Source organism: Mytilus galloprovincialis, chromosome 13 (genome assembly GCF_965363235.1).
Source record: "Mytilus galloprovincialis chromosome 13, xbMytGall1.hap1.1, whole genome shotgun sequence".
Lineage (NCBI taxonomy): Eukaryota > Metazoa > Mollusca > Bivalvia > Mytilida > Mytilidae > Mytilus > Mytilus galloprovincialis.
In genome coordinates this window covers 34,157,190-34,301,368 of record NC_134850.1, presented here as the reverse complement: position 1 = coordinate 34,301,368, position 144,179 = coordinate 34,157,190, and the positions used below count along the sequence as shown (strand labels likewise).

Here is a 144,179-nt window from a genome sequence, read left to right as displayed (position 1 = left end):
TTTATATTTTCGTTTTAAAAATTATTTTCAAAAATTTGGTACAATGAAACCAATGGATTTAATAGATGTTATTCATGTAGATTTTCTTTGTATGTTTTAGAGTTTAGTGTGACGTCCATTTTCAATTGACTTATACAAAACTGTATTTAGGGGCCAACTGAAGACCACTTCCGGGTGCGGGATTTTCTCGTTGTGTTGAAGATCCATTGGTGGCCTTCGACTGGTGTCTGCTCTCTGGTCGGATTGTTGTCTCTTTAGCATATTCCGCTTTTCAATTCCCAATTTTTATTAAATCTATTTATGAAACAAAATGGCAATTAGATAAAATGTCGATCTGAAAACCAAAACTCTTATATCAGTCGTTTACCTTACAGAATATATTTCATACTGCAACATAATACTACAGGGCAAAATGATTTTGTCAACTACCAATACAAAATTTAACGCTACAGAATTTTAATGAAAAGGAAACATGAATTAAAATGCCGATGATTATTCGGTATACTTCATTAACTGATCTAGTCTTCCGACAATCTCATATAAATCATTTTTTCTTGGCAAAAGACTTTGATCATATCTTACCTTTCTGGAGCACCTGAGATCACTCCTAGTTTTTGGTGGGGTTCGTGTTGCTTATTCTTTTGTTTTTCTTATGTTGTGTTATGTGTACTATTGTTTGTCTGTTTGTCTTTTTCATTTTTAGCCTTGGCGTTGTCAGTTTTTTTTTTTCGATTTATGAGTTTGACTGTCCCTTTGGTATCTTTCGTCCCTCTCTTACTACATGTCAATGCGATTCATGGTTGGAAAAGCACAAATTAAGACAACTTGATATATCTTAGAGTTACACATTTAATTGCGTGAAAAGCACAGTTTTTAATTCATACCACATATTTGTTATAGCTTGTGAATTAGTTACTAATGACAACGCAACAAATGTATCTGAAATTGTTAAAGGGCATATAACTCATTTATATTGATAAAAATCAAATCTTAAAACATTCCTGATATTAAGAAGCAAATATAAAAGACAATAATGCAGGATGAAATAATATTACACACAATGATAGTATCTTTCATATTTGTAACCCATAAACATACATAACTTAAAAAAATTAATAGTATTATCACTCAGATTTATATCTCAGAAACATCATATATAAATTAAAAAAGTCATATTTATTATTTTAAAACATATATTAAAATGTAAACATAATTACACTGTTAGACATACATATGTTGGATATACTAGTAATACTTAACGAAATATATAAAAAGAGCCAGTTCTTATAAAAAGTTGGAATGTATCAAGGGATCACAAGAAGGCGTAGTTATTGTCCGGAATGGTATTAATAGTGGTAACAGCAGCTAGAAAAATGAAAAGTTTGTACAATCACAGTTACTTTTTATACTCTTTGCTTTAATTTCTATACAATCAACTCCAAACTGTCATGTACTGTTCAGTAACATCATGACAAAAATAAAACAGGCTAAATCTGAAGATTGACGAGTAAGAGCCTTCCAAAAACGGAAGTTAACCTTTTTTGTTCAGAAAGGGTTAAAAGATTATGGGATTTTCAAATGTGATTCCTTTAGATATGAGAAACATAATTAATCAACAATCACAATAGACTTATGTTGTGTTACTATATATGGAATAGAGAAATGGTACTGTTCACGATAGCTTTAGCGCCATTTATTTTACCTTGATGTTGTATGGTAACATTTCAACTCACAGTGGATGACTTTGTACCATCTTTCAATAACCTTATCATCAATAATGGCTTTGGGCCACTGATATGCTCTACCTCTCTTGTGTATATATTCCGAACCAAATGAGTATTTGGACCGTACGCGTATGGTTATGACCATATGCGTATACTCATATGTTCCAACCATACGCGTATGGTTATGACCATATGCGTATACTCATATGTTCCAACCATACGCGTATAGTCCAATCGTACGCGTACGTGTATGGTAGGACCATATGAGTATATACTCGTTTGGTCATTAACGGGTAGGACCATATGAGTATTTGGACCATATGGGTATTATGTATTAGAAACGTTTCAATAAAGCAATGATCTTTACCTAAAAGAAAACAATGATTATTACATGACTATGTGTTAATATCATAATTCATTTTTAGCTTACATAAACATTAAATATTGATGCCACTGTTTGTTTTCATCGTTAATACTATTTTTTCATTTATGTTTAGGGTGACATATACTTCCTCACGGTACCATAACATTGACAATGGAAATGGGGAATGTGTCAAAGAGAAAACAACCCGACCAAAGAGCAGACAACAGCCGAAGGCCACCAATTGGTCTTCAATGCAGCAAGAAACTTCCGCACCCGAAAGCGTGCTTCAGCTGGCCCCTAAACAAAAATGTATACTGGTTCAAGAATAATGGACGTCTGACTTAACTTTGAAATGTTCAAAAGAAAATTAAATTAAAGTCATACAAGACTAACAAAGGCTAGAGAGGAATATATCTGTTCTGCATTGGTCTTGGGACATTCCATAACAGTTCATTAAGACATTTTGAAAATATCTTCCCAAGTCGACATATTGCCATTCACACACACGTAATTACCAATCGGTAATGACCATTTGTATAAAAAAAATCTATAGTTGAGACTAGTGAGTAAAATTAAATGCGTGAAACTTCTTATTAGTATTTGGTTAATCTATTTATCATTATAATATAATAAAATAACCTTTGATTTCGTCTTTTAATGACGTGACAATTGTGGGTCATACCTAATGAACAGTTTTTTAGGTGTTAACTGTAAACCTGTTAATTATCCCGACCATACGGTATGAGTATATACCCCTGCGATCATGACCATACGCGTATGGTCTAAATACTCATATAGTCCGGAATATATAGATGTGTACATAAACATGCCTTGTTTTTTTCATAAATGTAGTTAAAGCAAGTATGAAAATATTGTATTTTCTGTATTTACAACATATATATAAGCACTCAGTTTAGTTTCATTTAAATAAAAATTTAAGAAAAAATTACCGTACAATTATGAAATACACTCCAATTAAAACACATATTAGAATATAAGACACAATCAAGAACAAAACATCTAGTCCATGACTTACATTCTGCCATGTAACATTAACATCGGCGGAACAATGTACTTCCGGCTTTTCACAGGAAACAGTTTCTGTTGTGATTTTATTGTGTGTCTTGCTCCAAGGAAGGCGTAATCCAATGAACTTCCAAACAGCGTTTATTTTCCTCTTTTCATCTCGATAGTACAAGGATGAAACATAAATCGCCAGTACAACTATGACACCGCTTATAACAATAGTTACTATCATTATAATCAATAAAATACACATTGGATTCGACGCTGCGGGAATGGCTGCAGAAACTAAGGTCAGAAAAATAGCATACGAAAGAAGTATGGTCATTGCTAGTCCGATCCGTTCACCAGATTCGACAGGGAGAAGAAACACGAGCGGGTTCAGCAAACCAAACAAAATAGTTGGACATACAACCATAACGCTGTAATACAAAGACGCACGTTTGATGGTTATCGAAAATTCTAATGTTGAATATTCATTCCAGGAAATTATCCGTATATCGTACGAAGACAAATTCCAATTAGAATTTGGTGTAAAGAATTGTAAATTTATAGGATCAGAACTCAAATTAAATACTATTTCCCTTTCAGTTATACCCCACGAAAGAAACTGAAATTTACAGGTCTGAGAATCGTATGGAAATTTCGATATATCTGTAGTACACTTTGCTGACATGACACCCCCAAGTGGCCAGGTTACGTTTCCGTCGTAAAAGATATACGCATTAGTTTTGGTGTCGCCTTGTATAGGACCTAAAACGTCAACAGCGTTTATAAGAGTTATTGGTGGCGTCCATATTTTTTCACTCGGTAAAAAGGTATAATATATTTTATTTCCATAAGACGTTGGATCCCAGGATATTCCAGCATCGTTCCAGGAACACCCTAAACCACCTAAGATAACTATTGTTTCATCTACTTCGTCAAACTTTGTTATAGTCATCAGATACATTGTCATTGAAATCTTTAATGGCGTGTTTTGATCAACTTTTGGAAAGACTTCCTTTTGGTGATTTGCAAACACATCAGTATATAATTGTTTCACATTTGAAATATCTTGTCCGTTTGTTTTATCCAGCGTCAAAATGACCAGAACTATCTTAAAGATGGCTGACATGGTTTCGTATATTTGTAAATGTATTATTCCTTTAAAATTTTCACAATTAATGACGGTCAGCAATATCTGTCAGCGGGTGTTTAAAGCGCCTATCTTGTCAAATCCGATTCAACTGAAGGAACAATTATTTCAAATGTAATAAAGTATTTCATCAGTTCATATCTATAAATGTTTGTATGGGTTATTTGATATATAATTGTCGATATTCGTTGTGCATTATATCTGTCTAAATAGTACTTATTATTTTCATGTCAGGCGGAATCAATTTTTGTCAGGCATAAGTGCTATGATTATGTGTTTTCAACTAACGGCAATTAAGAGCAAGCTCATTGAAAAACAATACACAATAAAGATTTTTAAAGCCCTCCTCCTTTTTTTTGAAACTCTACACCCAGTCATAAATCATTCACTTCTCTTGTTTACTTAATGTTTAGCAGTTCTTAAAATGTCTATGCGTCCCTTTGGAATCAAATGTGAATGAAAAGCTACCATTTAAATGCTGTCATAATATAAAAAGTCACGCATGTGTATATCCAAAGGTCATCATTTATTGATTGTAAACTCAAAATAATATAGACTGTTTGGATTCTTTAGTATGCTTCTTATAAAGAAAGTTTAAAAGACAGAGTTGTGTCCATTTACCATATAAAAAAGTCAAAGCTTAGAAATGTATGCAATTTTATTAGAGTTATAAACGATGAAGTGGATTCTCTCAATTAACGTTTCCTATATTTTGGGGGCTAATCTTTTGTGTGTGTAATGTACAGTACAAGTCCAAAAATATACAATTTTCAAAACAAATGTCTGTTTAAATCATACAAATTTGGCCACATCCATACCCCTATAGGCAAGTCAAGAGATGTTCCAATAAGAGTAAATATTTATTTACTTTTTTTGCACCTGTCGTAATCGCTCTTTCCATATCAAAATCAGTTAAAATAAAACATCCAAAAGTTTATTTCAGCTCTCTTCTTTCATTTCCATCCCATAAAAACTAAGAAATATACGAGAAAGGGAAAGAAAAGATAAAGAAAAAATACACTATAATTAGAAGAAACTAAATTGGACAACGAAAAGCGGGATCATTAATTGTGGTCTTGGGCCTTAAGCTTCACTTACATATGATGTTTTTCCCCGCTTCTTTAAACAATTGCATGTGTAAATCTTGTTCTGGGTTTGTTGTCCTTCATATTGTTATGATGTTAAATTGCTCACTAGCGTCTTACTTACTTACAACAGTAAGTGCCAACTCAAGGAAAGCCATATGAACAGGGTTTCCCCCACAGGGTTTCCCCCTCCTCCTTTCAAATATAAATCTAACTGCTAAACATTTTCGCAAAAAGGAAAAGCAGAAGGCAATACTGCAGTAAGACAGTTTTATTTTGTATTACTCTGTTGGGCTTCTTCAATCTATGATGAAGAGGAGCCTCCACCTAGCGATGTTGTGTATATAAATACCCCGGAAATACTGGTAGATATTTAAACGTAAGTTTCGCAATCTCCGGCGCAGAGATCATATCCGTTCTGTTCAATACTTCATAACACTAGTACACTCATATTTAGTACAGTATTGAAGAGCATGTATGCAGAGGCGGATTTAGGGGGGTCAGGGGGCCCGGCCCGCCCCGCCCCCCTTTTTGGGAAAAAAATTGGTTGCTTATATAGGGAATCACTGAAGCGTGACTGGAGCGGGCCCCATCTTAGGTCAGTAAGTGGGCCCCCACTTATGAAAATTCCTGGATCCGCCACTGGTATGGATACGAACTCTGCGCCGGAGATTGTAAGTTTTAATGCGTCGTTTGAAGGATATAACTTTTTATGCGGGTTAAAGAGAAACTAATTTATCATAATTATGAGAGGTAGCATGTTTCATAATTATTTATGAGTTTGCCTGTTTTTGGCCTGAATATGCATGAGATATTTCCTTCTAGACGTTATTGCAACAAACATCTATCAATCTATGTAACGGTCGACCAATAAGATAGGTCGGTTGATGGTAAAGGCGGACAATTAAGACCGCAACATAAAAAGGCGGCATAAACGATAGGAACAGCTTATAGCTTGATTACAGGCTTTTAAATCTACATCCGTAATATGACAGGATCTGGCTGTGGAATTTATGCATCTCGTTCAACCAGACGTGAGTCGCGGTTTGTTTAGGGTTTACTTCTTGACGGAGAAGACCACGATTTCCCTCAGGTTTTAAATTGTTTCTTTCTGTCAATTTATCTTTCAGATGCAATGCAAATTAGAAACATAAAAGGTTCAGAATGTAGTAGCATTGAAATGCTACACACAGCTGATTTCAATACTTATTTTTCTGTCTTGATTTCCCTCCTCAACAATGAAGAATGAGTTACTAGTATACAGTCGTGACATGTAGTTCTCTACATCAGAGGAATGAAATCTTAATTAATTTTGACAGTCATCAACTAGAGAAAGCAGCAGCAGGAGTTCTCTGAAAAATTCCGTTGCAACCTTTGTGACACTAACGGATTAGTGTTTAAGGACTGAATCACGTCTTCTTTGAATTATGATTCGATCTTAATTAGATATACGTAAACGGACAGAAAGTCACAGTACAAAAACTCTCAATCAATTATTTTACAAGTGCTTTTTTTACATATAAAAATATGATTGGTTTGGTTTTTTTTCTTTTTATGAAAACAATCATTCTATTTTTCTTCAGCATTCTTAAATAAAGATTTTCCAAATGTTAACCATTATACCAATCAGAATATATTTTGGTGCCAACGTTGTTTTAACAATATGTTTTTTTAATCAAGAAATTCCAAAATTTGATTTCCAACGTTTTTGAACAAAGTATGTCTTTCTTTTAGAATCAAAGAAAAAAGTATCTTAAATTAAATAAGGATTCTTTGTTTAACATTTAGTCAGGGACCGAACGATAATAATCACTTGCAAGGTTTTTCAGAAAAAAAAATAGCAGTGTATACAGACTGCTTATAGTCTGCACTTTAGTCTTTACAAGTTGGCCGAAGAGTTGTCTCATAGGCAATCATACAATATCTCCATCTTCTTTAATGTCTATTTTCCAGAAACAGTCACATTGATGCATTGCTGGTTTATTCTAAACTGTTTTGGGAACTGAAATATGCATTCAAAATACTTTTTAATGGATTTAATGGATTTTACTCATTGTTAAAGGCCGTACGGTACCCTATAGTTGTTATGTTCTCTGTCATTATGTCCCTTGTGGAGAGTTGTCTCATTGCAAATCATACCACATCTTCTTACTTTTATATTAAACATTACTTTCCAAAAGATGTACTAGCACAAGATTGCATGTATTTTTAAATGTAGAGGCACAATTGGAATCGTAGAACTTGTATTTCATACCCAATTTTGATTTTGATTAAAAAGACGCTACAAGGCATTCGTGATAGGTAATAAGTAGGTCTCACCCTATTATAGCTAGTTTTGTTTTCACTTGTGATGTAGTAAGAGATATACTTATTTGTCTAATACGTCCAATACATAAAAAACCGAGTTCAATTAAGCTCTGGTCACAACGAACCCACGACACATATATGCAGCGCCACGACATGAAATTTAGTCAAATCGCAGGTCATCTGCAATTGTCGTACGACAGTCCCACGATATTTTGAGCATCGTGATGCCGTCGTGTGTCGTGGGACGAAAATTGAACATGCATCTTTTTTGTTCTACGATTTTTTTGTCGTTTCACTGTCTTGTGGCTGTCGTGAGAGTGTCTAACCACAGTCGTTCGATTGTCGTGCGATAAACACATTGTTCATGGGTACCAACATAAACCATTTTAATAAAAACAATCGCACCACTGTCGCACGACTGTTGTTTAAGACACTCGTGCTACAGTCGCACGATTGTCTCACGAATACCAAATTTCGTACGATGCTCGCACAACATTGATTATCTGTCGTACGACAGTGGTATGTCGTGCAACATATTTTCGTTTTATTTAGAAGAAAACATTTCGGCGGGAATGAAAGTTTGGAAAAACATACCGTCTGCCATTTAAAGCGGATGGCTATTCCAAAGGAATGAATACGCTTGGTCCTGCTGAATAGGCGCCTTGCCGGACTCCAACAAAAGCAAACTATGGTCCTGTTAGCGTTGATTCGAGACCGTGAACAGTATAAAAACCAGCGACATTCTTGTTTAAATTCTCTGAACAATTACAATATAAACTAATACGAAAAACGTCGATTACTTGGGCCGAGCTTATAATGACACTGAACAATATTGAAGACAAATGGAAAATTGCATGAAATAAATCGGACTTTTTTTTATATACTGGTAGTTCGGATTCAAACGCGCGAGTGACCCATGACTGTTGTGCGACAGTCGTACGACAGTGACATGACAGTAACACGCGCATCCCATGACATTAACCTTAAAAAAGCCCTAAAACAACTCACGATTGACGTACGACTGTCGCACGGCCGACTTGCGACAAACCCTCAACAGTACAATTAAAAAAAAAATTCTGTCGTGTCCCTATCGTGGAACCATCGTAGAAATGTCGTAGCTGATGTGACCACTCGACATATTTTTTTGACATTTTGCACGACAGTGCTACGACAACTATTTTATAGACCTCTCACGACAAAAAATCGTACGATCTGTTGTGAATGGGGCTTAGTAAAGCAAACTATGCTTACCCTTTGGAGCACATGGGTAACCCCCATTTTGGTTGGGTTTGTTTTGAGCAGTCTTTATCTTTTGTCTGTAGTGGTTTGTAGCATATTTTTGTTCATTTTAGTTTTATTTCCGGCAGTGTTTTTCTTCGGCTTTTTCTTATTGCACTTTTGGTATTTTCTGTATCTTTTATGTTTATCTGAGGCGTCAAAAAGGGAAACATTATATACTACATGTAACACTTTTAAACTTAAGTAGCGTGCTTTAATGGCATATCTATATTACATGGATTTGTTTTTTTTTTCCTCTAGCAAACGGGCAATTACCCAAAACGAGAAACAATTTCAAATGTTTCGTTGACAAAAATCAAATGTCAGTTTTGCTTTACGTGTTTATGAATGAGGATCTGAATGGGATTAACAGAATAGGAAATAATGGACCAAAAAAAAAAGAAAATGAAGTGAGAAAATTAGCAAAGAATATAAATTAATAGAAAGAAACTGGGTGCAAAAGTAATTTAAATTAATTAATGTGGAGAATAGAAGATTTAGGTAAAACAGAAATGACAAGGTACATTTACAAAATTTTGAATTTTTGAAAAACTAAGGCTTTTCTACCTCAGGCATAGATTACCTTAGCTGTATTTGGCATAACTTTTAGGAATTGCGGTCCTTAATGCTCTTCAACTTCGTACTTTATTTGGCCTTTTTAACTTTTTTGGATTCGAGCGTCACTGATGAGTCTTTTGTAGACGAAACGCGCATCTGGCGTATATACAAAATTTAGTCCTGGTACATGAATCTATGATGAGTTTATTTACAGAATGAAGAAATTCCAAAATTACATGACAATTAAATAGTAGAATAATTTTCATAACATATTTACAGAATAAGCATTATTTTTAAAGATAAAAAAAAATATGTCCTAAAATTTAAAAAATGCAAAAATTGAGGACCCTCGATACTTATGTATGTATTCTATTTCTTATTTTAAGAATATGGTTTAAAATTTCGCATTTAAAATATAAAAAATCGCTCTTAATTGAAATTATGTAATTTCAATTTAATTTGAACAAACAACGCATGAGATAGGTGCATTGTTGTAAAACGGTGGGCATCTTAATGACCCACACACAGCTTTAACCGCATACAACAGTTTACCGTTATGGTCAGCAGATCCTGCTTCTAGTGTATCCGCAGCAATGTCAATACATATGTACTGTGAAGCTGATTTATGGATATCTGAACTTGCCGCAAGTCTTCCATAGTACTCTACTTTCCAACTACCGTAGCAAGTTGTTTTACTAGGTATAACTAAAACAGATGACTGTTTTGTTGCCCGACAAACAGCACAAGGCACGTCGTTATCCTGGAAATTTGTTCCGAAAAAACTACCATCTTCATATTCAGCCCCATAGAGCGATGAAACGTAGTCATTGGTCGTTATCGGGCCATCGCCTGAAATGAAATCTGGGTCATGTGGAAGACAGACGTAATCTGATGGTCCTCCAGCGTAACTGAAGGACGCTCCACCAACCGTGCCTGAAATGTATTTTAAAGGCGAATTATGCATACGCTAATACGGTCCTGAAAATTCTAAAAAATAAAATAGAAGGAAATTCTTAAAATACTTCCATTTCTACATTTTTCAAAAGCTGTCAAAATAAAGGGCATTTTATGTCATATGTCAACATGTTTGGGTGATCACTATTATGTGTCTGTATGAGTGTGCAAAACGGTCTAAATTTTTCTCAATATCTCGCCAATTTATATCTTTTTATTCCATGATAAGGAAAACATTAACTTTGAACATAAAAATCAAACATCAATTAAACTTAAAATTTAGAAACAAAAAAATATTGAACAACATTTTTTGTCAGTCAACTTTTTCCCGTGCTATTACGCACATGGAGTACACATACTTGTGTCCCCATGCCGCTAATCTTATATTTGCTTGAGAGAACCAAATACAAATCGGAGTTTAGTAAGACGTCCATTATCACTGAACTAATACACTTTTTTGTTAAGGTTCGAGCTGAAACACGCCTACGGGTGCGGGATTTTCTCACTGTGTTGAAGACCCTTTGGTGGCCTTCGGCTGTTTTCTGCTCTTTGGTCGGGTTGCACGGGGGGGGGGGGGGGGGGTAACTTCCTATTATTGAGTATACGGGGATGTGCCAAAAATATGGGTCATAATTTTGCGAGATTTTATATAAAAATGACCCTCCTTTTTAATGACATCCTATATTCAAATGCATTTACGTTTGATGACTGTATATTGATTTGGGGTATGATCTACATATCAAATATAAATATGCTATTGAGAATCTTACATTATTAATGGTCAATTATTATATTAATAAATTAAATCAATTCATTTGAAAGTTCACCTTTCAAATAAGTTCTCAAATGAACCCAGGAAATTTGTCTCCTGATTTGATCTTCAACGTTTTGAATATTTTAAATACTGTATATAAGTATAGGTCATTCTTTCTTAAATATTTATATAACTATAGGTACTGAATTTAAGTGAATGTTATATTAAAATGGGTACGTTTTTTGAGGCAAAAATGGCACACCCCTATCAAAAAAATATCGAAGTTAGTTGGCGATATTGGTTATGCTTTTAACGATGAAATTGGTTCATTTTATGATGTTTATGGAAGAATGTATCTCTTAGAATTATTTAGATTACGTCAAACTATGGTTGAACCAAAATAAACCTTTGAGTTAACTTACTCGTATGTACTATTTTATATTGATTGATCTTAGTTTTTATGCTTTATACATGCTGCATGGTCATATTTGTCTATAAGTGTTTTAATTACATGTATATTTTAACATTCTATAAATTGTCTTTTTTTTTTATTATGATTATGTATTTTAGAAATCTCTATTTTTTGTCTTATTAATGTGCCATGTATGCTATTTTTTGAAAGACATTCTATAATGAAACCATTAACTAAAATGTATATAATTGTAAATAATATAGTATAGACGCACCATCACTTCTACCCTGATGACTGGTGCCCCCGATGTAAAGGGGTAGTTTTCTAAATGATATATATATATATATATATATATATATAAAGCCACAATTAAGAACAATGCCTTCTCTTTTTCTAATTTTGTAAATTGACATCAATAAAAATTCAGAACCAACCATTTCTTGTACTTTTTAATATACTGCCAGTATTTTTTAGTCTTTAACTTAAAATTCTACCAGCTATTCTCTTAAACTGTTGAATTGTGTATTGGTAGGTTTAGAAGAAGCAAGCGGATCCCTATGAGGACGGTGCATACAATTTAAAAAAACATAACAACAGTTGTACAACAAAAGGTGTATAAATAATAAACTTTAATATTTAAGCATACACATGTCATTACCTGAGTAAAGTAATTCTGTTCCATTCATAGGGCAATCTTTTCTTCCCCATCGTGTGTAAACCGCTCCACTGCCTGTAAAATAAAATCCACTGTCCAACATAATTCACATTAATGATACGTCATTATTTGTTTTATTTATTGAACGAGAAATGAATATACAGAGTATACCTAAGTTAGATCTATGTCTTTTCGTTGTTGTTGGGATGTACAAGTACCTGTCCACATCCACTTTATAATGTTTATGTTCTTGTTAAATGTATTTCTATTATGTTGTACTGTTAAACCGTTATCCCTTTTTAGTAGAAGATTAACCCCGATACATTCTATATGGTCCGAGACCACCATTGTCGTCCCTTGATTTTCGTTGTTACAAATATAGTCCCTAGTGTTGACAGTGGGTTACTTGCCATTAATTTTTATACCCCTTCCAAATTTATTTCTTCATGTTTAATGCCTCAAATTGCAAGTAGCGGGTGGGGGGGGGGGGGTGAAATTACACTGTAAAAAAATTTGGGTCCAGAATTTGAAAGGAAAGTAGTGATTTGGTCCAGCTGAAAAAGGTTTAAAATTAGCACTTCGGAAGCTATCAAACGATTTCAAGACGCCCTAAACATAAAATTGTCCATATTTTGAGTTAGAGACGATGAAGTTTTCTATAATTTGATATAATTTGTCCCAAAAATAGTACAACACACTGTAAAAGTTTCTTTGAGAAAGCGCTGGTGGGATTTTTTTTATTTTCATTTATGTTCTAAAAGAAATGCACTAGTTACGAAATAATTGTGGTCTCGGACATAAGAGGTGAAATCTAAATATAGAATCTGTACTTTGCTTTAGCAACTTCCTTAAATGATTTGATGGTGTCAATTTGTCAAATAGCATGAATCTAAAGGATTTAAACTTTTATTTTATAGAATTTCTGCAAAAATGACCAATTTTGGCATTTTATGGTCAAAATAGGCATTTTATAACTTTTTCAATATTGATGCATAAATGGCATCCTGACTTTCTATCTGACAGGTTTTCATGTGTCAATATTTGTGTTTCTATGCTTTTATCTACTTCTTTCACTTATTTATGAACTCTGAATCTACAGAAAAGAAGATTATCTCAGACAAAATGTGCAAATTGTGTTGTATAAATTACACTGTCTAACGCCTTGTTTGGATGTTGTCAATAGTGGGGAGCTTGGTACATAAATTTGATGTCCATAATAAAGACCTCACTAAATTTGTATCAAATGCATTTTACAATGTCTATTGTACCTGTTCCATTTCACATAATATCTTTCTTTTCTTCTATAGGATAGCAAGTGGTTTAAATATAAGCCTGTTGAGAATAAATTGCATGCAAGTTTTTCCCTAAAAAGGCAAAAATCTTTGTATCAGACCATACTGTTTGTAAGAAAAGTTAATTGCAAGAGTCTTTTTGTGCTCATATTTGTTGTGTCATGTCACATGAGTATAGAAATGATAAAAAAGACACAAGTTTTTATTTCTTATAGTCTCAATATGCATTTTTTAATGTAAATATGTGGCATGGCCTAAATTGACCCTAAATTTTTTCCAGTCTTACTTGGCCTAAGACCCTTTTAAACTAATATGATATGTTATTTGTAACTTTTCTTTCCATTTAAAGTACTTTCAATACATATGTAAGGATTATTTATAACCAAAAAGCTTCACAAATTTAAAATTGCTGAAAAATATTACAGCAATTTTTAGGCGCAGGCTCATATAAATTTGACTTTTGAATAATTATGCCAAGTCTGATAAATCAAATGAGTACTCTATTGCTTTTAATACATGATAAGTTATATATTAAGGCATTTAAAAAGTATTTTTTTGCAATATTTTCATTTTTAAAGCCCCAAATGTTGATAGTTGAAATTTCTCAATTTTAACGTCAAAATTTCATTTATGTTCTCAAGGAAATGCACTACGAAATAATTGTGGTCTCGGACCATATGTGCCTACCTCAAGTTAAGAGCCTGTAAGTCGGTGTTTGTCATTTGTTTCTGTGTTTGTTTCACTTTCATTATTTTGTACATAAATAAGGCCATTAGTTTTCTCGTTTAAATTGTATCACATGAAATTTTGTCATTTCGGGGCCTTTTATAGCTGACTAAACGTTATGGGCTTTGATAATTGTTGAAGGCCCTACAGTGATATATAGTTGCAAATTTCGGAGTCATTTGGTCCCTAGTGGAGAGTTGCCTCATTGGCAATCATACGACATATCTTTTTGACAAGTTGCAAGATTGAATACTACTTATTTAGGTTTTCTTTATGGTATGTTGGACAAAACATTTACTATTTGTCTTCATTGTAATATGTGTATTCATGGTATGAGAAAAGACTGGCATAATTATCGACAATGGTAAGAATATCAAGAAACATAGAAAGGATCAATGTTTTTCGACGATTACATGCAATTTTTTTCAGTCGGGGACCACCCCTCGACCAACTCCCTTTCAATTATCCTCCTTTCCCTCTCCCTTTAGTAGTCCGTCACTAAAGTTATCAATGAAGCTACCCAAAACGTTATACAAAATGACTTTGGAATAACTAAATCGCGTCTGTTGAAAACGTTCTTCAGTGTTCATTGGTGATATGAGACAAACGTTATTGATTTATATTGTCATGAGTTAAAATAATATTTTTATTTCCTTTTTTTCACAGTTACCAAATAATCTTTACAATAGGATGTTGTTTGGGTTTGCAGAATGGAGAAAAATTTGCAAAATGAATGAAGAATACTAGATAACATTTCTTATGGATCAAACAAAAGAGATTAGAAAAATAGGGTGATAAAATAATGAATATCGAATAATTGGCCAAAAAATAAGAAAACAAAAATGAGACCCTCCTACAATGTACCTGTGTTTGAGTGCAGCGATGACTTGAGTTGTGAGATTTCTAAATTGGCATTTTGTAAATTTGTCTCCAATGTCGTTTTCTGCTGGGTTAGTGTGGATACATCACCAACTAGCTTCTGAACTGTTACTTCCAGCTGGTGCATCCGTGTTGTGAAGTCAGGATCGGTAACCAGTAGGCGTTTCTTCCGCGGGTTTCGACAACTCCCGAAACAAACAAAAATCAGAAAGAAAATGGCTGGTGTAATTTTAAACATCTTCTTCAAGGTAACGGTAACACACTAAATGACTTTTAACATATTTAATTCTTATCATATTTAAGAGGGTGTAGACGAGTACTTATAGTAGAGCTTTGAATATTATTTTTAGAACGGAGCAAAGGACTGTTTATCGATTAATCTTAGTTATTGCTTGCTTTAATTTCTGTATATTTTGTAAAATTTCGTGATTTTCCCTGTTTTTCATCAAATTTTAAGTATATTTTAGATTGACAAAATATGTGCACACGCAAGAAACAACTTTATATTTGTTGAGATTATTTTAATAGTTATAATATAATGCTTCTCTTAGACTATTTTGTTGTTTCATGGCTGCGCACAATGTTTCAGCAAAAGGAAATAAAGAAGGAAAACTGCATAAATTCTGCATTTTTCATCTTTTTCATGAAAACAGTACCTATTATGACGTAACTTTGACATCATCAGATACAAAACTTTGTTTATATTTCCGTACTCTATGCATTTCCAAACAATATGTGCAACTTTGAAAAAGTTGCCAAAGATTTTGTTTTTCTTGGGCAAAAACCGGGCCTTAATGCCCCTATTCCTTTGATCTATGACACAATATAAATACACTAAATGTAAATAATGTAAATGTACAAAACTAATGCAACATGTCTACTAGATATGTATAGGTATACAGTGATGAATACTAATAGGCCAAAATTCTACCGATACTTAGGTTTTTTGCATTGCAGAAGGTAAATTACATTTGGTTTCTTTTTCACATGCTGTTTATGGCTACTTTATACTAAATCCGTTCAGTGTGTACTGATTGATAGTTTAGTCTTGCCAGACATGGTTTATTTTTAATATAGAATAAGAAAATTTAGTATGATTGCCACTGAGATCCAACATTGTTAAACCTCGTTACCGTATGTGCCTGTCCCAAGCCAGAAACCTGTTATTGGATAATTTGTTTGTATTGTTCGTAACTTTCTGCCACATTTGTTGTTTGTTTATTGTTTTAGCATCAAACACGCCGCTGAATATTTTGTCATATATTGTTTATGTGGGCGCATTGCATTTGCGCAATTTAAAAAAAAAATCCAATCTTTCATTTGCGCCACAAGGTTATATTTCATTTGCGCCACAAGGTTATATTTCATTTGCGCCAAAAAATTAAATATTTCATTTGCGCCATTTTACAGGTAATATATAACAGGAAAGGAATATTCATCGCTCTATCGTGAATATTAAATATTTGTTTATACAGTACTACTGAGACTTCAATAAAAGTAGTCTCAGAGTATTACCCATGGATAATTGATTCAGTTCAACCATATACTCATTTCTAATACAAAACTGAGAGTCACTTAGGGTTAGATCTAAGACTATATAGTGTTCACATTTAAGATGTGTCAAGATGGACAATGTCAATTCCGAGACAAACCAAAGAAATAAGTCTCATCAAATGGTCTGAAAAAATTGAGACTAGTCATGTAGGTGTCCCAAAAAAAACTTGTAAAGGTAGAATATCAACTTACATGGACTACAAAACAATTATCAAAACTTTGATCGAACGCAACATGGAGTAAACCAGCAGAAAGTATAGTCTCAAAAACTCATTGAAAGGTTTACTTATGGTTTTATGATGACTGATTTCTGACGAATATGTTTTGACTAACAAGAACTGTTGTTATACACTTATCCAGGAATTACTTTTAGCCCGGTAATTTACTCTTACGAAATACTCTTATCCTGGAAATTTCATTTTTTTTTTCAAATAAATATACTTAAAGTATTAACAAGCGGTTCTATTATTTAAGACCGTTAGTTATACTGATGAATTGTATTTTTTATGCATTTTCTATTAATATTGTTACAAATTCATTTAAATAATACTGAAATAGGAATCATAGCTGCCGACATCTAAAATAATGTCTCCCGTGTATCTGTTACCTCCTTAGAAAACTGGAAATAGGAACCAGCTCTAGTTTGCTATTTTCGAAATCCGTAATATCAAGATGAAGTTTTCAACAATATTGATGCTGTTTAACTTTTTATTATTTCTTCTGATGAAAAATGTCAACTCTAACAGAGATGAAAAAGAAAAGATATGCATTAATTATTTGTGGCTATTTTTTAATTGATAAAAACCTTGCACACACAATTCATATCTATTAATCATCATAGTGCAAGTAATATGCCGAAATCGTTTTGACAAATAAAATTCACTCGTGTCAAAATAATTAAAATCCAAATGATTAGAGATAAACAAGATACCTTTTTGTAACTTATAACGCTCCAGCCATTACCCAACTTATACTATTTGATTATATTGACATGTTCTCAAATACCGAAAATATATTGTGAGGGTCAAAGAAAAAAACTTTATGGTTTGTCGAGGAAGAAAAGTGGTAAACTATCTTAGGTTTAGATAATATGTAAGTGTTCTAAACATAATCACCATTCAATGAATCTATTATTTTTAACATCAAACTCTTACATTATATGACAATGGGACGATCATTTTATTTTGCGAAGGTGTAAAAGAGGGGATTGAAATATGTGTAACTTGAAACTTTATTCTTTGTGGATAAGAGAATAGGAGTGGATACAATACCTTCAACTCGATATTTCAATTTTGCCGGCGATTAAACAGTTGTAGCAATTAACCAATCGGAGAGTACAGCCTCAAATCCTGTACAGCAACATAAACATTATCACAATTTTATTTTTATTCTGTGATTTTATAATATTATTTAGAGGGTACACCGTGTACATGGTGTATACATATAATGCATAAAAGAAAAATAGCAGATTGATTGGTTTGAGCGTGCTCGTATTTAAAAATGAACTCCTGGTAAGCTCATACTAGTATATTATTTATTTCTTCCCTTCTCAATAACTCTACAATTTAAGTTTTAAAAAAACGACGGATTTTTTTTACTTAAACTTAAAAACGTGTTTTCTCATTTAAATGTGTATTTATATGGACTTTCGTATTTTCCTGGAATAAAATCAAATAATTTAAAAGTATATTTTAAACACTATCAGTGTTTACAAAACAATTTTGAGCTAAACTATAAAGGTACCACCGCTCTAAACCCCCTTTGTTTGTTTTAATGTATCGAAATAAGCAGTATATGCAACTGAACCTACCATTACATAGGCGTCACGTGATTGAACCATCATGAAGTGTTTTTTCGTTCCACAAAATTTCTTCGAGTTTGGATAGTTAAGGTTCATCATAAGGAATTGAAAAATATGGCCGTGTTTACACCTCCAAAATTACTATGAGTACAGTCAAACTGGTACATCCAGGAAAGTTTTAAGGCATGGCAGGAACTAGATATATAAATGTTATATGAAGTCTACGTTTCAGAAAATTAAAAACTTACCTGGATTTTGATGTTCATTTTTTTCCAGTTTGCAGAAGATAGCAAAATAAACAAACACCCGAGTTTCATTTGATACGCAAAATAAACAAACACTCGAGTTTCATTTGATACGGTCAACTCAGTTACACAGTTTAAACCTGTTAAATCACATATTGTTTACAGGTGTCTATTGTCCATCTATTGTCCATTTAAATCAATACTACTCACAACATTGATTATATGAGGGGAGCTTCTCAATCGTTTTCACTACTTAGTTAATTTTTGCACCTTCTGCAGGAACGAACAAAAATGGATAGCAAAATCTAGAAAAGTTTATAATTTTCTGAAACACAAAATGCATTTAAAATTTATATATCTAGTTCCTGCCATCCCTTAAAACTGTTGCAGGTGTATAGGTTAGTCTGTACTCAGAGTAAAATTTGGGGTGTAAATACGGCCATTTTAGCCAAAAGGTTATGATGAACCTTAATATACTTATGATATGGAAATTATCTTTCGCAAAACGTAAATATCTTGACATTAGTATACAGTTTTGTGTAAAATTTGAATAGTTTGGAGGTGTCTTATGCACATTTTATTAGCACTTATTAATATTTTCTTTGTTCACTGAGACCTTGGCTCGAATATACCCAGGGGCGAAACGTTACGGATAAAACAATTCACAACACCTTTAATGAAGTTGGACTTTGTACCTGTGTGTAAATGTGTAAAATCAACTAACTGTATAGTAAATTTAACCTAATTATGACCTCTGTAAAAATGTCACTAAACGAAACCGGTAAACTTATAGAGGAAACCCGCAAAATAATTGAGACTGGATAAGATGGTCTTAATAATATGGATCTACTTAATATGATCCTGAAAGGGGTAACTAACATTGATTCCAGAGTTAAAGGAATGGAAACGAAACTTGACAAACGTATAGATGACCTTCACCAATCTATGCTGTCAGTGTCCGCAAGAGATAGAACATTGGAAACTAAGACAAGTGAAATCAACGTGCAGCTTGCCGATTGCAGGCGAGTTGTCAAGGCGTAAGCAACCTTTTTGATGACATTCAAACTCGATCCGAACAAATTTTGAGAAAAGTAATTCACCACAATGGAAGAATTACTCATCTAGAACAAAGTCCAAAAGATCAACTAGAGCTTCCTCTCAATGAAATTAAAAAACTTAAAGATTCGATCTTAGATCTACAATGTAGGTCAATGAAAAAAAATTTGATTTTTAAAGGTTTAGCGTTTGCAAAATATGAAAATTGTGAACAAAAGCTGCAAAACTTCTTGTACGAAGAACTAGATACACAACATCCAATTGAATTTGGAAATGTCCATAGATTTGGAAAGAGAAGTCTAAATAGAGCATGACCGATAGTAGCTCGGTTTCTGTATCATCGTGACCTAGAACACGTTCTTAAAAATGCGAAAAGTTACGAGGTAAACCTTTCGGAATACAGGAACCATTCCCGGCTGAAATAGAAGAAGAACGAAAAAGGCTTTATCCCGTTATGAAATTGGAAAACCGGACGGAAAACTTGTCAAAATGTTTCGAGAAAAGTTATATATCGATGGGGAACTATTTATTCCAAGATCAAATACAGAAAACCCCACTCCGCAAAACCAAGAACCTGTATCAACAGAAATACAGCGCGAAGGTAACGGAGATAACACTGGATACAGGGACGTTCTGATGACTCCATCCAATGACACACAGAATGGACGATACAAACGACAGCGTGCAGGGTCTAGTCCTGAGACACCTCATTAGAAATGCTAAGGAGAACATACATTTATCAGTGTAGACGAATCAGAAAAAGACAATGATCCATCTGTTAATAACATTAATATAAATAATCATAATAATGATACATGTCAAACTAAAGATAATAATGTTTTAAATATTATAGGTCTAAATTGTTGTGGAATTAAGAAGAGATTGAACTATGAAGAATTTGAAAAACTAATAAGAAAAAATTACATAATTTGTTTAGTCGAAACCAAAACTGATGATATTGACACAATTAAGTTAACAGGATATGAATTTCATATGAAAAATAGAAAAGCTATAGCTAAAACTCGATCTGGGGGTATCATTCTTGGCTGCAAAAAAGAAATAGCAAGTGAAATAAAACCATTATCTACACATTGTAAATACGTACTTTGGTTTAAAGTCTCATCTGACCTTTTAAATTTAGATCAAGATATTGTTATAGGTATAGTATTATATACCCCCTGAATATACTGCTTTTTCTTCACATGATGCATTTAGTCAACTTGAGGACGAGTATACAAATTTCTCACAAAATTACAAATTCGTCGCCTTAATTGGAGACTTTAACGGACGAACGGCCAACGACGATGATTTTTTCCTTTCAAAAGAAACGCATGGAAACAATGCGGCGAATTTTGTAGAAAACGATGTTTTAACGCTTGACTTATTGAATATACCAAGTAAAAGAAATAGTTTAGACCCCACAAGAAACAGGTACGGAAACAACATTTTAGATTTTTGCAAAGGAAATAACTTATTTATTGTAAATGGTAGAATAGGTGAAGACAGAATGACAGGAAAGTTAACATGTAAAAATGCTAGCATTGTAGATTATTGTAGAAGTTCTACAAGTTTATTGAAATATTTTAGAAATTTTTCTGTACTTGATTTTAGTCATTTTTATTCAGATGTTCATTGTGCGCTAGCAATTTTATTGTCGGGGTTATCCCTGAAAAATGTAGAGGAAACGGGGGAAAATCGTAATCGTCAAACATTTTCTGAAAAAATTAAGAAAGGGGATTATGAAAAATGTCATGAATTTAAAGATCAGATTGAACAAGGCAAAGTTGACGAATTAAAGATACTATTAGACGAAGTTGAAAGTGGAAACCTAGATTTTAGTAAAAAGTACTCGTCAGTTGATAAAACAAAAATTAATACCTTACTTGACCATTTATGTTCAATATTCTGTAAATCTGCGAAATCCACATTTGGAACATGTAAATTTTCGAATTCTAAGAAAAAAGGTAAAAAGAAACTTGGAAAATTGAAAAAAAAGAATAGTTTAAAGACGACTGTCACTTTGAGAGACGAAATTTCAGAAAACGTAAAAGAAAATTCAAAACATATAGAACAGATAAAAAATTTCAAGACTTGAAAGAAGCTGAAAAAAGATATAAAAAAAGTTATGTATCAAGCTATTCTTGATCACAAAAGAAAGTTGTCAAAGAAAATAAAAAATTTAAAATCAAATAATTCACAAGAATTCTGGAAACTATTAAAAAATGGGAAAAACCGAGAGCAACCCGACATTCCCATGGAAAAACTTTTTGAATTTTTTAAATCTTTAAACGAGGAACCAAATGACAAGCAGGACTTTAACATACCATACATTGACCCTTACGATATTAATCGTCTGAACGAAAGTATATAAATAGAAATATTTCAAAAGACGAAATTAAAAAATGTATTAAAAAATTAAAAAACAATAAGTCCCCTGGAGAAGATTTGATTGTAAATGAATATATCAAGTCAACAGAAACTATATTCTTAGATTTTTACGAACAACTATTTAATATCATTTTTGTAACAGGTGTTGTCCCAGATGGTTGGCTGATTGGAAATATTAAACCGTTTTTTTTTTAAATAAAGGTGACAAAATGGACCCAAAAAATTATAGACCAATCACAATTTTAAGCTGCCGCGGGAAACTCTTTACTGCAATTTTGAGTGAGCGATTAACTAAGTTCTCAGACGAATTTCTTATCTTGAACGAAAATCAATGTGGATTTCGTAAGGGCTATTCAACAACCGATAATTTGTTTATAATTTTTAACTTTTTTGAAATTCTAAAAAACAAAAAGAAAAAAATGTTTTGCGCTTTTATTGACTTTGAAAAAGCTTTCGATAAAGTTTGGCGGGATGGACTATGGTACAAGTTGCTAGTGAATAATATGAACGGTAACATGTATAATATAATTGTAAATATGTATAACGGTACTAAGTCTTGTATTTCTTATAATGATTGTAAGTCAGAATTTTTCCCGTGTAGTAACGGGGTACGCCAAGGGGAAAACTTATCTCCATTTCTTTTCGCCTTATTTATGAACGACCTCGAGTCATATTTATCCAACTGTAACTTAGATGGTCTTCAAACGATAACTAACGAAATTGAAATTAAACTTAATACATATTTGAAATTATTTGTAATCTTGTATGCTGATGATACTGTGCTAATGGCAGAATCAGCTGCAGATCTCCAAAAGCAACCTGACTCATTTCAAGATTATTGTACTTTATGGAAACTGAAAGTAAATGCAGATAAAAGTAAAATCATGATATTTTTCTAAAGGAACACTTCCAAGAAACCTAACTTTCAATTTGAACGGAACAAAATTAGAAATAGTGAATAGTTTTAATCATCTAAGGATAAACTAAGCTAGAAGTGGGAATTTTAAGAAAGCGAAACAGTCCATAGCTAATAAAGCTACGAAGGCTTTCTACGAGGTTCTAAAATTAGGCAGAAACCACGGACTTTCAATCAAAACGCAACTAGAATTATTCGATAAGATGATAAAGCCTATTTTATTATGTGGGTGTGAAGTATGGGGTTTTAGCAATAACGAAATAATCGAAAAAGTCCACTTAAAATTTTGCAAATTGCTTTTACATTAAAATCTTCTACACCATCGTATATGATATATGGCGAACTTGGAAGATATCCTCTAGAAATTGACATAAAAAATAGAATGATATCATTCTGGGGTAAAATTCTTTCTGGAAAGGAGTCAAAATTGTCAAAAATTGTCTATAACTTATGTTTTCAATTGTCATTTGTAAATGGAGATAAATTTTTATGGTTAGAAAACATAAAAAAATATTTTGAATGAATGTGGTTTAACATATATTTGGAATTCACAAACTTTTATTAATTTTAATTGGCTTCGTCTTACAGTTAGTAGAAACCTTAAAGATCAATTTGAACAGAATTGGCACTTACTGTTCGAAGAATCACCAAAAGCTGTAAATTACAAAGTATTTAAAGATAGTTTTAGTTCTGAAGCTTATTTAGATATTTAAGATAACAAAAATCTTGTAGAATTTTGCAGATTTAGAACGACTTATCATAAATTACCCATTGAAGCTGGTAGATGGTTAAACACCAGCAAACAAAATAGAAACTGTACTCTGTGTAAAAGCAATGAACTCGGGGATGAATTTCACTTTATTTTGGAATGCCAATTTTTTTAACAGGAGAGGAAAAATTACATAGAAAAGTATAGCTACACAAAGCCAAATATTTTAAAGTAAAAATTATTAATGTCATAAAAAAAAGGTAAAACTCTGCAAATTTATCAAAACTATAAATAAATCTGTGTGAACTCCTGGCTTTATCTAGTCTGACGCCACCCTATTAATTATTTTTGTAACATGTCTTTTACTAATTGTAGATTCAGATTCAATATTTTATTATTGTCTTTTACTAATTGTATTTATTGAATATTGTATATATTGTAAATATTGTACATATGAATTTCTCTATACCTTGTCAAAATGGTGTCTTCCTCGAATGCCAACATTTTATATGTTACCTATTCCTACAACAACAACAACAACATATTTTATTTCCTCAGACACAAACGTGTACAAGAGGTCAAAACATAATAAAGTATACATATAAATCGACAGCAGAGTAGTGTACGATAATAGCACGTGATTTTCATGACATTGAGACATATACATTATATATTACCTATTGAGTTTAGAGGATTACATATATACAGAATTCTTTCTTATTGTTCAGTGATTGTGAGTACATAAATATATACAAATGTATAAAAATTGCATCTACAAAAAATAAGTAATCTTTCTAAGGAAAGTACATACTTTCCTATACACCTTTATGTTGCAAAATGAAAGTAAACCGATTAATTTTTGCCTTGAAGGATATTGTAGGTAATAATTAGGTACACGATTTTGTCTAAGAAGTGATACACTAGGATGTGAACAAACACACAAATAGTGATATTCGTCGCCAATATTTTGATTACATAGATGACATATCCTATTTTCTTTTAAAATATTTTTCCATCTTCCCGTTTCAATTGGGAATTTAAGATTTGAGCATCTAAATTTAGCCATATACAATCTATCAGTATTTCCCAATCGAAGTAGATAGGGTTCTAATTCAAATATACTTTTGAATTTACCATAGAATTCTCCTCTAGAAGAATTACTAATTACAGAAAACCATTGTTGTATAAACTGATCAACAAGTTTTTGTTTGACAAGAGATTTCAATATTTCTCTATTAGAAGTGGGACATTTAAAGACGTATCGTATCCATATCTGATACGTTGACGTATCTAAATATACTATGTATGAGTATATATGGGTTATTATTCAGTTGATTTTTCACGTGCTTAAATAATAATAATGAAATTTCATTTGTGATATACAAGTTGTTCGTTTGATAATGTTGAATAATTGTTTAATTTATGTATTATTTGTGTTTACATACTTGCTTCTTGTATGTCAAAATCTGTACTTAAATCATATTTATTGCCGTAAAAGTGATTTTTTTAGTTTATTTGTTGTACCTATAATACAATTATGAAAACATTGCATGGACGACAACAGAAGCTAACATTTACACACACATAATAACAAACACGTGATTTTCGTGGTAATATATTTACTTGTATATTTTTTAAAACTCGATATCAAAATCAGTCGTGAAGTTGAGTTGTAAAACAAATAAATAAATATTCATACACCTTTTTTTAATTTGCTAATAAAAGGGAATTGGATCATCAACATCATATGAGTCGAATTGATAACTGATAACAATAAAAATAAATTTATAATTTAGCAGGCAATCTTTTTTTCAAATATGTAGCAAAGTACACCTTCTAGGGTGCGCTCGACTTAAGTGACTTTCTACGAGTTTTGTTTTTGAATGGTTGTTAGTGACTTTTTGTAAACAATAAACGCTAGCACATCAAAGAAAGTGAGTAGTCACTAAACTATGTTTAGAAATTAATAATAAAATCTCTTTATTCCAATCTGTAGATTTTAACTATATTAGCCACAAAGTCCGGATTTCCTGAAGGGAGTTTCCCCTGTACATATGCACAATATGGCAATTCTCTATGATACTTTGCTGTTTTGATTTAATTGCACTTCGAAAATTTCGTAATACACAGAGAACTTAAATTCAAGATGGCGAAGTGGTGATGAATTAAATATCGAGTGTTTAGATATAAACGAACACTAGTATTCATAAATTGAAAACTATCATGTTATAAAAAGAGTTTATCAATAGGTATCAATGACAGAAAGATATCTAACATAGAAAACAAATATTTAAACATCAAAATAATTTATTTAACAATAACACATATATATCTTCAGTTACGTCAACGTATCAGAAACGGATACGATACGTCTTTAAATGTCCCACCCCTATTCATAGGTATTTGATCATTCCATATAAAAGTAAGACCACATTCATCAAAAATGGATTTAATGTACGTAACCCATTTAAAATGTGTGGGTTTACTCTGGTGAAGTTGTATCATAAGTCTATATAATGTATTAGATAATTTATTCTCACTTGAGAGCATATCATTCCAAAACATAACCATACGTAGCTTAATAGTAATATCAATGGGATAACGACCCAGTTCCCCGTAAACCATAAAATTTGGCGTACTTTTCCTCACGTGCAGAATATTTTTACAAAACTGCAAGTGCATCCGTTCCAATCCCTGTTTATTTTCAAATCCCCATGCTTTTTTACATAACATAATGAGGTTTCTTTGCATTTATCAGATATATTTTCAAGGTCTTTAACATCATTATCTAGTAAATATTTCTCCAAATCATTCAAAAAGAGAGAAAACAGAAAGGGGGATAATTCTCCCCTTGTTTCACTCCTATATTACAACTAAAAAATGCAGAAATATCCTTTCCCATTCTAATACATGTCTGGATATTCTGATACATATTATGTATAACTCTCAATATTTTGCCTTGAATATTATATTGTAGCATCTTTTGCCAAAGTCCAGCTCTCCAAACTGTATCAAATGCACTTTTGAAATCAATGAACGAGCAAAATAATTTTTTACCAAATGAAAAATATAGAGAAATAAGTGAATGTAAAATAAAAATATTATCCATAGTAGAAAACCCTTTTCTGAACCCAGCATGTGCTCCTGTAATAAGCCTATTTCATCTGACAATTTATTCAATCTATTATTAAGCACAGCAGTGAATGTCTTACTAAGACATGAATTGAGAGTAATACCTCTGTAAGAATTCGGGTCAGATTTGGAACCCTTGTTCTTGAAAATTGGAACCATTATTCATTTGGTCCAACATTCTGGTACAATACCAGTGTCTAACACAATGTTAAATAACATTACATACACATTAATCATATCATCTAATGTACATTTAATATATTCATTTAATATATTATCATATCCAGCAGATTTATTATTCTTCAATTTTTTTACAGTACATTTTATTTCTTCTACTGTTATTGGAGAATTTAACAATTCTTCTATATCTGGTGGTAAATTCCTTGAACGCCAACAAAAAAAAATCAATAAATGTTTATATAGGAACAATATGTGTTTTTATAACTATTTAAATGATTTTATAAGTATGTAAATGTAAAAATAATTAGAGAACATGATAAAATTGCAACATTTTATTACTTTTTGATAAGGAAAAATAGTAGATTTTGGAGTTAGAGCTGTTATGAATTTTAAAGAAAATACAAATACAAAATTTAATCCTGGTATCCATGATGAGTTTATTTAAAATGTAAAACTTTTTTTTACTTTATATTGAAAATAAATGTTTTGGAATGGAAATGTTTATTAACATAAGTCACATCAGAAACATCAAAGAAATTCTAGCTAAATACAATAATTTCAAACTACTAAAAGGATATTAGAGATTTTTTAATTCCATATCATTTTAAATATTTTATTAGTTGATATGAACTATATGAACTTTTAATTGAACAATTAATTAAACTCAACACTTGTAATGGACTTAAATGTGGTAATTGCTTGTAATTCTTATAATAATAAAGCCCATATGTATGGTAGTAACCAAGAACTGTGTCATCAACATAATTTATGTGGCTAAAACATAACCAGCAAAAGCTTCTATTTTCTTCTCTTTTTGTATATCTTTATTAAATATTCAGCAAAGCAATACGTTTTATTCTATCTGTACATTGACTGTCTAATGCATTTGAATTCATTTCTTACATTTGGAAAACAAAAATTGGCGCAAATGATACCCCTGAAAAACAGTAATTGCTGCAATAGGATTGCTGCCCATTTGATTAAGCTTCCTGGAATTTACCTATCTGTTTAATTAATATGATTGTTTTGATAAGCATGCACTTTTGTTGTGATACCTACTTGCATCTATTCCTCGAATGCCAACATAATTTTACAGGTAAATTGTCGGTAGATCAAAAGATGTTGGCTTTCAAGGAATAAACCGTCAAAATGATGGTTTATTGAGAATAAAGATATATATATATATATATATATATATATATATATATATATATATATATATATATATATATATATATATATATATATATATATATATATATATATATATATATATATATATATACAAAATTAATAAATCTGTCAACAACCAGTCATTACTAATTAGCCTTCAAATAAATAAAGTGAATTGAGAGCCATTAACGACCTTGTAATCTAGAATCGTGTTTCAAACATTTTAACTTTCTTCAATAGGTTATCTTACGAATAAAACTAAATACACTATGCATTCCGAAAAAAAATCTAACAGGTGTCAAGTTTAAATTCTGTGTACCTAAGTTATATAATCTTAAATACTATATTGACATCGCAGTGTTAAATATGCATTCCTGTAAATTAGCCAATTAACTTTACGACAGCCATTATCTATAGTATATGAATGATTTGTCATATTATTAATATCAGCCAAATAATGTTAGATCTGTAAATTTGTGGTAGCATTCTTTTATTTTTCCCTGCCCGCGATTCCAACTCATGCTACTGGAATTCGTGGCACTTAATCGCCATGCACTATGGCCGATGCGCTTAACCACTCGACCAACTAGGCTCTATAATAATACGGCTTTCGATGGCTGGGTGTTACCTTTCCTCGTCAGTTTATTTTTTTAGCGTCGTAACACAGTACTTTAATAAATAAATTCCAGTGGCAAATATTTCATGCGTGTTCAGGACGAGAACAAGTTAACTACAAATGCAATAGGTAGATCCTGTAAAAGAATCCATCCGGGAGGATTAACAGGGAAGTTTGGACTGCCACTAAAATATGGAGATATATTGGATAGGGACAGAAATTTTGCCTTACAACATGCCACCTTCGGAAGCGTCTCATATAAGCCTGTGTACATCCCTTTGCACAATTGTAGTCGTTCGCACACTGTCTATAACCTGTAATAGTTAAATGCAAATTCAATTTCATTATAGATAAGTACATTTGATAAAAAAAATAAAGTTGTAAAGTAAAAATATTTAGATAAGATACGGATTTCTTTGCATATGACGCTTGATTTATGGAAATCTTAATGATGGTCTACATGAGGTATACTGAATGGCAAATACTGGGCCTACGTTTATAAAACAAAAGTCGGAAGCAGAAAATGCATGGTTTTATATAGATTAGACCGTAGGTTTTCCCGTTTGAATGGTTTTACATTACTAATGTTTGGGGCCCTTTATAGCTTACTGTTCGGTGTGAGCCAGGGCTCCGTGTTGAAGGCCGTACCTTGACCTATAATGGTTTACTTTTATAAATTTTTACTTGGATGGAGAGTTGTCTAATTGGCACTCATACTTCATCTTTCTATATCTATAAGACGAATATGATAATTTTAGTCAAATCGGTGAACATTAATACCTATTGCTTACAGTTCCGATAAAGTGCGCACTTTTTTTTTCTAATTTGTGCATACAAAAATATTTCGCTTGTGATAAAAATTTCACTCGAAACATCTTGGAATAAGTTAATACACGTATAAACTATTAGGTAGTCATGATGTCGACTGTTAAAATAAGATTTGAAATACGGTAATAGTACAGTTGTGATTTAATATGTCAAAGTATACTATTTCCATCATTCTTTCCGCATTTTAGTGTAAACCAAAGTTATACACAGATATTTTAATAATTAAAATTCATAAGAAGTCAAAACATGATCTAACCTGAGATAACTGTATTGTATTTGAAGCTATTCGGACGTCCATCGTAGTTTTACTGTCGCAAATTTAGTTTACCTGGCGTCACTTACCACCACCTGGTCGATAGCAGTCTACCCAGTACACGTTCTTTATCTGAAAAGGTCCACAGGAATCTGATCCGCCATCGAAACGGCATTTTATGTTCCTATTGCAATTTGATTCTACCTAAAGTTGAAATAACAGTTTTGAATAACAACATTTGTAATGATATGAGTTTTTAGAATTAATTATAATATTTATATAGTTATAAAACAATATATGTAGTTATCCGTTTGTTTTCAGTTGGCAAACAAAGTAAAGCATTGATTCTGAGGCATGTATTTCTTACATGTGCTTAGCTCAAAACCAATTGCTAAACCTTGTATCAGTATTTGCATAAAAACAATCATTTTGATACAGTTTCATAGAGGAAAAAAGTAATCCTGACTGTAGAAGACTTCTGGAATAAGCTTATGTTAGACCGACTGAACTATTTGGATCGTTCTCATTGGTGAAGGCCGGACGGTTGACTATTATTTCGTGCTAGTGGATATTTGTCTCATTGGCAATTATACCACACCTTCTCATTTTCCTTAATACAACTTTGTTTATCTTTTGGGTAAATTCTGCGATACATGCAGTTATATTTTAAAGAACCGTTATTTTAAGTTAAAGAAATATCAAAGGTACCAGCATTATAATTTAGTATGCCAGACGCGCGTTTCGTCTACAAAATAATAATTATAAAGCCAAATAAGTTGAAAAGCATTGAGGATCCAAAATTCCAAAAGGTTGTGCCAAATACGGCTACAGTAATCTATGCCTGGGATTAGAAAATCCTTAGTTTTTCGAAAAATTCAAAGATTTGTAAACAGGAAATTTATAAAAATGACCACATTATTGATATTCATGTTGACACCGAAGTATTGACTACTGGGCTGATGATACCCTCAGGGACAAAACGTCCACCAGCAGTGGCATCGACCCAGTGGTGTAAATAGTTATCAAAGGTACCAGGATTATAATTTAGTACGCCAGACGCGCGTTTCGTTCACATAAGACTCATCAGTGACGCTCATTACAAAATATTTATAAAGCATAAAAAGTACAAAGTTGAAGGGCATTGAGGATCCAAAATTCAAAAGGTTGTGCCAAATACGGCTAAGGTAATCTATGCCTGGGATAAGAAAATCCTTATTTTTTCGAAAAATTCAAAGTTTTGTAAACAATGTAAAGATTGAGCAATTAACTACGAAAAACAAAAAGAAGCCAATGTTTTTATCAATTCGATAACGTGCTTTCAGAGCTTCAATATTTTGATATAAGTATATGTCACTAACAAACCCCTATTTAGGAAACAGTTTTCTAGATAACACTTAATTCGTGTGATTCACTGATTGGAGATCATTTTTGCAGTATAAAATAATATTGATAAGATCGGGAAAGATATGGTTAAAAAACTTATCTGAGTGCACTTTTTTTCACTACAGGATTGACAATACTATGGGACAGTAAAGGAATAAATAAAGTGCATCTACAATGTTTGAAAAAAACATGTAAAAGACTAAAAGATGCCGTATGATCCTATTTTTTTATTGTTTCGGAAAATGTGTCTACATTTTTATTAAAAGAATGATTCGTAAAAGCTTCCGGTTTGATCTAGGTGTCTAAAAAATACCGAACTGCCAGAAAAATTCAAAACGGAAAGTTCGTAATCAGATGGCAAAATCAAAAGCTCAAACACACAAAACAAATGAATGACAACTGTCATAATCCGAACTTGGTACAAACATTTTCCAATGTAGAAAATGGTGTATTAAACCTTGTTTTATAGATAGCTTAACCACTCACATATATGACTGTTGCTAAAAATTAAAGGGTAACTAACTCGGATAATTTTTAAAAGTCAGATATACTAAATAAATCATAATGGACGAAAAACTGAACATGTTATTTATTATCAACTCAGTTCTCCCTTTTCTTACTAAAGTGAATTGCAATATGATTTTGTAACTATTATGTCTCACGTACTACAATATCACCGAACTTGGACTGACTATAAAAGAACAACAAAAACACAACAAGAGCCCAATGTGAAACTGGATCTGATTACCCTCATTAAGCATCCGAGATTATCCCAGTGATTGTAAAGATTTGTGTTGTCCATTGCTTCATATTCTTTAAAATATTGCAGACTGCTGTATGTCTGAGTTTTCATTTGCAATGAATGTACTTTTGGTATAGTCTAGCTTTTTCTGATGTATCATTTAAGCTTTTTGGAAAGATTTCAACCGAAGTAATAACGTTAACAAGATCTTAATACATAGTCCAAATTAATCGTATTTACCTTAATCGAAATACATTCCTTATGATTGAAAAAAAAATCTTCAATTACCTACCTGCAAAATTTATCTCAGCATGTAGGGTCAAAATGACGACCAACACTTTGAAAGACAATCGAAGAGCTGGCATCCTGAAAAAATATTGTTTTCGTTATATATCGACGAAATAGAGGCTAATGGCGACCAGTTTTTTTTTGTCCGATAATTTTGAGAATTAATAGTCAATTTGAAAAACTATAGAACGTATTCAGACATTCAACTGTTAAACCAGAAGCTACTAGAAACATATCTTGAAAAAAATGGTAATATAACACATTGAATGAAGCATACATCTATCCCATACAGACGTCCCCATGTGTCATCGTCAGGGTCAGATTCAGATACCCCTCTTCTTAAAAAATCAATATACAGAAAACATTGAAAACATGGCAGAACTAACAATAAAAGAAGTCAATCTACAAGATTTATACACTATTTTAATCGATATGAAGTCCTCCCAAGATCAACTGAAAAAGGGCCAGGATTCGTTCCAAACCAGTGTGAAAGATCGTTTCTCATCACTTGAAGAAAAACTTAGAAAATAAACTAGACCTTATCCATCAGCAATTTAAAAATGAATTAAACAATGTAAGAAAAGACACTGAGAAAGAATCAAAAGTCACTAATGAAGAACTGAAAACTAAGAGTAAACTAAATCGAAGAATTTAAGTATCGAATTAATTTACTGATACATGTTCTTTAGAAAAAAAAACCGCATATCAACTATAATATTTAATTGATCATTTGACTGAATATTGAAATTGTGACTTATCGTGTTAATTAATAAATTGTAATTAATATCATTCAGTAATGAAACTATATGTTTTAAATGTATGGTTAATATTTCAACATAGAACACAAGATATCCATTGCCATTACGACAACTATCATATATTAAACTCGCCCAATGATAATTGTTTATCATTTTCTCTCTCCCTTTTAAAAGACTACACTTTCTTTATTTGCTAGATCAATTTATTGGTATTTTACACAATTTTTTTTTATGTTACACAAATATTAAATTTTATAAAGGTAAATGCTTATAATGAAGATATTATATGCAACGATATATGCATGGTTGAATGGGGACATATGGTTGGTATCCCCCTTTATCCTAGGTAGCAACGCCTTTTAAAAACTATTGAATCCGCCCCTGACAACTAACCAACAGAGTCCATATGACGAAAATTTAAGCATTCATGTAATATAGGTAACGGTCCAACCTTCAACTATTAGCAAAGCTAATGTCATATAGAAACAAACTGTTGACACAGAGACGTGTCTCGCATGTATCTAATGTAGAAATGAAAATTGTAGTAATTTAACATATAAAATATGCAAATTTCAAAGTCAATGAACACTATCATAAAACCATGCGAAAGTTTCATAGTAAATATTCATGACCGAGGAGGCAGTGCGTATTGCAAATGCTTTTATAACTGCATCATGGTCTTCATGACGAATAACGATAAGCATTCTTCCTAGCTAAACTCTTACTTGTATGACAGTTGTATAAATTCCACATTATTAACAAAACAAACAGACATAATAGGTAAAAATGTCAAAAATAGGGGAACAGCAGTCAATATTGTGTTATTATCTTAATCACAATAAAAACCAACAGATATATAAACAAACATTTACCATGTCACATAACGGGATGTATAAGTACAGAGCCACGTCACATGGAAAAAAACCACAAAAAGGCACACAGACAAAGCACATTAGCAAAAAAAACGAAAAACTAGAAAACACAGATTTTCATAGAACAATAATCCAATGACGGGATGTATAAGTACAGAGCCACGTTGGTTGAATGACCACTGAATAACATGCTCCTGACTTGCGACAGACACATACATAATGTGGCGTGGTTAAAATAGTTTGAAGGCGACCTTCTAAAATTGTCCAGTTATAAATTTTGAAATGATGAAGAATCTTTAGGTTTTAGCTCCAGCGGGCAAAGTTAGCCTTAGATGGATTTGGGTACTTTTTTTTGTAACGAAGCTCTTCAAATGCGTTTCCGATCGGTTCTCATTCAGCATTCTTTTGGGTCTAAAATAATCGGCTTTGAGCGTTCCCGATGAAGGCAAATCCAGAAAAAAGCTATCATATAATAGCCATAAAATTACGTTACAATTTGAGTTTGAGAATTCTATGATTAATAAAGTAATTTTTATTACAGACTTTAAAGTTTGAAAGGTGTCTAAAGGGGTCCAGTAACAAACATTGCGTACACGAAGACAACAAACTGAAACAGTTACTTAATTAGATAGCCATAGTAAAGTGGATTGACATATACAAAGATTTAAAATTTCAATCGGAGTTAAATTAATGGTAAAGCTTCAGTGGGTAGATATGAAATATTTTCTTTCAACTGGTCACCAACGTGTAAGATGCATCAGATATGTGTTTGTTAAGCATGAACTATTTAGCGACCAGACATCAAGCTAATACCAAACGTTTAAGAATTGAATTCATCATCCAAATTTCAACCAAAAAAGCTTAATAGGGGACCAGGGGTCAGAGATTACAACTAGACCGATAAAAATCAAATGGAAGCTCCCTATGCACGAGATTTTAATAAAAATTAACCCATCGATATTTTGTTGTTGGATACGTTAGATATCACAACAATTTACAACGAACGATTTATCAATGATCTGTTAATGCAACTACCTTTTTGTACAATGCTCTTTAGATAAAACAAATAATATTGAGTCAAATATAATGCAAAGACAATTCTAGATCGAAAACCTGAGGACTCCTACAAAATATACCAAAATATATTGCTGCACTCATGGTCATTCCATTTATAGTTATGTGTATGCCCAAAATGAGCACAGTCCTCCGTGCCTTGGTGATTATCAGGTTGACCCGAGTCCCAATTGGTAAATTGTACTTTAGACAAATCATTCATCGATCTCCATTCACCCTCTTTAAAATCTGTTGCACCAATCCAGTAGTCCTGCGGATTCACTTCTATAAAATACATTCAACTTCAATGCATTGATAGATACAATGGGAAATTACAAAGACAACAATTGAATTCATTTGTTGTAATATAAATATTAAATTTCATTTAAGAAGTAGCAATGGACACGAGAAAAACCGTGTTTACTTTGTGTGGATTACTCTTACAAAGAAAAGTGATTGGTTAAGCGGTCGTATATAAATTGATCGATATCATATGCCAAAAATCACTGCAAAAGAAAAACATAGTGGAAGAAATCAAATAGTGATAATAATCAGAACAAAAGCAAAAAGGTCTTTCCACTTTTTCAAATAAATGTTGTTTATTGTTTAAAGTCAAGTGAGAAATTATATGTAATAACCATTACTTTTACTTTTTAATAACACGAACCCCACTAAAAACTAGGGGTGATCTCAGGTACTCCTGAAGGGTAAGCAGATCCTGCTCCACATGTGGCACCCGTTGTGCCACATGTGGAGCAGAATAGAGTAGATTGTTTCCATGATTACTAGTAAAAGTAAGTTTTTCACCTTTTTTCTTTTTCTGTTTAAAGAATACCGCGTTTTACACGTTATGGATCAATGGACGAATTAGTTTCCTTCCGTCCAACTTTTCTTCCAATGCTTTTATGGAGACTTTCATATCAGATAAAATTGCCTTTTAGTGGATCCCCATGCATGTTTCAGATTTCACAACCAATATACAGCAAAATATCACAATCAATGGAGAAGTCATCTTCCATTCAAAATTTTAAGTAAGATTGGGGATATTCTATTGTTTCTGGATAAAAACAAGTGAAAAATAAAAAGATTTACGATACCTTTCAAAGACATAAACGATCAGAATAAAAAAAAAGAGAAAACTTAAAAAGGCATTATGCAGAAACGATTTAATCAAAGTATTATTGATAGAATATAATGACATTTAATGTTGCTTGCATATATGACAACATAACACCGTAGTCCCCCCAAAAAAGCATTAAAATAAAAATAGTTCTAATAGGATCTTAGGAGTTTGTTATTTTCAAAAGATGTGTGCAAAGCCTGTAAATTTATATCAAGTGCATTGTTAAACAAAATTTGAGAGTTTCAGACAGGTTGAAAATGTTGCATGAAATTGAAATTATAAAAACAACAAACCCTTTTGCATGTCGATTCCGTCAGTTCTGTTGGTTGTACAGGTAGCTTCGAGAGTTTGAGGTATCTATTTTTTTATGCATTTCAGAGAATTAATATGACAATTATAACCTTTCATGTCTAGTTGCAATTGGTTACTTCGGACGGAATATCACATTACTGCAAGTTGGAAAAACGCTTTAATATTCTTCCATCTTTTTTAATAATGAAGCAATAATATTAACAATAAATAAAACATGTAAAACCCCTTCCCCCTGCCCCCCCCCCCCCCCCAAAAAAAATGAATAAAACATAATCAAAAACAAACATCAACAATACAAAAATGATAATCGTATTAATGAGGATGATAACAATAATGATACTTTAAAGAAACTGTTGACATAGAGCTATCATGTCATAGAAATCCAAAATCTGAAGGACAGCAACATTGTTTATTAATTTTTAATTGACAATAAAATACACCCGACCCATTGGGTATAAGTCACTTTCAAAATCATAAAAAGTATTTCTTTTATTACGAGTGTCAAACGCATTACTATAAAAGATTTAGCTCAATTCAAAATCAAAAATTGAAAATAGTTAGTTCTTAATTTTAAATTGAAAAATAAATAAAAATAAATTAATTAAAAGACTTTGTCTTGTCCTGTTGAAAAAATATAAAAAATAATAATCATAATAAAGATTCGGAAAATATACAGATTGACTATGCAGTAACCTGTTTGGTAATAGTTTATTTCTTAGGTCTGTAATTATTACATGACGATGTCTGTAAATTGGTCTGGGGTAGAGACGAGTTACATAAACATCATCAGAGGCGATTATGCATATGTAACTGATTTGAGAACATATTCTAGGACCATTCAGATTTACCCATTTCTTTAAACTTTTATATTAATATGCAAATCAAAACCAAAGAACACATTATGTTTACAAACTAAGATCAAAACGGTGATAATTACAACAAAAAGGTCATTATTACAGGTTTATTACAACTACAATATTTATTAATAACTAATTTTTTTTTAAATACCAATACACAATTTACTGCACTTATAAGATTTTCGATACATGCAGGGTTTAAAAAAAATAATATACAAAAGAATAAGGACGTCAATTGTTTACAAAACATCGTAAAGGTTGAAACTGATAAAGAATATAAATATAATAGGTTGAATATCATTTCCTGATGACGACATGTGCAGAAAGAGGTTGGCCAAACCAAATATAAGTAATAGTTTAAATAATCCTTAAGCATATAAAAAATCTTCTCATATACCCTATCAACTTTCAGATATTGTGCTATCAGACACAAAGGCGTAGAATTGTCATATATCCAATGTGCTTTTATGACATTTGAATAATTATTTAGATATGTTCTTGAAAAGTAATTGAGTTGTTCTTGGATTTTGTAGTTGTAACTTATATATGCAAACCAGACATTGAATGGCGTACTTACATAAGGTGTATCTATTGGATTGGACAAACGCGATTGTCACTGATCTAAAGAGATATATGTCATTATTAAAAACATGTTTCTTGTAAAATTATTTCTAAAAATGACTTACTGACATCTCCCATTGTGATTGTCAGCTTTCCGGTTATTTTTATCAATTATATTAAAGTAAACAGGAAAAAGCGCATTATTCTGTTAAACAGTTCATCGTATATTTATCGTCCTGGTACCTTTGATAACTATACATACCTACATTCTTGCGAACTCCGAAACAGCGGTTACGTCCTCTTTACTACGCTACGTTGACTTTAATGATAGTTTAGCGAAGCAACGTCACCACTGTTTCGGAGTTTGACATTCTTGCAACAAAAAAACCCGACAATTTACAGATTAAGTAGGAGTTTTGTTTTTGTTATTTTGATGTGTTTGAGCTTTTGATTTTGCCATTTGATTAGGGATTTCCCGTTTTGAATTTTCCTTGGAGTTCAGTATTGTTGTGATTTTACTTTTTTCTTATGATAAATGATTTCAAAAAGAGAGTCATCATAGTTTTTGTAATAGTTTACTACAATATTATATACAAAACAAAATTAAAAGGTTGGTATAGTTAATACCATAAACAGGAAACAACAAATATCACACATCTGAAAATGTCAATTATGGTATGGTGTGTCATTTTTAATGTATCCGTATCCTCCAATCCGCATCCTTTTGATGCATGATATCTAATTGTAATGTTAATTATGGTATGGTGTGTCATCATTATTAATGTATCCGTATCCTCCAATCCGCATCCTTTTGAGGCATGATGTCTAATTGTAATGTTAATTATGGTATGGTGTGTCAATTTTAATGTATCCGTATCCTCCAATTCGCATCCTTTTGATGCATGATGTCTAATTGTAATGTTAATTATGGTATGGTGTGTCATTTTCAATGTATCCGTATCCTCCAATTCGCATCCTTTTGATGCATAATATAAAATTGTAATGTTAATTATGGTATGGTGTGTCATCATTATTAATGTATCCGTATCCTCCAATCCGCATCCTTTTGAGGCATGATGTCTAATTGTAATGTTAATTATGGTATGGTGTGTCATTATTTTTAATGTATCCGTTACCTCCAATCCGCATCCTATTGAGGCATGATGTCTAATTGTAATGTCTATTAGAATAGATTATTGGCTCTTATAAAAGTTACTATCAACAGATCTAATTGTTCTTCTATCTCTCATATAGTAATGTTACTTCTATATACTTTATAAATATGAATCTTGAAATTTAAGAAAGAAACAACTGCCATAACCTTGACTTGGTACAGGACATCTTAAGGAAAAATGGTGGTCGAACCTGGTTTTATGATAGCCAAACCTGCCGCTTATATGACAATGTTGAAAAAAACATCGCTTAAATGACATCATTATGTAACATAAAATACAGCACAAACAAATGAGATAATACAAAGCACAACATTAGAACGAACTATAAAAATCAGTTGCTTGTCTCAATAGACTGGTTCAAAGCACAAAAGCAACTCACGAAAGAACAAGAAAAAAGAACAAAAAAAAACAAATCTACGACATCAGATTACTCACAAAAACTCTAACTGAAATCATTTGTAAAATTTTGTATAGGTCAAAGTACGGCCTTAAACACGGAGCTGTTCGGTGTTGGCCAAAGCTCCGTGTTTAAGACCTATACAAAATTTTACAAATGATTTTTACAAATTTTGACATGGATGGGGAGTTGTCCCATTGCTACTTATACCACATCTTCTAGATCTTATATCTACCATCTGATCAAAAAGCTTGCATAATCTCAGCAATAAGTTGTCATTCGAATTGTGAAAAAAAGACAAATGTTGAATTCATAACCAGTATGTTGAAATACAAGTTCAAACATTGATAAAAAAAAAATGCAGATGAACAGGTACAGATATAATTATGCTAAAGGGGCATCGAAGAACCAAACTCTCCCATACAGAAAAAACATCGACCAAAATTAAAAAGTGATACATACCAATTTGGCAATTACATTTCACAAAACACTACAAAACTATCGATAGAGTACCACTTACTCATATTCCTACCAAAACAAGGTAGATAAGAACTTTACCAGTCGAAAAACACCGGTAATGTTAATAAGAAAATTACGAAAATACATGTACGACACTGACAACTACAGCAAGAGCATTACTTCTCCATATTCTGTTCCATTGGTTATGCCGTCTTGTTTTTTAACGGCAAACAGACCAGGATACTATGTGGTATGGGCTTTGCTCATTGTTGAAGGCCGTACGGTGACCTATCGTTGTTAATGTCTGTAATTTTGGTCTCTTGTGGATAGTTGTCTCATTGGCAATCATACCACCTCTTCTTTTTTATATTAATATTGTATATACTTTTAGCTATAAAAAGATATGGTATGAGTGTCAGTGAGACAAGTTGAACTCTTCACCCAAGTCAAAATTAACATTATGTCCTGACATAATAAAAAAAATAATTTATTGTCGTCTTCTTTGACACATATACTCCATAACGGTGAACCAAATGAAAGTGCATCCGTAAAACTGTAAAAAAAATAATCGTTAACTTTATTTTCTTAACCAGATTTATTAAGGTCAGGTGATTACTGAAGTATAAAAAAGAAGATGTAGTATGATTGCCAATGAGACAACTATCCACAAAAGACCAAAATGACATAGACATTAACAACTATAGGTCACCGTACGGCCTTCAACAATGAGCAAAGCCCATACCGCATAGTCAGCTATAAAAGGCCCCGATAAGACACTGTAAAACAATTCAAACAAGAAAAGTAACGGCCTTATTTGTGTAAAAAAAATGAACTAAAAATAAATATGTAACACATAAACAAACGACAACCACTGAATTACAGGCTCCTGACTTGGTACAGGCACATACATAAATAATGTGGCGGGGTTAAACATGTTAGCGGGATCCCAACCCTCCCCCTAACCTGGGACAGTGGTATAACAGTACAACATAAGAACGAACTATAAAAATCAGTTGAAAAAGGCTTAACTCATCAGATGGACAAAAAAACAAGTGGACGTGGCCCGACACAAAACGACACAATGAATAGATCTGAGAGTACTCGCAGTTATCTGACAGCTAGTTCATAGCCACTAACAACTAATAAAAAAATCATGCATCTAAGACTCAACTATCAATTCGTACACATCCAACATCCAATGGATTTAGCGTAAAGACGTCATAAACAGCCAGAGAAAAACATGACCTTGTGCAATGCCAAGTTACAGGTATCGACAGATTGTAGATCCATGAATATGTATATGCATATATATGAAGTGTCCCGTTAGGAGCGTGTTTTCTTATCTCGTTAATACCGACCAGGTATGTTCGAGTGGAAAAACATGCATTCAAATCGATGTATTATAGTAAGCATGACCAGAGACATGTTTTTCATATGTCTCTGGCATGACATATTCTGTAGCCGTTAATGTCTATGTCTGTGTCATTTGGTCTCTTGTGGAAAATTGTCTCATTGGGAATCATGCCACATCTTCTTTTTTATATGGACTGCACTTATGTTGTTCCAAACATGTTAAGAAATAAAATTATCATCTGTTTATTAATTTATATTTTACGGAGATAAAGATGAGCCTGTATGTAATTTACAGACTCCTCGTTACAGACTATTTCGTGGTTTAGGGGTTGATTTAAACCTATTTCTGTATTATTGAGTATTTATTTAACTATAAATACATAATAAGAATATATCTACAATAAAAACACAGACAAGAAACAATTATAAAAATCTAAAAAGACTTAACTAATTTGGGATTAAAATTAGAAAGATCATATTATGGGGAACATGTGTACTAAGTTTCAAGTTGATTGGACTTCAACTTCATCATAAACTTCCTCGACCAAAAACTTAAACCTGAAGTGGGACGAACGGATGGACGAACGGACGGACGAACGGACCCACTGACCAGAAAATAAAATGCCCCTCTACTATCGTAGGTGGGGTATGAAAATAAATATAAAAAATAGGTGTAGTTTGGGCATACCCACAATACTCATGTTATATCATCTTAGATATAATAACGAAGGATGTCAAAGAGTAATCGAGTATCGCAAAATAGTACTGGGTATGTAATACCATACAACAAATTAGTGAATCCGACTCTTTCCAGAATTATTTGACAAGATAGTATTTTTACGGCAAAGCAAATACCTTTCACCCTCAGTAAACTGTTGCACTCATCATCACGCATTTGGAAATCATTAAATATGTTTTTTTTACGATTACCAACTACTGTTGTTTATACCATATAGCACATTAGTCTGAGATGAAAACATAATAAACAGTATACGAGTAAAACATATATATTATACTAGATATCGCGGGTCCGTGACTAAATTAAAGTATATAACTATGCGCAAGCCTTATTTTAGTATTAGTATTGTTATCTGATAAAGTCATGCCGATTATAAGATACACAGTTTTCTCTGCTATCAAATCTTTCTGTTTGAACCCGTCGAACTGGATCTTATTAATTATTGGTAATATTAATTATTTAGAAAACAAACGCTCCTGGAATGGAGTATTTTTTAATCAATAGCATTGTCCTATATGAGTTATAAATACAGTTGAATCCTTTGATTCGCTGTTTTACGTCATGCCCGCTAACAAATTGAAAACTGTACCTATACGCCTTATTTTTAGTCACAGATTTTTAGTATTCGTATTGTTATCTTAGAAAGTCTTACTGATTAAAATACTACAATAGGTAACAATTTGACAATTCAGTAGTGTCAACCCTGTGATTATGACCCGTGTATATAGCATATTAATCCTGAATACACCGTTTGGTGGTGCGCCTGTCAGATGCGGAACGTACAGATAAGGTAATAGGTAACAGGTGAATATACTATTGGTATCGGTATCGGACTCGACCCGGAACTTATTAATAATATTAATTACGTGGAAAACAAAAGGGCCTGGAGTGGTGTAATTTTTAATCTACACCTTTGTACTATATTAGTTATATATAAAGTTGAATTCTTTGATTCGTCTTTTTCACGTGATGACGGCTGACAAATTGGACCTCGTAATTATAGATATGCCTTTTGTTTAATTTTATTCAAACCTAAAGTCAAAGAGAGACAACTCAATTCGTCTGAGGGAAATTATTACAATGTTTAAAATCGTTTACGACTGACTGCATGACCAACTTTTATATATGAAGACACCATTTATAATTTAAGAAACCTCGATATATACTGTACATGTATCTGACTTATATATAACTATAGAACCCCACCCGTTTTAGCGCCACAGAAATATACAACCCAACAATAAATAATCATGACATATCATTTTCTAACGTCTTCTTTATTTTGTAGCTGGGTCTATATTCCTTGTCATTTTTGTAACTTTTATTGACGTTTGTTTGAAGTGTTTTATTTCCAAGTAGACATAACAACAAATTAGTGCACTTTCAAACCAAAGCCCAACACACAAAATCCACGTTCATCGCAAATAGCTATCTGGAAAACCAAAATGTAATTGTTTATTGATAACTAATGCTCGCTACATCATACACTATACGATTTTGAGAGGAAACGGGTTTGTACAAAAATGCATTCATATATATTTTAATATATAATTACAAAAGAAAGAAAATAAAACCGTTTATTTCTCTTTTATTTTTAACGACTGGTTGAATTTCGCTATTTTCTACTGACAGCACTCTTATGGAAGACAATTAGAACCCTACAATATAATATAAAAAGATAAGTATTTGTTACAAAAAATCATTCATCAGATTTCATACAGAAAATACCCAAACAAAATGAATTTAGTATTTATTCTCATATCTGCAACATTCAATTTACAACTCTAAAGACATACACTGTTTTAATAAAATTCACCAATTGATATTTTGTATTTGTATACGCGTGATAATACAGCGATTTATCGTTGACCATTTAACGGGTGTCATATGTGGAACAGGATCAATTCTGCATACCCTTCCGGAGCTCCTGATATCACCCCTACTTTTTGGTGGGGTTCGTGTTGCTCAGTCTTTAGTTTTCCATGTTGTTTCTTGTGAACTATTATTTGTGTCTGTTTGTCTTTTTCATTTGTAGCCATGTCGTTGTCATTTTATTTTCGATTTAGGAGTTTGACTGTTCCTCTGGTATTTTTCGCCCCTTTTTTAACGCATCTACAGATACTATTCAACTCCGTATAGAGATTTGCTGCAAAAGTGATAAATCTTATTGTACGATGATCTTTATATAAAATAAAAAATAGTTAGTCAAATATTAAACAGAGAACAAATACCTGAGGACTCTCACAAATATACCCATATATATTACTGCATTTACTATCATTCCATTTATAGTTATTTGTCTGCCAAAAATGAGCACAGTCCTCTTTGCCTTGATAATTATCAGGTTGATCCCTGACCCAGTTGGTAAATTGTACTTTAGACAAATCATTCACCCATCTCCAATCACCCTCTGTAAAATCTGTTGCACCCATCCAGTAGTTCTGCTTAATCACTTCTGTATTTTAAAAAACCAAGTTCCAGAAATCATTCTATATATAATGCAATTTAAATTACACTGAATACTTTATGTGATGCACTTGTTTTATTTACCCCAACATTTACAACACAAGCTGAACAGTTTAAATAGTTAAACTCACTTTAAGCTAAATTGAATAAACTGTGTGTTCAAAAATCACACCAAAACGAAACTGAAAATAATACATGTTTTTCAATTGCATCAAAATATATGTTAATCATTATTTTATAGATAATTGTTAAACTTGTAAACCCTACAGACCTTCATATGTATAATTTCAACAATATTTTCATTATTATTTTTTTCTCAAAGCATATGTGTACTGAACATTCGACATTTAAAGCAGACGCATATGCTATATCAAGTATAACTATTTTTTTGCAGTCATCCACGTCAGATTTAAAAAAAAAATAATAAAATAATATATTCGTTAATATTGCTAATATAGACAAATGACGAATTATTCCACTATGTATCGCTAGTTTTATTGTCGGGTAAGAAAAGTCCGGGTAACGACGCATCAATTACACCGTGAATGATCCATAGCTTGTAAAACTCGGGTTCCTTTAAAACGAAAACAGATGACAAACTTACTTTTACTCGTAATCAAAGAAACAATCCAAGAATTTTCTGTAGAATTATTTACTTGTGTAAGGTACCCTCCTAGATTTCGACACTCTACCTACAAACAGAAATAATTGTGTTGAAAAACAAATTCTCAAGACTTAGTAAACAGTATAATAATTTAATTAACGTAATGTTATATTCATTCATGTCAATTATTGCTTATATATTTTTGGTAAAACATTTGTGATTAGAATGAAGTCAAGTACATGTTGTTGGTTACTGCTGGCATTAAATGGAATGTTTTCATGGCCTTTGTTTTTTTTTTTTTTTTGCTTTTCTTTAATTGTTTCACATTGTGTTATTCTGGGGCCTTCAACGTCTTACTTCACGATTTGGGTTTTGTTCATATTTGAAGTTCTACTTCAAAGGGCTATATGAATAAAGGCAACAGTAGTATACCGCTGTTCAAAACTCATAAATCCATGGACAAAAACAAAATCGGGGTAACAAAGTAAAACCGAGGGAAACGCATTAAATATAAGAAGAGAACAACGACATAACACTAAAATGTAACGCACATAGACAAAATCCCACGAGAATAACAAATATAACATATATATATAACATATATGTAAATGTGATTCATGTTGTGCTACCAGTCGTAAAACCCAATATCTCTCAATAATTTGAAAATAAATTTATGATGCTTTTAAACAAATTTAAATAACGCACATCAATGGCAACAGAAAGAAACATTACGTTTTCTGTCAAACTTATCATACTTATGTATAAGGGTATAAGGAATATAAGTCATATATAAGTTGTTGGTATCTAACGTCAAATTCACTCCTACATGTATTGCAAATATCATGGCGGTAAGTTTATATTTTTAGTGAAAGCCGAAGTGCTCAGATAGAACCACCATTCCAGTCAATAAAGATAGAAGTCGGTCAATATCTCCAGATTTGACAGGCTACTGAAACAGTAGTTATTTACTAAGACGACTACGATGCCAAGGTTAAACAGGAAATGTGATATGATAGCAAACGGGACAATAATCTACAAAAGGGTATGAAGGAGTCATTATATATACAACCTATTGTACTGACTCAAAAATAAAGTATCTAGCACGTACCTCCGCCTCCTGCCAGGTTTTTTTGTCAGTTGAAAAGAAATAACAGTGGTCTTTGAATTTTCTCCATCCTTCTTTACATATCGGAGATGTTCCTAAATATAGTGATACAAAAACATCAACTTTCTTCAAAAATCTTAGTATTTTGTAAATGATGATTTTATGAGTCTGAGGTTGATGAATAATGAAAAATCTTGAAAGTGAATGTTCATGCTTCTTGACTACATTTCTTTTTACCGATTCAGTTTGAAATTGTATAAATGGATAGAAAACGAATAGCGTCGACAAAAACCTCTATCTTGAGTTTGAATGTACGCAAATTGAATGTCTACAGGGTTTTTACAAAAGTTTAATTTAACAATCTGCGCATTTAAAAAAAAACAACATCTCTTTCCTGATATATCAACAAATGCAAAAATATTACAACTGGCGTACTGGAGCCTTGTTCTATGGGCTAACAGTTTTATATGTATGAAATACATATTCGTAAGGACACTGAAATAGAAGTATGAAAAAACGAGATATGGGATACTAGCCACAGAGAGAGGCTTCCCAACTACACAATTACCAAGAAAACATGAATGTCGGCATATTACTCTTTTGTTTTGCTATGAGTGTATCCCTAGGTTACACATTTACGGATCACCTCGCCGGTTCCACTACGGACTTAATCTCACGGATGATCCCGGAAATGCAGTTTCTGTAGTCCGATACACATCCGATACGGTTGCAGCACGGTGTGACTACGAATTTTGACGTATCTACCACGATTAATGCAGGAAAGGAGTCATTCAACGATATGAGCGATACAGATTTTAACGGTTTATTACGGAAATGACACGGTTTTATGCGAAACGACAAGTATCGGGGCGTATGGACTGCGGATCAACAGCGGTTTGCTACTGTAGAAGTAAGGGTAAGTACGAATGAGAACGGTCTGATACGGAATAGTACGAACCGCCACATTTTCTTAACCGTTAATCATTTCTAATTTAGCTTGCAAGTTATAATCTCTTCATATGGCAGTGAATCGATGATTTTCTGTTTTGTTTTTAAAATTATGTATTGAATATTTTCGCATTTCGACATTATAGAACTTGTGTGGTACTTAATTAAGTAAAAACTTATATGTGTGTTTGTTATTTTTCGCATATTCCAATTAGGTTTTTATCTTCAGCAATGTGGCATACGTAAATAGAAATAAGGAACAACACGAAATCTAAAGTGTAATATGTATAGATTATCGGGTTTTCTATGCATTGATATTGTAGAATATCAGCCACTATCCACCATGTGAACTCTCTAGAGGAGTGAGCGCAGCGAACGAGCTTTACATTGTGTCGATCGCGAGCGGCTGATATTTTACAATATTTTGTCGAAGAAACCCGATTATATGTTTATCGTTCTATTACTGATCTTATCTCCTTGTATAATACATCTACGGCAAGACACAGACTAGGTTTGGACCAGAAAGAAGGGAGTTGTTTTACAAAAGCCTGACTTCAATTTGTCGCTGACCTTAATATTCTGTATTTGTCGTGTTGTGACGTAGTAAACTATAAAAGACTTTGAGAACCATGGTTTATCCCTAGCTGTCTGTAATGCAACGTAATTATGAGATCGTGCCGTTCCGTGACAAACTCGTTACAACTCGTATTGTATCCTTAACAAATACGTGGTATAACCGTACTAGCACCGTAGACATCTTTCGGGGCTACGAATAAGTAGGGATCAATATGATTTTAATAGCGACTTAAAAGGGTTCAGAACGTTCTACTACGGTTAAGTAAAGATATACAATACGGTTGTTTGGTCCGTGGTCAAATTTTGCGCATGTTCAAAACTTATCACGAATAACAACAACGACTATGTATGACTATGGGTACGATACAGAAATATGCGGACAAATGCAGATTGCCACGAATGATGCCGGATCGTATCTGTTACAGTAGCTAATCCGGTGTCAAATCCTTGAATCTGTGACCTAGGCAGACTTTTTTTTAAAGACATGTCGCCTAAACTGTATATTATGAATTACAAAAATGTAACTACTAGTAGTTTCTTACCTTCTAACTTTTCTTCCAATGTCTTTATGGAGGATTTTATATCAGATAAGATTGCCTTTTCTTGCTTCCCAAAGCATGTTTCAGATTTAACTACCAATAAACAGCCAAATATCACAAGTAATGGGAAAATCATCTTTACCTAATAATTATAGTTAAGATTAAGGATCTTTTATATGTATCTGGGTAAAAACAAGTAAAAAAAAAATTAAAAAAAAAGTTTACAATACCTTTCAAAAACATAAATGATCAAAATAAAAAGGCGAACACATTTTTTGAGACATTATCTATCCTTTGTACAGTTACGAATAAACATATATCGCTATGATAAGCCTACAAACCTGTCCAAGACATGGACTTAAAAAATAAACCTCAAAGCCCTAGTTGTAATTTGTAGGATATAAACAATAGATGTACATTGTCGGAAATACTAAATATATGTATACTCGCTGAGAAAGAAGAGAAAACCTCGGTAAGAGTTGCTTTTCGTTGTTTCTAAATCTTCCCGGAACACAAATGTGTTATTTTAACAGGTAAATGTAATTACAGGTGACCAGATTATAAAAGCTTTACTTGTGATATATGACTGACGTTTAATTTCTATAACAACTGCCCCCAATAAATTTTGACAAAACCATGATAACAGGAAATGGGCAATAAAAGTTATTTTCATGACTGTTCAAAATAATAAATTAATTCACGCACGGAAAAGAAATTTTGAAAGATTTATGTTCTTAAACGGTTGTTGTTTTATCTTTTTCTCTAATCTTTTATTCTAATGTGTACTTTTTTTACTTCAAAACTTGCAAGACACAATACAGTGATAAGAAAACTGTTTCGTTTGATTTGATTTCAGAAGGTACATATCTTTTTAGAGAATGTAGGACAGAAAGTCACAGGACAAAAAGTCACAGACAAAAAGTCACAGGACAATAGCCAATTTACACGCATCAGCACACACAGGTTTGTCGAATAGGCCAGTTGATTGGAGGAAAGTTACCGAAAACCACGCCTACCTTAAACTAATACCCAATCAAACGTCTTTGACAGAAACACAAACAATACATGAATAAGATTACAGAGATTTGGTTGCGTATTCAATATTTGAAAAAGTTTAGACTCTTAATTCAAACTTAGAAGTATAGAATATGCCCGTAATGCAAGTTTCGCAATTTTACAATAAATTTTATAAATAATTTCACCTACCTAGCGAAGAAAAAATACAAATTTAAAAAAAATTGCAAATTAAAACTATTTTGAAGTAGGCTCAGTCTATTCGTACAAAAAATCACCAGCAATTAAAAAATCATATATATCTTTCCTCTGTATCCAGTCGGAAAAAGCATTAATGTTAGTCTTCGATGTATATGCGAAGACTTGTCAGTTCTATGGTCGGGTTGTTGTCTCTTTGACACATTCCCTATTTCCATTCCCAATTTTAATGTTCCTTAATAAAACAGCTATAACAGTCTACTCCAAATTTCATAGAGTAAGCATAGCTTGACAGATACTCATTACTGTTCTAATTACAGTTGCGAATGATACATTTCTAGAGTAGAATTCTTACTGGAAAAGAAAGTAACGTTTGTCAATTATACAAACTTGTGTTTTTATATTATGCTAATAACGGAAAAGAAACGTGTTTTTATTATGCTAATAACGGAAAAGAAACTAAGTTGATATCATCTGTTATTATCTGCGGTATGATTATGTCCAATATTATAATGCACAGTTTGTGATAAAAGGGTGTCAAAATGTATTAAAACGTGAAAAACGCAAAGACCAGTTTCTTTGCTTTTATTGCAGAATCGTATTTTTAAAAAGAATTAACAATTTGAAAACTATTTTTCATTTTTACCTTACTAAATTCATTTATATATTATGCAAACATAGATGTGGTAGTCACCTCTTCCCGATTAAGTCTGGAAGGAGGCAGGATTTACAGCGAAAAAACATAATCTGCCGTCACTGTGACACAAACAACATTGATGACGAGTACACGTATCAATAGATATTGTAATTTTAAAGTTAAATGGCTTTTTAATCAGCGCATGCCACTGGGCACGTATAGCAAATTCCGAATCATCATGTTCAATCAACCTTATCCAATGAACAATTGTGTTTTGATCGTTACTTATTGATTAATTTATGGTTGTTGATGAATAAACCCAACGAATTACAAAAATGTAGCGTAGTTGGTGAAAGAAAAAAATTAAAAAATGAATTTTGTGTTTACTTTGCCGTTGTTTTATTTTGTTCCTAAGGAAACTGCTATGTAAACTGCTTTTATTTTTATTTCAAGAAGCCAATTTTGAGATACACATTAAGGAAAAAAATGTTTCTGAGATTTTGAGAAATGCCCGCACTCGGCGGCGTCCTTCAGCTGGCCCCTAAAACAAATACGTATACTAGTTCATTGATAATGGACGTTATATTTAACTCCAAATTATACACAAGAAACTAAAATTAAAAATAACACAAGACTAACAAAGGCCAGAAGCCCCTGACTTGGGACAGGCGCAAAAATGCGGTGGGGTAAAACGTATTTTTTGTTAGAGGAGCAAAGACTGACGTAAAAAAGAAGACGTGGTGTAAATGACACAACTCTCCACAAGAGACCAAAAGATGTCAAACGCTATCCGTCATTAATTACCCGACATGTTTTGGTACTGTCTCATGTTAACAGAAATGAAACATTCTCAGTAAATCAAATCAGAACTTATATTAGACTGGTACTGGTGTACTTCCACGATGTACTGCGAGTTTTACAATCGACAGACTTATAAGTGCATCTTATATAAGATTTAAAAAATGTTTATTAGGACAAATAATTACAGTACACAGTTAAAAAGCATTGAGGACCAAACATTCCGCCAGTTGTTTTTCCAAATACAGCTTGAATTATATATACCTGTGGTAGAACATCTTACGTATTTTAATTTCATCATTGACCGTATGAAAGCATATTCAATGTAATGAGGAACTTACCTCGAAAAGTGAAATAGTTTATATATTTTCCTTACTTGGTGTAACGTTTTAACTGTTAGAAAGTGTATTATATACCTTAAACTGTTTACGGATGTACTATAAAAAGAAAAAAAAGCCTCTAGGCTATCTTAAAACAACTTTATCACGAATATAATTTTCTTGGTATAATAATGTGGCCAAGGCATATTTCCGGGAATTGCTTGTCATTTAAATATTTTTATGTTCATAACATGATGAAGAAACATTAATTAATTATGTAAATAAGTACGTAGATTTTGATTATAGTCGTACAAAAATCAAAATCAAATACAGAGTATCTGAACTTAGCAATCAGAAACATGATTTTCAAAGAAAAAATAGTATGCACTAAATGAAAAGAGAAAAAGTCATTAACCATTTCAGCAATAGCAGTAAAACCAAAATCCGGGCAGACAGAAAGAAAGAAAAACAACAAACAACTTAAATTCATCAGGAAAGAAGACAGATATTTATTTAGCTGTGAGGTAGCCATGCTATGATTTATGTGCCATTCGTCACAACTCGGGCCGAATATATCAAATATATCTTTCCTCTGTATCCAGTCGGAAAAATAATTAATTTTAGTCTTCGATGTAGATGCAAAGACTTGTCAGTTCTATGGTCGGGTTGTTGTCTCTTTGACACATTCCCTATTTCCATTCCCAATTTTGATGTTCCTTAATAAAACAGCTAAAACAGTCTACTCCAAATTTCATAGCGTATGCATAGCTTGACAGATACTCATTACTGTTCTATTCAAAGTTGCGAATGAAACATTTCTAGAGTAGACTTCTTACTAAAAAAGAAAGTAAAGTTTGTGTTCAATTGTACAAATTTGTGTTTTTATATTATGCTAATAACGGAATAGAAACTAAGTGAATATCATACATGGAAAATATTTTTGATAATTACGGTATGATCTACGGTACGATTATGTCCAATATTATAATGCACAGTTTGTGATAAAAGGGTGTCAAAATGTATTAAACAAAAACCGAAAGACCAGTTTCTTTGCTTTTATTGCAGAATCGTATATTTAGCTCACCTGGCCAAAAGGCCAAGTGAGCTTTTCTCATCACTTGGCGTCCGGCGTCCGTCGTCGTCGTCCGTCGTCCGTCGTCGTCGTCCGTCGTCCGTCGTCGTCGTCCTGCGTTAACTTTTACAAAAATCTTCTCCTCTGAAACTACTGGGTCAAATTTAACCAAACTTGGCCAAAATCATCATTGGGGTATCTAGTTTCAAAAATGTGTCCTGTGCCCCGCCCAACCAACCAAGATGGCCGCCATGGCTAAAAATAGAACATAGGGGTAAAATGCAGTTTTTGGCTTATAACTCAAAAACCAAAGCATTTAGAGCAAATCTGACAGGTAGTAAATTTGTTGATCAGGTCACAATCTATCTGCCCTGGAATTTTGAGATAATCGGTTGTTTGGTTGCTGCCCCTGAAATGGTAATTTTAAGGAAATTTTGCTGTTTTTGGTTATTATCTTGAAATTTATTATTATAGATAGAGATAAACTATAAACAGCAATAATGTTTAACAAAGTAAGATCTACAAATAAGTCAACATGACCAAAATGGTCAGTTGACCACTTTAGGAGTTATTGCCCTTTATAGTCAATTTTTAACCATTTTCGTAAATCTTAGCAATCTTTTAGAAAAATCTTCTCCTCTAAAACTACTGGGCCAAATTTAACCAAACTTGGCCATAATCATCATTGGGGTATCTAGTTTAAAAAATGTTTCCGGTGCCCCGCCCAACCAACCAAGCTGGCCGCCATGGCTAAAAATAGAACATAGGGGTAAAATGCAGTTTTTGGCTTATAACTCAAAAACCAAAGCATTTAGAGCAAATCAGACAGGTAGTAAAATTGTTGATCAGGTCACAATCTATCTGCCCTGGAATTTTGAGATAATCGGTTGTTGGGTTGCTGCCCCTGAAATGGTAATTTTAAGGAAATTTTGCTGTTTTTGGTTATTATCTTGAATATTATTATAGATAGAGATAAACTATAAACAGCAATAATGTTCAACAAAGTAAGATCTACAAATAAGTCAACATGACTAAAATGGTCAGTTGACCACTTTAGGAGTTATTGCCCTTTATAGTCAATTTTTAACCATTTTTCGTAAATCTTAGTAATCTTTTAGAAAAATCTTCTCCTCTGAAACTACTGGGCCAAATTTAACCAAACTTGGCCATAATCATCATTGGGTTATCTAGTTAAAAAAAATGTGTCCGGTAACTCGGCCAACAAACTAAGATGGCCGCCATGGCTAAAAATAGAACATGGGGGTAAAATGCAGTTTTTGGCTTACAACTCAAAAACCAAAGCATTAAGAGCAAATCTGACAGGGAGTAAAATTGTTGATCAGGTCACGATCTATCTACCCTGGAATTTTCAGATGAATCGGATAATCGGTTGTTAGGTTGCTGCTCCTGAATTGGTAATTTTGAGGAAATTTTGTTGGTTTTTTTTGTTATCTTGAATATTATTATAGATAGAGATAAACTGTAAACAGCAATAATGTACAGCAAAGTAAGAACTATAAATAAGTCAGTATGACCAAAATAGTCAATTGACCCCCGAAGGAGTTATTGCCCTTCATAGTCAATTTTTATTTACAATTTTCTTAAAATTTGAAGATTTTCAATAACATTTTCCACAGAAAGTACTGTTATAGATAGAGATAATTGTAAGCAGCAAGAATGTTAAGTAAAGTAAGATCTACAAACACATCACCATCACCAAAACACAATTTTGTCATGAATCCATCTGTGTCCATTGTTTAATATTCACATAGACCAAGGTGAGCGACACAGGCTCTTTAGAGCCTCTAGTTAAAAAGAATTAACAATTTGTGAAAACTACTTTTCATTTTTACCTTATTAATTCATTTATATATTATGCAAACATAGATGTGGTAGTCACCACTTCCCGATTAAGTCTGGAAGGAGGCAGGATTTACAGAGAAAAAAACATAATCTGCCGTCACTGTGACACAAACAACATTGATGACGAGTACACGTATCAATAGATATTGTAATTTAAAAGATACATGGCTTTTTAATCACCACATGCCACTGGGCACGTATCATCATATTCAATCAACCTTATCCAATGAACAATTGACTTTTGATTATTTCTTATTGATTACTTAATGGTTGTTGATGAATAAACCCAACGAATTAGCGTAGTTGATGAAAGAAAAAAGAAAAAAAACTGAATTTTGTGTTTACTTTGCCGTTGTTTTATTTTGTTTTTAAGGAAACTGCTATGTAAACTGTTTTTATTTTTATTTTAAGACTAAATAAGTTAACTTATCATTGAGCTTGTAGTTATAGTAAAAGCTCAATTATAAGTTAATATTGATATTAAAAGACCCCCGAAAAAAAGGGATGTTCAGATCCACGAGCCCGAAAGTATATATGGCAACAAACACTTTTATTTAAGTCGTCCGTAATTCCCTTTTCACGGCTATAGAGGAAGCATCAATTCATTGAAAAAACTTTTACCTTTCATCATATATTATAAATAATAACAAAACGGTAGATATTAAAGAACCATAGTAAAGAAGTATTTTATAAAAAAAATTATAATGGTTCAGTTTTGTGGTAAATTTCACAAAATAACATCAAAACTATTAGTCAGTGATTTTAATTGATATTACCGCATTTTACAAGATCGTGTCTCCGTGTACTAATTTGATTCACTGTTTTTTGCCTCACGTCCAGTGGCAACTATTTCATTCATGTTCATGACGAGAACACATTAACTTTAAATAATATAGGTAGGACTTGCAATAGTCGGTCGACAGTAAGGTTGGACGTAAACTTGAAATACCACTGGAAAATGAGGGTAGATTTAAATGAATAGAAATCTAGCCTTGCAACAGCTCGCAACAGTGGGGCCACTAAAATAATTGAAGCAATAGTTTTTAATTTGCAGAGATCCTCTTAATCTTCTCTAATGTCTGCCATCGTTATATACGTGTAGTTTCAATTATCATTTAACGCATCTAATTTAAGTTAAATACTTTAAGCTCGCATAAGACGCACGCCAAAAACAAAACGACATGAATTTACGATCAATAAAGCCCACTAAAATTTAATGAGATTGGACAAATTTTGTATATAAATTCGTATTGCAGCCAGCATTTCCCTGTTTCGGAAAGTTTTGTGTTTCTACTCAAATCCGGTCTGATAATTGACCGAAGATATTTTAAAATCAACCAAAAGTTGTTTGATGGTATTTCGCTGTGTTTTTTGTCCTATCCTTTTATGGACCCCTGGTTTTATGGGGGAGTGTTTAATTAGTCATGCACGATAAACTTTTACTAAATTGAACCTGCAATTTAAAGACCTACACATGGTTAATAAGTTCGAGGTACAATAAGTAAACAAAAGAGATCCTTTGTTAAATGGGATCGTCCCAGATATCTTAAATAATTATTCTGCGTCGAATAACAATGAAAAATGCACGAACAGGTTTGTAACTATTACTTAAACTGTTTACGGATGTACTTTGAAAAGAAAAAAAGCCTCTAGGCTATCTTAAAAAAACTTTATCACGAATATAATTTTCTTGGTATAATAATGTGGCCAAGGCATATTTCCGGGAATTGCTTGTCATTTAAATATTTTTAGATTCATAACATGATGAACAAACATTAATTAATTATGTAAATAAGTACGTAGATTTGATTGATTATAGTCGTGAAATAAGACAAAAATCAAAATCAACTACAGAGTATCTGAACTCAGCAATCAGAAACATGATTTTCAAAGAAAAAATAGTATTCACTAAATGAAAAGAGAAAAAGTTATTAACCATTACAGCAATAGCAGTAAACCAAAATCCTGACAGACAGAAAGAAAGAAAAACAACAAACAACTTTAATTCAGCAGGAAAGAAGACAGATATTAGCTGTGAGGTAGCCATGTTCCGATTTATTTGCCATTCGTCACAACTCGGGCCGATTCCATACCTTCATTTAAAAGGATTGTAGGTCAATTTACTTGAGGATTGCCGATTGATTTGCGTGCATTGCAATAACGTTTTATCTAGATGTTAAAACTTGTCACATGAGCTCGAGGCCATGACTCACTTTTTCATTTCTAAGTGAGTTCAACACTGCTTTACAATTAAAAGATATCCTATCGTACAAATCATTTTCTAGTCGGGATAGCACTGCAGTTTTTATTAAGAAACATATCAAAGCAGGGATATGACAGTTGTAATCCATTTTGTGTTTGAGCTTTTGATTTTGCAATTTGATTAGTAAATTTCCGTATTGAACTTTCCTCAGTTCAGTATTTTTGTGATTTTACTTTTTACTGACAGCTAGTTCAAAGCCAATAACAACTCATAAAATAAATCATGCATCTAAGACTTAATTAGCAATCAGTTCAAATTCATCATACAATGGATTTAGTGCATAGACGTCATAAACAGTCGGAGAAAACATGATCTATGTGCAATGAAAAGATATATGCATCGGCAGATTGTAGATCCATGAAAGTGTAAATGTATGTAACAATGATATTTAATTTGCTCTTGATTTACTGATAACTTATTTTAGTAAAGCATACGTTTCACCTCTAGCAAACTCTCTATCTTATTAATGTGTTAATCATTTGCTTCAGGTCGATCCACTTTGCACCCTTTCGTGAATATGCGTGATATATTTGCGACTGGACATAACGGTAGCAATCAATTTATCAGTTTCATTTAGTGATGAATACTCATTAGTTCTCAGTTGATAATTGTCTAAAACAGTTTTCCATTTTTTGTGTATTTAATTTTTATTTATACTTGATTTTTAACGTAAATTTTAAAATTTCTTTCCACATTTTTCTTTTTGAATTTATCTTCTTTTGTCAACATTTAGAAACCGGCGTAGTCCACATCAGGGGTTACATTGCATCCAGCCAAACCCCCAAAAGGAGGAGGGGAGTAAAACAGTAAAAATCTCTATTGGGTACATATAGAAATATAAAATATTATACCAATAAAACAATTGTCAAAAATCTAATACATTGTTGATTTGGTTACCTATTACAATAAAAATAGGAAGTTGTGGTATGAGTGCCAATGAGACAACTCTCCATTCAAGTACCAATTTATGAAAGTAAACCATTATACAATGTAGGTCAAAGTACGGCCTTTATCACGGAGCCTTGGTTCACACCGAACAGCAAGCTATAAAGGGCCCCAAAAATTACTAGTGTGAAACCATTCAAACGGGAAAACCAACTGTCTGATCTATATAAATAAAGGCAACAGTAGTATACCGCTGTTCAAAACTCATAAATCCATGGACAAAAAACAAAATCGGGGTAACAAACTAAAACCGAGGGAAACGCATTAAATATAAGAGGAGAACAACGACACAACACCGAAACGCAACACACACAGAAACGGACCAAGCAACAGACAAAACACCACGAGAATAACAAATATAACATCAAAACCAAATACAAGAATTAGGGATAGATAAGTACCGTGCCACGTCTTATCTAAAAAAAATAAGAGAAAACACAAACGACTCAACGTTAAAATGCAACACACACAGAAACGAACAATATTATAACAATGGCCATCTTCCTGACTTGGTACAGGACACTTTTAAAGGGGAATAAAAGTGGTGGGTTGAACCTGGTTTTATGGCATGCCAAACCTCGCACTTTAATGGCAAAGTTAAATATAACATTGAAATGACAACATAATATTACAGGACTACAATACAAATAAAAAGGAGACCATATTAGACAAAGAAAAGCATGATTAATAGATAACAAAAAGCATCAGGTTTAAAATTCAATACGCCTAAAACGCGTCTTGTCCACACAAGACTCAATAGTGACGCCCAGATATAAAAGATCGAAAGTGAAAAAAGTACAAAGTTGTACAGCACTGAAGATCAAAAGTTGAAAAGGTTTTGCCAAATACGGCATTGTTTGTATGCCCGGGATAAGAACATTCTTATTATATAGAACAATTCATGCTATTGCAAACAGTAAATTTTATCAAATGAATATGAAAGAGATATACATAATCATGATAATGAAACTGAAGTATTAACTAATTACAGAAAACTAAACCCGAATACATAACGCCCAGATATAAAAGATCGAAAGTGAAAAAAGTACAAAGTTGTACAGGACTGAAGATCAAAAGTTGAAAAGGTTTTGCCAAATACGGCATTGTTTTTATGCCCGGGATAAGAACACTTTTATATAGAACAATTCATGCTATTGCAAACAGTAAATTTTAACAAATGAATGTGAAAGATATATTCATAATGAAACTGAAGTATTAACTTATTACAGAAAACTAAACCCGAATACATGATGCCAAGTTCAATACAGCATAGACACACCCGAATCAATCCAGGCGTCAACGCAATTAAAAAAAATGACGTCACATACGATGGTGAAAAGGCAAACGTTATGCCACATTTATATAAGTTTATTTAAATATTTAATCGTTTCTATATTTCAGGGCACAGTAAACAGCATCTTTGTAAAAATGAGGATGTGCTATCCCGTTTGATATAATTGTTCACAACCAAACTTCAAGTTCAATCTGTGATAGAATTTAGTAAATGTTTTAAGTAATTTGTGGTAACGAAATTCTTGACTTAATAATTTAGCAGTAATACATATATTACGTTCGTTAAAATATAAAACGTCACAACAGACATATGCATGGTGAGTGAGTGGTATAACATAAACTCCCTAAGATGGTGCAAAATGAACATCACTATCCCAAAAAAGAAAAATTAACAATAGGGAACGAAAATTGTCCCCTTTGTCGTAAATTTCAGCGTGGAGCTTCCTGTGTAAAACTAAAATATATAAATCTAGAATTGGACATTTATTAGTGTTTACATTTGATATATTTAAAGTAAGTTCCATTGGATAAATTATGGCAGTAAATTAAGAAAATTCATGATTATTTAACGAAAACATATCCTTTTCCGGAATCAAAGTTCAACATAAGACATTTTAAAACATTTTGTACGCTTCAAAATTCAACACAATTTGACAGTTCATAGATTTCCAGATAAAAAGTTTAAATGATTCAAATATAATCTAAAACATCTCCGAATAAGACTTGTCACAAAATATTTACTTACCCAGAGTAACGCAACAGATTTTACATGTAAAACATGATCTGCTAACCCTTCTGACGCACATGAGATAACATCGTGTTTATTTTGTGAGATTCGTGTTCTACGGGAGACAACTCCTGTTCAAGTTCAATTTTCCGCATCAAAACATGTCTATGTCACATAGTATGCAGGTTAAAAGGTACTATTTATTCTGCCATTGGCGAAAATACTAACATTTTCTAAATTTACAACTTTTTATAATAAAAACCTGGATAAAACAGTTATGTGTGGTGTTAGTACTTTATTATTCTATTTTAAAAATTGGAGCCAAATAGTATCATGACAAATTTCCAACGAACATTGTTTATGTTATCCAGGCCCACCGTCATTTTGTCATTTTACACCAAATTTATAAAATTTTGGAAGACTTTTCCAATAATTCTCTAGAAAATATTTCAATAGGTTTTAAAATTTGTATTGTAAATATACACACTGCAGTTATTCATAGATAAATACAAAATTATATTGTATCCTTACATCCAATCACAGCGCTCCTAAGTTGACTACCTTCACCTGTCTTGGGTACACAAAAGGCCAACCTAATGCTGGGAAAATGTAATAGTACCGTTTTCCCAATAGTTCAGTAACAAATATAGACTAGAAAGGTAATACAGAAAAGTTAAGAAAATATTATTTTCCCATTATTTTCATTTAGGTAAGTAAGTTCAAAATAAAGAGGATAGCCATATTGAACAATAACATAAATGTGCATAATAAACCAATACTAAATATTGTATAATCACACCAAATATAAATAGACATTCAATCTAATAAATGTGAACAAGACATCAGAGAAAAGCTTGCGACTTATGTTTTAAAAAATCCCCAAATTAGAGAGCCACTGATAACTGAACATTCAGATATTATATTTCCTTCACATCCGCTCTTTTTTTATCATATCATTCTATAAAGATTTAGGGAGAAGTGGTGTGAGTCTCCATCCAGATCACACTTTGTAAAAGAAAAACAATTATAGGTAAAAGTACGGTCTTGGGACAGCATCTATGCGATAAAATATATGTATGCATGAACTATAATTCACTTGGCTTATGCTACCAAAAATTTATTTTTCTCTTGATCTTTCGGTATATTCCGATAATAAAAATTACTGTTCGTATGAAATATCCAATAGTGATGAACGTGGCATTAAACACCAATAATCAATAAATCAATCATTGTTTATTTCAGACGTTTTTCTACACCGATCATTGGTTTGGTAAACAAGAAACTATTAACTGGAATTGTTATTTCACTAGAGCAATGTTTTGCATCACAAACTTGTTACTATATCTGTTTCATTATGGCTGTAATATTTGCCGCTGGTCATAAAGCAGTTTCATCAAAATTAATGATTTCTTCAATACATCAAACAAAGGATGCCTCCAAACCCGAAATATTTTGAAAACGTCAAACGATTGTTTGTCTCAAAAAAATGTACATGAAAAGAAGTTAAGTTAACTAATGTGAAGGGGTTTACGGACAAAATAATATAGATAGGAGCTGCTTTTTAAGGTCTGTATGTCTATCACAATTTAAGTGTGGAGACCTTTTGTTTATAAATATATAGTAAGTTATTTCAAAGTTAAAGTAAACTCGTAATCCAACTTTAAGTCGTCACCATTACATATAGAATATTAATTTTCAAAATGAAAGGGTGGTTTATATGTCGAAGAACTTCTAAAATTCTGTGAATGTATCGCGCAGTCTCTATTTCAATGCATCATTCTGTAGGTAAGAAGACATGTCGTCGTGAAGCAAAACGGTTTAACATTAACTGTTTCTGTAAAGTTCCTATGTGCAAAATGACCAAAAACTAGCCTTAGAGTTAAGTCCCTGCCAAACTGAGGTCTTCATGTTTCAGCTCCGGGGTTCCCAGTGAAGACATTTTTTTTGGCATTCACACATTTGAAGTAACTATACAGCTACTAAATGAAACAGAGGATGAAAATCTCTGGAAAATCTTGACTTATACTCGACTGTGAACATTTTTGAACTGCTTAGATATTTAAATGGAGTCAACAGACACATTGGAAAAGTCGCATTTTTTAACCTACGATTTTCTATTTCGTTTGTTAGATAGACAGATTTGCCATCCATATAACTCTGACTCTTCAATACCTCGAACAAAGGATGCCTTCAAACCCGAAATATTTTGAAAACGTCAAACGATTGTTTGTCTCAAAAAAATGTACATGAAAAGAAGTTAAGTTAACTAATGTGAAGGGGTTTACGGACAAAACAATATACATAGGAGCTGCTTTTTAAGGTCTGTATGTCCATCACAATTTAAGTGTGGAGACCTTTTGTTTATAAATATATAGTAAGTTAAACTTTTCAAAGTTAAAGTAAACTTGTCTTCCAACTTTAAGTCGACACCTTTACATATAGAATATTAATTTTCAAAATGAAAGGGTGGTTTATATGTCGAAGAACTTCTAAAATTCTGTTAATGTATCGCGCAGTCTCTATTTCAATGCATCATTCTGTAGGTAAGAAGACATGTCGTCGTGAAGCAAAATGTTTTAACATTAACTGTTTCTGTAAAGTTCCTATGTGCAAAATGACCAAAAACTAGCCTTAGAGTTAAGTCCCTGCCAAACTGAAGTCTTCATGTTTCAGCTCCGGGGTTCCCAGTGAAGACATTTTTTTGGCATTCACACATTTGAAGTATACAGCTACTAAATGAAACAGAGGATGAAAATCTCTGGAAAATCTTGACTTATACTCGACTGTGAACATTTTTGAACTGCTTAGATATTTAAATGAAGTCAACAGACACATTGGAAAAGTCGCATTTTTTAACCTACGATTTTCTATTTCGTTTGTTAGATAGACAGATTTGCCATCCATACAACTCTGACACTTAAGTTCACAGTGCCATCAGAATAAAAATAAATATTTTAAAATGATGATTACCTTCCCTTTAAAAGAAATAGCATAACTAATAATTTTAAGCCATTGATGTCCACCTAAAAGACACAGTACTTATAGTTTACATTCATAAATCTGACAGGAACTATATTTATAGACAACCGAATTACGAGCGACCCAACAGGTCATTTTTGAAAATAATATCATGTCTTTTTTTTCTATCAGGTTCATTTATCTTCTCTTCGGCTTGTATCAGCCTATAATAACACCTTTACTGCATGTTTAAAAATTGACAATGTCCATCAAAAACAAGTGTAGTGTAAACGTCAATGAGCCGCAACCTACCGACATAAAACTCCAAAAGACATGTGCAAGTTTGACGTGAAAGAGAGATGTGAGTTTCCCTCAATGGAACAGCATCCCAGCAACAAAATATATGTATGCATGAACTATTCTCTTGGCTTGTGCTACCGAAAATTTATTTTTCTATCGATTTTTTAGTATTTTCCGATAATAAAAATTACTGTTCGTATGAAATATCCAATAGTGATGAAAGTGACATTAAACACCAGTAATCTATAAATCAATCATTGTTTATTTCAGACGTTTTTCTACACCGAGCATTGGTTTGGTAAACATGAAACTATTAACTGGAATTGTTATTTCACTAGAGCAATGTTTTGCATCACAAACGTGTTACTTTATAGGTTGCATTATGACTGTAATATTTGCCGCTGGTCATGAAGCAGTTTCATCAAAATTAATGATTTCTTCAATACCTCGAACAAAGGATGCCTTCAAACCCGAAATATTTTGAAAACGTCAAACGATTGTTTGTCTCAAAAAATGTACATGAAAAGAAGTTAAGTTAACTAATGTGAAGGGGTTTACGGACAAAATAATATAGATAGGAGCTGCTTTTTAAGGTCTGTATGTCCATCACAATTTAATTGTGGAGACCTTTTGTTTATAAATATATAGTAAGTTAAACTTTTTTTTTTATCTTTATATAGTAAGTTAAACTTTTCAAAGTTAAAGTAAACTTGTCTTCCAACTTTAAGTCGACACCATTACATATAGAATATTAATTTTCAAAATGAAAGGGTGGTTTATATTTCGAAGAAATTCTAAAATTCTGTGAATGTATCGCGCAGTCTCTATTTCAATGCATCATTCTGTAGGTAAGAAGACATGTCGTCGTGAAGCACAATGGTTTAACATTAACTGTTTCTGTAAAGTTCCTATGTGCTAAATGACCAAAAACTAGCCTTAGAGTTAAGTCCCTGCCAAACTGAAGTCTTCATGTTTCAGCTCCGGGGTTCCCAGTGAAGACATTTTTTTTGGCATTCACACATTTGAAGTATACAGCTACTAAATGAAACAGAGGATGAAAATCTCTGGAAAATCTTGACTTATACTCGACTGTGAACATTTTTGAACTGCTTAGATATTTAAATGGAGTCAACAGACACATTGGAAAAGTCGCATTTTTTAACCTACGATTTTCTATTTCGTTTGTTAGATAGACAGATTTGCCATCCATACAACTCTGACACTTAAATTCACAGTGCCATCTGAAAAAAAAAATATTTTAAATTGATGATTACCTTCCCTTTAAAAGAAAAAGCATAACTAATAATTTTAAGCCATTGATGTCCACCTAAAAGACACAGAAATTATAGTTTACATTCATAAAATGACAGGAACTATATTTATAGACAACCAAAATACGAGCTACCCAACAGGTAATTTTCTAAAATAAGATCATTTTTTTCTATCAGGTCCATTTATCTTCTCTTGAGCTTTTATCGGCGTGCAATAACAACGTTACTGCATGTTTGAAAATTTACAATGTCCATCAAAAACAAGTGGGATGTGAACGTCAATGAGCCGCAACTTACCGACAAAAAAAAACCCAAAAGACATGTGCAATAATTTGATCAACTATTCCAGAAGGAAGAACCTATCCGTTATTTCGTCTGTCCTGCTTAAGGTTAAAGTTTTTGTTCGAGGTAGTTTAAGATGAAGTTAAAGTCCAATCAACTTGAAAATTAGAACACATGTTCTCTATGATATGATCTTTCTAATTTAATGCCAAATTGAAGTTTTCTCCCTAAATTGAAGGTCCACTAAACATAGAACAAATAGAAAATGTTATTTTTGGCATACTCACGCCAATCAAAATCCACCATATTTTGTTTTTAATGCATTGTGAAGTAGATACACGACTTGTTTCGTGTGATCTAATGGTTGATAATTACCATAAGAAAACTACAAATTTACTTCTGTGACAATGGAGAAGTAGGAATTTACGAGAGAAGGATACATTCAAATTGAGATACTTACGTCGGGCTGGGGGTAAAATAATAATCCCCATTCATATATTAATCAAATCAAATCAAAGACCCCCTAGTTGATTGATTGTCAACTATTAGCCAGCAGTAGAATATTTCATGCATATTCAGAGCGAAGAATTCGCGGCCTTGTTTACCAACAATGGTCTCGCATTGTACAAATATATTGCCATTTAAAAATTCTCACAATTTTGAAATTTTGTAAACATTCCATGCAAGTTATTCGCATATACTTGGAATAAGTCGAAGAGACAACACCCCGACAAAAGAGAAGAAAATACCCCACGGCCATTAATGATGCTATAAAAAAGCAAGACAGCAAACCCTATCAACCATATAAACAGAAAATGGAATTACAATCTACAATCTTTATAATAGATTGACATTATTGAAAAAAAGAAAGTCATTTTATACAACAGTTAACATTTTTTCAAGGATACTCCCAGGATGACAGTTGTAAAGAAATATAGTCGACTTAGTATTTTTCTTATAGGTAGTAAATGCCTGGTCAAAGTGGAGCATCAGTATGGTTGCGTTGGTGTATACATAAGCAGCATATTCCAGTCAGAATGTGAACGTTTCACATGATGTACGTAGACAGGATAACACTCTGCACTTCTAGGTCTTTTAAGGGTTCATAGGTGGCCTGGTGGGACACAGTGTTGGTTGGTTGCCATCCAGCATATCACTTAAGTAGAAAAGTACTGAGACACGTCTTATAACAATGCGAATTCACACTCAGCAAAAAAGTCACAATCGGGCATTAGTGACGTTTGGTAATTAAAAGATCAGACGACGTAATGACAGACCACAATTCAAAACGTGGTAAAAATGTCCTTAGTTAGTTTGGACAAAGACACATTGTATAGATCAACCAATTCGTGATGGTGTCATCTTTGATTTATCCTCCTCATAACTTTGTTGCATCCGTTTCTGTGTTAGGAGCACACTTGCATATCAAGTCCTTATAGTGTGAACATGCACGAGCATAACGTATCAACTGAGATATATAAACACCATACGAAGGGGCAGAGGGTATGTTACTGCTGAGAAATGGGAAATTGATAATTGGGAAGTTGAAATCGTCCCGTTTATCATTGATTTTCGTGTGAAGTCGTCCATCTGTTTCAATATTGAGGAAAAGATCAAGGTATGAAGCAGTCTTTCTTGTATCAGTAGTATCCTTAATTTCAAGTTCACTGGGATACATGAGATGTAAATATTGAAAATATTGGTTATTCAATGATAGAACATCATCAATATATCGAAAAGTAAAATAAAAAAAATTCGCAAGGTGCTTTTTCTTTTTGTCTTCTAGAAGGTTCTGAATGAATTCTGCTTCATACGAGTACAAATCGGCCAGTAGGGGTGCACAATTAGTACCCAATTAGAATACCGACTGTCTGTTGAAATATAAATCCTCCAAACTCAACACATAAATTGTAGGTAAAAAAGTCAAGCATTTTGATAATATCATCTTCAGTATATTTTCTGGTAGATTCAGTGCGGTTCTGCACAAAATATGAATTATTGGTACCGAAAACGAGAAATGTGTATCTACGATTCCCATTTTTACAGAAAAAGCTCTGTTTAATGAGATGATGAAGTAGACCTTTCAACCGAGCATGGGGAATAAAAGTGTAAAGTGTAGAAAAATCAAAAGTCTTTATGTTGCTGCAAAATTGCAAATATTGTGATCGAAAATTAAGCAGTAGATCTTTCGAATTCTTGAGAATCCACATGTGGTTAACACCACTGGTAGAATATATCTCATCACAATATTTTTTAAGTCCATCCTTAAAGTCATAAGAAACCTCAAATTAAAAAAAAGTAATGCATATAAAATTGAGAATGGAAATGGGGAATGTGTCAAAGAGACAACAACCCGCCCAAATAAAAAACAACGCAGAGGGTCACCAACAGGTCTTCAATGTAGCGAGAAATTCCCGCACCCGGAGGCGTCCTTCAGCTGGCCCCTAAACAAATATATACTAGTCCAGTGATAATGAACGCCATACTAATTTCCAAATTGTACACAAGGAACTAAAATTAAAATAATACAAGATTAACAAAGGCCAGAGGCTCCTGACTTGGGACAGGCGCAAAAATGCGGCGGGGTTAAACATGTTTGTGAGATCTCAACCCTCCCCCTATACCTCTAACCAATGTAGTAAAGTAAACGCATAACAATACGCACATTAAAATTCAGTTCAAGAGAAATCCGAGTCTGATGTCAGAAGATGTAACCAAAGAAAATAAACAAAATGCCAATAATACATAAATAACAACAGACTACTAGCAGTTAACTGACATGCCAGCTCCAGACTTCAACTAAACTGACTGAAAGATTATGATTTCATCATATGAACATCAGGCACAATCCTTCCCGTTAGGGGTTTAGTATCATACCATCATAACATATATGAGAAGAACATAACCCGTGTCATGCCAACAACTGTTTTTAGAATAAATGTGTTTAGTTCCGATGCAAAGACCTTATCAGTGACTCAATATTAACGCCAAAATATGCAATCTTTAATGACTTGACAACAGTATCGTAATTATATCCCTTCTTAATAAGTCTATTCAAAGGTTTTGTAAGTTTCTGAGGTGAATACTGACACCTTTGTGCTTTATAAAGAATATTACCATAAAAAATTGGATGTGAAATACCTGAACGTATTAAAAGTCTGCATGTTGAGCTATATTTACAAATAATGTCTTTATACCGATGATAAAATTTAGTAAATGTTTTGACTAGTTTGTGATATCGAAAACCCTGGTGTAATAATTTTTCAGTAATACATAAATTTCTCTCGTTAAAATCTAAAACATTGTTACATACACGAGCGAATCGTACAAGTTGAGATATATAAACACCGTAAGATGGTGACAAGGGAACGTCACCATCTAAAAACGGATAATTAACGATAGGAAATGAAAAATCATCCCTTTTATCATAAATTTTAGTATTCAGCTTTCCATTAGTGATATAGATATCAAGATCGAGAAAAGGGCAGTGGTCATTGTTAGTATTAGCTTTATTTAAAGTAAGTTCAACAGGATAAATTTCATTAATATACAAACTGAAGTCGTCATTATTGAGAGCCAAAATATCATCCAAATATCTAAAAGTATTATTAAATTTGTTTATCAGATGTTGTTTCGATGGGTCTTTGCTTATTTTTGTCATAAATTGTAACTCATAACAATACAAAAACAGGTCCGCAATAAGTGGTGCACAGTTAGTCCCCATTGGAATTCCGATAATCTGACGATATACGGAATCCCCAAAGCGAACAAAAATGTTATCTAGTAAAAATTCAAGGGCATATATAGTATCAAAGCATGTCCAATTAACATAGTTTTTTTGTTTATTGCTACTAAAAAATGACCTAAAAGAGTTTGAACATATATATTCACATTCTGATTTTTTGAATGCCCATTTAATTAGGTGTGTGAATTTTTTCTTAATGAGAATGTGAGGTAATGTGGTATACAGGGTAGAAAAATCAAAACTTTGAACAGATTCAAAATCACCAATATAAGCATGCAATTTATCAAGTACTTCCAACGAGTTCTTGACACTCCAAAAGTAATTTATTCCACTATTTTCGAAGGCCTTATTTGAACAATTTATTATCAGGTTTTTAATTGTACCAAGTGTGCTGGTAAGAAGAATAGACAATTTAGTAGTTGAACAATGGCTTGAAGACGAAATAAATCTATATTTGTAAGGAGTTTTGTGTAGCTTCGGAAGCCAATACATAGTTGGGACTTTCATTGTATTTGGCTCTGCTTGTAAAGCGGTGCCTAAAAGTTTATGTTTGTTACAGATTTCGTTTTCTGAAAATGGAGTCAGTTGGAATGTTGGTGAATTGGTGATTTCCTTTTTCAGAACCTCAATGTAAAATTTACGTCAAACAATAATAATATTATTAGCAGCTTTATCTGCCGGGACAAAAACAAATTCCTTCGCTAGTTCTTTTAGTTTATGTTTGATACGAGAAATAGGTTTATTGTTGTAATGGTTTATAGTAAAATGTTCTTTAAAATGTTGAATACGTATATCAACTATCTTCATTACTGAATTAAAAAAAGAGTCCAAAGATTTTTTGTCAGCTTTTTCCCGTTTTATCCATATGTTTTTTTTATAACTCAATGGATAGTTTTCATTTTTAAACTTATGCATGTGTTATGTACATATATTTTTTTTCTGAAGAAAGTTCTTTAATTTGTTCATAGTTAGAAGAAGAGTGCTTTATTTGAATTGCTTCCTTCAGGAAGGGTTAGGGTAAGGATTAGGGTTAGGGTTTCAGGAAGCAATTTCCCGACACATTTTCCGTATGCAAAGTGACCTCAGTGTGACCTTTTTCGTAAAAATCCAGTGATTGCAATACGCATTGATGTCCTTAAAATAAACTATTATCTGATTGTACATGTTAAACACGTGCTCAATATCCATGTTTTTTTGTTGATTGTTGACAAACATGTGACAATCGTAAAACACGAACTTTAATTACCAGCCATATTTTCACAACAATGAAATTGAGAATGGAAATGGGAAATGTGTCAAAGAGACAACAACCCGACCATAGAAAACACAACAGCAGAAGGTCACCAACAGGTCTTCAATGTAGCGAGAAATTCCCGCACACGGAGGCGTCCCTCAGCTGGCCCCTAAACAAATATATACTAGTTCAGTGATAATGAACGCAATACTAATTTCCAAATTGTACACAAGAAACTAAAATTAAAATAATACAAGACTAACAAAATCCAGAGGCTCCTGACTTTGGACTGCCGCAAAAATGCGGCGGGGTTAAACATGTTTATGAGATCTCAATTCTCCCCTATACCTCTAGCCAATGTAGAAAAGTAAACGCATAACCTAACGCTCATTAAGATTCAGTTCAAGAGAAGTCCGAGTCTGATGTCAGAAGATGTAACCAAAGAAAATAAACAAAATGACAATAATACATAAATAACAACAGACTACTAGCAATTAACTGACATGCCAGTAGTCCGGCGGCTACAAGCATATTTCAGACGAATTGTGCACATCCTGCTACAAGCATGAAAATTGACATAGACCTTACTCAACTATTACTCTTTTATTTCAGATAGGGAGGCATTTGAATTAAATATCTCACTTCCGGTAAAATCCAAAATGGCTGACATCATACTTGAATCAGCCTAATATCGAGGGCTAGTATGTGAAAAGGTGTTATTATCATGCTACTAGCATAATATTTGGTACAAACCTTTGTTATGCACTACTTTTGAATATATTATATAGATTAGATGTCTTCAAAAACCCTACGTCCGGTTAAAATCCAACATGGCGGACATTGTACTTAAATGAGCTTATTTTTCAGGGAGGGTAATTGAAATGTGTTTTAACGTATTGCTACTATCATTACATTGTGCAGGAACCTTTTTTTTGGTGCTTATGATGGATACAATGTATAAGACATATGTCTTAAAAACCCTTACTTCCGGTAACCTCCAAAATGGTGGACATAGAAATATCATTTTATTATTCAAATATTCAACTTTTTTTTAAATGTAAAGACAAAGATTTTGTTGTTGTGCTGGTCATTAGACTTTTGACTTTAAGTTATCCCTAAAACCACTAATTCTATCGTGTTGTAAATGTTTAAATATAAAGTTGACACTTCCGGTAAAAATATCACGTAAATTTCAAAGATGAGTCCTCAATCCATTTCTTTGATGTAGAGTTTTGGATAGATTGATTAAAACAAAATTAAATCACTAAAGTACTAAAATATTTTTAAAATTACTATTATTTGGCCAAGAATACATGTTTATTCACAGTCAGCACCACATGCCCACAATGCAGTGCACGGGAGACTCGATTGTCCACATTAACAATGACCGCCGCATCCTTTCTTTCTTTTTCATTTTTATCCATGGCGTTGTCAGTTTGTTTTAGATTTATGAGTTTGACTGTCCCTTTGGTATCTTTCGTCCCTCTTCTTTTACATCCACAATGTACAAGCTTCTGTTAAAATGATGAGACCTCAGAAATAGTGTTTTTCAAAGGGATCCTCTTTGTCCCTTCTCTTTCCATTAATGCCTGGACTGGGTAGCAAAAGAGCCAATCCCAGGCTCGTCCCCTAAACACCTGCATTAGTATATTGCACGTTTTACATGCTTGAAAAAACTAGACCAAGTTGAGGGAATAGCCTCAATTATAATCAGCCTTCCCTGTTGTGCAAATAGTTATTTTCTTGCTTCGTTAATCATGTAAGCTTTGTCTTATAAGTTTGTTAGATCTTACAGTAAAACCCCGGTGATTTAGGCTGATCAATCATCATTCTTTCTGTTAAAGTCACATCTTCAAATGCCATCAATGACTCCCACGCAGTCTTTTTTCCTTTTCTAGCAAAGATAGAACCGTATCACAACCGGTAAAGGTATGGGTCACAATATGTGCCTAGTGCATTCAAAAGGCCATGGATAAATATTAATCTAAAGATTTTTGCCTACCCAAACACAATCCATAGTTCGTTTGCCATTATGTCACGCAATAGCGAAATGGTATTGACAGCATCATCAGTAACGACTGTTAATCATGACTCGTTTAAGTTCGTGTCTCACTGCATCAGGCACATGCACTATGATTTTAGTGTCTGTCTCTTAATGTGAAAATGGTGCTACACTTGCAATACATCACGTGGTGGATAAGATAGTACATCCTGAGCATTTGTTGCTACAACTACCATACTCATCAAAGACTTCATCCACTCTTGTTACAGTTTCAAGGTATTTTATTAAGGTAAGGACATAATACTCAATCATCAAACTCGTTAGGAAATACCTTGAAACTGTAACAACAGTGGATGTAGTCTCGAATGCGAACATAGACAATACTGGTAGTTTGAAAGCTGCTACAAGAAGCAAGAGCTACATTTAGGGGAAAGGGAATACACAGATTAATCCGGGGTAAAAAAAAATCCTCAAAGTTGGCGAAGTTTTCTGAGAGATGACGACAATAAGAAAGAACTTTTTAGTTTTCATTCACAGCAGCTTGCTCAATACAATTTTGAGGAAAAGGTATTTGTAGCAACAAATGCTCCGGATGTTCAGTGTTATCCACCATTTGATGATGTTTCAAGTAAAGCACCATGTTTACACAAAGAGAATGACACTAGAATCAAGATAGATGTGTCTGATGCAGTGAAACACAGACTTAATTGAGTCATGACTCGAACAGTCGATATTGATGGCATTGCTGATTCGCTATTCCGTGACATAAGGGCAGACAAACTTTGGTTTGCATTTGGAAGTGGAAAAAGCTTAAGATATATATCTATCCATGACTTTTCAAATGCACTAGGCATTAAAAGATAACACGTTTGCTGGAAAAGGAACTGCGTTGGTGACATTAATGGCGTTTGAAGATGTGACTTTAGCATTTAGAATGATGATAAATCAGCCAACATCATCAGATTTGGATTGGATAAATTCAATGTCATTGAAAACAATATGTAGTTTTGTTGTAAGATCGAAAAAAATCTTATCAGATTGGGTTAGGAAAGCAAGAAAACATGTGTTTTTGGACGAGGAAAGACTTATTGAGGCTATTCCTACGACTCAGTCTAGTCTTTTTCAGCATGTAAAGCGTGCAATATACCATGGCGGGTGGGAATGAGTAACAAGCTTGGAAAAGGTTCCTAAGCTAACTATTCCAGACGCGTATGAATGGCGAAGGAACAAATATGATCCATAGAAACCCTTTTGGACAACTATTTGTGAGGCCTCTTCACCTTATCAGGAGCTTTTACGTTGTGAATGTGAGAAACAATAACATTCTTTGTAAATGTGGAAAATCAGCTCTCCGATTGTGAATTGCGGCCCAACGAGTATGCTGATTGGTTATTATGTCCTTACCTGAATCAAATATCTTCAAACTGTAATATGAGTGGATGAAGTCTTGAATGCGTATGATAGCTATAGTAACAAATGCTCAGGATATTATTTCTTATCCACCACGTGATGAATTTCCAGTTAAGCAACAAGTTCACATTTAGAGGCAGACACTAGAATCATGATGCATGTGTCTGATTCAGTGAAACACGAACTTAAACGAGTCATGATTCGAAAAGTCATTAATGCTGTCATTACTGTTTTGCTATTCCGTGATATAGGGGTAGACGAACCACGGATTGCGTTTGGGAGGGCAAAAGACTTTGGATTAATATCTATCAATGGCCTTTCAAATGCACAAGGCAATGAGTGATCACACACATTTATTGTTATCCATGCCTTAACCGGTTGTGATATGGTTCTCTTTTTGCTTGTAAAGAAAAGAAAAAGACTTCGTGGGAGACATTGATGGCATTTAAAGATGTGACTTAAACATAAAGAATGATGATTGATCAGCCTAAATCACCGGGGTTTTACTGTAAGACCGCACAAACTTAACAGATGGGTAAAACATGGTTAACGAAGCAAGAAAATAACTATTTTTTTTACCGGAAGTGTTTTAAAACATTTACAACAGAATAGAATTAGTGGTTTTGAGAATAACTTAATGCCAAAAATTTAATAAACAGAAAAAAAAATTGAATATTACAATCAGAAATTGATAATTCTATGTCCGCCATTTTAGGTATTACCGGAAGTAAGGGTTTTAAAGACGTATGTCTTATACATTGTATCAATGTGAGAAGCACCAAAGAAAGGTTCCTGCACAATGAAACGATAGTAGCAGTACGTTAAAACTCATTTATTACCCTCACTAAAAAATAAGCTTATTTAGATACAATGTCCGCCATGTTGAATTTTACCGGAAGTAGTGTTATTAAAGACATCTCATCTATTTAATTTATCCAAAAGTAGTAAAAAACAAAGGTTTGTACCAAATAGTATGCTAGTAGTATGATAAAACACCTTTTTACACACTAGCCCTCGATATTGGGCTGACTTAAGTATGATGTCCGCCATTTTGGATTTTACCGGAAGTGAGACACTTTTTTTGAAATGCCTCTCTATCTGAAATAAAAGAGTAATAGTTGAGGAAGGTCTATGCTAAATGTCATGCTTGTAGCAGGATGTGCACAATTTTTCACAAAGCCGCCGTACTACAGCTCCAGACTTCAATTAACTGTTTGAAAGATTATGATTTCATCATATGAATATCAGGCACAATCCTTCCTGTTAGGGGTATAGTGTCATACCATCATAACATATATGACAGAACATAACCCGTGTCATGCCAATAACTTGTTTTTGAATAAATGTGTTTATCCGATGCAAAGACCATATAAGTGAATCAATATTAACGCGAAAATATGCAATCTTTAATAACCTGACAACAGTATCGTAACTATATCCCTTCTAAATAAGTCTATTTAAAGGTTTTGTTAGTTTCTGAGGTGAATACTCACATTTTTGTGCTTTATAAAGAATATTTCTAATAGAAATTGGATGTGAAATACCTGAACGTATAAGAATTCTGCATGTTGAGCTAAATTTACGAATGATGTCTTTATACCGATGATAAAAATTTAGTAAATGTTTTGACTAGTTTGTGATATTGAAAACCCTGCTGCAATAATTTTTCAGTAATACATAAATTTCTCTCGTTAAAATCTAAAACATTGTTACATACACGAGCGAATCGTACAAGTGGGGATATATAAACAACGTAAGATGGTGACAAGGGAACGTCGCCATCTAAAAATTGATAATTAACGATAGGAAATGAAAAATCATCTCTTTTATCATAACTTGTAGTATTAAGCTTTCCGTAAGTGATATAGATATCAAGATCGAGGAAAGAACAGTGGCCATTGTTAGTATTAGCTTTATTTAAAGTAAGTTCAACAGGATAAATTTCTTTAGTATACATACTAAAGTCGTCATTATCCAGAGCCAAAATATCATCCAAATATCTAAAAGTATTATTACAGGCTCCTGACTTGGGATAGGCTTAACTCAACAGATGAATTGTCATACAAATACGTATAACAGAAACAGGTGGACAAGACCGGGTACTTGTACATTTCAACAACAAAAAGACACGGTGTACAGATCTAATAGTAATCGCAGTTACTGGCAGCTAGTCCACAGACAATAACAACTTGTTTAAAAAAAAGTCATCAGTTTTAGACTTAATATTTTTGATTGATGTAGAACCGATTTCGGCTGTTAATATACTTATTGATATAGCGTGCAGAAAATATGTTTAAACATGAAATTACTGACCAATAAAATATTTTGTAACTATTACAAAAACTAAAGCTTTGTCCCGAAATTATCGATTATACAGAACAAGCAGTAGTTGAAATCATTTCACATAATAAGTTGCCATAAGTGTGTTTAAATCAAAATTTCAAAATGATATTATCCTTATATATCAGATTTTACTATAATGTGATACATAGCAAGGTGAAACGTGATTCAGATCTAGCTGTACGCGTACATAGGATGATCTGATCCAATTCAATTTGTGTTGTCAATTTGTACCATGAAAGTTGGACTCTATAAACCAGTGTACAACTCATCTGATGTGATCTTATGGATACATTGAGCGTTTATTCACAGGTTTGTTGTTGTTTTTTAGTCTGTAAATGCGTTGATTTACGTATTAATTGGCAATCAGAAAATGTGATGAGCATCAAAGGTGCAAACGGCGAGTTGCTTCTCCTATTTGATTGTCATTGTATCAATATATATAACGTCAATATCTTTTGAAGTATAAACTTGTTATCACATTGAATTTCTTAAAATACGCGTTTTTGCTACCCGCTTTGGAAGAGGGATTTTCTGCACCTGGCCTGATTTGACTGGTCTTGGGGCATCAGCAAACTTAAAGTAGTGACAAGAAAACAGATTAGAAATTGATCATAAACCATATAAATATAAACAACTTCAATATTTGTACTCATTTATATCCGATTTGAAACTTTAAAAGATTCTTGTTTATCGAATGCACTATTTGATATTGTCGAAAACGTTGCATTACAAATCATTAATTCAACGTGATAAGTTAGCTACAGAGACAGGACACATCTCACTGTAACTAAATACAGACGATGCGAATTACTATTCAGCATGCATTTCAATGTTAGATTTATACTTTAAATGTACTATGTATAAACAGCAGCTCCCATTTCCTACGATTAGTACTATTGCAATAATTTCTTATTACGTTTAGTTGAAATTTTCATAGGCGTAACATCGCTATAACGTTTGTGGCATCAATTTTCCAAATATATATAAGGTCTCTACATTTCTAGTACATAAGTTATTCACTTCAAACAAAGAAATGATTAGTCCGACTTAAACAAACCTCATTTCTGTATCAACAAATAATAAGCTGTTTACCTGGTTTTATCTGGTAAAGTACAATAATTTTATTCATTGTGTATGTATTAAAGTACATAGTACCTATGATGCTACATATAATTAGTTATTTTGAAAACACAGTTTTGAATCTTAAAGAGGGTGCATGTATCAGTATACATAATTTACAAAAACCTTAATTTAAACTCTACGTTGATAGATTTATAAATCATTTGGGTTCCATTATATATATCAGGCAAAGTTGACTTAGGGTGATTTGTTTCCTAAAAATAACTTACGGTTCCTTTTAAGTGTTATATTCAGGTTAATGTTTGCATTAAAGCGTACTAGATGGAGGTAAGCTAGATAAGCGTTAAAACACGGATTTTTAAAAACAAAATTCTTAAATATCCCAGTGGAGTAAACACTATTGATTGGCTGTTACTCTCTGTGAGTTCTTGGAGCTCACCACATATTCCCGTATTTATACATCTCATAAATTAAAATGTTCAAATTTTAGCGTTCCTGATGTTGATAAATAAAAACAAATGTTCTGAAGTGAACAATGTATAAGAAGTAAAACAACAAGTATACCTAACTCCAAGAAAAAAAATAAAAACAGAAGTCCCTTAACAATTGCCAAAGTCAAAATCTAAACATGCTAAAACCCATCTAAAGAATGTGTTTTTGTTTTCCTTTGTTATTAAAACCTGTATCTCACCTTCAAGAGGCCATTACTTGAGTATATCACTTCTGCTACTGCTGCCGCTCTGTAATTAGCAAACATTTGGTTTATGCATACAAAGTGTTGATTTATGCTTCAGAAATACCAATGTTTACCCTCGTTTCTTAAAATCTCATAGTATTTAGCTCCCAACTTGAGATCTAGAGTATTGATAAATTTGATTAAAAGTTTCATTCTAAGCAAAGTAAATGTTATTGCCTTAATTTTCGAAAACCCCAAAGTGTTTAGCTCCAAAATTAAGGGTATAGATATACTTGATATTGTAATTATTATTGTATGCTTGTAGACAATCATCTTATTTGTCCTTAGTTGAGCGTCTGTGTACCATACGTTATTTTTCCCAACAGGGAAATTGAAAGTAAATTGTTCTTGATAAATTAAAAATGTTATAAACAAAATTGCGATGACACTTGAATAAGTACAATAACATGTTTAACTACCTGTATACGAAACCGGACACACTTTTGTTGGTGATGTGTTGAGCTAAAAATAAAACACAGAAGAAACACTATACTGTTGAAGTTAGATTTGAGAAATACATAACGTGATCATGTCTTTACCAGGTAAAAATGTAATGTCTTTAATTCATTTTGCCCGAAGAGTGTTCACTAAAACAACACATTATTATAACAGCCTTTGGGAAGCTACTGAAGGTAAGGTTATTAAAAACTTATGAAATCGAACTATGAAATAAGCTGAGTAAATATTGCTACCATTTTCTGTCCGCAGGGTTATGTGTACGATGAAGTGCTCAGTCAAGTATAAAAAAACATATAATTAATAACTATTACTAAGCTTGCAAAAGGAACCGCTTCGGACGCATGAAATTTATAAGGTATTGTTTTCATCTATCAGTTCCATGGGGTATTATAAATTCAGTTGTCAGTGTTTTTGGAACTAAAACGATTTATACCATGGTTATCTTATACATCAAGAAATTATTTAAAAACCAACGCTGCAATTCTGTAAGGCAAATTTACCTTTGAAGGATTTTGCCATTATTATAGTTAAATTTTTTTCATAAAGCTCATCATAAAAGTTTGTCAGATCTGATACAATCCTGGCATTTAAATGTTCGGATGTGATCATTCCTTATGTTCCTGATGAAATTAAATCAAGAAAGGCTCTTTGAAAGAATAAAATTTATTAAAAGTTTGTTTTTTTAACAAAGCTGTTATTAATAATTTTGATAAACGAAACATGTAAATTATTTATTATGAAGATAACAAATACAATGATTGATGAGAAAAACTCGTAGCATGTGTATCTCCCTTTTCCTCATGAATTTCACGTAGAAGCTTATGACTGTCAGTTTTAAAGAATAAAGATTTAACATTTTACCCATTACAGTCATTGAGAATGGAAGAATCTTGATTTCGTATTGCAATTTGAACACAAGAAGATATAAATAAAGCGAAAATGTGTGTAGAGTATGTCAGAAAAAAATACTAATAAATAATACTACAAGATATTTAAAAACGAATTGTGAAATGACATGATCACATGTCTATTTACGACAAAAAGAAGGAAATCGGATACTTGTATTTAGCAAGTATGTATATGTAGTTTAAATATAACACAAAAGAGAAAAGATTACGAGGAATGTGTAATGATATAATTCTGAGAATATGATTAAATACATGTAGGTCAACACGATTGAATCATTTCCACGAAACGCATAGAAACAAAACAAATAACAAAATGGATTGACAAGCTGGAAAGAAAAATATTATTTTATTTACAAACAAAATGAAAATATTTATATAGCCTTCTCACAGCTACTCACTCAGCTAAGAATCTTTTTAACATCCAACTATGTATGAAGATATCGTCGCTGGGTTTCCAAAATGGTGTAAATTACAATTTTTTCAAGAAAATATCTCACAAACAGGCTTTGAAAAATGTAAACAAAATGCATGCTTCCAAAATGTCGTATGCAAAATTTTGGAAGAAGGGAAATATAAATGGCGAGCTAATTATCATTCTGCTATTTTGACCGTATATACATGATAAGGATCTGCCGCCTTTTTTGTTATTATTAGCAAAACATTTGTAGTATTCGTTTTTGTTTGATGAAATACAAAAGCAACTTAAAAAGACATAAGAAATAAATAGAAGAAAAAAGGACTCAATCGGGGCTAACTCAATGTCCTTCTTGTATCTTTCGCCACTATTTCAAAGATGAGTTCACATACAAATAATTACGATCAAATAAGAAATAGCGAAATGAAAAACAAACCCAATAAAATAAACAACTTGAGATTAAACAAAAATATCAGATACTCACATGTTGATTGTATGTAATTTTACCACAGTTTGAAAATATCGAGATCTTGTTGTTATACATTGGTATGAGGTCGATATAAAATAAGTACGATTCACACATATATTAAATGCCACCAATTACCCTGGCCTGAAGTGCAAATAATCCTTCTATAGTGATGTTTGATGCAATACTATATGAATACAAAGATCCTTAACACATGTTAAGAGATAATGTATCTGGGAGGTACCAACAATTTAGAATGACAAATTTGATTCACACAATAACCTGCATTTGTATCCCAGTTTTCGATAGAAGGAAAATACCAAATACGCCAGTCAAAAATCAAGTGTCTTTGCTACGGCAAAACAAAATGACCAAAAGACAAGTAACAATCTAAAAAAAACTATCTGAGCAACACAAACCAAATCAAGAACTGGAATTTATTTTAGGTGCTCCAGTAGAGAAAGCAAATCTGATTCCACATGAGGCACCCAACGAGTTCCTCACATATACACACACACGATGATTACTCTACCTCTGTAGGTAACAGAACAGGATTGTTGTCTTAACGAATGGGACACATCCATTGTCATCAGTGAAATAGATATTATATTACGGTCAATTAACTCGTGATTACGTCCATAATGTTCGAAGGAGTGACTTCAACCTTACCACTTGCTACTCTTAGTTTGATATATTCCTTGTTATTAGAAACCCCATAGAAAAGAACTAATGAACAATGAAATGCAGGCTCTGGATTTCTGCATCAATCGAACGAAAAAAAACATGTACAGGCTCTTGACGCATAGGGATTAGTTAAAAAAAAGGAAAGTGTGTGATAAGAAAGCAAAAACAATACTAGTATATTTTGAAGTAAACATTTGTTCTTAACCGACCTTCATTGTCCATTAACAGATGTCAGACGAAATATGAGACCGAATTTTACTATACATGGTGTAACATATATTTTAAGTTCAATGAGATTAATGCGTTCAACATAACCACCAAACATGATCATTATCGTGGAACGTGCAGTTATAAGACACTGTAATGCAATTAACTCCACTCTTCAATAAATGGTCCTGCGTATGTCACTCATGAATAAACGTACTAATCGACAAGAGAAACAATGTAGATGTCTCTGTGAATGCATTATGATAATTAAAATATGTCATTCGAATGTAACTACTTTCCAAATCAAGAAAAAAGCAGCAAGTCAATAATTGCATAAAATAATTTTGTTTGAATCAGAGTGACATTTTATAAATATAGGGTATGACTTATCCCGCCCTAGAAAAAAATGTATCGACGTTGGTAATTCCGTCTGATGAAACAAAGCAGGATTAAAAACCCTTTTATAAAGAAAAGAAAGGTCAAATTTATGAATATTTTTCATATCCATATCTGATCAACATAACATTAAAGTTGCCCAATTACGATATTTTAAAACATTGGTGATATGCACTTAAGCTTAACAGAAAATATGACGACGACAAAATGCAGTACATATGCCAATGAATATCGAACGACTAAACTTTGATGTCCCTGTTTCCTGCAAAATAATTGTCAAAGAACAATCTTGTATAGCCAATCTTTTGCATGCTTCCTTTTACAGAATAACTTTAAAAGGATGGAAAAGAAATACAAAAAAATTCTTCAGACCAGTTTTGACTTCATTGTGAGAAATTTGAATAACGTGGACTGGATATGTGATCATCTATTTGCTGACGAGATTCTTACATCAGGGATGATAGATGCAATCAAGGTCAATAAGAACATATTTGTTTAGCTTTTAACAAAAAGTATCAGTCTAAATCATACATAATCATATTTAAATTTAAGAAATAATTGCTTCATGTCATAATATAGGGTAGTTTTAACATTTTTACCATGGGTAGGCAATACATTTGTCGATACTTTAAACTGAGCAGTAGCGAGGAATTAAAAAATTGAAAACAACACATTTAATAAGTTCTTGCGTCCGAAGCGCTTTTTTGGATTTACCTTCATTAGGAACGCTGAAAGCCAAACATTTGAAATCCGAAGGTGTGTAAGTACCGAAACCGTTGAAGAGCTTTATGTCAAAAATACCTAAAATGAATAGCCAAATTCATCTATAGCCAACTTTGCCTGAGGAAGTTGAAACCTTAGTTTCTTATTAATTTCAAAATTTAGAAACGGACAATTTTAGAAAAATTTGTTAAATCATGTCAGTACTCTGGTACTGACCACTGAGCTGATGATACCCTCGGGGACTGATAGTCCACCAGCAGAGGTATCGACCCAGTGATGTTAAAAATTAAAAACAACACGTTTAATAATTTCTTGAGTCCGGATTTACCTTTATCAGGAACGCTCATAGCCAAACATTTGAAATAACAACATATAATAAAATTTAATGTAAGCTGCTAAAAATACATATATTTTTTAAATGAAAATAACGAAAATGCAAACAGTTAGTTTGTGGGCATGTGTCAAAAATATTTTTGTGCTAATTTGAACACATATTTGTTTACAACGCGTGATATATACGGACGTCATATTAGAATCAGTCATCAGAGCTGGGATTGACTAAATGCAGGATGTTTTTACTAAATTTCATATTCAAGAGTTGATTCATAGTAAGTAAGTCCTAGGTCTAACCTGTTATCCCCAGCATCATATATGCTATTTAAATGCAATGTGAAAGGGACTTAAAGATCTTAACAACTTTTTTTCATATTACATTCTAGGATATACAGCCAAAGCCTAAAGGACAGATTAGAGAACTTTTATTTACCTTACCATACGGAGGACAGAAAGCTTATGACAGTTTTATGAATGCGCTTGATGGAACATATAACACATATGTTGCTGACTACTTGCGAGAGAAAACTGGTAAAAGTATTAACTAAAGACTGCAATATAAAAAAACAATAACACAAATTAACCTTGAACATTGTCAGTACTTTCCAGTGTGTTTGTAATTAAAATCTTTAAAAATTGCATTTTATAATTTTGAATAATAACTGAGCAATATGTAACAGTATATCTTGTAACACCAAGGAGACCAAACGACCTTTTTTCAGAAAGGTTGGCAATCCTTTTCAATCAATTCAGCCGTAAACTAAAATTCGAAAGCACCTCGATAAAAAAAAGTGATTCAAACAAAATTTTCATTAGAGGGAGATACTATGTTTCGGTGATGGAAGTGTTCAACGACCTTGACTGGATATACATCCCTCGCACGGCCGTTTTGTTCATTTATAGTCTTTTTAAAAAAAAAACAATTTCTTTTTGTTGGTATAGATTTATTTTAATCATTACAAAACAAATAAATGAAATTATATATATTCATAATTTTTTTGTATAAACCAATAAAGAATACTAAGATCTAGTACATCTGTAAATTTTGGAGCAATTTAATGCTCAATAAAATAACTAGACGTAAAGATTGAATTATGACCAGTTCAAGGTAGACAATCAACATTGACATTTTGGAATTGAACATAGTACAAAGAAATGCAAATCTTGCATACAAATGATAATTCAAAAGAATTATTAAACAGTCACGAATTCGTACGCCACCTTCAATGACGATTCTAAATTATCATAATGACAAACAGCTGTAATCCTATAGAATAGTGACAGCTAATGAATGCTAACCAACAGTGAAATACATTTGTTTGAAATTTTAAAAACCTACTCGGAACAATGCACAAACTACTTGTTTTCCATAGCTTTAACATGTTTACACATTGTTTAAATATGGTGGTTAAACATTATAAAGCCTATAACAGTATAATTCCAATATGAACTCGTATGCTTGCATCAACTTACCCAAATATATATGTATTAAAAGCCAAATCATTTTGAATTTGTTTACATTAAAATCCATCTTGGAAATTTTAAAATTATCACAAATCCCGGTTAAGTTTTGACTAAATACCAACATCCAATTATGTTCAGGTAAATATGCTTAACTAAAGATTACCTATTAGTAATAGGCTGCTGACTTTGGACATGCGCATATATATATATATATATATAAATGACGATTATTATTGAAAATCTGAAAACATTTGTCGATAAAGGACTTTTAGCTTATGATTTATAAAAAATAGTTGGAGATCAGGATCAGTGGAATAACTATCAATGATCTTTTACTTATAATATATAAATAAAAGCAACAGTAGTATACCGAGAATAAAAATAAGAGAAAACAAACGACACAACGGAAACACAACGTTAAAATGTAACACACACAGAAACGAACTATAATATAACAATGGCCATATTCCTGACTTGGTACAGGACATTTTTAAAGGAAAAAATGGTGGGTTGAGCCTGGTGTTGTGGCATGCTAAACCTCCTCTTTTATGGCCATGTGAAATATAACATTAAAATGACAACACAACATTACAGGACTACAATATAAATAAATAGGAGAACATAATTGACAAAGAAACACACGAATAATAGCTAACAAACGGCAACAAGTTTTAAATTTTAATACGCCAGATGTATATTTTGTCCACACAAGACTTACTAGTGACGCCCAGAAACAAAAGTTTGAAAGCCGAAACAAGTACAAAGTTGAACAGCATCGAGGACCAAAAATTCAAAAAAGTTGTGTCAAAAACGGCCAGGGTTTTCTTTTAGGTACCAGAGCATCCCTATTATTTAGAATAATTTATACTATTGCAAACAGTTGATTTTATAAAATGACTATACAAAAGATATATGATAAAACTGAAGTATTAACTAATTACAGGAAACAACTGAAATACATTACATAACCCGACAAAATGCAACACATCCGAATAAGTTTAAACCTCAACGCCAAGTGACGTCATATTTGAAATTGTAAAAAATGACAAAAAATGACGTTACATTTGAATTTGTAAAACAGATCATCAAAAAATTAAAAATGACGTCACATTAGAATGAATAAGATAGAATAAGGATTGATTTAAGATTATATTTGAACTAAATCCTGATATTACATTTAATAACAATGCACATTTCAATACTTATTAATAGCAAACTAAGGTAGCAATTAACTATATTTATATAGCTATGTCCAGTTTGTTTTGAATCTTTGAAACTTTGGTATACAAATAGTTACTACCAGTATGATTATTTTGTATTTGCAACATTTGAAAAGGGTGTATACATGTATATTGTTATTTTGTACTTGTAGAATGGCCAAATCTAGAAAAAAGAATGCAAATTGTAAAGAAATCTGAAATTGTATGTTGCACTGAGGAGCAATTAACCGACATTTATAAAAGCAGACTTGGAAAGGTAGTTTAAAGATACAAAGTTTGATAATAGAGAAAACAAAAGGGCGGTTAAAACCCTATTTGGCACAATTTTTTGGAATTTCGGGTCCTCAATGCTTTACAACTTTGTACTTGTTTGGCTTAATAACTATTTGGATCTGAACGTCACTGATGAGTCTCATGTAGACAAAACGCGCGTCTGGTGTATTAAATTATAAATAAAGGCAACAGTATTAAATTATAAGTCTGGTAACTTTGATAACGATTTACACCACTGGGTCGATGCCACTGATGGTGGACGTATCGTCTCCAATGGTATCACCAGCCCAGTAGTCAGCACTTCCGTGTTGACATGAATGTTAATTACATATTTATAAATTACCTGTTTGCAAAAGTATGAATTTTTCGAAATACTAAGGATTTTCTTATCTCAGTAAAAGGTTACCTTGGTCGTATTTCCCACAACTTTTAAGTCTGGTACCTTTGATGACTAATTGTATTTTGTGTATCAGCATATTCTTAGTTTATGGTACCGTTTTGATTTTTTTTAAATGTTTGCATACGACACGCCAGTAAAGTTAAACTGATTTTGAGATAAATCATCATTTTTTTTACCATAACACATAGTAGTCATGAAAGTATTGTCTTGGGATTAATTCGTATTTCTAAATTTTAATGCATAACAATAATGATCGTGGTTGTGATTACGTTTTATTTCAAAAGCCTTCTCTTTTATATTGTAGGTTAACCATATGACAGGAAAAAAGAAAGGAAAATTGTTAATCATGTCAAACGTTCAAGGACCTGATCAAAGCACAGCAGCATCATCAGAAAATTTCCCTAGCTACAAAACAGATTTTATAAACCAGTGTCGCAGTCGTATGGATTTTGATTTAACGTCTCTTTTACAACTTTTCAAGGGGATAAAGTATGAAACAAGAGGAAGCGATATCAAAAGGCACATTTCAGGGGAGGTAATTATTGAAGTTTAACATTGGTTAAGTAGATAAAGGCAGATGTGGTGTGAGTGCCAATGAGACAACTCTCCATCCAAATAACAATTTAAAAAAGTAAACCATTATAGGTTAAAGTACGGCCTTCAACACGGAGCCTTAGCTCACACCGAACAACAAGCTATAAAGGGCCCCAAAATTACTAGTATAAAACCATTCAAAGGTTTGCTTCTAAAACTTTTTTTAAAGAATATGAATATTTTTTATCAAATAATAGTGATATCTATTTTCAAGTGTATTGTTTGCCAAAACAATAGCATGCTAATATATTGGATACATTGATTATATTCTGTAGATAATTTTTATTCTTATTTTTTAATTATAATTCTTGATTACAGGCCTTGACCAAAGGAAAAATATTCTCAAGGACTATAATTGAAGCATCACTATATACAGCTGATATGATGTATTAATTAATAACATATATTCCCATAGACACATACTAACAATTTAAGTGGAATAAATTACTGTTAACAGTTGTACGTTATGGTAATATCACAAATTGGTCTTAATTAACTATCATTTCAACTAAGTGACAGTGATATTAAAATGTCTTGATACCGATAACGCTGCCTTAGTCCACAGAAACAAACAAATGTATGTCAAATTTAAAAAAACAATTAGCCTTGAATAAAAATTCAAACATCTATGATAAGGGATAAAGACTGCTTTGTAATACATGTATGTCGACCTACGGTCATCGCATAGTGAAGATTTGATTTTATTTGATTTTTGGTGTTTTAATGCTATTTGTAAGCACTGCATTAAGGCTATTTATTGACGGCCAGTTTTTATTAGTGGAGGAAGGCAGAGTGCCCGGAAAAACCACCGACCTTCGATAGGAAAACTGACAATCCTAGTCAATTAAGATTGGAGTCGGGTGCACCCGCAAGAGCGGGATTCATGGCTTTTGATCACAGTAGTAACTACTTATACCATAGTGAAGAGAAGCGGAAATAGATAGTCGGCATTTTATGTGTTTAACAGTAAATGAGAAGTAGCTCGATACTTATTTATATATTTTAGATAATTCTTGTTGATATATTACATGTCCTAGTTGTCTTTATTTCCTAGGTTGGGGTGTTTTATACTTTGTTATATTTACCTTATTTATATTTTTTCTTAAAGGATATGAGAGAATTCCTTGCTGAACAATTAGATAAAGACGATAATGCAACATTTGATAGCTTAGTTGTAGTAATTTTCTCTGGTGGATATAGGTATACACCTGGCCAAATATATGACAAAGATGGCATCGAGGTCGAACGAGAAGAACTATTCGAAATGATTCGACGGTCCACAGCTTTTAAAGATAAACCAAAAATTGTCATTATACACACATGCAATTTTGAAGGTACACAATTTTACATCTTTGTTTGATATGGGTTGTTTTGGTAATGTGCAATTACGATACATCTTGTTTATTTATATTTAGACCTAAAGCATCACTGAAAAAACGTGTCTACATATGCATCTACTGCAACAACATTAAAATAAACTCATCATAGATACCAGGATTGAAATTTTATATTTATGCCAGACGCGCGTTTCGTCTACAAAAGGAATTCATTGAACATTCGCTAAGTATAGATAAGCATTTTATTTACACTCTCGCCATTTGGTGTCTTGTGATGGCTGTCCGTTCAGAAATAAAACCACAGACTACTTTTTTATTGAAACTTCAATTGTTTCGGATCAAATTCACAAAGTTTGTATCAATCAATTTAGAACGGTTCCAGTCGTACATAACCAAACATGCAAGACCAAAAACAATTGCATTATGATTTAATGTTAAAGAAGCAGCATTAGTTGACTAGAATTCGTATGGAAATTGAAAATAGTTGTGAAACAAACTTCATTAACAGATTAACAATTAAAGTGTTTTGGTCTAATCTGTTTAAAAAAACCTTCAAGCTTTGAAAAAAATTGATATCAATTTGTTACATTCTTATTGCTTATGAAGGACATATCATACTGAGCTGCGTATAATGTAAAATGACTGGATAAACTATGAATGCCTTTGACGGTTAAAAAACCAAACAATTTTCAACAATTTCTTTTTTTACCACGAAAATACGTATTCATACCAAAAACAAGTAATTTGCCTATCTATGGTAAACTACAGGCAAACAATTTTTATATGTTATTTATTCTTATACACACAAATTTTATCAAAATTGGTGATTATTCAAGGAAAATACATAGTGACTTCTCCGTTCCTTTAAACATAACCGTAATAAAGAGATTGTGGTGAGACTCTAATAAATTATTTGTTTGTTTGTTTGTTGTTGTATATTATGTGATATTTTGAAAGATGCAAACCTTTAAAAATTTATTTTCTTTTTCATGAAGAACTTGAAAAGACAGAGTCAAATGAAGACGATTTTTTTGTGGTGTCATCACAACCTAGCACAAGTATGGTTATTTTATAGCCTCTTGATTCTCTCAATATAGTTAAATGAACGATATGTGCTGGAACTGTTTGTCTGACTTAATTATAACCAGTGATTTTTTTACTGTTAACCTGTTAACGTTCTAAAGCGGGTTTACCATAACAATTGCCAGTATATAATTGTACATATTTCAAGACGCTTGTAATAAAAATAAGTATTCCTGCTTCATATTGTTTCAATATTGGCTTCTTAATGTATCTTGCTGTTATGAGGGTATGTTTTATATACCATATAAGTTCATTCATCATCTCCGTGTATACACTTTGAAAGCGCTTGTATAATTAACATATTGAGAAACACTGATAATGCTTGTTTCCTTTCTAAAAGCAAACTTTATAAATACCATGCTTTTGAGTATTATGCCAGATCATGCGTGCCATTTCTACAAAATACTTTTAAAACTATTGATGAAAGATTACCATAGACAATTCACAAACTCCTGTAAAATTTCAGTTAATATATAGGAATTTAACGTACAAACAAAATATATATGTGGAAGATATTATCAGAAGATGGTGCATATATGTGGTAAAAAGTAACTGTATTTGAAACACAGTATTTACATCAAGTATATTAAAACCTATAGCCACGTTCGCTTTAACTTCGGATTGATGTTTTAGTTATTTGAAATAAGTTAGTTATATTAGTTCATTATATGCATTTAAATATCAACACATGTTGGAAGTATCCAATATGATATTTACCGGTGTATTTAGATCTTTCTCAAAAGTTTTGTTTAATGTATTAAGTAACTTATCATTACAGTCTGAATAACTATCAATGGTTAACTCTATTTGGATACATGTTCTATGGGTTTTGTTTCAGAAAACGGACCTTGGGTCATTGGAGAAGAAATGAATGGTTCATACTTCATACAGGCGTTGATACACGTCTTTAAGAATATGGCACATGAAAAGTCATTTATGGAAATGATGGAAGAGGTATTTTAATTCATAAATTATGTTTTATCTGCTATTTATGATTTAGAAAAGGGGTTTGTGTTACATGTGTCGGAGCATTACCCATCAATTGACATTAGTGCACCTTATCTTGGTTAAACTAACTATCACTTTATAATAAGAAAATACTGTCACATAGTTTCCATTGAGTCTTTTATCTTCGTGGGAGGTGAATATCAAATTCATTCTAATATTGATTATTTTTTACGAATGTAAATAGATAGACCATTTTCGAGTTCATCCTTCTCCGGACAAAATATCGCCGTTTATGCGAGCCTTTATGACGTCATTTACCAGAAAGAGGGGATCGCCTGTATAAACATTAACCAAGCGTCTAAGTGATCGTCATTGTGCAGGATAAACTGGAAATAATGTTTGTTTTGTAAGTAGTAAATCATAATTCCCTAATGACAGTAGTGCTGATTGTCAATAATGAGATTTACGTTTGCCGAATAATTCGTGCAACATAGCACTTTAGTTTTTTTCAACCACTCGCTAACATTGGAACGGAGGTGACGATGGCCTTTAACATGTTAACCGCACGAATGATGTTCACTGAAACCAGAGTTTTTCACGGAAAAGGCAGTATCCGTCAATGAAAGATCATACAGTAGTGTTAAACTCATGTTCTCAAAAAATATTTAGAAACTATGTAGTAAACAGATTTGCGCCTCCATTTTAGAGAGGAAAAAAAGAAGTTTTTATTGGTATAGATGTTGATTGTAATATCAGTAAATTGAGCCTTGCTACGTATTAATATTATACATGCACATTCACGGTTCTATAAGAAACTATTAATACCAATAGTTTGGCATTGTACAATGTCATGTTTTTCTCTGACTGCTGATGACATTTTTATACTTAATCTATTGGGTGCTGGATATGTACTGATTGCTATGTTAGTCTTCTATACATGCTATTTTTTATTTGTTGCTATAAGCTTTGAGTTAACTGTCATTAACTGCGAACACTCTCAGATATGTACTTTTTGTCTTTTTTTGTGTTGTGGGGATGTATCAATTCCCTGCCACGTTCGGTCTGTGTTTTTGTTAGATGTTTTTCTTGTTAACATCGATCTAATGAGTTGAGTCCTTTTAACCTGATTTGTATAGTTTGGTCTAATGTACCGTAACGCCACTGTTTCAGGTTATGAAATGGTATTGTGCCAGCAAATGATGTTAACCCCTGCACATTCTGTATGTACCTGTCCCACGTCAAGAAAGTCAAGAAGCAAATGGCAAATGCAAATACCAAAACATATCAAACGAATTAACAAAAACTGTCATAATCCTGACTAGGTACCTGTTTATATAGTTTTGTATACGATCTGAGATGATTTTGAGTTAGAAACAATCCATTTCAATGTTTCATTATAGATTTAAGTTTGGTATTTGTGTCATTGGTGTTTAATTGGCGTATATCGTACAATACCACTGCTCACAATTTTACATCGTTTAAGGTAACAATATATACATAATCAGTGTAAATGGTATCAGTGATTCATACAAACTGAATACTATTTATATTGCAATATATGTTAACTTTCCTCCTGTGTTCAGTGTACGTAAGACGTGAGAGGCCGTGTAAAAGAGATAGTAGGAAGAGTTCAATGGCATACTGTTTTTGTATGTTTTTCTCATCTCTGTTGACAACACCTTTTTATTGACGTATTGAAAGTATCTCATAATTCCAGGTACGAGGTGGAAAAAAATATATCAAACGAAATGAGCAACTTTCGTTTTATTTGTCTGCACACCAGTTAACTAAAAGGCATTTGTATTTTGTTTTCTCTAAGGTAAATAAGTGTCTAACTAGTGCTATGGTACCTGGTAAAGGACAGCAGTCTGTGGCAGAAGTATTGATTCTAGAACATAGTGACGACAAAGACTTATTCTTCTTTCCAGGATTGATTGATATTCCTGAAGTGCAATTGCCAGGTATCTCATTTTAAAATTTTTGTTAATTTCCGAATGATATTCTCGATTCAATCTTTTTATTTTGTATATATTTTTTTTGATAATGTTCATACTAATAAGATAATTGATTACTCTCAATAGAATTATCTTTGTACTGCACACTTAATTTTAAAACAAAACACTTGAAGTTTATAAATAGGTGTTCACTTATCTTAAAATGAAATAAAGGCACAGATACCAACATACCGGTATTTTCGGTAAAAAAAATTATATCCCTACAGAAACGATAAAACGAAATACAATCATTAAAACAAATAAACAAAAAATTAAACATTGAGCAGCAATATCCATACAAACAAGCAGCTGAAAACCAGAGTTGTCCTAGTGTTCTTGTCAGATATCATGTTGATCTACTGACTGTCATTTCTCTTATTTTTAGGTTGTACCAACTTTATAGAAGTGATTACGTTTTATGAAATATCTTAGCTTTAGACAACACAAAATCTGTATTCAACAATCGGTACATTCAACATGTCGAAAACTTTTCTTGCATCTAAAAGTGTTAGAGGGAATGAAAAGAAATTTACCACATATATATTTTTTATACCGATTGAGCTAAGATGTATTCTACATTTACAGTTTTTGGTTGGCCAGATGTTGCTGAATTGGATTGCATCAACAGACCAAACGTGAGACAGGCATTTATTTCAGATTTCATTATAGTATAACTAATCGCCGTATTTGAATATCAAAAATAAGACAACGCGTGACCGAACGACGCATGGATTAAACGAGTGCGCAGCACGAGTTAAATCCATAGCGGCGTTCGGTCACAAGTTGTCTTATTTTTGATATTCAAATACGGCGATTAGTTATTCTTTTTATTACATTGGCAAATGGCTTTTTTTCATGAAATTAATGTAGAAAATGTAAGGAACTATATCTTTTTCGTACGCATTGACAATTTGTTTTGATCCGACGTTATCGACGTCTTGACAACGCCTATTGTTGTATGACGTCAGAGAGTGAAATAACCACGTTTATTTAACATGTGAAATTATCGGTTTTTATTTAACTGGGAAATCAATGTAATTCATTGCAACCAATGTAATAATATGTTTTAACTTACCTTACCGAATCAGTCAATATAAACTATTAATTTCTTTTAAATTCCATTATCCTATGCATGGATTTATGATTACCGGAAAAAGGCAACGTTGAACTTACTCTTATTAACTCATCGTGTCTTGTATCTCCCCAATCACCCAAAATCACCACTGTTCTTGAATACAAAATATAATGTTTCTATCATTGATATTATTGAAATGATCCATGAGTTTGAGATAGCATGAGCTTTGACTGTTTTCCATATTATAATTGTTTAGTTGATCTAATTCTTCTGATATCTTGTAAAAATTATACCACGTTCCATATAAGAACTATAATATTGATTTAATTGAAACTAATCAATACAGAGATCAGGTATATACCCCGTAATCCTTGATTTCTCATTTCAAAAACTCGTCAGTGAAGTTTACATCGAAACGATTCAAATATTTACAAATAATATAACAGACAGACATAAGATAGAAATCTCCCATCATTGTGAACTCCGAGTTAATGAAAGCTAGTTCAAAGCACATTACAAGTATTCAAAATAAAGCATGCTTTCTGAACCTTTTTGTTTTAAAATAATGCACCTTTTTCTATTCAGGTCAGCATTGCAAAAGAGACATACGAAACGGAGCAATACAGACAGATGGCAATAGAAAACATCAATGGTAACTGTTCAATATTAATTCCCATTGCATTTCAAACACTCATACACAAACATTCTTCCCTTTCCGGGATTTGAACTCATGCTACTGATATATCGTGGCACCTAATCACCTTCCATTCTCAACCTGGGATTAAATGATGAATTACATTTTAATTTTAACGTAACATCTTAAAAACTTAAAATGATAATATTAGTCTCCCTTGTATTTTTTAAAGGTCATACTATTGTTAACGTCAATCATCAATTGTTTTATATTACACTTATGTTTACAAGTCACATAACAAGCTGATGATTTGTGATAGCAGTGAAATTACTATTAAAAGTGATGAATTGAAACCGTTATTATATTTTATTAATTTTCTATTATGTTACCAGCATACGGATTCTACTTAACTTTTTCTTTTTTAATAGAATTAGTTATTCTTAGTATCGTTCCACATTTCTAAAGACTTTTTATTTTTATTTCAAAAATGTAGCGTTATTGATATATTTTAATTTTTCTTTTAACGTTTTGAATGTGAAACAAATAAATAATTCAATAACGATTGAATAGTTCTAAACTGTTAAAATTTTAAAATTTTAAATACTCATATCGTCTATATAACTATATATATTTATATTAAAACGTCTGAATAATAGGCAACGATAATTTTAACGAGGCGATGGATCATATGACACAGCCTTGTCTTCTGTCTATAATTGACATTTGGTCTTTCAGAATTATAAATTACACAACTTACTTTTGTACACGCATTGTTTTTTGTTTTTTTTTTAATTTTTGTATTACGTTTACGATTTTTATGATATAGAGTACATCGTGAATATACCATTGTACATCATACTGGTGGAGGATACCTGTTATCCAAAATGTTTATTTAAAATGCAACCATTTACCTTTACTTTTCTATTAATTTTGGTATAAATGTACAATTTTAAAATAATATGTGTTATACCAAAATTTGTGGCTGCATTTACATGTCTGACCAATAAATGAAAATACACCCTATAACTTAATCCTATAACGAATGAGTGCGTTTTATAGCACTTTTTAAGATTGTTAAACAAATTTACTGTCTACCTATAGTACCTCTAGATCTTTTAATTATGTTCAAACAGAAAAGAAAGCATAGAACGTATCCCTTCATGCCGCAAAAAAATGCTTGTATTGCTATTCTGCATGAAATTTTGCTGAAAAATCCTGTGCATAATGTTAAGCTTTTATCAGTTTAAACCGGAAGTATTCAAAATAATCTGATATGCTCGTAATTGCATTTTTACGATGTTCCCAAAAGAAATAATAACAAGTTTTAGACGAGAATTTCAGTTTGAACTAATCTGTTACTTATTAGGTTAACACGACAACATAAAGAAAATTAAAAAAAAAATGCGTAACGATAGTTTGCTTTGTTAAAAAACAAAAAACTTACCACAAAAAAAATGTGGTTTACTTGTTGACCGGTATACGTAACTGAACGTCTAACCCGTCATTTACGTGAGAACGATTGTCGAATGTATACCTGTATCAGATAAATAATATATAAAACCATGTTATCTGATTAAAAACGATTTTTGTGTGCCAAATGAGTAGGATAGAAATGTTTTTCTGTGGAATCTTAGTCGCAAGTTTAAATATTATTTGTTTTTTATCTTTTTTTAGCAACACTTACTTAAATCTTGAAAAAAAAATAATCTCTACATTCAGTCACATCGTAGACTGTATGAATATAGATCTTAAGGAGTAACTATTATTGACTTACATAATGCATCAACAGTTGTTTGGCTCATTTAAACAGAATTATATATCGTTATAAGTCATGATTAGGGGCAATAAAAAAGAAGTTACTTTTCTAATATTGTCTATAGAGTTATGTTCAAAATAAGTCTATTTTTTTATCTTTAAAAATATTTCGTCAATTACATTTGTAAACATTATTTACACAGGTGTCCATTTATACATATTTTTTTTACTTGGATATAAAATTATCATAGACAATATTTTTTTCTCATTATGAACTAAAGCTAATCCCTTTTAAACGCTTAGTGCCTTTTTTGACAATTGTACCTTTTCATGCTATTATGTCTGTTTTATTTACGCATCGATGGTCAATATACTGGAATTAGATGCGACTATCATACAAATGAGATATTTAACAATTTAAAACCAGGTTCAACCCACCATTTTCTACGTAAGAAAATGCCTGTACCAAGTCAGGAATATGACAGTTGTTGTCCATACGTTTGATGTGTTTTATCTTTTGACTTTGTCTTTTGATTAGGGACTTTACGTTTTGAATTTTCCTCGGAGTTCAGTTCTGTTGTGATATTAATATTTTTCTGACAAACGAAAACTATATATTGATGTTTCTTTGCTAAAAAAGGGGTTTTCGGACTGTTTAAATACTATTTTCCTTTAGAAACTATATTCTTATAGGCATATATGAATTAATGGAATCATGTGAATACATTGAGACTTAAAGTTTTAAAGTTATTTATAATTTGAATGTCATACCATTCACATACAATTTGTATAATGTTGTGGTATGAATACCCCTAATAACAATACTAATTAATAAGGTTAACGAAAACATTTCATTAAAAACACATATAATATACAGCAACAAACGACACTCACTGCATTACATGTTACGTTCCTTATATAATTATAATTATTAGTTTTTAAAAGCTATATGAAGTAACTTCGAGAAGTTATATAATGGTCACCTTGGTCTGTAATCTCCTCTATATTTTACTAAATTCAGCATTCTATGTAATAAAAAATGAAGGATTTTATACAAAAAATATTCAAATATATTCATATATATGTAGTAAATGCTTCTATTGAAATGTAAGATAACTCTCTTCAGTATTTCTTCGAAAAGATAGGTTATTCAAAAAAATTACTCGTCTAAGTAGATCCTATGACTGTCTGACTATTTTAGTTGCTTCTGACGAATAATTATTCAATATGTTGTTCTCGTAAACATATTAATGCAACAATTATATTATTTTTTTTATAACCTATAATGATGTAATTTACGCTTGCAGCGGTGTCGTATGGAAATCTGTATTGACTTCATATTGATATACAATTTTGAATTTTAAATCTTTCACTTGTCGTTCCTTCTTTACCATAGCAATGTCTGTTCTGTAAATTGATTCACACATGCTATTTCTTCCCTAAGATTGATCCTAAGATTACATACTCAAATCAGTCACTTTCATTTGTAAGTAAGATATAGCTATGATTTTTTCAAAGATACAACACTAAGAAATATTTTGTTATCAAATTTTTAATAATCTACAGATCATAGTTTCTTGATTTTTATATACCAAATTAAGTACAATATAAGTGAGGTAGGCAATGTTTCTGTTATATTCTGGTCTGCCTCCAAGCCTTTTATAATATTTGTTTTTCCATTCATTTCAAATAATGACAGGGTATACATACATAGACATAAGTTTACGCTTGCTATTGTTTATATTTACCCGTTCCGAGGAAAGATTACACAAAGACAGTTTTTACACCTGATCGCCCATATGTATGTATGTCTGTCTGATCATCCATCCATTTAAATATTCGTGGCGATTCTATTTAGAAACGAGATTTCAGACATCAAGAATTTTTTTTTCATGCTATATGTGAACATTTTGAGTGTGGGATGCGTTTTCAAGTTCAATAAAGGCAACAGTAGTATACCGCTGTTCAAAACTCATAAATCCATGGACAAAAAACAAAATCGGGATAACAAACTAAAACCGAGGGAAACGCATTAAATATAAGAGGAGAACAACGACATAACACTAAAATGTAACACATATAGACAAAATCCCACGAGAATAACAAATATAACATATATATATAACATCAAAACCAAATACATGAATTTGGGATAGACAAGTACCGTGACACGTCTTATCGCAATGTGAATTTACACTCAAAAATAAGAGAAAACAAACGACACAACGTTATAATGTAATACACACAGAAACGAACTATAATATAACAATGACCATATTCCTGACTTGGTACAGGGCATTTTTAAAGGAAAAAATGGTGGGTTGAACCTGGTTTTGTGGCATGCCAAACCTCGCACTTTTATGGCCATGTGAAATATAACATCAAAATGACAACACAGGACTACAATATAAATAAATTGGAGAACACAATAGACAAAGAATCACACGAACAACAGCCAACAAAAGGCAACAAGTTCAAAATTTTAATACGCCAGAAGTGTATTTTGTCCACACAAGACCTATGTGTGACGCACAGATACAAAAGTTTGAAAGCCGAAACGAGTACAAAGTTGAACAGCATCGAGGACCAAAAGATCAAAAAGGTTGTGCCAAAAACGGCAAGGGTTTTCCGTTAAGTTACCAGAAAATCCCTATAATATAGAGTAATTTATACTTTTGCAAACAGTAAATTTAATAAAATGAATATTCAAAAGATGTACATGATAAAGCTGAAGTATTAACTAATTACAGGAAACAACTGAAATACATTTACATAACCAGACATTTGAAACACAAAAGTAGACACATCCGAATACGTTTAAACCTCTACGCCAAGTGACGTCCTATTTGAAACTGAAAAATGACGAAAAAATGACGTCATTAGAATTAGTAAAACAGAGCATCAAAAAATGAAAAATGACGAAAAAATGACGTCATTAGAATTAGGATTAATTTAAGATTATATATTTGAACTAAATACTGATATTGCATTTAATAACAAAGCACATTTTAATTCTTATTAATATAAAACTGAGGTAGCAATTAACTATATTATAAAACTATGTCAGGTTTGTTATGAATCTAACTTCAAACGTAAAATATCGTACTGATTACTTTGAACGAAATCAAATCTGATAAATGAAGGCGGTGATTAATTTTCTTTACCATAACACAGAAATATAATAGAAAAGACGTCAACACATTTGACAAAATCAAGATACTTATATACCCCCATAAATAATGTTCATATATGAAATTCCCTACACGTGACTTTGGAACTTAAAATATGAATTTCTTGCAATGTCCTAAAAAGTCCATGTGAACATGATTTATCCTGTTATGCATTTTCAGATTGATTTGCATCGCTCATTAACTTCCTGTTTACTGTGTACTGATTTCCTCCTACACATAATGACCATGTATGTTTTGTTTTCCCTCTTTCTCTGATTTACTAACCAGAATGCCCTACAATTTGGTACATTGTAGCAACATTTGTGTGAGCATAATATACTGTGTGATTGACAATAGATTCCACTGCCTTATGACATGTTTATTCAAATGGTTTGAAAAAAAATATTCTATTTGTAACAAATTTGTGTTCTCTCTTTTACTTGTAGATTGGCCGGATTTAACAACAAGATTAAAAATTGTTAAGAAAAGTGACATCAAAATGTGTTCTAAAGAATCCTTTGCAAAGATCTGTGAAAGCAGACAGGTAATTGAGAATGTTAGATAAGCTGGAAAATTATTTGTTATTAAGAATAAAGCAACAGCATGCAAAAAGAAGCCAAGATTATACATGTAAAATTCAGTGACAATATTAGTATATGTAAAAAATATTGTTTTTTTTTAAAGATCGCAATTCAAGGAGATTTTTATGAAGTTTGTTCACATATTTCAACGAATTTCACGTACCTTTTTTATATATGTTCATTTTGATCAGCCGAAATAGGATGTTTTGATGACATATTTTTCTACGGAATTTGACCTTACAAAATTTCGGACACTAGTTATCTGAAGCATTATTGTTGGGAGAATGCTTTAATCAATACCATATATTAGAAACCAGCATTCAAAAGTATTTCACTATGAATTTTTTTAACATACCTCTTCTGAGACATATTTAAGTGTGACATGACTCTGTGAATAATACGAAAACATCCAGTGAAATACTAACAACCAGCTAAAGACCATGGAAGCTAGATCATTTAATTTCTATCAAGAATATTGATGAGTTCCCACTTGAATTATCCAAACACTTTTGATTAAGTTCCATAGTTATATCATCATGAACTAGAATTTAAATAAAAAATAGACACAGCTTCCTCCGCCTTATTTTTAGATGTTTTTAATTTGACTACAGCGGTCATCGTAGTGTTAGTAGAGTCTATGGCAAACATGAACATTTCAATTTAGATATTTTAGCAGCATTATATATACCAATTTCATCCGCGAATGGAGTAAACATTTCTTATCTCATACGATATTCTAGAGCTTGCAGCAATTGAACAGCCTTTTGAAAAGTACCAAGATATATTCAACTTCGTATTTTATTTGGCCTTTTTAACTTTTTTTGGATTGATGAGTATTTAATAGACGTAACGCGCGTCTGACGTAAACACAAAATGTAATCCTTGTATCTATGATGAGTTTATTTATAGATACATATTCACAAAATCACAAATAGTACAGGATGGTTTAAAGCGATAAATTCTAGATGCTGCCGTTGTGTATCATTTGTTTCCAGTTTTTGCCTTCATTTTACCAACTGTGGATTTACTTATTATTTGTAGGTACCAACACTTGCGGATTAAGGAAAATAACATGTCTTTGGGAAATTTGTCATTTGTTGACCATTTAATTTCGTCGTTCAAATTCTCCCACAAAATCCACGAAAATTGATATCCAACGAATAAAAATGAAACCACAGTAAAATGTTCCTTTTAGTCTTCTGATTCTTAAAGTTGCTCTGCAGTTGTACATTAGATTTTTTAAAGTGTTGTTTTCATTTTGTAAACCGGATATTTTTTTAATTAATTTGTCCTTTACCAGAAATTTCTATTAGAGTTTGGTATTATTTTTGATGCTGGTTGTAGGATTTTAAAATAATTTTAAATGATATTTTGTAAACATCTGTAATGTAAATTCATGTAAAAGTCTCCTTTAATATATTCTCTTTGGAATAATTTTAGACTTAGTTTTATAAGCTTTTTAGAATATCAAATTTTTATACAAAAATATATGTGAAATAATTATCAACATTATACACTTATTATGAAAATGTCCTCATATGCAAATGATTTCCTTTATATATGGCTAACATTATTATCGCAAGATTTTTATATGTCAATATCTGTTATTTGTGTTCTTTGAAGGTTTACGATATGACTGGCAAAAAAAAAGGAAAATGTCTAAGTATATCGAATTTTCAATGTATCCAACAACGCACAGATGAAACATCAACAGATACCACACAGTTGACAGAAAAATATAATACCATGTCAGAGGCAGCACAGTGTGAAAGTGTTTTAGACTTTGATAAAACCTCTATATTACAACTTTTTAAGCATATGCAGTATGAATCAAAAGGAGCTGATGTTATCAGAGATACTTCGAGAGATGTATGTTAATGTAACATTAAAGTATACAAAAAAGAGAAGGTATTGATAGGGCAATGTTTTGTACCTTTGAACTCGAAAATTAAAAGTACTTAAATAACATTCATCATCTTTGCATTAAGGTTTCAAATGTTGTACTATTATGTAAAACAGTCTTCGTTATGATCTTTTTAATTACTGTTTAAAGATTGGTTTTGATGTTCAGGGGACATCGCAAGTGACCTTCGATAAATAATGTCAAGATTATATTTAATTTATCATTAAAAATTCACTACACGGTTTTGGTAAACACCAAAACGCAGTTTGGCAGTTGTACCGAACACAGAACAGAATCTCACATCTCACTGCTAGTTCAAAATGACGTCAGGTACAGTTTTATGCAAAGTTCTTTGATAGATGTCAATTTGATATATATGTACATGTATATGATAATTATATGTGCATATATGTTGGAAAAGGATATATCAAAATACATTAGGGTCGATGAAATTATAGGTAACCAAATGAAATTCCATACAGGTTTGCATTGTATAAATGAACACAGATAGATAGTTCACTAGTTAACAAGAAGAAGTTATTTTACACTTTAACCCTTCGGTAGCTGGAATCATTGATTAGATTAAAAAGAACATGTAATGTTGTCTCTAGTTTTAACTGTCGTACACAATTCATTCCGTCCATTTCCGATTGCACGTTACACCATAGCACCAAATGACATACACAATTAACACTATACACTTTTTATTGGAAGTTTACACCATCCAAGGGGTGTAATTGTCAAGGCTCTTTTTACATTAATGGAATTAAAGGAAATTAAAGGTTAATGCTGTAAAAGTTTATACTTCCCTTGCATGTGGAAAGATATACAACGCCAATTGATTTTTGTGTTAATATAGTCGGGGAAGTCCTGTTAAATACTTGATAAAAGTTCGAAGTTTCTTACTCATGTAACTTGACATAAATTATTTTTAATTTTGTTTTTGGAATGGCGTCTCGATATTTACTGTAACACATTTATACAGATAAAGATTAGCATAATTATACGTTTATTCACGCCTTTAAGCAAAATAGTATTTAAAACTCTTGAGATAATATTGTTTTAATGTTCAGTATAGGATCAATTAGCTGTGCTAGATTTTACTGATGAATAAGTTCCTTTATAAAATTTCGGTTCAGAAGGTTATTTCATTTGTTAATTTAATTGAGTGAAATTACAGTTGCTTTGACATGTGTACTTTTTGCTTAGCATCACTGTGCGGAGCTATTAGTTTGAATCGAAATACACGCCATCTATAATCAATGTGCCGGAAAATTAACTAAGTGTTTTTTTCAGTTCCGACCAACTTTCATTAAATTATGTTCGGTTTATTATGCATATATCTCACAGATACATTCAATATTGAAATATCAATTATTAATACGTGTGTATTTGCTTTGTTTCTCTGCATCTTGCACTATCTGCTTTGCTAAACAATGTTCCTATACAATGTTTAAAAACACGCATCATCTGTATTTTATAACTTCTGAAAATATAGGTACACCCCCATAAAGGCACACCTCAAGAGTCGTGTCAGTTTTCAATTGTTTTAATTTACAAGTAATTTAATATTTTTAAAAGCATGGGTGTATAACGCACACTCTTAAAGTATATCCATTTATTTTAAATGAATATGTAAAAATACCACATTTACAATACTATTTCAACAACATGCACACATATTACCTTAAGTTAGGATAGAGCGAAGCAGTCCATAGCTTTTTAGAAAGCTCAAACTTGTAATACAATTGTATCTGTCTGTTTTTCTTACAGGATATGATGCAGTTCCTAGAGCAACATTTAAGCAAGGACGATAATGCAATTTTTGATAGTCTAGTTATAGTTATCTTCAGTGGTGGATATGACTATAAACCAGGACATGTATATGACAAAGATGGCATCGAAATAAACACAGAAGTACTCTTTGAAATGATCAGACAATCTCCGGCTTTTAAGAACAAGCCAAAAATTGTCATTATAAGTACATATGACTTAACAGGTATATACATTTAATTTTGATACAACAAAGTGAAATCATTATTCTACTTGAATATTTTTCTACTCATATTTATAAAATGTATTGTTAGTACATTATGTATTGTTTATGCTTCTACAATTCTTTATAAATAAATGTAGATAACTACATGCAAAGTGTCCACATAGTTTCCCTTTTAAACTGTTTATCTTCAATGTGAACTGATTTGTGGTATCAGAAAAACTCCAATGCTCAACCAAGTAACCTCAGATGCTACATAGAAGAATTTTGAACTTACATATGTTTTGTTTTTAATTACTTTATGTATCTTTCATGATTGTGCAGGTATATGTTTATGAGTCTTAACAGCAAAGAAATTAAATTTATCATGAAAAGTGTTCAACAAGGTTGTATAAATTATTTGGATAAAATGCGTTTCTCAATTTATGCAACGAAGTAACTTTTTTTAAGACCTACGCATAAATTACACTAAGTAAAGTATTTATTTCTCAATATATGAATGGGTGAAAAATGTACTTTTGCTATACCACAGAATAAAGAGAATAATTTTGTAGTTAAACATCACTCTCGGTGTTTAATTTTAGAAGAAACGCACGTATTTGATGAACTGGCTGCTGTACAGATTCCTAAGATAAACACAGATGATTTATTTGTTGTAACAGCGAAACCAAAGACAAGTATGAACAATTATAGAATACATTTGTAGTTTTACAATATAAAAAAAAATATTTATGAATGTTATATACTTAAAAATATAACCCGGTACAAATGTACAATAGTAACAAAGAAAATCAATAATCATTCATTCCATTTAATGTTTTTAGTTATGATAACGATATCAAAATGTGTGCGGATTAATATTTAGCTGATAATATAATAATTATTTAATGTTATATCAGGTAGTATGTCGAAGATGACTTCAACTTCAAGTGGAACATTATAGCAAAAAGCTTCCTCGTAAGCTGCAACCCTTTATCTGTGAAATGTTTACAGAAAATGCAATCTCTGCTTCACAGAAATGGAAACTTCATAATTGTGAAACTAAAATTAACACTTTTGTCATAAAGTCGTGTTCAATTGTAAATTCAAGATTTTAAGCAGACTTAAGTACATATGTTGTATTCCTTATTGCAAGTTCGATCAGATAAAGCCGTTCAACACGAACACCAAACTATGGATTACTTAATGAGAGGACAAAATCTGTATAATGTAAAGTTGAGGTATAGTACTAGCCAATCCATTTGAATGTCTATCGTTTCTTGTAAAACACGTTGTCCTCCGTAAGAAATAAGAAATAACCTGCATCATGTTCCTTAATTCTTCTGATCTTCCCTTTAACACCTTTTAACCTCTGAGGGTAAAACTGTATCGTAATAACAGTACCGTTAAAAGTGATAAAGAAGATAGACCATGTTTATTAGTTTTTTTTTCAACTCTGTGCCTGTCAATGCTTAAATGGCGATGTTGTAACTAGATGGCTAGTTAGCGTTTTTGACTATAAAATTTAAAGGAAAGAATTTCTACAAACAGCATTTTTGTAATTTAAAGTTGATTGTCCATATGATGTTTACCAAAAAAAACTAAAGAAGGTATGGTCGTTATAGCATTTTGCCGATAACTAAAGTTTATTGTATATATCAAATAAAGATATAATATTTTAAAGCGTTATCATTACTTTAATCTATAAAATGACTGAATAGCTCGTTTTGATGTTTAATGAGGAAATACCGTATAGCGGGGTTTTTTCGCGGAGTGTAAATTTTCGCTTATTTTCGCGGATAGAACAAAATCGCTTAAACAAATTCCGCCAAATTAAAAGTGTACATTCAAAGGTATTGATTAAAGTTTTGAATCCGCCAAAATAATAACCCCCAAAATTTTACCTTATTCAATGAAAATCGCGTAATTTTACACCCTCGAAAATAACCCGCTATACCGTAGTTTAAAAGTTTAAAAAAAATAATACAAAAATTTTACATGTAACATATTTTTTTTCGTATAGAACTATTCAAAATGTATTTGAAACATAATTATAATTTTAGAAAAAGGGCCATGGATTATTGGAGATGAAATGAATGGATCATATTTTATACAGGCTTTTGTACATGTGTTCAAGAAAATGGCACATGAAAAATCATTCCAGGAAATGATGATAGAGGTATTTTAAATCAACACATGTATACGTTTATTTAATTGTTTACTATTTCAATGGCTGTTGATGTGTTCTTTGAAAAATGTCAATGGATAAGGTCTTTTACAATGAAGGTTTATAATAGACTTCTTTTTTTGCTAATATTGAACAATTGGCTGGCATTTCTAAGAGATAATGTAAGATTTTCTTAACGAGTGCAGATAATGACATATTTGACACGAACTATGCATGTCTATTCAATTCAAAGTAGAAATTAAAACAGATATATCCAAAAGATTAAACCGCTAAATCATTTCAAACAGGAAAATCTTAACCTGGATGACTATTACCAAATTAAAGATTAAAAACTTGATATTCAGAATTATGCTAAGGGCTTATTGCTATCAAAGCTCTTAGTATTTTCAAGTTAGACATGCATTTAAAAATTATAATTGATGATTCAATCAACTAGTTTTCTTAAAACAAACGAGGCAGACGATTCTGATGGAACAATCACACATCATAAGTAAAACCACCATCAACTCCATGTCAAAAACTAGGGGAAAAAACAAACAACAATTGATTAAACATTATAAAGAAACCTCCTAAGAACTCAGACACACGAATACCACCAAATCTGGATGAAGATATCAGATGCTCCTGAAGGGTAAGAAGGTTGCACTCAATTTGTTGCAATCGTCATTAGGCTAATGTTTATCATAAATTAGTTATGTTTCATTCTATGATGTCGTGGAAAATTGGACGACTCTCAATTCTAAATGACATTATTTAATCTAAAAAAAAATCAAAAACATCATGATAAGTGAAAGGGAACAGAAATTAAAATTATGGTTTTCATTGTAAAGAGAGACATCTTATAATACGTTAACTGAGGTCTCAACTTTGAGAATGCATTTGTATTCACAGCTTAATCAAAACAAAAATCAATTGAATATTTTTAATTGATGGTTTTAATCCACCAAATATTGTAATAGCATAACTTAACATAAACATCGGACACAAAGTAATGAAAGTAATACTATATAAAATTCACAGAAAGATTTTTTATTGAATATCCAAGAATGACTATTTAAAACATTCAAAACAGTACAAAAATGTACATTATTTATCAATATTATTAATCAAATATTTTTAAGGATTTGTGATTTGTTAAAACTTGATCACATGTACATTTGTATTTACTCAGATTGCACGCCAATACTGTTGTGTTAAGCTTTTCGTAGGTCAAAAACAGCATATTGCACAGGGCATACAGCATGTTACTAAAAATACATTCTAGAAAACCCCAATTTTATATTGTTCATGCAATAGTTGTTGATTAATAATATAACAATTGTAGCCTTTGGTAGAGGTCAATACGATGTTATATCGACCTAGAGAAGCATATCGACCTCGGACTTCGTCCTCAGTCAATATGCTTCTCTTAGGTCGATATAACCTCGTATCGACCTCATACAAAGGCTATAATTGTATAATATCCATGCACAAAATAAAGCTTGTTATGAACAAAAGAGATGAAATTTGAAAATACAACCGCCAATTTTTGATATACATACACTCTTCATAGATACGAAGATAAACTTGTGTATTAACGCCAGACGCGCGTTTCGACTATAAAAAACTCATCAGTGACGCGCGAATCCCAAAAAGTAAATAAGACCAATTAAAGTACGAAGTTGAAGAGCATTGAGCACCAAAGTTTCTAAAAGTTTTGCCAAATACAGTTAAGGTAATCTATATAATTTTGATTCAGAAGGATATTTAACTTGCACCTACGCTTTTTTGTAGATCCATACGAAAAATAAGGTTAATAATTGCAAATGAAACAAATATGACGGCAATAAAACAACTCAAAATACATTTTTAGTAAAACATTGCTAAAAAGTTCTCAATTGAACAAACTAGTGACAAATTTACTCTGGTTGACACAGCCATATATATATCAAGCATAAAGTTGAGAAATTTACAAGATGCTGTCATTATCTCAAGTTGTTTTTCACATTACAGTTCAAATACATTTTATAATTGAAACGGGGAATGTGTGAAGGAGACAACAAACGGATCAAATAGCACAAAACAGCCTAAAGTCGTCAATGGGTCTTCAACATAGTGCGAAAATCGCAAGCTCGGAGGCGGGCTACAGCTTTCCCCTTTAAAACAATCTGTACTAGCGAAAATGGACGTGACACTAAACTCCGAAACATATCAATGTACCAAAATTAACAAGAGCGTTAAATGCATATGTTTATGTCGAATTCTATCACCTTGTGCTAAGATGTGTTTCACTTCTTGCTTAGATGTATAAGTTAAGATATTGTCCATCATTGACTGTATCGAGACTTCTGCTTTCTATATTTTCGAAACTTGATTAGTTTAGTGATTGTTTTTTTTTCTTCATTAATCAATAATTTGATACAGAGTACAGTAAAGTCAGTCTGTCTAGGTGTGTGGTTTTTCAATGGCTTTAAATATAAAATACATTGTTAACGCAGGAAAAACGGCACGGAATGGGAAAGTTATAATATAATGTCAGGTGACATTAAGTTAACTGTATGCAATTCATGTGTTATCAACAGATATTTGTGGACTATCAGTCCCCGAGGGTATCATCAGCTCAGTATTCAGTACTAAGGTACTGACATGATTTAACAAACTTTACTAAAATTGTATGTTTATAAATTATTAAGAAACTGAGGTTTCAACTCCCTCAGGCAAAGTTGGCTTTAGATGGATTTGGCTATGTATTTTAAATATTTTTTTACATATAGCTCTTCAACGGTTTCGGAACTTATACATCTTCGGATTTCAAATGTTGGCTTTGAGCGTTCCTGATGAAGGTAAATCCAGAAAAGCGCTTCGGACGCAAGAAATTATTAAACGTGTTGTTTTCAATATTTTACACCACTGGGTCGATACCTCTGCTGGTGGACTATCTATTTAGATATTTGTAATATATAAAGAGAGACAGAGAAGAAAAATATGAAGGAACGAATTAATACATCTATCATTTTCAAAACATTTAGAACAGAACGTTACAATTCTAGTTAATTTTTATGTCTCGTATATATGTTATCTTTTTACATTTATATGTACATTACAAACCATTCAATACAATGCAAATACAAACAATATCATATATAACATAAGGTCATGGGTTATGTGCAAGCACAAATAATAAAGTGAACTTTTTTTGTAGGTAGGAGACTGTCTTCAAAATGCTATGGTGGCTGATCATAGAAAGGAGGCTGTAGCAGAAATATTTATTCTTGAACAATGTGAAGAGAAAGAATTGTTCTTTTTTCCAGGATTGTCTGGGGTTCCTGCAAATCACATGAAAGGTAATGGGACTATCAGTATTTGCTTATCCTCTTTAGAAACTTTTTATTCAAAACAACACTCAATGAAACGTAACGTAATATTAATTTTCAAAAAACTTCATTTAAAGACTGTAAATATGCTCCTTTTACACACTCTTCTACTTGTTGTATATATTTAGTTTTTAAACTAAAAATATAAAAACTATTAATGTAAGAAAAATAGAAAACATTGTAATAATGTTTGCTATTCGGTGTGAGTCAAGGCTCCGTGTTAAAGGCGTACCTTGACATATACTGGTTTACTTTGATGAATTGTTACTTGGGTGGAGAGTTGTCTCATTGGCACTCATACGGCATCATCTTATATCTATGTAATAAAACATTAAATTACTGTTCATATCACAGTAACTGTAAAATCATTTGTTAAATAGCGCAAAAACAGTGAAACATTTAAAAATATGTTGCAATACTATATATATAATATTTCATGGCAAAATCCGTATCACATGCCGTATCATCCCAAAATACCAATATCAGCCTGAGAGCCTTTAGACCCGAGGGATGATATAAGTAGAGGGAGATACAGCATGTTATACAGATGTTACCATGTTTTATACGCTTTATCATTTATTAAATAGGAAAGTATAAAAGAGGGACGAAAGATACCAAAGGGACAGTCAAACTCACAAATCCAAAACAAACTGACAACGCCATGGCTATAACTGCTTTCTGATCTAAAGCACCTGTGTTACTTTTAGATTGATTTCCCCCTTGTTTTAACATATTCATCATATGTAAAATATGCTTATTTATTCATCCGAAGCACCTGGATTACCTAACAGTTTGTGTCCTGTAGTCCACAGAAACAAATTTTTTTTGTATTTTATTGTTGTTTATTTGTCTTTTGTTTTCATTGAATAAAAATAGTAACAATAAACCAACAACTTAATAACAAATATACTGTGATAAACAAAAGACTGCTTGAGACTGTTGAGTGAAATGTGCACTTTTACCTTTTTTATGATTTCATTTCGTGTGCCAGAAAAATATGAAAAGTCGACGTCTGTGACGTCACATGCCAAACAATGACGTCATTCAAAAAATGCCGTTATGATCGTTCCATTTTAGACCCATTGAAAAAAATCTGACTTTTATCTTTGTGCTATTTTCATATTTCCGAGAAGGTTTGTGATGAAGGGGAGGCATGCGATAAAGGGGTTTGATATAGGGTAGAAATGCGATAAAGGATCTGTATCAAAAGTTGAGCGATACAGATTAAGCAGCAGACTATTTATCAAATATTCAAAACTACTATATTTACTACTAGATATATGATAAATAGTAGCTTAAATCTGAAATTAGAGATTTATATATTAGTCTCAGGTGATATAAGGAAATTTATCTAATTAAGTATAGCATTAACAGCGTAAATACTTATCTTAATTATCTTAATTATAAAAAGAAACGGCGATGATGTTTGTCATTTGTTCCGTTTTCAAATAATGATCTGAAATAGATCTGTATTTAATATAAAACCATATATATATGAACATTACGAAGAGGTATTCGATTTAATGATCTTAAATCATGTGTGCTAACTGTTGATAATTTACTGCTCTTGAAGTACCTGGATGGCCAGACCTAACAAATGGTGTAATACCGGTTCAGAAGAAGAATGTCAAAAAGTCTGAACTGGGTTTCTTCCTGAACAGACACAAAGAAAAGGTATTGGATGTTATAAATATCGTATTATAAATTATACCTCACTAAGTCATCATCTCAAATTAAATCTAAATATAAAATTCCTCCGAGTCCCCATTACCTAATATTTATTACTACAGTCATATGACAAGGCATAATCGGTAAGCTTCTTTTTTTTCTTTAGGAATATCCCACTATCTTCACACCGAGTTCTAAAAATAACAACTAATAATTACACTTAATAAATGTCGTGCATCCGACGCGTTTTATTTTTCTTTCGTGATTTACTTTTAAAAGAAACGCTCAAACCTAAACATTTAAAAAACTTATTGATCATTTGTATCTGTAAAATCTTCTTACCGGAGTAAGATACATGACTAATGTGGAGTAGAATGAGAATATCAATAAACAGAATGGATCGGTAATTATCAAATTGACTACATATATTTACAACTGTACAGTGATTATGTAAAGACTGCTCAAACATTGCAAGGAGAAGTTCGCTTTGCTGTTGCTGCCTTTCTTTTTCATAGATATCTGTATAAGTTACCACATATTTGGTTTGAACACAATAAATCCACAATTCTTCGTGAGTTTGGTTGTTGAACGGAGAAAACATTTTCCCTATTTTTAAAACTTAATCTGTGTGAAATTTATTTTTCATTCGACGAATAGTTAACCAAAAGCTAGTTAACACATGTCTGTTCAAATGTTACTTTCTTTAAGATTTACACAATGACAAGTGCAAACCGAGGAAAGTTCATTTTGATATCTAATGCTCATTGCATACCAGACAACCAATATGAAGAAAACAAGGTGACGGCAGAGAGATATTCAGAATGTATCAGGAATTTAGACTTTGATAAATCCAACATGAGTCAGCTACTCAAGTACATGGGATATGACTCAAAAGGTGGCTACCAGGTTAAGAATTCTACAAAAGAGGTATATTATCATTTAAGTCTTTGTTTGAAATCAAATTCTTTTTCTTAATTCAGAACGTGGGTAAATGGTAATGGATTGGAGTGGGGTACGAATGCCAATGTGATAACAGGTTGGATGAGTCTCATGTAGACGAAACGCACGTCTGGCGTATCAAATTAAACGCCTAGTACCTTTGATATTTATTGACTTGTAACAGCATGTTTGGACGATTTCTTGTCACTGATATGTTCAAATGTCATATAAACGATCCAAGCTCTTTACCACAATTATGATATTATATGACTTTAATTACCACAGGCAAAACAATGGTTCTAGCTCATGAACCTTAAATTGGTTAACCTTAAGTAAACTGTATACCTCGATATTGAGGGCCTTATGGTGATTTGTGATTGCCTATTTCTCAGTCATGTGAACTATGGTTGTCATCAAATTAGGGTACAGCATTGAACCCTTATTTTCAATTGACCATTTTTATTCGATTCATTGGACATTTACTTTATTTAAATATCAAGTCACAATTTCACACTGTGACACGAATGAATTTCTCCTTTATGCAGCGTTGGGGAAACTTGATATCACTTAGCCATATTGTGTTAATTTCTATTTTAATAACATAAACACAACGTTGCTCGCTAAACAAAAAATTGTATTACAAATGTCTTAATGATATTTCTTAGAAAATAATGTCGAATGCTAGATATATACAATTTCGCATATGGAAAATCTAATTGTGAAAAAAAAATCAAAATTAAATGATCATTTGCTCGCTTCTCTTTTTCGAGGGAATGAAGAACTAGAAATTAAGTGAAAAACAAGTACATGTGTTTTTTATAGGGTTCGCGCGACTATGATCTCATGTTCATGGTTGATTAGTCATAGAGTGATGTGGATTACTTGTCATGTTCTTAGTGAACAAATAAACAATAACTGTTGAGTGTCTTTAAATATCAGCTTTATTTGTACAAAGCTAGGGAACAAGTGTAATGCGAGCTTCGGTGAGCTATCATGCCTGTTCCCAGCCGAATACAGCTGCTGTTATTGTCTTTGGCCTACCATTGATTTTGTACATTGTGTTTTTGCTTTGAAAAACAGAAAAACTCAGACTTATTGCATTTATTTTCTATTTATAATATATAATTGTCGAATTAAAACAATTGTCATATTCCTGACTTGGTATAGGCATTTCTAAAGTAAATGATGGATTAAACTTGATTGTTTAGCTAGCTAAAACTACCACTGTATGACAAATATTATAGTTGAATTTTATCAATAACTGTAATATTACATACGTCTATTATGAACCTTAAGTGATTTTTGAAACATTTAGATATCTTTTAACATTGAAAATACTCCTAATGAGAGTGAAAATTTATCATGTGTTTACAAACTTTTGTGAAAAAATAACTATACGGTTCTTTTAAATAATTATTCTAAATATTTTGTTTACAGGAAATCAAAGATTTCTTAAAAACGAAATTAATAGAGATTGACAATGATTCGTCTTTCCAGTACGATAGCCTGGTAATATTGTTTTTGTCAGGAAAATTATTGTGTGATGCCGGAAAGATTTATGACAAAAATGGAGACATTCTTCCAAGGAGGGAGATTTTAGACATCATTAAAGAATGTAAATATTTCAAGGGGAAACCAAAGATTATATTTGTTCAATCCTTCAGTTTCACAGGTACTTTCTTTTTAATACATATTTAGATATTAATACGTTTTCGCTTTTTTTTCTGAAAACTTATAGTTAGTCCTTCCGAACAAATAAAATGTCTAAGTTAATGCTTTTTTATACAAACATAATTTTGGATCAGATAAGGTTAGAGTATTATATAGGTAGCTATGCAGAAATTATTTTCTTTTATTAATGATTTTCTTTAGTAAAATAGAACTTTTTCAATTCACATAAATATTTATAATGTAAATATTAATATTCTGAGGAACAGGAACAATCAGTAAAATATAAATGCATTGATATTTTAGTTGCATAGATGTAATGAAAATATCATAGTTCTAAAACTAATCAATATATTGAAGGTCTATTGTTTCCTAACTAATTTGCTATGTTTTCATTGCATAATTTTACTTTTCGCAGCTTCACAAAAAGTTATTGGGCGCACCTTGTAAAAATACCTGTTGACAAACCACGTCTCTTTTAATAGATATATAATATTAATAAATATTTTGTTTTGTTTACATACTGGTTACCAGTTATGGTTTCTATGTTTCTTCTCATCGAGACATAACCTTGGAATATTACAAGTATGAATAAAAAACATAGCGTCAGCCTTGAATATTTAGGGAGTCCCAAAGTAAAGATAGGGATAGTGCAGAATTAAAGTATAAGTTTAAACTCTTAGAAACTCAGGGTATATAAATATTAAAATGTGCCTCACAGCCCTTTATTTTGACCTTTGATAAAAATAGTAGTGCATATGAGCTTTTCATTCTAGGATATATTTTTTTTTAGAAACTTCATAGTAAAATTTGTACAGTTTAAGCCGTAAAAGGAGTTCTTTGGAAAATTTCATTGTCTATATTTACATAAATGGAACTTATAGAATTATTCTGATACCACTGACTATATGAAGGGTATTTAACATTGTTGAAGTGATACCTCCCTCTTGATTTGAGTGTTTGAGTAATACTATTGCAATTGCTTTTTGATAAAGTAATAGTCTGTCTTTTAATCCAATTTCACACACTATACTAAATCAGTTGACAAACAGTTTGAATACTACCTTTTCGATTATGTTCCCCCAAACTCCTTGACCAAACATTATTAACAATTTGATTTGAAAACTTTTAACGCGAGTTATGGGACTTTTAATATGATGACGCAATGAAAACTTGTTAACAAAAATTCCCGACGACATTTTTACATTAAAACCATAATAGTAGGAGTACTTGTCATCAGGTGGAATTGCCCGTATTATGACTTTCTTATGTACACATCGGGACACTTCATTTCGACGTCATAATTTTGCTATATTTATTGATATTCTGGTGTACATATAGGATTGTGTCAAATAATTAATACCATTTGATTACTTTTAATTCAGGCTTTCATGTCTTACATATGTAGAATTTTTCTTCTTTGTTTGTTAATGTTGTCATAACTGTCTTTTTTTTTTTTTAGATAAAAGTCATTTTTATTAACTAGTTTCATTATGTAATAGTTGTTTTCATATTTTGCTTTTCATCGAAACAGATTGGAAATGGAAGATGGTGGGAATCTCATAAAAATCATTTATTGATTATAGAAGGACTTCTATCTATCTCGGGGTTCCTATTTTGTGTTGTTAGACTGCTGTCCCATTTACAGAAACACTACAATTTCTGTGATTCATACTTAGAATTTTATACAAAACAATTAAATATTATATTGAATAAAGTCAACAGTAGTATACCGGTGTTCGAAATTCATAAAAACGATTGAGAAAAAAAACAAATCTGTGTTATAAACTGAAACTGAGGGAAACACATCAAATATAAATGGAGAACTACGATACCTTTAGTTACAGTTGTCACAGTATATCCTGATTAAATAGTATTTTCAAACTGTTTATATTTAATTGCAGAAGAAACAGAACCTATGGACAGTATGGATCCTTTAGATTCGATAGCTAATGATTTCATCACCAATTGTGAGCCAAACACTGATGACCTATTTGTGGTATCAAGTTACCCAAGAATAGGTAATAACAAATATTGGCAAGTACTTCATGAAGACAGTAATTTAAATTAAACATTTTATATCTAACTAGATATTAAGTCATATAAAGTTAGAAAAGGACTAATATGGCGTGTTTATGGTTTGATCCCCATTTATCTCCATCGTTTGCTTTAACTGAACAATTCTAGATATAATATAACTTTTTTTTAAATCAAGCGATGTTGAATATTTTTTTTACTCTCAATCCATTGAAAGTAGGAGAAAGGGTATTTAATTATTACACATATCACTTTATTTGTGTAAACAAGATAAAACCCAGTCGTTATATTCCTAAATATGTGGGTTTTTTTTTAAGATGCAATATGTCAGATACAGCTACACAGTTATATGAATTAGTATCAAAAGGATTGCAAAGATGTCAGAATCTCTCGAGTCAATTTTAAATGTACATAATTGGATGAACATTACAAAACTGAAAGGAATTGTATGTTCAGATACTAAACATTGATTGAGACTTGATTTTGTAATTATTTTGTGTCGTATTGCGTGTAGTTGTGATTCTATTTTTTATTTTCTGTTCGTTTGCTAAAGTAAAGATAACTATGTGTACATGATTTTTTTTGTTTTACACAGCATGAATGAATGAATTATTTTATTCTCATAAATAAGTACATGAAATACTGTAAATTCAGAAATTATTGCGAGGTTTTTACTATTGCGAAAAATGCGCCAGAGTTGTAAACGTAATAATTTAAACTCGCATTTTGACATATATTATCAAAATCGTAAAAATTTAAATCGCATTTAAGTCTATAATGACAACATCGCAATATTAAATGCATGCAATAATTTCTGAATTGACAGTAGTACAGAGAAAATAACAGTTCATAAATAATACATATTTTGTTACGCATGTGTGAACATAAGTAAGAATATAATATTACTACTGTTCCTCTAACCTGTTTGATTTGGAAGAAACATCGACATAGTTGGATAGTGCAGTTAGTTGCAAAATTACTAAAACAAGTCTATATTAATGTTTTTGAAATTGTTATAAAATACATCAAAAACATAACTACACACCTAATCTTGATTTATATCCAATTTGTAGAAATTTACCTGTGATGTCAGTTTTTGTGGCGAAGATACATTCGTGTTCCAACACATAGTTCGTAATGATATTATGCTGTCTTTGTATACTGTTCTAAATTAATTTTAGTTATTTGTTGTGATTCTGGGTATAACATGTCGAAATGTAGTATTATATTATTTATTTTTGTATTAATTATTCTTGCATATATTTGTACTTTATTCCTGTAATGTTGTCAATTTATTGGTATATTTAACATTGCCGAAAAGCGCAAGGTTTTGCTAGCCAAACAACCAGGTTCAACCCACCATTTCTTTATAAATGACCTGTACCAAGTCAGGAATATGTCAGTTGTTATCTAATAGTTCGTTTGTATGTATGTATGTTGCGTTGTAGTTTATTTTGTTGCACTTCGGTGCTCTGTTGTTTCGTTGTTTCCCTCTGATAGTTGATGTGTTTACCTCGGTATTAGTTTGTAACCCGGATTTGTTTTCTCTCTATCGATTTATGACTATTATACAGTGGTATACTAGTGTTGCCTTCATTGGTGTATCTACATAGGCTAGAGGTATAGGGTTGGGTTAAAATATCACAAAACATATTTATTTAACCTCGTCGCATTTTTGTCCTTGTCCCAAATCAGGAGTCACTGGTCTTTGTTCATGTTGCTCGTCTTGTATGTTTGGTTTTTTTTTTTATTTTAGTTCATTTATATGTTTCTGAGTTTATAGTAGTTAGTTAGTTATCAAAGGTACCAGGATTATATTATTTGCTTAATGTGACGTGTATTTTCACTAAACTCGTGCACATATCTGGATGCGGGACATGCGTCAAGTTTTGACATTATTTTATAATTTATTATTACGATTAAATTTAATATGTAAATTTCGGAAACTGAAAATAGATATAGAGGTAAAATGATGTCTTTATTTTTTGAATGATCAAGCTAATTATGATTTTTTTTTTCATTTGTCTTTTAATTTGTACTGAAAAATGATGACTTCTCGATAACTAAAGTTTTGAATTATCTCTTAAAATAAAGAGATCGCTGCCATTAATGACAATTACGATTGTATAAAAGTATGATACTGTGATTCTGCATACTTCGGTTGTTTTTCAAAACAAATTAATGGATGATTTTCAGAGATCCACACTTGTTTGCATAAGCCAAAAGCTATACTTATTCGTTTCAGGGCAAGGTCCATGGATAATTGGTGAAAACATGATTGGATCATACTTCATTCAGGCACTCGTACATGTGTTCAAAAACTCAGCATATAAAAAGTCCTTTATGGAATTATTAAAAGAGGTATTTGATGATAAGAAAACACATATGTAAAAAATCATACATCATAAGGGTCACTCGGTGAAAATCTTTTAAGCACGCTACAAACTCTTTGCTTAGTCTTTTTAATATTATATGGAACTGCGTATTGGAAGCAAACTAGTTATGCTATTATCCCTATGATTACCTCTATTTATATGCCAGCATATATGAAGCACTACGGACATGTATTTGTACCCAAGTTATCATTCCTGTCGTCTGTTATATATATTACATTATTTATTTTGGTTCGCGTTTACATATTTTTTCCAGGGGAGATCTATAACTTTTACATTATGCAGAATGTTTATACGTTTATACGTTATTGCCAAGATTTTTGTTATATTTTCATTCATTTATCCACTAGGCACATGCGCTGAGAAAGGAATAGTGCAATTGTTTGCATTCGTTGGTTTAGTAGATATAGAACTGATCATATGATTTTGGCTTTTTCAATATTTCAACTTTTGTAAACTTCAAATTTAAAATGTGAAGTAAAAAAGGAACAACAATATAGAATAGTCTATATTGTGGAATAAAGGATAACTATGATTAAGGTAGCATCAATTTTGTGTTTTATGCACACTCATTTTACGTTGTGCTTTAATGTTTTAAATTTAATTATAAATTATAGCTGTTTAATATTTGAGCATACCACATGTGCTTCTTATTTGTTTTGCTGATATTACATAATTGTTGTCAAATGGAATAATAATCAGTATTGATCGATTTAACTGAATTACCTCTTCATGTCAAAAGCCTTCTGGTTGTCATGTTATATCTCTCTTCTGTTTTAACGTTGCCACTGGCTATATTTATCCTTTAGTTATCTTTTGTTGTCTTGCTTTTATGGATTTTTTAGCAGGTAATCAATTGTGGTCAAATGGCAGGTCAGTCTGATACAGTACTACCAGTACAAACCCTCAAAATTCAGCACCAGAAAAAAATTGACACTAAAATAACTGTAGCGTTAAGGAACAATTGAATAGGAACAAAATTGCTTTTTTTCTGAGACTTGAATTACTGTCAAATTGTATTTGGCCTCGAAATTGTAAAATTATCAGTCTATTGTGAGGAACTCTTTTTTATTGATTATTATATAATGATCACTTTTCATATTACATTATAGATTATTCATTTTTACTTTGACATGTTTGATATAATTGTTTTGGATCATATTTTTGTATACATAAATCTCCTGAATAATCCATTGCATTTAAAAATAATGTTTATACGGACAGAGTATCAAAACTATAAGTCAGGAATTCCAATCAACAACAGAACCTACATAAACAGATAAACAGACAAACAACAGGTTCACAAAACAATCTACGATTGCACAACACAAATTTGAGCATTTGTAAAACTTTTAGAATCCAAAGATGTTTGCCATTAAGAGCTATATTAGTTTCTCATTTACATACTATTTAAGCATTTGACATCTTATCTTTACAGGCGAATATATGTCTGGGCCAAGCTATGATTCCAAAGCTGACCGACGACGGAAAAAATAGTGGGACTGTAGAGAAAAGACCTGTTGCACAAATTGTCTTATTAGAATATTCTGAAGACAAAGAACTTTACTTTTTCCCAGGTCTTGTTATTAAAGCACCAGTTTATAAAGGCGTCGAACCTATCGATTTATATGGAATGTACGGGCGACCAGTTTGTGTACCAACAGATTAAAGTTACTTTAAAAGCTACACTGTTATGCAGTTAACAGTTTATAGAATGGATTGTTCCTTTACTAAATGAAACTTACTTGTGAAGATGAATTTTTAAGTGTGGAAGAACACAACTTGTACTGGAATCCCTGAACTAAGATCATTAATTAAATTTAAATGAGGTAAATGTATATACATGTGTATATATGAGTTTTTGAAATAATTTGTATACTGTTATACCATATGCATGCTCATATATATCTTGCACTACTACATGTATTACTATTATTACTATATTAATGAAAATGGTATTACTATACTTAGTCCATAGATTTCATAGTGTTAGTTCATAGAATGCTTATTATGCTTATCTATTCCACTTGCTTGATTATTTTGCCACAAAATAAAAATATGTTGATACTTGTAAATTCTAAAGAAAAAAAAATATTAAAAAAAATTAAGCTTACTATGTTGAAATCTTGTATGAAAATATTTGTATTCATATATATGATAAGAGCTCTTATTTATAATGATTTATTACAGAGTAAAATGGTAAAAAAGGTTAAAAATGTAAATGGTTACTAGGTAGTTGTTATCACTTTAAATTGCTGACAGTGTTTTTCAGTAAAAAATGAACTCGAGTAATAAACTAAAATAACAGATTATGTAATTTAAACATTAATACTTTACTTAATTTGAATGTGATGACAGTAATTTGTTTTTAAAGAACAGACAGCATATACATATGTTATACATATAACGGTTAGTACTAAATAAATATGCATTACTAGTATTTCAGAATATATATATTACTCCCTATTCCTTTCAGGAGACAATTTCGTTGAGTGAAAGTTCTGACTTTAAGCAGCAAATTCCTAAGACTTTTTTGATGTTTACAAAGTTAAAAACTTAATACAACAAAAATATGATGGCTCATATCATTAATGTTCGATTAGTCATTGAACCTGGCTCATTTCTGTATATAAATATTAAAAGAATAAATGTCGAAAATAAATCCCACTTTCAAAACTATATTTTATTTTGGTTTCAAATTTGTTATAGATACATTCTTTCAGTTTTGAATTTTCTTTAGTCTATTTGTTGTTTTACTTTTAGGCCATCTTCCTAATTATGCTAGTGTTAGTTTCGTCATATCTTGGTGTCTGGTGTCAGTCCTTATTTTCTGTCACAAAATGTTTTTCTCTTACACATCAGGACCATATGAAACTAAACTTCGCATAATTCTTCATGAAGGTACTTGTATTTAGTTTAAACAGATTGTCCGATGATCCTACCTGTAAATGTTTGTGTAATCCGTTCGAATGTACCGCTATCTTTACATCATAGGCCAGTTCCGGGATACGTTTTTAGACGAAACTGTCGTGTGACTTTCATCACAACGTGACAAAAATGTATGCATAGAAATTTCCAACGCATGTTGAGCAAACGGGTGAGAAAGTTTTATGTTATACTGCACAAAATATTTGGGAAATAAAAATCTAAAAGGATGGTTACCCTCCTTCAGTCATACGGCAATCACGATTATGTACTCACTGAACATTAATTATTTTCATACAACCCTACATATGACGATTATGAAGGTGCTGGAAAATTTAAATAGAGCAGGGATACAGGCGCGACTTCTATCTGGTAAATGACGTCATAAAGGTGTGCGAAATTGATGATTTTTTCCGGTGAAAGACATGATTCCAGAAATCACCTATTGATAATACACTGCATTTTAAGATATTAAGATCTTTAGCTATAAAGAAGCTTTAAACTGAGCATCATATATCATGTATATCAAACTTCAAAGTATACCAACTGTACCAAAAGGTTTAAACTGAGCATCATATATCATGTATATCAAACTTCAAAGTATACCAACTGTACCAAAAGGTTTAAACATCAAAGGGATAGAGATCAAAAAGGTTCATGAACCGATTGAATGAAATGTTTTAAAAATGTTCATCCCAGCTACTTCAACTGTAAATTTCTTTAACAATTACACATGACAAACACATTGTATTTGAAATATCTGGTATCATTAACAGTAGTCACATGTCACGTGACGATTTACTAAGATAAAAACATCGCCTCGAAGATGTCGGAAAAATTTTACAATCTAAAGGAATAGTTTTCAAAGAGATGAATTTCACACTGTTTCTTTAAATCAGCATATTAATGATTTCAATACAACAGATTTTAAAGCCCCTAGAAAAAGAACGAAAAAGAATGTTAGTTCTTTAGATGACAAATGTACAACACTACGTTCTATTTTATTTTTTTTCGTCTTTTTAAATTATGTCCTTATCCATCAAATGATAAACACTTTATAGTTAGACGAGGACTTAAACCAATGCGCTTGACGTTTACGATTGTAAGATTTTATTTTTCAATTGGTGCAAGACACCCCTGGAAGAAGCCAGATTAAGAGATTCATATACTGATGACAATGAAGAAGACACGCTCATCCCAAAATTTAGGAAGAAACGTTCATTGTTACCACAAAAAAGTAAAAACTAAAACGTAAATAGATATAGGAAGATGTGGTGTGAGTGCCAATGAGACAACTCTCCATCCAAATAACAATTTATAAAAGTAAACCATTATAGGTCAAGGTACGGCCTTCAACACGGAGCCTTGGCTCACACCGAACAAAAAGCTATAAAGGACCCCAAAATTACTAGTGTAAAACCATTTAAACGGAAAAACCAACGGTCTAATATATAGAAAAAAAGAAAAAAACGAGAAACACGTATAAATTACATAAACAAACGACAACTACTGTACATCAGATTCCTGACTTAAGACAGGTGCAAACATTTGCAGCGGGATTAAACGTTTTAATGGTTTCAAACCTTCTCCCTTTTTCGGAAAGAATAGTATGACATCACAACATAGTAAAGTCTTTATAAACTACAGTGGCCATGGAGATCACTTCTAACCGCTCATCAAATCTGTCAGAAGAACTGTTCTAGGACAGTATATAGCCTGCCATCTTGACTCCTTTAGACATTATTAGCTATAACAGTTCTCACCTAGAACTGATTAGGACAGTTCTACCTAGAGCTTATCCTGACAGTTCTAGCCTTAAACAGTTTTAGACACTTCGACATAGAACTGACGACTAGAACAGTTCTTCGGCTAGAAAAGTTCTACGACTAGTACGGTTCTACGATTATACTGATTTGGTCAGTTCTACGGCTAGAATTGATTAAGAACTCTTTGTCTGAAATATCAATACGTCAAAAGAATATAATATATATTAAAAAATTCTCATCACAGAATTAAGAACTGTTCTACAAACCTGAAAGGTTTGGTCAGTTCTACGCCTAGAACAGTTTTATACAGTATGTGTTTTAGTCAGTTCTAAGGATAGAACAAATTTAGTCAGTTATGCTGACAGTTCTACGACTAGAACTGATTTGGACAGTTCTACTAAGAGCTGTTCTAGGGAAGAGCTGTTCTAGGTAAAACTGTTCTAGAACAGTTTGAAACTGTTCTAGAACAGATTGGAACAGTTCTATGACAGATTATTCTGAAAAATCTATTGAGAGGTTAGACGTCATCTCCACTGATACCTTACAATCCTTCTTTTTCATGTACATATTTTCTTCTTCATGAAATCGATTGAAGTTTTCAACATATTCCGGGATTAAAGGCATCTTTTGTTCGAGGTATTGAAGAAATCATTAAATTTGATGAAACTGCTTTATGACCAGCGGCAAATATTACAGTCATAATGAAACATATATAGTAACAAGTTTGTGATGCAAAACATTGCTCTAGTGAAATAACAATTCCAGTTAATAGTTTCTTGTTTACCAAACCAATGATCGATGTAGAAAAACGTCTGAAATAAACAATGATTGATTTATTGATTATTGCTGTTTAATGCCACTTTCATCACTATGGGATATTTCATACGAACAGTAATTTTTATTATCTGAAAATGCCGAAAAATTGAGAGAAAAATAAAGTTGTGCTAGCATGAGCCAAGTGAATAGTTCATGCATACATATATTTTGTCGCTGCGATGCTGTCCCATTGAGGGAAACTCACATCTCTCTTTCACGTCGACTTTGCGCATGTCTTTTGGGTTTTTTTTTGGTCGTTATGTTGCGGTTCATTGACGTTTACACCACACTTGTTTTTGATGGACATTGTAAATTTTCAAACATGCAGTAAAGGAGTTATTGTAGGCTGATAAAAGCTGAAGAGAAGATAAATAGACCTGACAGAAAAAAAAAGAAATGATCTTATTTTCAAAAATGACCTGTTGGCTCGCTCGTATTTCGGTTGTCCATCAATATAGTTTCTGTCATTTTTATGAATGTAAACTATAAGTACTGTGTCTTTAAGGTGGACATCAGTGGCTAAAAATTATTAGTTATGCTGTTTCTTTTAGAGGGAAGATTATCGTCATTTTTAAATATTTATTTTAATCAGAATATTCCGGGTTTAAATGCATCTTTTGTTCGAGGTATTGGAGAAATCATTAAAATTGATGAAACTGCTTTATGACCAGCGGCAAATATTACAGTCATAATGCAACATATATAGTAACAAGTTTGTTATGCAAAACATTGCTCTAGTGAAATAATAATTCCAGTTAATAGTTTCTTGTTTACCAAACCAATGATCGATGTAGAAAAACGTCTGAAATAAACAATGATTGATTTATTGATTATTGGTGTTTAATGCCACTTTCATCACTATGGGATATTTCATACGAACAGTAATTTTTATTATCTGAAAATGCCGAAAAATTGAGAGAAAAATAAATTTGTGCTAGCATGAGCCAAGTGAATAGTTCATGCATACATATATTTTGTCGCTGGGATGCTGTCCCATTGAGGGAAACTCACATCTCTCTTTCACGTCGACTTTGCGCATGTCTTTTGGGTTGGTTTTTTTTGTCGTTAGGTTGCGGTTCATTGACGTTTACACCACACTTGTTTTTGATGGACATTGTAAATTTTCAAACATGCAGTAAAGGAGTTATTGTAGGCTGATAAAAGCTGAAGAGAAGATAAATAGACCTGACAGAAAAAAAAAGAAATGATCTTATTTTCAAAAATGACCTGTTGGCTCGCTCGTATTTCGGTTGTCCATCAATATAGTTTCTGTCATTTTTATGAATGTAAACTATAAGTACTGTGTCTTTAAGGTGGACATCAGTGGCTAAAAATTATTAGTTATGCTGTTTCTTTTAGAGGGAAGATTATCGTCATTTTTAAATATTTATTTTAATCAGAATATTCCGGGTTTAAATGCATCTTTTGTTCGAGGTATTGGAGAAATCATTAAAATTGATGAAACTGCTTTATGACCAGCGGCAAATATTACAGTCATAATGCAACATATATAGTAACAAGTTTGTTATGCAAAACATTGCTCTAGTGAAATAATAATTCCAGTTAATAGTTTCTTGTTTACCAAACCAATGATCGATGTAGAAAAACGTCTGAAATAAACAATGATTGATTTATTGATTATTGGTGTTTAATGCCACTTTCATCACTATGGGATATTTCATACGAACAGTAATTTTTATTATCTGAAAATGCCGAAAAATTGAGAGAAAAATAAATTTGTGCTAGCATGAGCCAAGTGAATAGTTCATGCATACATATATTTTGTCGCTGGGATGCTGTCCCATTGAGGGAAACTCACATCTCTCTTTCACGTCGACTTTGCGCATGTCTTTTGGGTTGGTTTTTTTTGTCGTTAGGTTGCGGTTCATTGACGTTTACACCACACTTGTTTTTGATGGACATTGTAAATTTTCAAACATGCAGTAAAGGAGTTATTGTAGGCTGATAAAAGCTGAAGAGAAGATAAATAGACCTGACAGAAAAAAAAAGAAATGATCTTATTTTCAAAAATGACCTGTTGGCTCGCTCGTATTTCGGTTTTCCATAAATATAGTTCCTGTCATTTTTATGAATGTAAACTATAAGTACTGTGTCTTTTAGGTGGACATCAGTGGCTTAAAATTATTAGTTATGCTATTTCTTTTATAGGGAAGATTATCGTCATTTTTAAATATTTATTTTAATCAGATGGCATTGAGAATTTAAGTGTCAGAGTTGTATGGATGGCAAATCTGTCTAACTAACAAACGAAATAGAAAATCGTAGGTTAAAAAATGCGACTTTTCCAATGTGTCTATTGACTCCATTTAAATATCTAAGCAGTTCAAAAATGTTCACAGTCGAGTATAAGTCAAGATTTTCCAGAGATTTTCATCTTTGTTTTCCTTTAGTAGCTGTATACTTCAAATGTGTAAATGCCACAAAAATGTCTTCACTGGGAGCCCTAGAGCTGAAACATGTTGACTTCAGTTTGGCAGGGACTTAACTCTAAGGCTAGTTTTTGGTCATTTTGCACATAGGAACTTTACAGAAACAGTTAGTGTTAAACCATTGTGCTTTACGACGACGTGTCTTCTTAATTACAGAATGATGCATTGAAATAGAGACTGCGCGATACATTCACAGAATTTTAGAAGTTTTTCGACATATAAAACACCCTTTCATTTTGAAAATTAATATTCTATATTTAATGGTGTCGACTTAAAGTTGCAAGACGAGTTTACTTTAAGTATGAAAAGTTTAACTTAGTATATATTTATAAACAAAAGGTCTCCACACATAAATTGTGATGGACACAAAGACCTTAAAAAGCAGCTCCTACCTATATTTATTTGTCCGTAAAACCCTTTATCATTAGTTTATTATACTTCTTTTCGTGTACAATTTTTTTGGACAAACAATCGATTGTCGTTTTCAAAATATTCCGGGATTAAAGGCATCTTTTGTTCGAGGTTTTGGAGAATTCATTAAAATTGATGAAACTGCTTTATGACCAGCGGCAAATATTACAGTCATAATGCAACATATATAGTAACAAGTTTGTGATACAAAACATTGCTCTAGTGAAATAACAATTCCAGTTAATAGTTTCTTGTTTACCAAACCAATGATCGATGTAGAAAAACGTCTGAAATAAACAATGATTGATTTATTGATTATTGGTGTTTAATGCCACTTTCATCACTATGGGATATTTCATACGAACAGTAATTTTTAGTATCTGAAAATGCAGAAAAATTGAGAGAAAAATAAATTTGTGCTAGCATGAGCCAAGTGAATAGTTCATGCATACATATATTTTGTCGCTGGGATGCTGTCCCATTGAGGGAAACTCACATCTCTATTTCACGTCAACTTTGCGCATGTCTTTTGGGCTTTTTTTTTTTTTTTTTGTCGTTAGGTTGCGGTTTATTGACGTTTACACCACACTTGTTTTTGATGGACATTGTAAATTTTCAAACATGCAGTAAATGAGTTATTGTAGGCTGATAAAAGCTGAAGAGAAGATAAATAGACCTGACAGAAAAAAAAAGAAATGATCTTATTTTCAAAAATGACCTGTTGGGTCGCTCGTATTTCGGTTTTCCATAAATATAGTTCCTGTCATTTTTATGAATGTAAACTATAAATACTGTGTCTTTTAGGTTGACATCAGTGGCTTAAAATTATTAGTTATGCTATTTCTTTTATAGGGAAGATTATCGTCATTTTTAAATATTTCTTTTAATCAGAAAGCATTGTGAATTTAAGTGTCAGAGTTGTATGGATGGCAAATCTGTCTAACTAAGAAACGAAATAGAAAATCGTAGGTTAAAAAATGCGACTTTTCCAATGTGTCTATTGACTCCATTTAAATATCTAAGCAGTTCAAAAATGTTCACAGTCGAGTATAAGTCAAGATTTTCCAGAGTTTTCATCTTTGTTTTCCTTTAGTAGCTGTATACTTCAAATGTGTAAATGCCAAAAAAATGTCTTCACTGGGAGCCCTAGAGCTGAAACATGTTGACTTCAGTTTGGCAGGGACTTAACTCTAAGGCTAGTTTTTGGTCATTTTGCACATAGGAACTTTACAGAAACAGTTAGTGTTAAACCATTGTGCTTTACGACGACGTGTCTTCTTAATTACAGAATGATGCATTGAAATAGAGACTGCGCGATACATTTACAGAATTTGAGAAGTTTTTCGACATATAAAACACCCTTTCATTTTGAAAATTAATATTCTATATTTAATGGTGTTGACTTAAAGTTGCAAGACGAGTTTACTTTATGTATGAAAAGTTTAACTTAGTATATATTTATAAACAAAAGGTCTCTACACATAAATTGTGATGGACACAAAGACCTTAAAAAGCAGCTCCTACCTATATTTATTTGTCCGTAAAACCGTTTATCATTAGTTTATTATACTTCTTTTCGTGTACAATTTTTTTGGACAAACAGTCGATTGTCGTTTTCAAAATATTCCGGGATTAAAGGCATCTTTTGTTCGAGGTATTGGAGAAATCATTAAAATTGATGAAACTGCTTTATGACCAGCGGCAAATATTACAGTCATAATGCCACATATATAGTAACAAGTTTGTGATGCAAAACATTGCTCTAGTGAAATAACAATTCCAGTTATTAGTTTCTTGTTTACCAAACCAATGATCGATGTAGAAAAACGTCTGAAATAAACAATGATTGATTTATTGATTATTGGTGTTTAATGCCACTTTCATCACTATGGGATATTTCATACGAACAGTAATTTTTAGTATCTGAAAATGCCGAAAAATTGAGAGAAAAATAAATTTGTGCTAGCATGAGCCAAGTGAATAGTTCATGCATACATATATTTTGTCGCTGGGATGCTGTCCCATTGAGGGAAACTCACATCTCTATTTCACGTCAACTTTGCGCATGTCTTTTGGGCTTTTTTTTTTTTGTCGTTAGGTTGCGGTTTATTGACGTTTACACCACACTTGTTTTTGATGGACATTGTAAATTTTCAAACATGTAGTAAATGAGTTATTGTAGGCTGATAAAAGCTGAAGAGAAGATAAATAGACCTGACAGGAAAAAAAAGAAATGATCTTATTTTCAAAAATGACCTGTTGGGTCGCTCGTATTTCGGTTGTCCATAAATATAGTTCCTGTCATTTTTATGAATGTAAACTATAAGTACTGTGTCTTTTAGGTTGACATCAGTGGCTTAAAATTATTAGTTATGCTATTTCTTTTATAGGGAAGATTATCGTCATTTTTAAATATTTCTTTTAATCAGAAAGCATTGTGAAATTAAGTGTCAGAGTTGTATGGATGGCAAATCTGTCTAACTAACAAACGAAATAGAAAATCGTAGGTTAAAAAATGCGACTTTTCCAATGTGTCTATTGACTCCATTTAAATATCTAAGCAGTTCAAAAATGTTCACAGTCGAGTATAAGTCAAGATTTTCCAGAGATTTTCATCTTTGTTTTCCTTTAGTAGCTGTATACTTCAAATGTGTAAATGCCAAAAAAATGTCTTCACTGGGAGCCCTAGAGCTGAAACATGTAGACTTCAGTTTGGCAGGGACTTAACTCTAAGGCTAGTTTTTGGTCATTTTGCACATAGGAACTTTACAGAAACAGTTAGTGTTAAACCATTGTGCTTCACGACGACGTGTCTTCTTAATTACAGAATGATGCATTGAAATAGAGACTGCGCGATACATTCACAGAATTTTAGAAGTTTTTCGACATATAAAACACCCTTTCATTTTGAAAATTAATATTCTATATTTAATGGTGTCGACTTAAAGTTGCAAGACGAGTTTACTTTATGTATGAAAAGTTTAACTTAGTATATATTTATATACAAAAGGTCTCCACACATAAATTGTGATGGACACAAAGACCTTAAAAAGCAGCTCCTGCCTATATTTATTTGTCCGTAAAACCCTTTATCATTAGTTTATTATAACCGGGCTGAAGTACGTTCACTATTCACTATTCACTTTTCACTATTCAAAATTCTTGAATAGTGAACTGTGTTTTTTTGCACTATTCACTATTCAAGTTTATGAAATTGAATAAATTTAGTATCAACTTGTATATGTAAAAATGTGAGAAAAAACCCATATATGCTAAGTATGCTTGCCAATGAGACAACTTTCTACAAGAGACCAAATGACCGGCACAGACATTTAAAACAGCTACTCACCGTACGGCCTTCAACAATGCACAAAGTCCCTACCGCACAGTCAGTTTTGAAGGCCCCGAAATGACAATGTAAAACAATTCAAACGAGAAAACTAACGGCATTATTATTTTATCAGGGTTGAAATCGTAACCTTTTAGAATAAGTTTATTTAAAAGATCGATCGTTAAGTTGATTTGTTAAGTGTAATGTCTGTAATGAATTGCTATAGGAATTCGATTAGAATACGAGGTCTGTGTAATATATAGTATTAAGGTATAAACAGATAGGATATTTGTTATGCCTATCCCTTTTATCTAGAATTATTTATTTTTTACGTAAAATTGAACTTGATCATGCATTAAAAATCCACTTATGCATATCTAGGAGCTTATGGTACAATTGTTGCACATATTGTCACAATTATTACATATATTTCAATGGGTGTGCGGGGTCCACTTTTATTAATCAAGCATTAAAATACGCATTCGTTTCCGGCTTGGCATGTCCACATAAAATGAAATAAACCGTTTAAACGGTACTCGATGTGTCAGGGGAGGGCAAAAGAGTAATCATGTCTTAAAGTGCCAATTTTAAATTTCAAAATCTCATTTTCCAATATTAAAATTTCTCACATACTTATACATTTAAATATAAAGACTTTAAGTAAAATATGAAAAGTCTATTAGGACTATAGGAGGTAATATACCCAAGGACTGAAAGTTTCGTATAAAAAACTAGGGGTGTTTCCTCGATAAAATCTAATAATTATAGCACTAACTAATAGGATATCTGTATTATGGAGCACCCGAATACCGAAAACGGCCAACACAATATGATCGACTTTTGAACCCTTGAATCCCCTAATTACAGGTATATCCTATATATCCTGAAAAAGGTAATAGAAGGGGGAACAAAACCTATATAGTGAATATAGTGCACAGATGCGGTTTAAGGGAGTAAGGAGCGCCCGAATGTCAAAAACGGCTGATTTGAAGAAAAAATGCTTTCACTAGGACGTTATGATCGAATTTTGAACCCTTGAATCCCCTAATTACAGGTATATCCTATATATCCTGAGAAAGGTAATAGAAGGGGGAACAAAACCTATATAGTGAATATAGTGCACAGATGCGGTTTAAGGGAGTAAGGAGCGCCCGAATGTCAAAAACGGCTGATTTGAAGAAAATATGCTTCCCCTAGGACGTTATGATCGAATTTTGAACCCTTGAATCCCCTAATTACAGGTATATCCTATATATCCTGAGAAAGGTAATAGAAGGGGGAACAACATCTATATAGTGAATATAGTGCACAGATGCGGTTTAAGGGAGTAAGGAGCGCCCGAATGTCAAAAACGGCTGATTTGAAGAAAAAATGCTTCCCCTAGGACGTTATGATCGAATTTTGAACCCTTGAATCCCCTAATTACAGGTATATCCTATATATCCTGAGAAAGGTAATAGAAGGGGGAACAAAACCTATATAGTGAATATAGTGCACAGATGCGGTTTAAGGAAGTAAGGAGCGCCCGAATGTCAAAAACGGCTGATTTGAAGAAAAAATGCTTCCCCTAGGACGTTATGATCGAATTTTGAACCCTTGAATCCCCTAATTACAGGTATATCCTATATATCCTGAGAAAGGTAATAGAAGGGGGAACAAAACCTATATAGTGAATATAGTGCACAGATGCGGTTTAAGGGAGTAAGGAGCGCCCGAATGTCAAAAACGGCTGATTTGAAGAAAAAATGCTTCCCCTAGGACGTTATGATCGAATTTTGAACCCTTGAATCCCCTAATTACAGGTATATCCTATATATCCTGAGAAAGGTAATAGAAGGGGGAACACAACCTATATAGTGAATATAGTGCACAGATGCTGTTTAAGGGAGTAAGGAGCGCCCGAATGTCAAAAACGGCTGATTTGAAGAAAACATGCTTCCCCTAGGACGTTATGATCGAATTTTGAACCCTTGAATCCCCTAATTACAGGTATATCAACACTGGACACTTTTAATTTGCAAAACACTCATTTGCAAATCCGCCGCCGCCTCAAACAAGAGCTACAAAATCATGTATATAACCAAAATGTGCAGAATTACATGGGATTCAATAATTTCATTGGTTTTCTACAGTTACTTTCATATTTATTTTGCAATTTGAATTATAAAAACATGGGATTTTCAATATCCCATGGGACAGGGCAAAATCCCATGGGATTTACCATTATCCCATGGGATTTTGGTTAAATCCCATGGGATTTTTTTTTGTCCCATGGGATTATTGTAGTCCCATGGGATATTTGTTGTCCCATGGGACAAAAAAAATCCCATGGGATTTTTATTATCCCATGGGATTTTTAATATCCCATGGGACAAATTAAAATCCTATGGGATTCTAATTGTAAATATATAGATATAAATAAACAGTAATGTGTATGTTACAATGTTTTCTATTTGGTAGTAAATTATTATAAGATGAATCTTTTTAATTGAATATCTTTTTTTCTTGGGAAATGTTAATTTAGCATATTGTTCTTTAACTGTTCAAAACTAAACTTTTAAACAACAAAGCAGATAATGTAAGTATCAATATATGTTTATTCATGAATTATAGAATACTTTCTTGAAACACAATTATTTGCCATTTGAAATCAATAAAAACTCTATTGTTAGGCTTAACATACTAGTAGCTATTTAAGTAAATCTATTTTTTTCACAATATCCCTCAACACAAAACATTAATAGTTTCTTATCATCCAGCATTGTTTGATGGTATAGTCCACTTTTTGGACATTCAGCACAGAACTTTGACATTATTGTGGTTTCAATATTTTTTTGAATTTAAAAGAACTTCAAATCATTGACTGAGTGATGAAAATAATAACTGATCCAACTTTTGTCTTTGAATTTATTCTGGTCTTGTTTCTATGTTTTCTCCATTTATTCTAGGTGGTGAATTTCAATCCTTCTGAAAAAGAACCAATAAAATCTAAAGTAATGGATTATACAAAATTGTTTTCATACATGTAGCAATAATATGATTTTCAATAAAAATAGCTATGCGATATGGATTTTACTGATTGTTAAAGGTTGTCCAGTGTCATCAGTTGCTAACGGCCTACATCCTTTGGTCTCTGATGGAGGGTTGTCAAATTAGCAATATACCACATCTTCCTATTCTAATATCATATAACAATCAATTAATTTATTCTTCTTTATAACATTTGGGTATTTTCCCAAGTTATATACATAATATATATATATACTGTAAATTCGGAATTAATGCGAGTTTTTTTTTATTGCGAAAAATGCAACGGAGTTGTAAACGCAATAATTTAAACTCGCATTATGAAATATTTTATATGGATTAAACAGGATTTTTCTCAAAATCGTAAAATTTAAAATCGCATTTAAGTTTAAAATGACAGAATCGCAATAATAAATGCACGCAATAATTTATGAATTTACAGTATAAAGATCAATGTTAAAACTTTAGACAACTATAATAACATTCCATTATTCACAAGAATTTGCAATATATTATACAAAATGCAGACAACAGAAACAATATTTCTTTAAGCTTTTGAAGTTCAGACAGATTTCAATTTGTGTTTTATTTCAATGAAAAAATACCTTGAACATATTGGAAATTATAACATTGATACAAAAAAAATATGTATGTTTTATCCTTATTTTTTTGTGTTGTTGGCTTGCTGTCTCATTTTAATATACATTTAAACATACATCAATAATCTTCTTCTTTATTAAAAGTAAAAATGGGATATTTTTGATTTTGATATCCCAAAACATTATAGTTCTATCAAACACCAATGTGTTTGATATTAATTTTAAGACATGTATAAATGTTCCAGACCATATCAGTATTCGGATGTTACTTTTACGGTCCAGAACTTACAGTCCCACCATATGTGTACAGTCAGGGCCACAATTAAAAATATTTCAGTTTGTCCAAACCCGACCCATGATGACTGGGTGTGGGTAGGTAGGTAGGCAAATTCTTTTTTTTTTTTTTTCAGAATTTGCATGAAGATATTGAAACACTGAGTATATCTTTTTCACCATCATACCTTTGTAGAGACAATCAAAAGCCATGAATTTAAGACCTGTATATACATGTATTAGTCTATTATACTGAATTAAATCATTCAACAATAAACTGAACTTTATTTATAATGTGTAGACTTATGCACATGAACATATATATAAACACTGTCATAGACTAGAATAAAAAATCAACATTTTGTCCATATACTGTCAGAAACAGTTCATTTCTTGATTGGATTTCTCTTCAGTATGGGTTTGTGATTATCAAGACAAGTTTGACACACTGGTAGGACAACTCTGAATTGTTTTTTTAACTCTTTATCCTGCTGTACACCTTCAGTCTTACAATAGCAGCAGAGATCAAGTTTGCCGTTAATACCAGATGAGTAGTATGAAAATTCAATGGGTGATTGGCAATTTAGCTGCAGTTTCACAAAGACCTTTCCTTGAAGAACATGACCTGTATTAATAACAAAAAAAAACATTTAAAAAGTAACACATACAATAAATTTTAAAAACTAAAACATTCTCAAGGAACATTCAACATTTTTCAATGCTAGACTTCAACGAAAGTATAGAAAATATTATAAAAATGCAGTTTTTTTTCTTCTTTTCCAGTTGGACCATTTTAATTTGATGTATATCATTGTTTATGTCTGCATATTTGTCAGACAGATACTAGTATTTCTACAGGCTGATTTAATTCTTGTATATGTGTATACTTGATGTAAATGTAAAGTTGTAAAAGACTTTCTGAAGACATATTAGACTTCCATTCCATTTCTGAGGGAGATAAATACATGACACCACAAAACACCATCTTTAATAAAAATTAATAAAGCACATGTGTTGTTTTTTCCTTCAATGTTCAAAAAATGTTAATCTGCATTTTGTATTTCAGTTCAACATACCGTCAGTTGTAATCACAGCCCCACAGCTGTAATCATGTGAATTAAGCAATAGCTTTAGGCCTCTCATCTCCCTAGGTGTCAGCTTTAATTTAGAATAGATACACCTTGGTTTTGTACAGTCTGTACAATCAACTGTCATTCTAACATTCTGTCCAACCAGAACAGAGTTTTTACAACCCTGCAAATGAAAGACAGAAAATATATTATGAGGTTCATCACTGTGATGTCATATATCTTTGAAAGTGCTTAAATACAATATTTATTTTACTACATACCAGTTTTGCCATCTGTGTGTTCTCATGTGTACCTGTATTAAAGTTATAACTCTGTCAGACTTAACCCTTTATCACATATGGATCCTATTCATAAGGACTTAGGTTTATCAGCAGTATGTGTTCTCATGTGTCTCTGTAAGTCTTATGATTAAAAATGATGGATATAGAAAGTAAAAACAAGACCAATATTCTATTAACAGTATGCAAACTTCAAAAGTCCAGGAAAATATACCAACTGAAGACAGAGACAAAAACAAAAATGTATACATTGAAAGATATATAATACACAAATATTTATACCTGTTGCTCTTCAGCTACAGCTGTTACAGTCTGTTTCTGAGCAGAGGGACGATCTTTCTCCGATGTCTCAGTTCCAATTACATCCTCAAGCTTTTTATAATGTGTACCATTTTCATCACTGTACATTGGATCTGGCACCCAAGGTCTTTCTTTAGTGGGTTTTTCACAGCACATTTCATCATTGCACCTTTTGATCTGGAAACAATACTGTCGTTCAATGCAATGTCTCTCTGAAATTAAAAGGTTTCAATATACATTAAATTTTATGAAAAATGGAAAAAAAAAGTTTTTTTTGTGTCAGAACATTCATGAATATTCATATGAGTGTTATTGATATGAAAAAAGCAATAAAAGCACTGTGCCTTTGCTGTAACTTAATACAACATGTAAAATGTTTTGATTTTGTGTCTAGGTCTTGTTCACCAAATCCCTTCTTTATATCCATTTATTGGGGGCCATTAGTAAAGTAGGATTTTATTTAATGCTACAAACACAAAACAAATCAACCTGTTAACAGTACTAAAATTTGTTTCTGTTTTCCAAGTTTTGTACATGTCCCTGGACTTTAGATTTTGTATAACTTTAGAATTGCGGTCACCTTCAATGATGCTAGTACTTATAATACATTGTGTTCTGATAATTCAAAATACGTTGGAAAGATATGATTCATATGTGTAAGCTCTGACATAAATACATCTAAAATACCTATAAACTGTTTGTATCTCTCTGCCCTTTTCAGGTGTTGCTGTTGGTATTGCCCCATAACTATAATTGGATCAATCTGATTAACCTCTCTTTCAAATTCTATGACTTCTTCATCAGTAGCAGGTGGTATACAACTGAATGATTTTCCTTTTAACTCCACTCGTTTTACACGTTCTTCTAACATTTTTATCATCTCCTGAAGCGATGCAATCCAACCAGTTTTCAAGTCCTTTACAGTTTCAGCTTTCTTCCGGATATCAGCCATACCACCACAACTTCTTAGCACCTGTTCCATGTCACTTGAGCACTCGTTCCTCGACAATGCTGCATTTTGGAAAGCCAGATTTAGAAGTGACATTATACGTTCTGCTGGGTTTGTCCAAGAATGCCCTGGAGCTGTTCTTCCAGCAACAAGCATCTCTAACCCCAATCTTTTAAATAAGATGATAAGAGCCAATTTGACAGCATGGTATGTCACACGGTGATCAGGGCCACCATCTGTAAACATCATAAGCACAGGCTTTTGTTGCCCTTTTAGATTAAGCATATGTTGAAGTTCAACGGCATGCCTGAATGGATTACTTGACTGGAAAACGCTGTCTTTCATGCCAAGGGTTACCTGTCCCCTATAAAAAGACTCATCGTTTGCATCTGGAATATCAACATCAAGGCATACAGAGGGTGTTAATGACCCTTTACTTTGGCAGTCATGGTCAAGACAAGATAACATTGAATTCAAAGGGACAATGGCTTTCTTTCCTCGTACTCCAGACGATAAAGCTAAAGACGGCTCCCCAAAGTCTAATTTGGACTTATCATCAAGACAAACAAATGTTGTTTCATCTCTGTACAGCACTGAGTATTCTCTCATGTATTTGAACATAGCAGCACAGAAGTGATCATCCATATGTGATGCTCTCAGTTGTCTTGTCTGAATGCTCATACGAAGTGGAACTTTACTTTTGTAAAGTTTTGAGACATTATTGTGAGTGTTCTTTGGTACAAATGAGAATAACACAGTAGGTTCACTTGGGATTGGAGCATCATCTGGTAAATTACTTTTCACTTGCTTAATCAGATCTGGTACTGAGATGTAGTGGGCAATATGTTCTACATTATGACGCCGTTCATCGGCAGCCATGATCGACTGAACTTCTTTCTCAAGCTGTTCAAAAAACTGGTTAAAAGTGTCTCCAGGTCGTCCCTTATTCAGATGTCTCATGTCTATAATAAGTTCCGGATCCTCACCTAATATTGCCATTCTAGCCCGCTGGTCTATTTCAGGATTTTGGTCTGCAGATGCATCAAGTGTTAGTTCAGCATATATTGCTCTCATGATGTGGGGCGGAATTCTAGAGCCACCAAGATTTGAAAATTTATGGAGAAAGTCTCTCCTCATCTGACGAGTATGAAATTCAAACAGGTTTTGCCTCAACCCTTGAACTATACGGGTGGACGATGTCAACAGTTCAGCATCAGGAATATTTTCTGGTACTTTCCAAACGTATGTAATTGTAGTATTTGAACCACCAGGATCATATCTACAGATTGCCACCTCACTAGAAAGACTAAGTTTCTGGAAAAATCGGAATCTATCCATGCTACTATCAAAAGGCTTTGTCAAAAAAAGTTCCTCGTTAAAAAAGATGGGTATAAAGTGTTCTGTCTCATTGATACGATTGTCAAGACCTTGGTATTCAAGTTTGATGTCATTTGTAGTAGCTTGACGTTTGTCCAACCAAATATCTTTTTCAATTTGTCGAGATGGTGTGAATTTATTTTGTCGCTCTTTTTGCTGTTTTGTAGAGTTGTCAAGGAATGTACTGTATGAACTGAAAGTTGTAGCTAGTTTTTCAATATCATCGTGTAGATCCTTCCAATTTACACAAAACTGTTTCGAAGCCAGTTGTAAAAGTGTTTTGGCATGACCATTTAGAACATTAGACTGTAAATTTGGACATTTCTGTTTTTTCCTTTTATAATCATTGAAGCCTTCAAAGTCCAAAAACCTACAAAATAGAATTACAAAACACATTCAAAATTTATTGTACTAATATTAACCAATTGCTTTTGTATAAATTATATCTGAAAACATATTTCGGTATAAAAAAGTGGATGAAACAAAATGAAAAAAGTCTGACATTTAAACTTTACCTGTATTTCATCATGCTTAACAATTGTACAAAGTTTCAAAACAATTCATATAAAAAAGAAGATGTGGTATGATTCCCAATGAGACAACTATTTACAAAAGACCAAAATGACAAAAACATTAACAATTATAGGTCACCGTACAGCCTTCAACAATGAGCAAAGCCCATACTGCATATAGTCAGCTATAAAAGGCCCAGATAAGACAATGTAAAACAATTCAAACGAGAAAACTAACGGCCTTATTTTATGTAAAAAAAATGAACGAGAAACAAATATGTAACAGATAAACAAACGACAACCACTGAATTACAGGCTCCTGACTTGGGACAGGCACATACACAAATAATGTGGCGGGGTTAAATATGCCAGGTTAATCCAGTCCAAGGATATCATCTGGAAACCTGGCACCTGGGGATGGACATACCTCACCACTTTAATGTGTGTTTTGGTATAAATATGGTTGTTCCATAAAGAATTCAATTGGACATACAAGTCTCATTAAATTTAGGATAGATTTGATAAAATTTCCTGTAAGTCTCAGTATTAAATTCTTTTTATATAAAAGAATATAATATATTACCCTGGAGGCGGGAGTGTCAGAATTTTTGTCTGGCATAAATATCCAATTTATTAAGTAGCATAAGGGCAAATTTTATTCCTGACAATGAATAAACATATTTCATACCTCTCTGGAATGGCAACTATATCTGGTATGTGTGATGCTTTTTCTTGCAAGCCACCAAAGTGTCCATTCAGATACCACAAAGCATCAGCTAGTATCATGGTGTACTGCTTCACCTCATCATTCAAATATGTTGTAGGAAATTTAGCCTGACATTCTTCAAACATATCACATACTTTATTGTATAAGGCATCTTTGGCTGAAATAAATAATGTCAGAGTAAATTTAATCAAATCAGAATCTAAAGCATTCTTTAACATCTAAAATGTATTAAAAAAAAATATTATACATGTTATATGTCAGACACATGCCACAAATCTTCTCAAAGTTTCATTGAATCCTTTAGACATATGCTCTGAGCATTTATATCATAATCAGTACATGGAGTTTCACAAAAAACTTAAGTTTCATGCTACTTTTAATGTGATCAAATATATATATATATATATATATATATATATATGTACCATTCAGAATACCCCACCCCTTGTTCCCTAAATTCAATACACATAGAATTTGATATTATTAGGCTAAGTGTCAGAGTCAGAAAATTGTGACAAAAATGTGGAAAGACAATCTACACTCCTTCCATTGTTGAAATGAGGGTTTAGGAATCTTTCGTATAGGTTAACCCCCCCCCCCCCCCCCCTTTTCCATTTTTTTTTAATTTACATCACAGTAAGCATGGTAAGGGTATAAAAAAAAATTGGGCAGCACTTCCCCTAGTAAACACATTTTGTTCTTCATCCCCCCTACCCTACACCCAGGCCGATGGCAGATTATAAAACTCTGAAGGGGAAAACTGACATTTATAACATTGAACATGTCAGCTTGCAGAGTTTACCTTACAATTAACTTGATATTACATATAATATATAGTTCCACATACCTGTAAAGCGGGGATTTTCTTCAGTTATTCGAATTGGGTTTTTAGTGCATGCCAAATGCCTGGCATTGGACATCAACACATCCAAGTATGATTTTTCTTTGTTGACATTGTTATTTTCCTCTGGCTCTTCGTCCGATTCCAAATTGTACCTGTTCACAGTGAAAGTCGCGAACTTTAGCGTGTTGTCAAATTCCTGGACCACCTCTATCGACTCACTCATATCGGGCTCAAATGTTTGAAGTCCACTTTTGTCTGATACATTTACCATGACTACGTCCGTTTTCCCCATGCCGATCTCATCCGGATCGGCAACCTCGTCAAATACATCATTCCATGTCTTTTTACTGTTGAACCGGTAAAGTCTATTCGACACAATGGGCTTTATTTTTTTGTTTACTTTAAGAATAACAGACGATGACAGTGTAAAAAAACTGTCTGCCATCTTCACATGTTCACTTCTTTACTTTCGTTGAATTAGTAGATAAAAACCGAGAACATCGAATATCGATTTACTGCATCTCCTACACGCTTTCTTTTAATCTTAAACACTGTCACTTTCAAACGCAAAGATGACTACATTTAGTTTCATACGATGACGGAGCGGACACAAAAAATATCCGGAAAAAAAAAAATTCTTCCAAAAAACGGCAAAAAAAGAATTTGAGTCGGCGGGTTTTTTTCGGGTCGGTCGCGTTTGGGCAAACATACAATCTTTTTATTTTGGCCCAGACCATTTAAGTATATTTGTACTGTCTGGTACCAGCTCGACCAAACCTGTGTTTTTATTTTAACTGCAATTAAACTTTTTGTATTAATCTATTAAAGATTTCAGTTATGTTGATCTGTACTGTACATTTGTTTGTAATAAACTTGACCAACTTCTTAAAATTGGGCAAGCGTACAGTCCAAATACTTGTTTGTTCTGGAACATAAACATGATTAACAAGCATTTGGCAGGATGTCATGCTAAAATCCCATTAATATTAGTACTAAATTTTGAGTATATACATTTAAATCCACAAGTTACTTACTGAAATTCATGGTGAACACTCACCAAAAACTTACAATTTAGAGGAAAGACTGGAAAGATGAATGCACTAACACTATCAAAACAGAGCATAAAACTTACCGAAAAACAAGATGTTTTACATTTATCCAGGAGCAGGATAATTGAAAAGTTGTTTTTTTCTTTCTCTGCTGTCCATCATATAACCTTTGATTTCATTCATGCAAAATATGAAAATCTGCAAAGGTAAGACCTAGAACCTCAACTTATCCACATTTTGAATTTTGAACTGCATACTTGTCCTTTTCATCTTGCTGACAACCTAAACATAAAAAAATGATAAAAACATAATTCTAGATTGACTTTGTGTTTTTATTTTTGTTGGTACATGTACAAACAATTTTCCCAACTTTAAAACGAAAACATCATCACCAAAGAGGAGGTCATACTAACCTCCGAAATATTTAAACAAACCGAAATTATTACTTGATTAAGATCTTGTCGTAAATTAATGGCATAGATACTCTTATTTTTGAAAACTTGATGTCTATTGCATACTTATATTCCTTTGTACGAGAGTATGCATATTAAGATGGACTCCATGGACTTTAATGTTAGCATGATTAATTTTACAGTCACTGACAGTTTTTCAGCTCTATGTGTACATTTTGAGAGAATCTTGCAATACTGTATATTCTGATATTCAGAACTTATTGTGAGGTTTTTATTAATACAACTGAAAGCTGTATCTCGTTTTCATTTCTGATACATATTTATGAGCTGAAGACCAGTGCATTGAAGACACATAGGTGACCTTCGGCCGTTGTCTGCTCTTTGATTGGGTTGTTGTCTCTTTGTCAAATTCCCAGTTTCCACTTCCCATTTTATATCATGTATGCTGATTTTTCTTAAATTACAATATTCAATCATGCAATTTTGTCCATTATTGAAAATACGATAAGCAAAAATAAATGCACAAAAAATTTAACATTGTTATATATGTAAAAGACTTTTTTTTAAATTCAAAACAGTTGCCTACACTGTTAATTTCCTTGTTTGATTTCATATTTTTAAAGCCTTTATAGCTAGCTAGATGGTATGCCGGGGCGGATCCAGCCATTTTAAAAAGGGGGGTTCCCAACCCAAGACAAAGGGGATAATCCTATATTCATTTGATTTGTTTTATTGTCTCATACAAGAATATATATGGTTTGACGGTGGGGATCAGGGATCCTGAAATTTTTTCACCTAACCACTGGATGACAGGGGATCTCAACCATTTAAAAGTTTCTCAAACATGTGGGGGTGGGGGTGAACCCCATGGACTCTCCCTATATTTCCTTTTATTTGTTTTATTGTTCTATACAAGAATATATAAATATGGTTTAGGGGTGGGGATCTTGACCGTTTACAAGTTTTCAAACTAGAGGGGGTGGGACTTCACTTTTATTTTATTTCATTATTAATTTTATTGTCCCCGACAAGAATATATATGGTTTAGGGGTGGGGATCTGGATCGTTCACAAGATAATAGCACATTCTCAAATTGAACAGAGTGGTGAAACCCCCAAAGACCTCCTTTTAATTTCATTTGATTTGTTTTATCGTCCCATTCAAGAATATATATGGTTTAGGGATGGGGATCTGGACCGTTTACAAGATAATAGCATATTCTCAAATTGAAAGGGGTGGGGATTACCTCCCATGGACTCACCCTCCCTTCTTTCTTTCCCCCCGAAATACCTTTTAATAAGCCCAATGCACAGATAGTTCACAGTATTTTCCCTTGATTTACACTAAAGAATATACACTATACAGGTGTAATTTTTTTTTTAAAAGATAATACAACTGAAGACCACCCTGACCACAGTGGTGGATCCAGAATTTTTCATAAGTGGGGCCCACCGACTGCCTAAGAGGGGCCTGCTCCTGCCATGACTCAGTGATTCCATATATAATCAACCAATTCTTTTCCCAAACAGGGGGCCCTGAACTCCTGATCCCCCCTTTTTTTTCCTCATTTCAATCACCCTGATATAAATTTAGTTTTATCACTTACAATAGGAATGGTTTGAATTCCCCAATAATTCTTATATATCATTAATATCAACATATTTCATTTTTGATAAATGAAAGGCAAAAGTTTTCTATGGGTAGAAATGGATAGTGGGAAGCTTTCAGATTCACACCATGCCGGTGGCTGTGTTCAAAGTGCTGGGTTTTTATTACCCTCGTTGTTTGCGGACTAACTATTTAGGCCAGTGGTGGATAATAGTGTGCGTGCATTAATCTTCTATACCTTCTTAATCAATATATTCAAATACTGACGGCTAGTGTGTGTTGTAATGATGTATCAATGTCTTTTTGAAAATCACCGTGCTATTTACATGTGGGATCGAGAATGCAGGGGAAGGAAACTTGTCAATTATGTTTATTTATAAGCCAAAATAAAATGAGCCGCCGTAAAATTAACCTTGGGTAATAACAGTGCATGTAAGGCTCGTCTCGGAGGGGTGTCTTTTTTTCTGTCTTATTTTTTTAGTTATATTTTTAATAACTTACACTTTTTTCCATTATTCTCTTTCTTTCACTATTCTTTATTCCTTTTTTTTTCTTTGTCCTTTGTTCTCTATTCTGTTAATTCACATCCATACCCTCTTATGTGGACTTACGGTAGTTTATTTTTTAGTTCTGGCAGAGATATTAGATACAACATATATGTCTCTGGTTCTGGTATTATACGATAAGTCAATTTTTTTTGCATGCAGTGTCATGAAATATAATGGTTTTATGCATATCAGCCAAGATTATGCGCAACATTTTACCAAACAATTCAACACTATATACACGTTTAATGTGAATTTTATTAAAATCGATGAAGAACATGAATTTGGCAGCTAGTGCCCCTTAAACAGGTAAAGTTCAATTAACAAATTCTGATCTACTGGCATTCAACACCAAATTACTTACTTGCTGTATATTGATAAATGTGATTGTATATTGTCAATACCTCAACATCGAGAATACGTCATGTGAGGTGTTGGTCGTTACGTTTGATACGGGGTCAAAGGTTGCGGCTTCGAGACAGAGAAAAACATCCAGGTAAAAAGTGTAGAATTTTGTTTTTGAAAATTTGAGTTGTAAATTTTCCTAAAAAGTACTTAATTCCGTTCATCTAGTTGTAAATTTTCCTAAAAAAAGTACTTATTTCCGTTCTTGATTATGGGTATAAACTAAACTGAACAAGAAAAGTATTAGTAAACAGACAGAAAGTCCGACGTTGAATTAATTATTTTACAATTAATTGTTTAAATATATGAGAGAATGTTTTAGGCGAATTTTCTTTAATTACAGATAAATGTATTTTAGGTTCAGGAAATGATTCTTCGGGTACGTCTAAACAACCGCTCAGGACCTCCTGAGTGCACTCAGGACATACAAAGTGCACTCAGGACCCATTACCGTAATCATATCTGCACACATGATGGATGTTTATATTCGTTATACGCTTCTTATTTTAGAGTTAAATTTTGGTAGAAGTTGAAATCGCAGGGGCGGATCCAGCCATTTTAAAAAGGGGGGGGGTCCTAACCCAGGGCAAAAAAAGGGGGGGTTCAACTACATTTTCCCCATTCAAATGCATTGATCGGCCAAAAAAAGGGGGGGTTCCAACCCCCCAACCCCCCCCCCCCCCCCGGAACCCCCTCCCCCCTCTGGATCCGCGCCTGAATCGAACTTAGATAGATATGTTAATTCTTATAAAATAATAAGGGCACGTGTCACTGATTACACAACTACTGAGCCATGAATTATCCAATCAACAAAATTGATTGGATTATCTTTATTGTTTTTTAGGAATTGTATTGTTTAGTTCAGTTTTACCTTTAACATGAATTTGCATATAGAAAAAATAAAATATATATCTCATTCGATGTGCTTTTTCAGTTTATTTTTCATGATGACGGGTAAATTAATTTGTTGTGTTTTGCAGTTCACGAATAAAGAAAATTATTTTATAGTTTTTTTTCTGTAACAAGTTCGATTTTTGTTTTTTCAGTGTGATTCTTTTCTCTCTCTCTATCTAAATCAAGTTTTTAAACAAACACAATGTTGACTGAATATCAAATTTTATTACATTTGTATATCTTTATTCTCAACAAACCATTATACAAGAGAAGACAATTATGTACAATATTCAGTTTAACCTTAACGGAAATCTGTGCACGAAGACTTAGTCGTGGTTTGAACGGATTTCGTGTCAATAAACTGTCTTCGAAATAGTCTTTCTTTGTTAATGTTTGTGTCATTTTGGTCTTTTGTGGATAGTTGTCTCATTAGCAATCATACCACATCTTCTTTTTTATAATTTCTCGCTACTACAATCTAACTTACATATTTTTTTAGAAATAATTATACCCAAAATATCATAATTTTTAAAAAACGGAGACGAAAACGGAGACAAGTTCATTTTCAGAATTTATTTTCGCATTGAAATTCGTTTCAGGCTTGTGAAACTGGACAAAACGACTTTAATTAGAGAAAAAAAACTTAATAAAAACGGATTTCTTAAAATATTCGTATAACTCAAAAATAAAATTCCTGGACAAGTTCGATAAAAATGAGAAATAACATCTAACTACATGTATATGAGTTTGATTGTTTGAAAAGTACGGCTTTTACCGTTTAGAACGCGGATTCCATATACAAAACTTTAATTAATATAAATTCTTTTAAAGTATGAACATTTATTTCCCTTTTCAAACTCGTGCAAAGAATTAATTACTGGTCCAGGACATGATAATAAAATTAAGAATAAAACTTAAAAATTTATGGAACGAAATCTTAATAAAAGACGAAAATCTTAAAACATCGTGATATTCATTCTAGACGTCACAATATTACTTCCCGCATGGTCACACTGTACTTACAACACAATGTATAAAACAACAATAAAGATAATCCAATTAATTTTGTTGATTGGATAATTCATGGCTCAGTAGTTGTGTAATCAGTGACACGTGCCCTTATTATTTTCTAAGAATTACAAATGTAACATATCTATCTAAGTTCGATTTCAAATTCTACCAAATTTAACTCTAAAATAAGAAGCGTATAAAGAATATATGCATCCATCCTGTGTGCGATGACTATAAAGGGTCCTGAGTGCACTTCGTATGTCATGAGTGCAATCAGGAGGTCCTTCAAGCGGTGTTTTGACGTAGCGTTATTCTTCTGGAAGCTTCAATTTTTTTTTTATCAATAACTTTTACACAAGGAGACATTTTTGTTTTTTGACAGCATGAACCCCAGTTAATGAGCAAACACAAATTAAGAACGAAAATTGTTTACAATTAAATTTTATAGAAGGAAAAAAGGGGGGGGGGTAATAAACAAATTTTATTTACGCTCACATACTTCTAAACAGATTTGCATATGTAAGCTCTCTATAG

The 144,179-nt window shown here is 32.1% G+C and overlaps 3 protein-coding genes and 2 long non-coding RNA genes across 12 annotated transcripts; 1 reads left to right on the top strand and 4 right to left on the bottom strand.

The window, feature by feature from the left end:
• Positions 1-10,091: 10,091 nt before the first annotated feature.
• LOC143055993 (uncharacterized) lies at positions 10,092-15,275 on the bottom strand. The gene is made up of 3 exons (XR_012972198.1): positions 15,135-15,275; positions 12,256-12,327; positions 10,092-10,410 (listed from the first exon to the last, which is right to left on the bottom strand). It is a non-coding gene; the product is annotated as an uncharacterized LOC143055993 (long non-coding RNA).
• Positions 15,276-43,644: 28,369 nt separating this feature from the next.
• Positions 43,645-51,383, bottom strand: LOC143056003 (perlucin-like protein). Of its 2 annotated transcripts, none has more exons than XM_076229071.1 (6): positions 51,299-51,383; positions 48,314-48,452; positions 46,251-46,342; positions 45,143-45,230; positions 44,304-44,527; positions 43,645-43,730 (listed from the first exon to the last, which is right to left on the bottom strand). In XM_076229071.1, exons 2-6 carry the CDS (start codon positions 48,444-48,446, stop codon positions 43,710-43,712), a joined length of 558 nt encoding a protein of 185 aa, XP_076085186.1. In that variant the 5' UTR covers positions 48,447-48,452; positions 51,299-51,383; the 3' UTR covers positions 43,645-43,709. The 2 variants fall into 2 exon arrangements, with proteins under 2 accessions (XP_076085186.1, XP_076085187.1); XM_076229072.1 differs by having other exon boundaries at positions 51,222-51,320.
• Positions 51,384-77,240: 25,857 nt separating this feature from the next.
• LOC143057634 (uncharacterized) lies at positions 77,241-118,484 on the top strand. 5 transcript variants are annotated; one of them, XM_076230986.1, is made up of 23 exons: positions 77,241-77,343; positions 80,662-80,811; positions 81,779-81,923; positions 84,229-84,332; positions 85,054-85,284; positions 86,452-86,677; positions 87,676-87,738; positions 88,602-88,717; positions 90,531-90,672; positions 91,291-91,340; positions 92,366-92,432; positions 97,786-97,883; positions 99,544-99,789; positions 101,597-101,822; positions 102,404-102,496; positions 103,862-103,977; positions 107,168-107,309; positions 108,913-109,013; positions 109,716-109,934; positions 111,384-111,618; positions 113,519-113,635; positions 115,897-116,012; positions 117,483-118,484. In XM_076230986.1, exons 2-23 carry the CDS (start codon positions 80,677-80,679, stop codon positions 117,711-117,713), a joined length of 3,219 nt encoding a protein of 1,072 aa, XP_076087101.1. In that variant the 5' UTR covers positions 77,241-77,343; positions 80,662-80,676; the 3' UTR covers positions 117,714-118,484. The 5 variants fall into 5 exon arrangements, with proteins under 5 accessions (XP_076087101.1, XP_076087100.1, XP_076087104.1 ...); XM_076230985.1 differs by having other exon boundaries at positions 77,255-77,433; XM_076230988.1 differs by lacking the exon at positions 80,662-80,811 and having other exon boundaries at positions 77,269-77,343.
• An 11,836-nt stretch (positions 118,485-130,320) lies between these two features.
• LOC143056243 (uncharacterized) lies at positions 130,321-141,409 on the bottom strand. Of its 3 annotated transcripts, none has more exons than XR_012972265.1 (3): positions 141,292-141,409; positions 138,853-139,051; positions 130,321-130,710 (listed from the first exon to the last, which is right to left on the bottom strand). It is a non-coding gene; the product is annotated as an uncharacterized LOC143056243 (long non-coding RNA). The 3 variants fall into 3 exon arrangements; XR_012972264.1 differs by lacking the exon at positions 141,292-141,409 and adding an exon at positions 141,029-141,147; XR_012972263.1 differs by lacking the exon at positions 141,292-141,409 and having other exon boundaries at positions 138,853-139,520.
• LOC143056958 (uncharacterized) lies at positions 131,908-135,711 on the bottom strand. The gene is made up of 4 exons (XM_076230170.1): positions 133,999-135,711; positions 133,294-133,523; positions 132,719-132,896; positions 131,908-132,267 (listed from the first exon to the last, which is right to left on the bottom strand). The coding sequence occupies exons 1-4, from the start codon at positions 135,596-135,598 to the stop codon at positions 132,029-132,031; spliced, it is 2,247 nt and encodes a 748-aa protein (XP_076086285.1). The 5' UTR covers positions 135,599-135,711; the 3' UTR covers positions 131,908-132,028.
• Positions 141,410-144,179: the final 2,770 nt, after the last annotated feature.

Excerpts from the sequence above, each read along its gene's own strand:
- LOC143056958 (XM_076230170.1), bottom strand. The coding sequence starts at position 135,598 with ATGGATAGATTCCGATTTTTCCAGAAACTTAGTCTTTCTAGTGAGGTG. Across the intron at positions 133,524-133,998 it reads GAGATACAAACAGTTTATAG|AGAGACATTGCATTGAACGA; the intron begins GTATTTTAGATG and ends TTTTAATTTCAG. Across the intron at positions 132,268-132,718 it reads GGCTGTGATTACAACTGACG|GTCATGTTCTTCAAGGAAAG; the intron begins GTATGTTGAACT and ends TTATTAATACAG.
- LOC143056003 (XM_076229071.1), bottom strand. The coding sequence starts at position 48,446 with ATGATTTTCCCATTACTTGTGATATTTGGCTGTTTATTGGTAGTTAAA. Across the intron at positions 45,231-46,250 it reads AAACCTGGCAGGAGGCGGAG|GTAGAGTGTCGAAATCTAGG; the intron begins GTACGTGCTAGA and ends TTCTGTTTGTAG. Across the intron at positions 43,731-44,303 it reads ATATTTGTGAGAGTCCTCAG|GGTTCTAATTGTCTTCCATA; the intron begins GTATTTGTTCTC and ends ATTATATTGTAG.
- LOC143057634 (XM_076230986.1), top strand. The coding sequence starts at position 80,677 with ATGGAAAAGAAATACAAAAAAATTCTTCAGACCAGTTTTGACTTCATT. Across the intron at positions 90,673-91,290 it reads TCCTGAAGTGCAATTGCCAG|TTTTTGGTTGGCCAGATGTT; the intron begins GTATCTCATTTT and ends CTACATTTACAG. Across the intron at positions 97,884-99,543 it reads AGATCTGTGAAAGCAGACAG|GTTTACGATATGACTGGCAA; the intron begins GTAATTGAGAAT and ends TGTTCTTTGAAG.